This window comes from Glycine max, chromosome 18, assembly GCF_000004515.6.
Source record: "Glycine max cultivar Williams 82 chromosome 18, Glycine_max_v4.0, whole genome shotgun sequence".
In the NCBI taxonomy this organism is placed as follows: domain Eukaryota; kingdom Viridiplantae; phylum Streptophyta; class Magnoliopsida; order Fabales; family Fabaceae; genus Glycine; species Glycine max.
This window is the reverse complement of record NC_038254.2, coordinates 56,055,333-56,197,164: the sequence shown is the minus strand read 5'-3', so window position 1 is coordinate 56,197,164 and position 141,832 is coordinate 56,055,333. Positions and strand designations below refer to the sequence as shown.

The window sequence follows — 141,832 nt, the reverse complement described above, 5'->3', positions numbered from 1 at the left end:
CCACTCAACACCCGTCTTAAGAATCCTCCTTCAATAATCTAGTTAAACAAGTTTCCCCTAAACCTGAAGCATCAAAACAACAAGTTTCCTCAAATATGTGTGAAGTTGTTTGAGTATGTTGAACTTTTTTTATGTTACCTTGGATGTTTTTTAATTTATTAAATTAGAGACTAATCTTATTCGTGGTTTATAATTATTGTTAGTTTAAGAAAATTTTATATGATAAAGGAATGAAGTATAAATTCTTTTATTAAATAACTTATTATCTCTCATGTAAATGTAACCAGATCTTATGTTATGTCTCAATCCTATACACTTAATATATTAAAATTGAAGTAATGTTTAGATTTAAAATTAAGGGGATTAATGAATGTTTAAAATATAAAAAGAGGTTTATGTGTCACACACATGTTATCAAACTTAGAATACCTTTGTTGTATCTTGTAATTTACTCATTTTTCATATGATTATCAAGAGACTTACCAATAAAAACTCCCCCATAGTTATTAAGTCCATTAGGCCAAAGCCAAACTTAGTAGGTCTTCTATGTGGTCTAACTTTGCGGTTAGCACGATCACATCATACCTAAACAAAGTTTAGCCAACAACCCTTTACCAGCAACGACCTGCCATCATAATATATTAAAGTTAAACTAGGAGTTTGAAAACTAATCAATGTTGATTATTAAAAAAGACAGGCCAGCTTCTCATTCAAAGGATACCAATTTTTATACATTATAGTATAAGATATACACTAATACACACATAAATATATGTTTCAGAAAATAGATTGGCCTGTTTTCTATAGACAAGACAAAGAATTTTATGCAATGATGGATACATACAAAGTGAAAAAGGCACTTAAAGCATATTCAAGGACAAGGATTTTACATTCCCTCCAGTTGTGCACATTGTGCTATTGGGACATCTGTATTATGCAATAAAAGTCAGACTTCTTCTATTTAAGATGGCAACGGCAGAGGTTAAAAAAATATTATTTATAGATACTTCTTATGACCAAAGATGGCAGTCCCAACATTCCCTTTGTTTAATTGATGCCTTTCATATTATTCTAATTTGTATCAGGAACCTTCCTGGTTCCTCCTTGAATTTAAGCCCCTTAGTTAGCACACAGTGCATCTACCATTTTCACTTCACATTTCACAACCTTTTAGGCCCTTTACCAAAACTTTTGGCAGCTCAAACAGATAAGCAGATATATATCAAGCTATCTCTATCTATTAATGTAAGTTCAATGTAGAATTTCCTTCATCAGCTATAGTCTCTCTCATTCTTTGTTTCTTTCCTCAGAAATGGATTCTTTTAAACAAATCTGGGGTAGTGCAGAAGGATGTAGCAGTAGTGAATCTGGTTGGACTATGTATATTGCCTCTCCCATGCAGGAAGATGCTGCTGGATGCAGCAATGAAAATGATGGATATCATGACAACATCTATGCTGAGAACAGGAGAAAGAAGCAAGGGGCCAAAGTGGATGAAGAAGAAAGCGATGATTCAATGGCTTCGGACGCTTCCTCCGGTCCGATTCATTATCACCATGCCTATGCTCACAGCCAAGGTAGTCACGGCACCGCAGCCTCTAAGAAAGATAAACAAGATCATGGAAGCAAGTGTTCTTCTAAGAAGAATGCAAACAAACAGGAGAAGAAACGTGTTGACAGCAGAAGTAAAAAATGATGAAATTGTCCATTGTATATGATGCTGGGATTTTTGTAACCATGCATCTTCATAATTTGAATTTGTTGATTTGTACTCACACCTCTTCTATCCAAAGGAAATATCCATAGTCATTCTTTGAGGTAATGGAATCACAAGTTTTATGCATTTTTAAACTAAATTCTATGTTGAATGTTGTTATTCTTTTAATGAGAAAACAAAAACTTCCAAAGTGTGAGGATTAATGAATGAGCAATGAGAAACACTCCATAACTATGCTTGAATTGAATCATTATAATTGGTATTCAAGCCAAATAACACCAGCTTCCCAGAAAAAGAATTGATGGTTTTAACTTGTAAGTTCTAGGAGGGAGGAGGAATTATAGACAAGAGGGTCAAACCCTTCAACATGTAACTTCATCTTTAGAAGTATTTTTGTTTTCTTACCTCGTTTTAAAATAGAAAATCATGCCATAAGTGAAGAGAAATGTCTGGTCATCCATCAAGACATCATCATTGATACAAATACAAGTTAATCAAGAGTGAAAGGACATTCTGGTAGTTAAAAAAACATGAAATTGTGAAATTTCCAAAACTAGAGAGGATGTAGAAGTAAAACAAGAGAAGGTAAAACACTGCTGCAAGAATGTTGAGTTCGCAGTTGAAATTTCTCTTGTTGATTACGTATGCAAAAGTTGTATTGAGCTGGTTGACAGAAGAAACAAGAAAAGTGGACAAGGGGGAGTTAGAGATGTGGCCAAAAGATTGAGGATAATATTAGCACAAAGGGAGGAAGTATTTTGTATGGGAAAAACCTTCCAATAATGATTCGAGCATGCATGTGTCTATGCTGCCAAATGCTATGCAGAACGAATGGGGTATGCTGCGCTGGAAAGAGGGTAAGGCTTTCACATAGTTACATAAATGACAACTAGAAGCAATTAAAGCATTGTTGCAGTGACAGGGCATTGGCTGGTTATGTGAACCAACTTTGCAAAGATTGGACACGAATGCAACAGCAAGGCAATCGCAAGTTTTAGGCTGTATGAGGGACATAAATACATGAGGGCACACATGATTTGAAAGGAATCATAAAAGGTCACTCTCATATAAAACCAATAGAGAGAGAAAGAGAGAGAGTGAGAGACTTTTTTTTTTTTTTGGTATAGAAGATACAAAAGAGTTTTTTTTCCCTCTTTTGTTCACGTTTTAGCAAAGGAAAACCAAGGAAAGCACTTTGGTGAAAGTTGTCATTGTTCACTGGATCATGGTTATGGTGAGTCATCATCCTCAAGTACTAATAAATCTTGAAACATTTTATTTGTAAATAATTTTACATGAGATTGCCTAAGTTGTTATAAATCCTGACCTATTTTTTATTTCTATAGATAAAAAATAATTGTGCATGTCCCATTTATAACGTTATCAAATGTAGCTTTAAATCTTTAATGGCAATTTTAATGGCATCAGGATTTAGGATTGCTATAATGCTCATTGCTGTTTCCAATTTAAATCATACACTGAATTATATAGTTTCCATGAGAGATATTACAAATCAATCATCCTGAACTTTGTTGCTTTCCAGAGTCTATAAGATATTTTTAAATACTCAATTGGTTTGTCACCACTTGCAATAGTTTGTGATTTGAATAGATTCTTGTTGCATATCAATTAACAGCAAGTAACGCAGGCAGAGATAATGATGGGTAGCACGAGAGATCCAATCAAATGCACATATAATTAGCATAAGAAAATTATACACAATTCAAATTCGTAACTTCCTTTTAGAGAGGTTATAAACAAGAGTTGTGCAATACCTTTAATTCTCAATAACAAGAATTGCGACAAGAAATTCTTTAGTTAAAAAGTTGCACATGAATTGTGCCAATCCCTGATTCAGCCAAGAAACATTAAAGGCTTTTCAATCATAGAGCTCATTATTGAAAAAAAAAATCATAATAGGTTTCTCAATCATTGAGTTCATTATTGACACTGAAGACCTGAAAGAAAATGTAAGAAAAGCCAAGAAGCTCAACATCAACAGAGAAGAAACGATAATGTCAAAGAAAGAAAAAGATGGGTTCACAGAAGTTACTTCTAACCAATAGCTCAAATACAAGGAGTAATAGAGAAAAGTGGAAATGTAAAGAAAAGGCTAAATGTAAACTAATTAAAAGTAAAGCTCGCTCACTCCTAACTAGTGTTTTAAAATACTAGTCATCAATACAGGGAAGGTACTGGTTCATGATTCTTTGATTCGACCATGGTCAAGTTAGTGATAATTAAATATTTTTCAGTGTCGTATAATCATTAAGTAATTAAATAAAATAAATCAAGTTAGGAAAAATTTTAAATTAAAAGTTAAAACCAAATTATCATATTATGCAACATGTAAGTTGCAAAATCAATAATAACAATTTATCTTATATGAACCTTTGTAACTTAACAATAACATTGGGCTTTTATTTGACTAAAAGTATCTTTTGTTTGATAAAAACAAATTACAATGAAAAAAATGAAACAATCGGTTTAAACCTGTTCTTCACCACTGCCTCTGGTACCAGTTCTCCACAGATTTAGTTCATTGATTTTTTGGGTTAAACAGACAGAACACCTGACTAGTTCATTATTTTTTTGGTTGAACCAGTCAGATCGGTTTGATTTTTTGAACTATGTTCCTAAACAACACATGCCCAGATAGTTATCGGGTCTCGCATTAAAGATTTACAGGGAAACTGTAAAACCAAAGTTCAACCCCAACAAATAAGAAAACAGGAAGGAAAAGAAAAGTATTCATTTTTCAAGAAGAGATGAATTTGCATGTTATTCCTGTCTAACTAATTCAAACATTACAAGTGGACGAAATGGTAGAGAAAAAGGGTCCATCTATAAACACATCATCCACACCTGTGCAAGGGAGATTTTGATTTGTCTTTATCTGTGGGGCAAGCTACAACAAAATCGAAATTTGTCATCCTCCTCCACAGTCCACAGGTATGCAATTCCAAAAATGTGCAACTATTATTAGAGATTTAAAGTAGAAAATAAAGTAACAACAACAACCTGTAGTCCTACTAAGTGGGGGCAGTTACATTTATTAATCATTGCCATTGGCCTCTATCTGAAACCAAAATTGAATTGTTGATTCATAAATAAATAAAAAATATACACATTTTATGTTGGCTTTTAATAAAACTATCCCCATTAATATGGAGCTCGAAACAGCTATGTAAAATTGACTACAACACAGGCAGAGTAAAAATAAGGATTTAATTTAGATTCGTTGTTTATCACTATCATTCAGTCATATGTTCCCATAACATTAAAAGTGCTTGACTTCGGAGAATCTCAAAATGATTTGACAAGTGACAACATGTGATTAAATGATAATGTATGTTAAGAATTATAATTTAGGATCAAGGAAGAAAAGAAAGGCGACAAAGACCGCTCAAATTAATAAACAAAAGATATTTATGGAGATAACCTAATACTGATATTATACTGATACTTAGGTCGAGCACTAGTACTAGTAGTACAAGCCCAAGCCCACCAATAACAAGACCAAAACCTAAATAACTCAAGAAAGATATTCTACAATATCTACTGATATTCTTAATATTGTCCAACAATATCAAACTTATTCACTCTTGACAGTAGATCAACATTAAACTCAACAAGTTAAAGATAAAACTAAAAATTTCAACTCCTGCTGTAACATAACATGTATCCATGGTGCTAAAGGAAATCTTATAAAAATGTGAAAATTAAAAAGGCACCATGAACTGGGAATTTTGTATCAAGCACCAAGCATGATCAGCAAAGATACAACATAGTTGTTGGAAAACAAACTGCCAAGCAATTCAGTTGGAAATAATATAATAAAACTTCACCACATTGTGGATATGCAAACTCAACTCAGCATACAGTCTGAGCAGAAAATATTACATTTATTAGGAAAATCCTGATTGGCTCAAATACAGTAATCTAATTTCTTGACTGTTTGGCAAGCTTGAACCACTCAGTATGGTAAGACCCCTCTATGTCAACCCTTTCATATGTATGAGCACCAAAGTAGTCTCGTTGAGCTTGCACCAAATTAGCTGGCAACCTTTCCCTTCTGTAAGTGTCAAAATAAGCAAGACTAGCAGACATACCTGGAGTGCTAATACCAGAATTGATAGCAAGGCAAACAACTCTCCTCCAGGCAGATTGGTAATCAATTATTTCCTTTGCAAACTCTGGATCCACAAGAAGGTTTGCCAGATTAGGGTTTCTTTCATATGCCTGCTTGATTCTGTCTAAGAATATTGCTCTAATAATGCAACCCCCTTTCCAAATCCGGGCCAGTTCACCCAACTTCAAATCCCAACCCTTTTCAATACTCTTTGCACGGATCAAATTCATTCCCTGTGCATAACTACAGATTTTGGCTGCATAAAGAGCCTTCCTAACATCATCAATCAACTTCTGCTTGTCTACAGGTTGATCAGTCACAATATCACCAATGCCACCTGATTTAAAGACCTTTGCAGCTTCAACTCTTTCCTCCTTCAACCCACTCAGGAACCTTGCATCCAATGATGCTTCAATAGTGGGAGCAGCAATTGATAATTCAGCAGCTTGCTGAACAGTCCACTTACCAGTGCCCTTCATGCCAGTCTTGTCTAGGACCTTGTCAACAAGATATCCATCTCCCTTATCATCCTTAATTCCAAATATATCTGCAGTGATTTCAATCAGGAAACTCAGAAGTTCTCCCTTGTTCCATTCTGAGAAGACACTTTGTAGTTCCTCATTTGACAACTTTCCAACTGATTTCAGCACATCATAGGCCTCTGCAATCAGCTGCATGTCACCATACTCAATGCCATTGTGGATCATCTTCACAAAATTACCAGAACCACCTTTACCAATATAAGTCACGCAAGGACCACTGTCAGGTACTTGAGCTGCCACCTTGAGAAGAATATCTTCTATGTATTTGAAAGCCTCAAACGAACCACCAGGCATCAAAGAGGGACCATTACGAGCACCTTCCTCACCACCAGAAACTCCCATCCCAAGGTAGAGCAGACCCAATTCAGCCACCTCTTTCTCTCTTCTTTCAGTGTTCTCATACCATTCGTTACCACCATCAATTATACAGTCACCTTTTTCCATGTACGCAGATAGGGTCTTAATGGTCTGGTCAACAGGTGCCCCAGCCTTAACAAGCATTATTATCACCCTAGGCTTTTGAATGGAATGAACAAAAGCTTCAGGGTCATGGTAGCCATAAACTGGAAGATTTCCTTCTTGTTTTGCTCGTTCTACTGTCTCATCAACCTTGGAAGTGGTTCGGTTGTAAACAGAAATGGGAAAGCCTTTCTCAGCAATATTGAGTGCCAGATTTTGGCCCATAACAGCCAATCCAGCAAGGCCTATTCTTGTTGTGGGTTGAGCCATAATTAATCTCCTGTTCAATGATTGATAACAAATACAATAATAAGAATGAGGTACACAAAAGTTGGCTTGATCTTCTGATTGAAGGAAAACAAAAGGCTGTAAACTACGATAACTGAAGACAATTAGAACTTGATAGGTGACACTATGGCATCAACAAAACTTATACCGAGTACAACAAACTTGAACATATTCCAATAATAAAGAATGTAAGAAGAAAGGGTGTCTAATAAGATATTCAAAAATAAAAAGGTATTAAAAATTAAAATTACCAAACTTTGTTTTAAAAAGTGAGATTGCAAAATGACCCTATGATCATGTGATAAAAACATCAGAGTACCTTAAGGCTCTTGTGTTCTCTTCACTCATCTAAAAGATTAGTGTGAACTATTAAACCCAACTACCAAACAAAACGTATGTTTTTCTAGATTTGCGCATATAGCTACAGCGGTACAGCCTAAAAATCAAAATCTCAAAAAATGCCAAGATACAAACAATTTTACAATTGCAATCCAAAGCAATTATTTGTTCACCTAAAAATACAGAAAGGCAGCCAAGTTCTACATGATCTTACAAAATCATAGCAATTAACAATCATAACAGAGTATACACTGCAAGTAAATCAGTGTCATCAAGAATATCATGGTCCAACAAACTAATCCACAACAATTAAGGGTATCAATCAGCAAGAAACTAGGAACAAAAACACAGATCAGCAACACTCACAAGATAAAACCCAGAAAAAGAGCAATCACAGTGCCTCCTTGATTTCCCATAAACCACAACAAACAGAATAATAAATCCAGCATAATAATGATAATAATTGCAATAGACTTTCACGGTAAGCATCTTAAGTTCATGTAAACCACCAACAACACTAACTCAAAGTGAATCCCAAAAATTAAAAGTTAGAAAGAAAAAAAAAGGAACTTGAAGGGCAAACCTGAAATTTGAAGCAAATGACAGAAAAAATAAGGTCTGGGAATCACAGAGCACGGATCAAAAGATGCGGGGGAATAAGTTATATATATATGTATGTATATTATATAAGAATCATGAGAATAATAATAAAAGGTGTGAAAGATTAGCAATAAAGAATTTATTATTATTATTATTGTTGGCAGTTGAAACTTGGAAAGTCGACGATGGCTAAAGAGACCAACCAGCTAATTTTTTTGACCAATGAAAAATTATTCATTTATTTTATCTTAGTATTTTGTGAAAGTTCATGAAAGGGCGCGGGTCAAAGTTGTCCAACTACCAATGTAATTGGAAGGGGGTTGGTGGGAGGAAACGACACCATTCACACTTGGGTTTGTGTCAGACTCAGGCCCAATACCAAAATCTCATGTTTGGTTTGGTGCTGTCTCCTTTTCACACTTGCCTTCAATGAAATCAGCATGATGGATTCATTATCAGAGCCTAATTGAAAACCGATTGAAATGAATGAATAGTCCATGAGTGGTCCATGAGTGAGCTTGTTTTGGCCAAAAATAAGTATTTTTAAAATAAGTGATTTTTATAAAAACAGAAACTGTTTTGTGTTTGATTACATTTATTAAAAGTGTTTTTTTAATTAAAAGTTATTATTAACTTGTTTGGATATTTTTATTTCAAAATTACATACAAAAAAAACTTTGTAATAAGTCAAAACAAAACAAAACACATAATATTAAAGGAGTACCCAACTCATTAACACCTAAAAAAATTAAACAAGTTACTAAAAGAGAAAAAGACACAAAACAGACATATTTTCTAGCATAACTCAATTTCCTATGTTTATGTGTGAATTTCCACAAAGTTTCTACTTAAGCTAAAATAGCTTAAGCCCAACAAAACTATACAATAAAATCCCACTCATCTACTGCAGAACAAATGAACATTTCCACGCTTGAAACTCTCGACCCTCAATTCCCATAGCATTTCCAATTTTGATATACTTGCTTGCACCTTCCATCCAAGAATTCACGTGTCTCACCCTAACATTCCAGTATACCTCGGCCAACAGCATAGTACTCACAGTTTAACAAAAGCTGTGAATCATACATCTGCAAATTACAGAAAATAACTTCCCCCAATTGAATGTTCCTGTGCAGACAATAGAAAATAATCCAAACAACACCCATATTAGTTGAGCTATTCGAATACAATGTATAGAACAAACCTATGGCAGATGAAAAATTAAATGTTAAAAGAAGAGAGTCATTGGTTATGATCAATAATCCTAATATTATTTTCATTTCATAAAGTGCCAAATGAAAAATGATGTAGTCTCAAGGCAGGTGGTTGGATGGTGGGTGTTGTGCAATTCATATCTGTCACTCATCTCTTTTGTTTTCCATTTCATCCATGAGCCAATTCAATTTAATTTAAGGTTCGCAAAGACACAAAGCAAATGCCACATAAACTGACTACAATCTATGAAAATTGTAACACACATTCCACCATACACTTGGTAAGCAAAAAATTTAAGAACTAGTAGCAGAGAGTGACACCAATATAATATGTGCATAATTATTTGCATTCCTATGACAGATAGCCACATAAATCTTGACAAAACATAGTAAACATGTGACATAAACTCCCACAGCAACCAATTCACATACATATCTATTAATTTCTGCTAATTTGGTTATCTCAATGTTTCATAAATTACACACTTTTGTTAAAGTATTTGAAAGAGAACTATATGCACCTAAAACATTGATGTAATGGAACTTAAAAAAATTGCTAGGAATTGGTTCACGTTGATTAAAAAAATCAGAACAATAATGTAATGTTTCCATTCAAGGTGTTAGGTGAAAATTTGAGAGTCATGACGATGGGGAGAACAGAGAGTGTACAGTGTAGTGTGTTTACGATTAAAAGAAAGGGTAGTGCTTGTCATTTTCAAATTTTACCAGGGACAATTTCGTCCAAATATTTCATTAAAACGAGTCTCAGTGCTTCTTGAAATCTGCTTCCGCAGCTGATTATTTTGAGAAGCAGCTCCAATTTGCTTCCGATCTGCTTATTTTAAAAAGTTTATCAAACATCTAAAAAATTATAATGAGGACTTTTTTAATTAAAAAAAAAAGTGTTTTTTAAGAAAAAAAATTAAACAAACTTACTCAAAATAAGCACCAATATTAAAGGGATTAATATTGAAAAAACACAAATTTATAAGAACTTAAAAATGAATAAAAAATTTATTGGAATCAAAATTGAAAAAGTATCCACCAGACTAAAATTAAAAAAATAAACTTACAAAAAGACAAAGACAAAAAATATAAATAAAAACATTAACTTACATGATAAAAGCATATTTAATCCTAAAAAAATAAGTGTGATGTAAAAAAAGAAAAAACTAACTTGGAAAGTAAATTAGCAAAACTCTAGTAATTTGCAGTAACATTTTAGTCAAGCTCTAGATAGAATGGAAAAACCCATTATCCATATTGTACAGAAGATTCTAGTGGGTACCCTGTCCATATGTTTTCCTTTTTTTTGGCAACAACCTTTCCATCGTCAGCCAATAACCACTACAAACACCTTTTTTCTATGCACCATGTCCAATTCCCCACACTCACTTCACTTCCACCTGACATAATTACTTCCACAACACTAACAATACATTTTAACTAGTGACACCACATCAAATTCATTTAATATTACACATGTATTTGAAAAAATATATATATATTAAAGAAAGATGTCATTAACATTTTTCTTCTTACCTTATTATATGTTGGCTTAACCTTTTTCTTTTGGCTTCATATTTTGTTTATTATTATATCATTGTTCTTATTATTAAATCTGTTCAGCTTTCTTTGGTGATTGTTGGAACTGGATGATGAGATCATATACGAAAGCTTTCTAAATTGTTTTCTGGGCAAGTATTAATATTATGATGGTGTTTTTGATTATGTTGAGTGCCCCACTAGTTGGTTCTAACAATTAACCCAGCAGGCTTGTTTATAGTTCTGTAGCCACTTTAAATAATGCTTATTGCTTGGAACATATCATTAGAACTTAGAAGACAGTGACAAAATTGATGAGCAGACACTAAAATTAGAAACTCAAAAACATGTCATTGCCGTTTATGTTAAGGTTTCACCTCATACATCTCAAAAGGGTGGCAAAGACTACTACTATTTTGTACTTCACAACAATTCACACACACAGAGAAGGACTTAAAAAGAGGAAAAATTGAAGAGATATAATAAAAACTTTGGCCTTGTTTTCAAATTCAACCAAGCAGGTCCAAAGAGTCTGTGATTGAGGAATCAGATTTGACATAGGGAGAAACATCATCATCAATGGGACTCAAGGGAGGAGGGTGGTATGGACTGTGTAGCTGCATGTCACATATCATTTGGCGAAGTTCTGAGGCTTCTTCTCTCAGCTGAACATTCTCTTGAACAACTTTATCTTGTGACGCAGACACATGGTTCAGCTTGTCCATTAGCTGGTGGTTTTCATTCCTGAGCCAAACCACCTGTGACCACAGTTCATCAAGGTGTTTCTGCTTCCTCATGCGTGACCGGCGCGCCGACTCGCGGTTCGATATCATCCTCCTGTGCTTCCTCTCATTGATGAGGCTTTGCTGCTGCTCATCTGCTTCATCAGAGGTTGAGTTGCTGCTGATGCATGAGGACTGAGGGGGGCTGAAGTCTGCAAGCACTTTAGGAGGATTCTGCAAACCATAGAATTGGTTTGAGAGTTTGTGGAGTTGAAATGTGGGGATGGTGTTCTGAACCATGCTGTAGTGACCAGGGTAAGGACAAGGGTCTGAAGGGAGTAAATAATTGAGTCCTGTGATCTCCCTGGCCTGCATGGTTTATGTAGCAATGTATATATGAGCAAAAGATTGCAGGGCCTTGGAGAAAAAACTCTGATGGAGAATAAATAGAACTAACTCAGTTGCTATTGGAGATGAAGGAAAGAAGAATGAGCCGAGTATATATAGGGGGAGAAATTTGTGAAATGGTCCCACTGAATGTGGCCACACACTTGGTATTTTTATATAATAAATTATTGTTGAATGAGTGTTTAATTAAGTTCTTTATTCAAATGAGTTTTAATATTTATTTTGTATAAAAGGCATTTAAGCTTAAAAAGTAAAAAGAACTCTCTTTTGAGCAATTTGCAAAATGTTTTCTAAAATTAAAAAAAAAAAAAGTTAATCCAAACATGCGTGTGGTGTGATGTTTATTTATGTGAATATGTGACATGCATGCTCTGTTCATGTGCTATGTGGGGCATTAGGTTCATTGAACACGCTATGTGAGAAACACATGCGGCACATAGACATGGATGATGCAACGTGGGGGAGGCAACTTGTGTTAATGGATAATCATTTTGGACAAAATATGCTTACATCAGATGGACACAGGCAGTTCATATCATGGGGAGTATAATAATTCAATTGGCAGACTGTTTAGGCAAAAGCAGGCATAGGAGAAAAATGCAACTTCGAGAAGTCAATTTATTATATTAACTATTAAGTGTGCATTGTGTTATTTCTAAGCTGGTCTATGTTGGATAATGTTCACTTAAATGACATAAGAAATTTGGAGGAAAAAGGAGATTTGGAAAGGCAGTTTCATCTCAAAGAGCAAGAAGAAAGAAGGGTTGATGAATTTGATGACTCAAGAGCCACTCGTTCTGGGACCTCCAAATACAATAATATATTTAACTAGAAGCCAAATATTTGATCATCAACCACTTCTGTTATTTTAGTATGGTTAGGTACTAGTTGTTTATTTCGTCTAGGTAATGACAGCTTCAATAGTAATCTCAAGCAAAAAGGAAGATCAGCTATTACCTTCTCACACCAATTATGTGACAGAAATGGTTGAGGTACCAGATTGTGGTATTCATTGTATAGAGCTGTTAAAATTATATAAAAGTTGTGTGTTTAAAAAAGATACTTGCACATACTAGGTAAGATATGTGTGCATTCTTAACCATGTAAAAAAAGTTATAGTAGGGACCAAGATATTATCCAATAACTTGCATTTAAGGAGTGAGTGATGGTATGCTTATGCAACTAGCACGTGTTCTGGCATATTATCATGGTTGTTCCATACAAGCTGCCTCTACTGAAACAAAATAGTGTTATGACTGTGAATGGTTGTTAAAGATTTCAAAGTAACTGTTAAAAAAGTGTTAATTACCACCAAGGATTACCATACTTGATCAAAATCTCATAATTGTTTCTCTTTCACATCCTAAATTATAATTCCTTCACTAATTTATATCATAAACCTTTGGGATATACATGATTCCAGCGTGAAAAGACTTTATAGCCCTAAGTGAGACGGAAAAGGGTAGCAATCTGTTTTTTTTTCTTATTGGTGTGTTGATAAGTTGTTAAATATCCAATCAAAAAGAGGCAATAGTTCCACACTGCCACTTCTTTACAATAGGCTAATGTTTGTTTAATAAGAAAATGATAAATGACACCTCAAAGTTTTCCCATTGCTTTTAATAGATTCATTTTGTTATTAACATTAATGAAATAAAAAAAGATTATACAGTCATTGCATCTGCTTCTTTATCTTCCAAGCTGTTGCTATCCATGGCATGAAATTCATTTCATGGTACGTGACATAGTAAAATAATGTTACCCTATGTTGTTCCTTGAGTTTGGGTACATCATTTTCCATAAAATGAAAACATATTTACTCATTCAGGGAAAAAGAGAGATGAGTTTGGACTAAACCACCCAACTAAGTGGAAAAATTAATAATGCATGTGTATGGTGGGAATTAATAAGAATGGTTTTCCTATTGCATCTTCCACTAAATCAAAATCTTAAATCAATTCAGAACAGGAACCAAAAATCTAGTTTAGAAAAGAAAACTGTTTTCTCCCTGCACTTCCCGTGTGAATCTGATTTAAGTGGACTGATTGGTCAACAATATCATTAGACAGATTTAGACTCTTCTTTCTTTTCTTGTCTTTTGATTGTTCCTTACTCTCTCTCTCTCTCTCTCTCTCTCTCTTTCTCCCTCCTTCTCTCTTTCTCCATTGAAGTGTCTCTATTTGATTTTCTAACCTGTGGGAATGAGCATAAAGTATGTTTGTATATATACCAGGAGACTTATCAGTATGTCTTTCATTGACCTGTTTCACTGTTTGTACTTGTACACTACTTTATGATTGTACTAAATATTGGCTTGGTAACTTTGGTCAAAATGCTAAACCACTTGGAGACTACAAAATTCCCAACTCTCCATTCGAATTAGATTATATGCCAAACTTTCTCCCCTGATTGTTGTTTGTGTTTTTTTTAGGTGAAGTTGTTGATGGCTAAGTGCAACTGGCAACTATTTTGTAAGTATTGTTCATATATATGTCAACTGCGTTTACATTACATTTCCTATCTTAATCCACAATTGGGAGTGTTAGTCCTTGTCTTGTAATAATCACTGCTATTTTATATTATTATTTGTATGCATGCTTGAACTTGCTAATGCTTTTTTCACCCTTTTCCTTGTTTAGTTTCAGCCACAATTCATTTTTTTATTTTCTAATAAGTTTGTGGTTAACTAAAGTTGGACTTTATGAAATGTTCAACTCCACTTGGCCGCAAGAAATGAGTAAGAATCATCCCTTATTTTTCAGATTATCAGATATGGTAACCAAAGCCTAAGCCTATTTGTATACGAAATTCAAACTGGTTATAAGAAACCAGAAAAGGATAAAGGCTAATTCAACTTATCTATTAGTGCTAAGCCATAAAAGTTGCAACGTAATCTTGATTTCAAAGTGGGTTAGTTATTATAGCACACCTATGTTTCATAAGAGAAGGATTCCTCTATACTTTCTTTTTTTATTTGTATTATATTGAAACAATGGTTTGGTTTATATAATATGTCATAGAGATTATGCTATAAATAAAATAAACGAGATCAAACCGAAATTTATGAAAATGACTCGCCGCATGCATTCTATTTGGAATTTGATTCTTAATTAATCTATATTTGATCATACTCTAACTTGGCCAATAAAAACATATCTACCTTTAGAAAAGCAAAACGCAGTATAATTCTGTTAATGCTGCATATTGATTATTAACCGACGAATTTCTTAAAGAGGATTCGTATCTATAGTAAGGGTTTTGGTTTCCCTAGTGATGTAACAAAGCATGATTGTAAGTTCGTGTACAAGAATGGTTAATTGCAAAGTTGTTTATAAGTGGCTAAATAACTTAGGGTAATGGTTAATGAATTATTATTGGCTACTAATATATAACTTGTTTTGAGCCATTATCTACAATAGTCGAGATTTACAGAAGTCACTAAAATAATAATTTCTTCGTTTAAAACAGAATCTACAATTATCTTAGATCAAATAATTTCTTCCTTAACTTATTAGAGGCAACACTTCTTAAATAAGTAGACTACCTTCTGTGTGTTTTTTTTTTTTTAAATATGAGTTTAATAATTATTATACATTATCAGTAAAGTTTTTACCAATTACAATTCATAATATGTGTAACTATTATGGTAATTAGGATAAAATTTAAACTTTTTTTTTTAAATATAATATTTTGTGATTGATTGAAACACCGGGTGCATACCAGTTAAATCCATAAATCTATAATCACTACATAAAGAAAATAAAATCCCTCATGCAATTCACTGTATAAAAGTGAAAACATGAGAGATCATTTACTCACTTAAACCTTAGCTTGGATGCAATATGCGAAATCCAGCATGACAGAATTCAAGTGAGAACACAAACAATTAATTGATTCAACTTGATAATTAATTAGTAGTAAGTATGTGGTCCACTCATTAATACTGTTTGTTTAAGAAGATAATAAAGTAAAAAGAAAATGGGCAGGATAAAAAGTAAGAAAGAAGTTTACATTTTCTCGCTGAAGAGAGTAAAAGAAAAGGGGGGAAATCAACTCATGTAGACTCAAGAAAAAAAAATTTCCTTAAGAAAATAGAAAACAAAAAAATGTTAAAATAATAAAGTTTCCTACCTATTTACTTACTATTTTATTATATCATATAAAAAATCATTTAATTTCATTACATTTTTATTTCTTTCATTTTCTCCCTGATTAGATAAAAAAATTCTTCTCTTCATTGAATTAGAGAAAATTAACTTTCATTATTATTATTTTCTCTACGTCCAAACAAAAAAAAAGAAGAGATGGCATTTGACTTAAAACCATTTTAGGAATAAAATATTATCTCACTCTTGCTTATATGGGTGGGCATAGGACAAATTGAGAGAGGTTTATTTTTGTTCCTATCCAACTCAAAATTCTAATAAGATTATTTATTTGAATTCAAATTCAATTCAATCAAGTCTTGATAATATATGAGATAAAACTCGGCCAATCCAATTTATTAATATAATATATTAATCTTAATTATGTTTAGTTAAATCATAAAAAAATATAACTTAAATTAAGTTATATTTATAATATATATTTAAAAATAAATAACATTAAAATAAATATAATGCAATGATATGCAAAATATTATTTATTAAATAAAAAGTGTTATCTTTAATATATTGTTGAAAAAAACTTATATAAAAAATATTGGATATTAACTCAAGTTAAGTCAACCTAAAATATAACAAAACCCATTCCCTCTATGTATTAAATCTAATATCTAAAATCTAAATCCATCAAAATTGACTTAAAACCAAAATGAATTAATGAAACAAGTCATACACACTCTATCACTTATCAGGTAACTAGAACTCTTGGCAATATATATTATAGTTAGTTACTTTCCACAAATCTTATACTGAAAATGAAATTAATGACATATATCTGAGATGCGTGGCTGCTCTGAATCATTTCCCGTATCTTGATAACAATATTGGTGTTTGTCCACATGCACGTTCACTGAGGAAATACGCATCTTGTAAAGGAGAAATTGACCTAAACAATAAAATTGTGTCCTGGATCTGGATCGGGAGGGTACTTGATTTAACCACTGTCCATTTCGTACCCAACACAAACCCAAAATTCACTCACCATAGATTTCATGTCCCTTCATCTAATATTGCCTTAATTATAGATATATTTGTTATTAAATATCTTTAGTTGAAATATTTTTTCATCAAATTTTATTTATCTTTTAGTCAAATTCCATATTTATTAGGATCCCTTACTTTTGATGAATAGAAGATTAAGAATTAAAACAAAAAAACATTATATTCTTTTGTGAATCTATAATATTTTCAACCAGAAACTAAAAACTAATTTCATGAGATATTTACATTCACTCAAGATAAGATTATTTGTCTATTATAGTATTATACTTGGGGTTCTTTTTTTATACACCCATGTTAGTTTATTTCAAATTATATGAATATTTCATGAAACATAATTTTATTCAAGCTAATAACATTAAATTATGATTAGAGTGAATTCATTTAGAAATTTTTTTCAATAAATAAGATTCAAACCTAAATTTGTGTTAAAAAATAAACAAACATTCTTAATATTTTTAAAAAATATACTTATTAGAGTATTTAATTTTTATGAAAACTTTCTGAAATTTAAACTGGTATTTTAAGCTTAAAAAGTCATTCATTTTATATTATAGTGTATTAAATTGTTTCCGGTGGGTGTGCAGAACTTATTCGACTTACTTTTTGTGACTCTTTCAAAAAATTGTTATTTCGAAAGCTAAATGAAAACACTAATGCGTTTGGACTTTAGATTTTGGATTAAATTATTCTTAAATCGATATATTACTAAGAATAAGCTTTTTTGTGCTGAATTATAGAGATCGTTACTAATGAACAAAAAGATTTAATTTGTAGAAAATAAATGACAAAGGAAAGCAGATCATTTGCAATTATGTTATAGATATTAATTTTGGGTCGACAATTTCAATGGGGAAAAAAAATTGAGACTTTAGAAACGAGAAAAACGCGGGCGCACGAGAGATGTCATGTAGGGTCAAATTGCTAACAAGCACGCATGGGCTGTCTATTGCTATTGCTCAACATGTCAAATCAATACCACCCCACAAAAATTTAACTTCTTTTATTGTTCATTTATTTAATTTGCACAAATATTTTCAGTACCTGAATCATATCAATTAATATTGAGTCATTACATCCGGATGCTTTAACATTATAAATATAATATTAATCTTAGTGAAATACTAATAAATATCTCGAGTACATCGACTAACCAATTTTAGATAAAAATATTTTTATCAAAAGATAAACAATTATGTTATTCATGATTTATATAAGAAGTATTTTTTTAAAAAATTCTTAACTAATGTCTTAAAGACATTAATTAATAAAACTCTTAATATTATGGAATAGAATCAATTGATAGACAGATGTGAAATTAAACTTTGATGCCAAATCTCATCCACCTATTTTAATTTAATATAATGGATTTAATTAACTCATAAAAAACCTCACATATCCCTCCTTCTTTGAATCCTCACGTGACCCTTTCCTTCACAATTTTCGTATTCTTTTGTCCTTTCTCATCTACCACAAGTAATTTTCCTTCTTCTTTCCCCGCAAGGTCTTCAATGTATCTCTGCGTCATTGACTAATTTGTTCCTTCACTAATTTAATCTATTTGAATTTGGGTGTGAATATTTATCGTGATCACCATTATATGCTTTGAATCAGAATGGAGCCACTAATTTTATGTAGATAAGAAGCACAGAAATTGGATAAAAAACAGTATGTGATCGGCATTGAAATTTAGAAAATTCAGCTCCATGTGAGATATATATATGCACTACGGGTAAACCTCCCATATGGCTATGAATATATTCAAAACCACTTATACATATATATATATATATATATACACACACACACCAGCACGACATTGATTTTGGATAGGGCAGCCCTTGGTTGACTGTGCGGAGCCTAGATAATTCTGGAGAGAATGAAGAGACTAAATGAATTGTAATCTGTGAGAGGAGTCACGTGAGAGAATTTGACATGGGAGCACGTGAGTTTTCTTAATGAGTTATTAAAGTTATTAGATTAAATTAAAAGGGATGGATGAAATTTGGTATCAAAGTTTAATTTCACACCTTTGTGTCAATTGATCCTATCTCTATTAATATTTTTATATTTTCTTCTTTTCATTACATCATATAATTAATTATATTTATATTTTCCTCCCTAATTTTTAGGTATATATATTAGCATCATAGTCTCTATACATATTTTTTTATAAATATTTAAGTTGGATTAATAACTTGATTTGTCTTAATTATACTAAAATAGTGAATAGGTGTGCCTGATTAATACTATAGTCATATATATATCTCTATATATATAAAAGCGCATAACTAATTCATTAAGACAAATTAGTAAATTATAATTAACAATATCATAAATTGAAAATTTATTTTAAAAATACTTATAAAGTAAAATGATTTAAGTGATAATTACATTTAATAATAATACTTTTCATTTGAGGGATAGATTTTTCTAACAAGGAGTGTAAGTTAAATTGTAAATAGGTCAATGAAAAAATTCAGTTTCATGGAAAATGAGTTAGTATTTTATCAATAGATTTCACAATAAATATATCAAATATTATTTATTGCCCATATTGTGTCGGACTGTTAAACATCACATCAACTTCAACTTGAAGGTCAATATTTGATGAAATACTCTTCATTACACACACACATATATATATATATATATATATATATATATATATATATATATATATATATGTGTGTAAAAGCTTTCTATAAAGATTAAGATTATTTCAATCACATTTCTAGAATTGTGACCTAAATGAGGATCGGAAAAGTCAAAGTTCAAGTCTAAAATTTGAAGTTTCCCATCTCTATTCATTTTCCCTATACCAAAAATTCAAGAAAATTTAGTCTCTCAATATTTCATTAAGTTAGTCCATTAAATCAAGTATAATGGCTCCCTAAACTACATATGATTGCTCAAACTACTTGAATTATATATATAGAGAGATGATAGCAAAAAAGAGAGAGAGAGAGAGAAGAATCCACATATTCTAAAAAATTTGTTTGACTTATTCTCTTTTGATAACTTTTTATGAGCATCAAGTTTAATAACTTCAACTGTTTTCTTGAAAATCAGTATATAAAAATATATAATTTAAAATTATTCAATATTTCATTAACCAACTTTATTTTAACATATACATTTCAAAATATAAATAAATGTTAACTATAAGCTTACAGCACACTTATGATTGTTCAATTTATCTAAAATTTGACATGTTTGATATATATGATTCAATGATTGAATTTACAAATTTTATAAAAAGTTATTAAGTGAACTAAATATAAAAGAAAAATACATAACAAATATGGGATGAGATATATTCAGTGAGAACTATTCTCACTTTAAGAATGTGAAAATGATAAATATGGATCATACAACCATATATAAATTACTAAAACTTCAAATTAGCTAGTGGTTATGATCATTTAAAAAATTCATGCACATTTATCTTTGAATTTTAACTATTTAAATTGATCTAATAATTGATATTCCTGTTCTTATTTCTCACAATGTCTAAGAGTGTGTTACTAATAGGCTTTGTGTGTGCATGTGTGTACTGTGTAATAGAAGAGAACATGTACCATGAAAATCAATACTTTCTTGAAAGCAAATTTCAGAGAACTTCCAATACAACTTGATACTTGACTCGGCCTCTAAGGTTAACCAAATGACCAAATAGTAAATACATACAAGGCCAGCTGAACACTTAATTTGCAGACTCAATTGATTTCCTAGGAAGAATATAATGAAAGAAAGAACCAAGTAAGGATAAATAAAGGAAGAAAATAGAATCAATATCTTTGTATGTCCAAATACTCATGTTGTCATTCCTTTATATATATAGGAATCGAGGAAATCAATTTGCTGCTAAAATCATTAAGAATACAAACGCAACAAATAAAATAATTAAACTAATTAATGAAGCATTAGTCATTAATGCAAAGCATAATTAAATTGACAAATCAATGGGTTTAAGGCAATGAAAATAAGATTTTGAATAACAATAAAGTTTTATCTTAAATGAGAAAAGAAAATGAATGACACTTGAATGTGACTATGTTAGGATGGGTCAAAGAGGTCCAAAAGAAAAATTCAGTGGTTTAAGAATTTTATAGGGTGGTCTTAGAATATTAAAATATTATTGTATTGAATCAACTCACACTGAGGAGCTGTGCCTGTGAGGAGGATTGATATTATATTTAGTAGAGTTAAAGTTTAATGTTATATTAAATTGTTATAGAGGAAAATCATGAATTTTGAACGATAGATAAGTTGATTGTGTGTAATTTGTACAGTTATGAATTGCTGCTTAAGGATTGACAGTGAGTAGGGACAAATTGTTCCAGCATGGACTGGTTCATAAGAAACCACATAGCATCCGCCATTCTATTAATAGTCATCAATAACAAGGGGATATTTGACTTAATATTTGATTATTTCTCTATTTAAAATGATGTTTCTCGGTAAAAAAAAAAAAAAAAACAATAATAATTGTCTCTTCAAATTAAATATTGCTCCTTGATGGAAATGCGATCCTTCAATCAATCTTTATTGAAAATCGCCTTTCAAAAAAAATCTTTATTAGAAATCGTACACGAAAAAAGTTTTATTAGAAATTGTCGCGTTCAAATCACTTAATTATTCTTTTCGTACACATATATTTAATGGAAAAAGTATAATTTGTCCCTCCGGCCTCCATAGTAGAATCACGTGTACTTTAATCTTAAATTTTCAAGGTAAAAAATTTGCTTCATATGATAATATCTGTTTGAGCTTCTTGAAAAATTAAACAAAATGACAAAAATGTGTACATTAGAAAATTTATAATTAATATATAATACGTTAAATGTTCGTAAAATAAGTTTTATCTTCCATAGTAATATCATAGTTTGTTAAAAAAAAAAAAGTTTAGAACTAGTATTACATGAGTTTGAGTTTTACGATGGAATAACATGACTCATATTGCAAGAAAATTGCACCTTCCCCAAAATTTAAGTAAATGCATTTATTATTTTATATTTTTTTATTAGGACATTTATTATTTTATATTAAAACAACCTACGTAAATTGACAAAATTCAAAATACATAGTGGGGGTCATCGATATGTATAATTTATATTAAAAAAATTGTCATTTATAATTTAATTTAGTTATTTTTACTATATTATTTTGGGTTTAGTGGGGTCTTTGTTTGTTGTTGTTTTTCCCTCCTTTTGGTTTAGGGGTAGATTACTAGGGAAGGGGCAAGCATGGCCTGCGGGTGGTGTCACATGAAATCATGCGTGTGCACCCCACTATGACAACCCACATTTTCTTTTCTTTTCTCATTGTGCATGACAAGAAGGGTAAGATTTGAGCAAATATATAGCTAGGATTTAGCTTTTCAATTATCAAATCAATCCATCTCTTTTGTTTCCATCAACCAAAAATACCCCAAAGCATCACAATATAATCGGCTACAAAGCAAACGTACAACACCATTTTACACGTTCAAAGGGAAGAAGATCAAGACATTAGACATAGAATCATTGAAATTGGATATTTATACAATAATAGTACTTGAAAGTTTCCCTTGCTCTCGACACGTATCATGACATTTTTTAGCAAGAATCTCATTAACATCCTCCATTGCGGATATTATGTACCTGGTTTTGATCGAGTCTTTATCTCCTTTCACTAGCAAAAAAGCATTCAATTAAGATATTTGCTTGGTGCAGCAATTTACTTGCACGTACAATAATATATTGGATTACGTACTTCTTTTATTTATTTTTTGGCCACTCACAAAAATATACAGTGATAAGAAAGTTAGTGGTTCATTTCATTTTATCGCAATTGGCTATAGTATCCCCAAATTTTCTATTGGAGATAACATAAAATGTACGTTATTATGTTATTGCTGTTGTTGCTGCTACTGTGTGGTCGTGTCAGCTGTCGTAGATTATCCAACCACAATTTTCACATACTCTTGACACGTGTTATTAATTAAGCAGATATTTTAGACTTTTGTACACAAAACTTAATTTGATATAATTAATACATGGCTAAGTGCAATTTAACGTCTGCCACTTAATTAGTTTGGTTCCTAACACAATCATATGGTGGTGCATTCCGCTCAAATCAATTCGGCTTCAAAGTAATCAAATTTAATAATTTAATCAGCCAGTAGAAAACAGAAGGCATGGAGGATATTTTTGAGTCTTGTAGAATTAAAAAAAAAAAAAACAATCGAAAACCTTAAGCCTCCATAGTGACATTAATTAAAAGGACTCAGAAACTGCCTCACACGAAACCGGCTATGTTATTTAATTAATTGATGTTAATACCAAACTTGTAAAGAAACCAATTAGAAAGTACTAGTACACTATTGAAGTGGAAACAGTGCTGCAAAGAATGGGAAAACCAGCTTTTAAATATGGATAAAGAAGAGGTTAAAGCTGAATTTCTTAACACAGAATTTAATAATAATGATAATAATAATAGCAACAACAACTTTAGCCATTACATAGAAGCAAAAACCTGATTCTTAAGAAAACTAAAGCAAACTACATTCACATAATGTGTATGTATTATAAAATAATATTTATTGAGAGAAATGAATTCTTTAAATGGATATCAAAATTTCAAATAATGAGAAGGAGATATATGCCATCTTGCATAATCCTTCCTTCTTTTCTCTCCAAACATGAGATGACACACCTTACTTAATGCTATCGTAGCACAGAATTATTAGTATGTGATATGCTGCGATATGCACCCTCTTGAGGCTGGCCCTTTTTTCCACTCCATTTGTACGTTGTCTGTTTTAGGCTAGCTCTCTTTTGTGCTTCTGGTTTTGTTTTTATATGTCCTCCCTTCAACATTATATCTTTGATGTTTCTGCAATCAGCTAGCCATATTGTTCAGAATCCAGTGCCTCCTTGACCAGAATTTCTTGTCCAGACATCACTCATCACACTAAAATACAAAGGTGTCCCCATAATATTGGCTGAGAGGCTAAAGCCTTTTGCCGAATGTCTAAATAATGGATAAACTTACATAATCAATAGTATTTTTTTATTAATATTAATTTACAACCAAAATTGATTATTGGTGGAGTCAATTATTATTATGCAAATTGGTTATTGGTGGGCTATACACAATTCCTGTTTTTCTTATATACAATAAAGATTCCTCTCCAATAGGTTGGACATTTTATATTGATGCTACTAGATTGTGTTGACTAAGCCTGCTTTGTGGAGTTTCACACAATGAGACTGACCTATGTAGAGACCAGAGTTAACAGGTGTTGTCAATGTTATGTTGGGTGTGCTATGAAATGGTGAAGTGGTAGTGGGGGCTAATGTGCCTGTAAGGTAAGACAAAAGGGTTAATCATAAACAACAAGCGAAGAGTAAGCCAAAGCAACCAAGAAAGCTAAACAAAAGGGGCACTATCTTGAGAGACCCTCCTTGCCTATCATTTTCAAACCTAGAATGATTGAAGTAATAATGATTCTTAGTCCCCACTTACCCTTTAAAAAAAATCATTTGGAAGGAAAGGGGCGTAGTACTTGGTAGAAATGTTGAACCAAAGCCACTCTCAAGGGCCACACAAAGCAAGGTTTTTCTCTAGAGGGAATGAGTGCTCTCTTTGATTGTTATTAACTGTGGACACTGTGGAATCAGAGAATTAATGAAATTATGAAAATGACAACCTTGTTTTGTTTTCCTTTCCTCCCTAGTGTGCTCCAATTTTCATAGTTTAAAAATAAATATCTGAAAAGTGGATGTATAGGTGAAGTAAATCCACCAGAAGATCTCACAACTCTCTTGCTTTTGCTGCATGCATTGGATATATATTATAGAACGGTATACACAAGAACTATGGTTCTAGCTAGGATTCTCTGCTGTAAAAAGTGACAGCCTTTTTAATTAATCTTAACGTCACAGAGATTTTTTGAGTTCATGCAACAAGTCAAGACCTTAACATTGTGTACCACCAACCACTGAAACCACAGAAAATTAACTTTGAGGTAAAAATACAGAAATATTCTTAGATACACCGGTAATAGTAGATAATATATTATATTCTTAGATACACCGGTAATAGCAGATAATATACTATTGTTGCATCATACCACTTGTTTAAGTCTTTGGACATATATATATAATAATGATAAAATTGGTGAATATTTTATACTATTATGATGATTAAAAAAATTATAAGAAATTAAATTAAGTTAAAATTTAAATTAATATGTGGCATATTAAGATATAAAATTAATAATAAGAGACTAAATAATAACAATCCATGCTAAAGAAAAAGAAAAAGAAAACATACAAGTTACACATAAAAAGAAAATTGTTGAACTAAAATATTATAATTTAATAGAATTCAATTCAAAATAATCTTCTACCACCATCTTTTGTTAGTTTTAGAATAATTTGACTAATTCTTTAATCATCCAAACTTTTAAATTGAATGGATAAAACACTGATCTATAGATTATTTTTTTTCAAATGATTGACCAATTCATGGATTTTATTGGCACTTTAGCTGGTTAGTTCTTTTTTTAAGACAATTGTTGTTGATTTAGAGTAATAAAAAAATACTAACTTCATTTGCATACTTTTGAGGCTTAACTTTATGAGAGAAAACAATTTTTTTCAACTAAATAGAATAGCGATTTTTATTTTATGGACATCGATCGAAATCAGAATAAGGCTTTAAAAAACAATTGAAGCAATGCAACTGAGTACCTTTATTAATGTCATATTGTAATAACTTATTTTTGTGGTAATGCACAATCATTACCCTTTGTTTGATAGAGAGAAAGGAAGGAAGAGGAGGGGAAATAAATAGGTAAGAAAAGAAAGGAAGAGAAATAATAAAGAAATAAAGTAAAATTGTTGGGTAATGAAAGAAGATTGTATGTCTAGCACATATGTAATAAAGTACTCCATCATGAATTGGTTTGTGCTAAACTTTTAACTGTTCTGTGAAAGAAACATTGGATAAGTGGACAGATCAAGAAGCTTTGGTCCAAAATTTGTGGATTGACAACTTAATATTGGAAAGGAAATGCCCTGTTCTTCTTTACCATGACAACCTTTCCTTATGTCTATATTAGGCTAGGCACTAGCACTCAGATACAAAAGATTCTCATTGCAGAAAAGCATAAGGGTGGGCTTTATTGTGATTTTAGCCGTAGATGTTTTAAAAATGGAATATTATTGGATTGTATGGCAAATATAATGTGGCAAAATTCACGCAATAAACTCAGCATAAAATATTACATGACGCATGGAAATTAATATGATTCTATATTTATAAAATGATGTTACTTTTGTAATTTTATTTTTCATTTGGGTAGACCGTACGTCTTCCCAAACTATTATCATCATTTTTTATTAATGAAGTTCAATTTTTTTTTTACAATGATTGCACCAAGATTAAAATTTATTATTTCATGCATATTATTCAAATCATCCATTGTTAAATCAATTCTAGTGGGTTATTTATAAGGCTTAGTTGATTTTGTTTTTTTTTATTTCTAGAAAATTCTCAATTTTCTTATTTATTTCATTTTAATGTTTTAAAATAAATTTTCATTTTTTTATTATCAAATAGTAGCTTCTCTTTGTCTTTTTTCCCCTCATTCAGAAATTAAATAAAACAAAGTCATGATATTTAAAAAGATGAAATAAACTTACAATATTTGGAGAGAACAAATAGAAAAAAAAATACTACGGAAAATCATTTGATAAAGAAAAAAATTATGAAAAACTTGTATAAAAAGAATGGAAAATAAAGGAGTAAAGTATCAATCCAAAAAGTTGTGAAATTTGAAGGGACTGAATGCATAATAACCACTTGACCAACTTTCAAAATCAAGTGTTCACATCCATACCGTACTACACGTTAAAATATAAAAATTAAAATTAATTTATATACCCATTTTAATTATTTAAAATTCATTTTATCAGAATCAAACTTATCTAGCTTTAAAACAATCTATTGCAAGCTAGTATAGCTGCTTATATTCTTCCAAGGGTAGCTATTGACAAGGTTACTCCATCATTTTATCACTTTTTTTTCTTCTCATGATATATAATATGAAGTATTCCCCTCAGAAGTCATAATTAATTTTTGTCAGATATCATAAAGACATGAAAAGTAAATATTATTTTTTAATATGATCTATTGTTATTTTTTTTGTCAACATTTGAATTGCTCTTACCATCAATACCAAAATGTTATGCTGCTGTCAAAAAATAAAAAATAAAAATCAACCAACCCTTAATTAAGATGTGATATCTTTTAATATTATTTCAATTAGCACGCATATTTTACCTTGACATAAACTTCCAGTTGAAAACAAAATTCTTTACAAATGATACCATTGATATTCCACATGTCTATCAATACATTGAAAACTTTAAAGGTGAATACAAATTTTTTGAAACTTCATTTTTGTATTTAATAAAATGTACGCTTCGAATTCAAGTATTGCAATAATTAAATGTACGCTTAATTTTTGTGCAAGAAATCTCGGACTGGGTTGCTTAAGCCATCAACTTTTACATTTGAATGTTTATTTTATTTTTCACGTTTGGATATTGACGTCCAAATACCAAACATCAAAGAGCCTATTTTGCACCCTATAAAGCAAGTGCATGTAAACCTTAATCCACGTTCTTGTAAAAATAAAACTTCAATCCGCGTTCAAGCTTAACTTTGAAAGAAAATAATTTGTAAGATAGTATTTTTTTGTTTCGATTTTAGCCCTCTTGATTCATCCTAACTAATTGATAAGAAAAGAAAATGAACTTTAGAGAAAATATTGCAACTAGGCAGCTTTTGGTCTATTTTTTTTTTCTTTTTAAAGAGAAGTTTTTTTTTTTTTTTTGGTGAAAAAAGGGGAGACCCCTAAGAAGTATCCATTAAAAACCATGAGAAAACGTGATAGAAGATAAATCTAAGGACAAACCAAACTTAACTAAACAATCTGTAACTTGATTTCCTTCTCTTAAGGCATGATGCCACGAAATGCTACCTCCAAGTTCTAGGAACTTGAGTATCTCTTGACTTAAACTAAAGCATGGATGGTAAGTAGAAAATCCATTAGTGAGCAGGTGTAATGGCTACTTTCGAGTTTGATTCTACTTGAAACTGTTGGAAACCATGACTTCAAGCAATCTGCACACTGATTTTAATGGTCCACAATTCAGCCATGACAACAGAACAAAATCCAATTTTAAGGAGAAGTTAGATCAAATGTTTTTTCACAAAAACTCTTAAAAGTAAAAGGACTTTGTTTATAATATTAAAAAAAACAAATAAAAAAGAGATTAAAAAAAGTTAAGTTCTCTAACTTATTTGTGACTTTTCAATGAGTTTATTTATTAGTTATTAATAAGGACAGCCTTTGAATCCAGCTATGTTGGTTTTACCTTCTTAGGAACTATTTTTTTTTTCTTTTAACTTTTTTTAACAACCAGTGCTCCCTTATATTTTCAATGGCTTTATAATTACAAATTCACTTAGTGACATGAAAAAAGAAACAATCTCCTAGAAGAAGTGTTTACGTTTAATAACTTTGAAACTTTAATGTCATTAACAAAGTGATTTTTACAAAGTTTATTGTTTGCAAATTATTATTAAAACAATTTTTTTAATCAAGGAAATTTCATGTAAGTTAAATTAATTTATACTATGTTTATTTTATAAATATACTTTTTTCCTTAAAACTTTTTATTTTTAATTTTAATTTTGAAAAATAACTTTTAAGTAGGAAAGAAACAAAACCTAACAAGAAATCACTTACATCTCTTCAATTTTTGTGTTCATTTCCTATGATTACAAATGTGTTTGTTTTTTTATTTCCAGACCTCAAATAAACATTCAACATGAATTTATCACTCACATTCAACAATCAATAAAACACAGATTCACTACAGTCACATGTAATTAATTTCTCAAAACTGTAAGAAACTCACTTGGGCTAATCGAGTAATTTTCCTTTCTCTGCTGGTCTTATTTTTGGCATGTTTGGCCTCAAATTAAACTGATGATCAGACAACTCTTGTCTTCTCAGCTTTGAAATTGTGTACGTTCTCTATTAAGACCTTTTTTTTTTCTTGAAAACATTACCCTTTACCTCTCATCTACATGTCATGGTACATATGTGCTTGACAATCTTCTTTCATAGTAATACTCATAAGCAATTTTTATATTAATTACTAAATGAAAAAAAATAGAATGAAAATAAAATTGTAAAGTTATTTAATTTGAAATAAAGAAAAGGAAGAAACATACATTTTTAAGAAAGTAACCGTTTGCCCTTACATTACAACAGTTTTTTTTTTCTTACCATGGGTTGTTTATTCAAAAATCTTACACGTAAAACAAGTCATATAATCCATTATGGATAGGTTATAATTAATTTTATAGTCCTTCAAAAAAGTTTCTAACTTTTTTCGTAATCATATAATCGTTTATGTTTATGGCATAACCAATTAAATGACATTAACACATGCACCACTGATTGCAGAGGGGGTAAAATAGGAAAAGCCACGTTACAATAATTATTACTTCTCATTTTCTGGCACTTTAGAGGAAGTTAATTCCTTTGAGCCACGTTATAATTTTAAATTTCTTCATGCTATTTCTCGGAAATCAAACGAATGAAATCCATACTCTTCCACGCTAATCCCTTACTTTTCCCTTTGTTCGGTACAGTCGAAATAGCAACGAAAGAAAGAAAAGATGGGGAAATTATGATGAAATTACTGTGTATCCACAGTTTGGTACGGGAAATTCTTAATACGGCCGATGCATCCACACAAAATCATTTTTTCTCTCAAGAATGTTTTCTATAATGCAAAATACATAAGCCATACCAATAATATATATATATACCTATCAAATCATTCTTAGTTAAATATTTCTCTTTTATTATATTTGATTTCTTTTCAATTAAAAAACTTCAATTTTTACTTTACTTTTCACGTATCTCTTCTCACATACTAAAATAGTGTTAATTTATTGATTAAAAATTTTTAGTTTATTTTTTTTTACCTCCTTTTTCGAAAGAGCACAACTGCACAAGATGCTTTAGTCTTGTTAGCTTTGAAAAAGTATTTCCTATTTTATTTTTTAAATAATTACAAAATATACTATTTATTTACTGTTTTATGTTTTTTTTATATTTTGTTGGATAAATTTTTCAAACGAAAACAATGTGATAAATTTTATAATTATTATAAAAATAAAAAAAATAGAAAATGCTTTCTAAATGAAAAAAAAGACGTTAATTTTCCCCATTTTCCCTGCACTTTGTATTTCTATATTCAAAGAAAAAATAATAAGTATGATTAAATCGCATTATTTTGTTAAAGGAATCTAGTTTGGTTGAACATTATTTTCGATAACTCTTGCAGATTAAAAAAATTGCATTATTTTTCTTGAGCTTGTTTATTTTGTTATTTTTTACTTTATTTGTTTATTTGGAAATTGGAATTATCTTCTCTTAGAACACTGGGAAAGGGAAAGAGAATCAAAACTGTTGTTTTGAAGTATGAAAATCCCGCCAATTCATGCACAGTACTACAATAGTGAGTAGATGTTACAGCGTACTGTGTCTTGCAAGGCTCAACACTTCTCCACCAAACTCACTCATCAAAACCCTGTCACTGCCTGCATTTTGTACTCTTTAATCAACCCAAATGAACCCCACCAAGAAATTAACATTTTCCCACATTCTCCAAAAATGTTCCAACCTTAAAGCTCTGAATCCTGGCAAACAAGTCCATACCCAGATGATTGTGACTGGTTTTGTGCCCACCATCTATGTTGCCAACTGCTTACTTCAATTTTATTGCAAAAGTTCCAAAATGAACTATGCATTCAAGGTGTTTGACAGAATGCCACAAAGGGATGTAATCTCATGGAATACTTTGATATTTGGGTATGCTGGGATTGGGAACATGGGGTTTGCACAGTCTTTGTTTGACTCAATGCCTGAGAGAGACGTTGTTTCCTGGAATTCTTTGCTCTCTTGTTACTTACATAACGGTGTCAATCGAAAGTCAATTGAAATTTTTGTCAGGATGAGATCACTGAAAATCCCACATGACTATGCTACATTTGCCGTTATTCTGAAAGCTTGTTCGGGTATTGAAGACTATGGTTTAGGGCTTCAGGTGCACTGCCTTGCAATTCAGATGGGTTTTGAGAATGATGTGGTGACAGGCAGTGCTCTAGTAGATATGTACTCAAAATGTAAGAAACTAGATGATGCCTTTAGGGTTTTCCGGGAAATGCCTGAGAGAAATTTGGTATGCTGGAGTGCTGTAATTGCAGGCTATGTTCAGAATGACCGGTTTATTGAGGGATTAAAATTGTTTAAGGATATGCTGAAAGTGGGTATGGGGGTGAGTCAATCTACCTATGCTAGTGTATTCAGGTCTTGTGCTGGATTATCTGCATTTAAATTGGGCACACAGTTGCATGGTCACGCTCTAAAGTCTGATTTTGCATATGACAGTATAATTGGAACTGCCACATTGGACATGTATGCAAAATGTGAGAGAATGTTTGATGCCTGGAAGGTATTTAACACATTGCCTAATCCCCCTCGGCAATCTTATAATGCCATTATTGTTGGATATGCTCGCCAAGATCAAGGTCTTAAAGCTTTAGATATTTTTCAGTCTTTACAGAGGAATAATCTTGGCTTTGACGAAATTAGTTTGTCTGGTGCTTTGACTGCTTGTTCAGTGATCAAACGCCATTTGGAGGGGATCCAGCTACATGGACTAGCTGTCAAATGCGGTTTAGGGTTTAATATTTGTGTTGCAAATACAATTTTAGACATGTATGGAAAATGTGGAGCTCTGATGGAAGCTTGTTTAATATTTGAGGAGATGGAAAGAAGGGATGCTGTGTCTTGGAATGCGATCATAGCAGCTCATGAGCAAAATGAAGAAATAGTGAAAACACTTTCACTCTTTGTTTCAATGTTGCGATCAACAATGGAACCTGATGATTTTACTTATGGCAGTGTTGTAAAGGCATGTGCTGGTCAACAAGCCTTAAACTATGGTACGGAGATCCACGGAAGAATTATTAAGTCTGGGATGGGGCTAGACTGGTTTGTTGGCAGTGCCCTTGTAGATATGTATGGCAAGTGTGGGATGCTAATGGAGGCAGAAAAGATCCATGCCAGACTGGAAGAGAAAACAACTGTTTCCTGGAATTCAATCATTTCGGGATTCTCATCACAAAAGCAAAGTGAAAATGCTCAGAGGTATTTTTCGCAGATGCTGGAAATGGGCATAATACCTGACAACTACACATATGCTACAGTTCTTGATGTTTGTGCAAATATGGCTACCATAGAACTTGGAAAGCAGATTCATGCTCAAATTTTAAAGCTACAGCTGCATTCAGATGTGTATATTGCCAGCACACTTGTAGATATGTATTCAAAGTGTGGAAATATGCAGGATTCCAGGCTAATGTTTGAGAAGGCACCAAAGCGGGATTATGTGACTTGGAGTGCCATGATTTGTGCATATGCATACCATGGTCTTGGAGAAAAAGCCATTAATTTATTTGAGGAGATGCAGCTTTTAAATGTGAAACCAAATCATACAATTTTTATTTCAGTCCTCAGAGCTTGTGCACATATGGGTTATGTGGACAAAGGGCTCCATTACTTCCAGAAAATGCTAAGTCACTATGGTTTAGATCCCCAAATGGAGCATTATTCGTGTATGGTAGATCTATTAGGGAGGTCAGGCCAAGTAAATGAAGCTTTGAAGCTTATTGAAAGCATGCCTTTTGAAGCTGATGATGTAATATGGAGAACTTTGCTCAGTAATTGCAAGATGCAAGGGAATGTAGAAGTTGCAGAAAAGGCATTCAATTCTTTATTGCAGTTGGACCCTCAAGATTCTTCTGCTTACGTTCTTTTAGCAAACGTATATGCTATCGTAGGGATGTGGGGTGAGGTCGCAAAAATGAGAAGTATAATGAAGAACTGTAAGTTAAAGAAGGAGCCAGGTTGTAGCTGGATTGAGGTCAGAGATGAGGTACACACATTTCTTGTTGGAGACAAGGCACATCCAAGATCTGAAGAGATATATGAGCAAACTCATTTGCTTGTGGATGAGATGAAGTGGGCTGGATATGTTCCAGATATTGATTTCATGCTTGATGAGGAGATGGAAGAACAAGATCCATATGAGGGGCTCAAAACTACCGTTTGTAGTGAGAGGTAATAATGTAGTGAAGATTTCAAACACTGCTTACAATGGCTTAATGGAGATTCCCCTACACTCAATGGTGCTTGAATTGTGCTGTTTCACATGCTGAGATTGATCCATATTTCCCTGCATTGAATAGTGGCTTGGGCTAATTAGACCCTCAACATGGCTCTGGCTGGCAATAGTGGACCTCACCGAGAGTTTTGGGGGAGGTTATCGAGCAATCTGATTACCTCCAATACATACATGCAATAAGATTCATCATCCATGCAGATTTGTTGCGAGATAAATACACACTTGAATGTGATTTGGAGGAGAGCATCCAAGCATGTGATAATCTATATCTAAGGAGAAAACATGTAATTAGATTCTCCAGATGTTCTTCACTCTATTCATAAACCAGATACAAATTTTCATTCTGTGGGATCGTTATGAACTGATTCATGCAAACCATCAAATGAGACTGGTGGGTAGATCTAACTCATACTCATTTTAAGTGGCGAGAACTTTTTACACTGATACTCTAGCTTTACTTGTAGCTTGACAGACCATACAGTATGTTCTCTAGCACAAAAGTTTAACGAGTTTCAAATGAAATAAAATCACAATTTTGTTGTCAGTGTTTTTTTTTTTTCTATATATATATAAAAAAATTGTTATCAAGACTTGAACATGGGACATGCATATACTCAAATCTCCATCCTTCAACCAGAACGTTATCAGTGCTTATATTAGAAATTGGCAAAGAATAACATTTATTTCGATTTTGTTCTTAATATCATTCTAAGCTGAGCAACCCTATTCCGTTGTATTAATCATAAATTTAATATGATTAGACTCTTTATTTTAAGCAGCTCAAACACTTCAGCCGTTATTCTTCTGCATTTGCATCTGCATATCATCCAAAGCAACAAAGATTGAACAATTTCACTCTTTGGAAGTTACTGTCAAGTGTTGTTAACCTGCTCCAGGTATTGATTTCCGGTTCTGAAATTTTATATCATCTTTCGTAGCCTGGTGGAAAATTGATAATTCCACTGGTCAAGACCCTCAGTCAAAATTCAAAATTGGTTATCATTATAATACCATCATTTCTTGAGCATTATTTGTTCTGCTTCTGTTTCTCTTGACATGTTAAAATTTGCTTTCGTTATGAAAGTGAAACTTCGCTTTGGCTAGGATTGAAGGTTGGAATTTGGCTCCATCAAAGTGAAACTTATGCCGATTAATCCACTGAACAATGGCATAGTGGGTCAGATTATGTCAGAACTTAGAAGTGAAAAAGCTTAAAAAAATATTTTTTATTTCTCTCCTAAATGCAGCCTTAACTCCCTTAAAAAAAGTAATTTATTTGCTAAATACTATATTTTAAAAAAAAAAAACATTTCCATAGTTTGTAATTTTATGGGAAAAAAAAATCTGACAGAATCGTCCGCATCATTTTTAAAAATGCATACTGGGAATTGGCATCCAGCAAGTCCACACGACAGCGTGGATCATAAGTCCATAACCAATAACAAATTAGGTGCACCTTTACATATGAGGAGGCACCAATGCTATTCATGTGGCATTAAAAATTTCTCTTCACCAGACCTTAAATTAGGAGTGACTTCTTATCTTGTTTTCTAATAATACAATTCACAAAGTTTGGCATATCCCTCTAGCCATAAACAAAAAGATCGCACCAAAAAAGATTTTTAAAAAATAAATCCATCCTATGGCAATAAAAGTATAGACTCAAAACTTGTTAGAAGAGATAAGGATCATATCTACCACAATCATATACTCCATTAGAACAAAATTTGATTGATATGGCTACACAATGACTAGCATTGAAACCTACAATGTCAATGGCCTTGTAACCTATACTAACCTGGCATTGTGGTATTTGAGGTTGGGGGATTCCATCCATCCACACCTCATTCCCCAATTCCCCACCTAGATCTCAAAAAACAAGGGAAAAAACTCTGACTATTCATTCAAAGATTGGCATCGACATTCAGATAAGTCACGGCTGAAAACAGTAAGACAAGCACTGATAACATGAATAAATGCTTAAAATTAAGAACTCCTGCATCTATTCTCCTCACAGTACCAGCATCTGGCATAGTATCTGTAAACTTTACTTCATTATCATTTGTAGATGAATTTTTCCAAGTTCTGTCCACCTGGGAAAGGAAAATAGGAGCAATGATTAGCACATTGATCTGTTGACATTTTTCTTCTATGTGTTTTACTTTGTTTTAAGCATTTAGACCCTCTTTGATTTAAATCCGTGAACTTGTTATAAACTTCAGAAAGTGGGTTGACAGAAATGATAAAATGTTACATTTAATCTTCTAGTGTATATAATAATACTTCCCCTAAAGTAAATACAGTATAGGGAAAAATGGAAACACTAGAAGGGAACTAATCAGCAGATCTAATAACATTTCAGTGTCTTCTTTCTCTTTGGATCAGAATTCTACTAAGAATCAGGTGCTAACATAAGATAATGTCATAATGTGTACTCAAGTTTATTTTCTATCCGCATTTATTGTAGAGGAAGAAAAGGTCTATTCAGCCAAAAATTAGAGTCAACACTCAACAGTTAAATTTATGACAGAAAACATTGCATGCAGCACAGCTTGTTATCCATGAAACTGCATTTTATGCCAACACAAGTGGTGTTGGGAAAAAGTCCCATATCGGCCACCCACCATTGTTGTTCACGCACCAAGCCCAAAAAGGGCTGGGCGTGAGGGGGTGTGTTGGGAAAAAGTCTTATATCAGCTAAAAATAAAGCCAAATTAGAATATATAAATGAGGGGCAACCCTTACCCCTTGAGCTAGCTTTTGGGGTTGGGTTAGGCCTATACTCACATTCTTAACATCCTAAGAAGTGGTGTTTCACATTTCATAAAACTTTTAGCTACATCTATGTATCTAACTGATAGCAATAAGTGACACTTTTCCATCTTATTAAAAAGTAGATTCCCTACAAAAAGCACTAGTAATGATTAAAAAAAATCAACTTTACATATCCTGCCATGGATGTTAGTACTTTCAAATAACATATACTTCCACCAGCAGAAATGCTCCCATAATCCTCCCAACCCCACCCACAAATAACGAAGCAAGTGCACACACAACTTTTAGTGTATATTTTCTTTAAAAATGAAAAATAAAGAGAAGCCATTATGACAAGTTTTAAATATTGTTGAATAAGAAAATTTTGCCACTTAGCTGTAGTTTCAACAACCATAAGTCTAACACATGCGAGATCCATAAGTATAATATTGCTAAGACCTTGCGGCAGTAATAGTAAGACACAAAAGGCCAAAAGCCAGCAAATCCACCACTGATCCCCAAAACTAATTTCTTGTTAAGTCACAAGTTTTTTTCTAAAACAATTATGCTTTTGAAGAAAGTTATATTTGAAATTTGTTGCCCTGAGAAAGAGAAGCTGACCTTTTGTATATTTTATAAGTACCCAAGTAGCCAACTATAATCAAGATAATCCTTTTAGAACATGTAAAAAAAAGTTTTAAAAGAATTAGGTAAAAGAACATGTATATTTAAGCTGACTAAACTTTTAAGTTAACTTAATCAGGAGATTCTTGCACATCAGCCACATGTAACAATAAAAATCAAAGATAATAAAGTCTGAAGTACCAACCTCATGGTCAGTAGCAAAAGTCACAGTAACTTCTTGAGAAGGATGCTTATTTGTCTGCTTTAGCTTCACTACCAATATTTTGTTCTCACTTGCTAAGGAGGACAGCTGCAGACAAAGTACAACAGTTTCAACTATTTAGCGGAGCATACATATTTTTACTACTTTTTTCTAGCTTCTAGTGAGGTGAACACTTTTTGGTGAAAGGATATCTTTTTGGTTGGGGCCTGGGTTTTAGTGGGCTCTTATTCCGTTCTTATTGTTCTCTGTGTACATCTTGTACAGGAGGTTTTGTAATTCTTCTTAAACCTCATTAATATATATACTTTTGCTTTCCAAAAAAAAAAACAATTTCAACTAACCATGAACTGGTATAAAATAAAGCCCATAAGAAATCCAGTTAACCTTTTGCTAAGATTGAGTTCTTAATAGTAATACCAAAAGATTTTCCCTTTTGAATATCTCACATTTCATCACATGATTCAAAATTTTCAATCATATTTGTTATAAAGTCTTTCAGTTTTGTATTTGTTTTTCTACCTCTTCAATCAAGATGGCTTAAATGTTTTTGAAAAATAAATGCATCCCAATAGTCAAGTAAACCACTGCCAAATTTCCATCCTCTGAATTCTCCATTAAGTTGAGATGTTTAAATTAAAAATAAATTGGAACAACTCTATACATGAAAAATATATTAGTCAAAATCTAAGGTGTAAAGTGGAAAACTCAAGGAAGGGGGAAAAAAGGCTATGCTTGTTTAGTTGTTATTGTTATTCACAAACTGACCCAACAAACAAAGCATCATGTAGTTCCGTACATAGTTATATTCATACAACATTCAGACTCAGTCATTATACTATGCAAAATAATCGATTCCATTTGAAGTCCTAGCTGTTTCTGTTGATTAATGAGCAAGAAACACTTAAACTTAACATCATGCAGACCAGAGACCTAGCAGCCTATAAACAATCCCCATCACAGATCCATATGGTTTTATTACTTTATGGCCTGAAATAATATTTCAAAAGCCTGATCTTTACCTGCTTATTAAGACGCTCTCTCTCAACAGCCAGCTGCATCACCAAATTTTTGAATACTTTGGTCTGCTTTCCGATATCTTTTGCAGATGCCACTTTGGCTTCCTCCACTTGGTGTAGTGATCCCTCCAAGCATTCCAATCTACTCCTCGAGAAGTTTAATTCCTCGTTTAAATCACTATTAGATTCAGATAATATGATGCATTTCTCCTCTGCACTGTCAGCCCGACTCTCAGCTTTAGAAACCTTTGACTTAAGATCCTTTATCACATGCTCCATATCTTTAATTGTGGAATACAACATACTTTGCTTCTCTTGACTAGCTTCAGCAGATGCTACTGCTTGCTGCAGCTGTAAATCGGATTCCCTTAGCTGCCTCTCAAGTGACTCTACCCTCTCAGATTTGCCACCACCATCTTTCAAAAGAGCCAACTGCTTGTTGAGTTCATCGTTAGTCTCTGTCAATAACTTACACAGAGATTCTGCAGTATTAGCCCGACTTTCCGCATTAGATACATTTTCTTTCAATTCAACAATAACTTCTTCCATGTCTCTCACTTCAGAACACAGAATATTATACTGTTTCTGATATTCATCAGCAGAAGCCTTCACATTCAGTACCTGGCATTCAGATTCTTTTAGCTGCTTCTCAAGTGAACACACCTCGACGCTTAAAGCAACAACCTGAGAATTGGCAAGAATTAGTTTATCATTCAATTGTTCAATCTTGTCCGAAACAACATCCTTCTCTTTCAATTGTTCTATACAAGTTTCAAGCTTAGTTCTGAGTTCAGATTCACGCTGACTTAAACCATTCAAATTGAACTGGGAAATCTGAAGTCTACCCAACAGTTGTTTTGAAATTCCCGTCAGTATCTCACTTGCATTATCTGCCTCAAGCCATCTCTCACAAGCATCAGTTGCTTCTTCCTCCATGAGAATTAGCTCTTGTTCTAAAGAAACCATCTTTTGTTTTAGCTTTTCTTCAATTTGCCTTGAGTCGATGAAATTCTTCTCAAGATCTATTTCATTTGCTAAAGATTTCTCTAGCATCCTCAGAACATGTCTTTGTTGCTCAGGTGTTTGCATGTTTATCACTGTGCTTACATTTAAAGATTCATCATCCTCTAAGATGATCTCACCCTCTTCAACATTATCTGTTGTCATTAAAAAAGGGTGATAAATATTTATCAGAAACAGATAATTATTTAGACAAAGATATTCTTATTGCTCACACATTCATCGAGAATCAACCATATTGAGCAAATCGGCCCAATTTTCTTCACAATTTTTTTTCTTCTAAGAAAAGAAGAAATTCATTAATGCAAGAGAGGAGTTCCCCCTTTATTCCACAAACAACTTCACGTGGAAATTGAAGTGGACCCCCCAGAATATGATGGGACAGACATAAAAGATTTCTTAGAAATAACCTTTTTTCTAACAAAACTTAATGAAAACGACAAAATCATGAAATAAATAACACCAAGCAATCAATGTGCCACCAAAAAATAAAACCTACATAAATGAATCAATCAATGAGATCTTCCACATACCATTTCCTCCCCTCTTATAAGAAGACAGAGTCCTCTCAAAACTAGCAGACTGTTTCTTAATCTCTGAAAACTGCATCTCAGACTGCCTCAAACATTGCTCAGAATCAACCAACTTGTCTTGCCAAGTCTTGCAAGAGGCCACCCTCTCCCCAGAATCAGCAATTTCAGCATGAAGGGTGTCCAGGAACCTATCCAATTCCACAATCTCAGAACCCAACACCCCACACAACAGATCAAACTCCAGAAACTTCCCAACACAATCCATGTTGTCCACATCATTGTCTTCTTTCTCCAGATCCAAGCCCTCCAATTCAAACCCAAGAGTTTCCAAGTGCATCACAAAATTGCTAAAGTTTGCAACTTTCTCAGAGAAACATGCAACATTCAATTCCAGCCCAGTGAGCACTGTGACAATGTCATCACCCAGATCCCCAATCGCTTCTCCACTGGATGAAACACCTCCAAGATCAATATCAACAGTGTCTTCACCACTTTGGGTGTCCATTGTTCGAATCCAACACGTCAAAACCTGTTGTTTTCTGGAACCTGGGAGGAAACCCAAGTATTAAAATTCAAAAAGATTATATATTTAAGCCACAAAGTGAATATAATTTATTGTAACCACCAGGGGGGAGATCAAATTTGCAAATTTAAAAGGGAAAAGAGAAATGAATGGAGAACGTTAAGTTGAATGAACGATTAGAATTTTTCCCATAATTGAAGAAGGAAATGGAACCATACCAATTGAAAAGTGGGGAATTTGAAGAAGAGGAAGAAAAACGGGTCGGTTTGGAACACTGAATTGCTGATATCCGATGACAGAGACGGTTGCGCCCTAACCAGAAACGATACACTTGCCCCTCAGTGTTAAACGAAACGTTTCGTCTCCTTTTTCTTAACACACTAAATGGGCACACAAAAAAAGTGCATGTCACCTTTTTTTTTCATTGACAAAAAAAACAAAGCCTAATGGGCAAGGTGTTGTCTTGTTTGGGGCCAATTTGGGTGTGTTTTTTTAAGGGGTATCTGATTTGTGAGATTATTTCATAAACTTTCTTCAAGTTTAAGATGAATTATACATATAAAAAAAGATGAAAAAAAAAAAGATGAATCGTAAAATAGTATTTATTACAACTACTTGTTGATTACTATAATTATAAATGATAATTGATGGACTATTAAATATTTAACATAAAATAAATTTTTTATAACTCATTCTATAAGTTTTTTTTGTAAGTACGAAAGAAACTCCAACATATTGATAGAAGTTACCACTTTTTTTATGTGAGGATTGGTAGTAGTTACTTGAAGTGAGCATAATTACTTACTCCCCTCCATCCTAAAATAATTATTGTGAAAGAAAAAATTTGTCTCAAAATAATTGTTATTTTAATTTTTTTATGTAATATTAATTATTTTTTTCACTTATATTTTTTATAACATTAATGATGAGACAGAAAAACAAAAAAAAAGTGAATTAATGATCATAAAGGTTAGTTTGTTAAGATTATTATTCTTTTTATTTCTTTATTTGTTTTTATATAAAATAACGTAAGACGACCATTATAATAACACGAAAGGAGTAAATTAATTTTTATGTTAGACAATGCTTTGAAATACACTAATACAGAGTGATATTGTTTAGTTTTAATTATCTTCAAATGCTTGTATTTGGATCTGCGGTGAGGATCTACAATTCCTTGAAAATTTTACGTCAAATGTGCCAAATAACGCAAAAACAAATATGAATTGTTTTACAGTTAATGCATGTTTACAGCTCTATCACGTCTAGATGGATTATTTGTAGACATTCCATCATAGTTCATTAGCGTTTGTCTTATGTCAACAAAAGATGATAATTCGCCAAACAATATCTCCAATTTCGAGTTACCAACAATGACCAATTCTTTTAAAAGAAACACAGACCAATTCCAATTAGACATTTGTTAATCAAGTAACTGTTATGATTAAGTAAAATATAGTAAAAATATACTATGAGTGTCATATTTTCAATGCTCGATCTAATGGGTGCAAGTGCAACGTGCCAACGTGCCACCATCAAATTATAGATCTCCTTAATTAAATAATTAATAATAAAATTATTAAAAATCACGTTATAAATATAGTAAAAATATCAAAGTATATTAATGATTTTTAATAATTTTTATCTTTAATTAATATTCTAAATACACTGGTTATTGTCTTATATTGTATATTCCATATAATAATAACTCATCGTGATTCGCGAGCGAGAAAAGTTGCTTCGGGGTGTAAAGAATGCATGAACACATGAGGTTGATTATGAAACGCGCGTGGAATGTTCTTATCCATTACTTTTTTAAATCAATTTTTTCGTTGATGTTTACCAAATAATTTTTTTTATATATATTCAGCTTAGATTTTTTTTTATTGAGATTTACCAAATAAACTGTATATTAAATAATGTTTTAACTATTACTATTGTTGACAAAGATTATAAAAGGAATGAATACTATTAAACGAACCTACAAAATTGACTTGTATCAAATATGTACCAATTATGATAAGTAGGAAGAGTCGTGACACCTTTGTATATCATTTCCTCCGATATTTAATTAGAAAATTTGCATCTGTATTAAAAAAAATAAAAACAAATGTATTAATATTTCATTAACATGGATCTAACTTTTTTTCCCACTATATTCTAAGACATTCTTACAAATAGTGTTTGTCTCTGAATGCCTATAGTACCATGTCAACACAGAAGACAATAATTCTTCCAACAGTTACAAACGTTCCAATCTCTAGCGTGACCGAAGCACTAATTTGAATTAAGTAGACATTTACGAGTAATCGAGCAAAATCAAAGTAAATATATACTACCATGTTAATTAAATTAGGAACTTTAAAATATGTCTATGTTAACTTCATGTCGCAATGAGTACATTTATGGCGTACGTCACAAATTATATTGATTGATGTGGTGATAATCAAATACTTAGGAGAAATAAATGGATTCAAAAGGTGCCGTTTCATAAATTCAAAAATAATACTGTATATAAAAGTGAGTGTTCTTTTAAGATAAATTAATATGAAGGCACATTAACTTGAATTTGATAAATATGGATAATGATTAGTCGAAAGTTAAAAAATTAGTAAAAACTTGAAAATTATTAACTTAATTTATTGATTTTTTTGGTACAAAAACTTTAGACTAGGGGAAGACACACCCCCTTGCAAGTAAGGACTATCAACCTCAACGAAAATTTCTAGTGTGGTTTATATATTGCTTATTAAGTATAAAAAAAAACTTATAATCAAACTCAAGTCGCAGTTGCTGTGAGCAGATTTGACTAGATATGTTATCATCCATTGGTAACTCATCAACTAATTAGATTAGAAGTATTTAATAAAAATATTTATTTAAATAATTGATAATGATAAAATGATATAAAAATATTATTATATAATTTATACAATTTAATTTTTATAAAATATATATATTTTTACAAATATATAGTTTTTTATGATTTTTGTTAATTCAAAATTCTATTAATTTTTTATATGAATATAATATTTTACTGGAAATTAAAGTAAATAGTGTAAATACAATGATAATTCAAGTAAATAGCGATATATAAAAAAGAGATTACATCAATAAGTAAAAATGAAAAGGTTATAATAAGTTATAAACTTAAGTATTACTTTAACTAGCATGTAAAAAAAAAGACTTAATTTTAGTTTTTAAAAATAGGATTATTTTGATTTTATTCAATAAAAAAATGACTTTAGTTCCTGTCAACTTTAATACTGTGTGTTCTAGTCTTTGTTATTAAGTAATTATATTAACTAATAATATAACAACCATATTAACAGTCCAATGACTCAATAATAAATCTAAAAGAGTAATTATGTATAAATCTTTTTAGTAAATTGTGCTTTAAAACTTTTATATGTTGAAAATAGTTGATAACATTACACTAATTAATGAAATATTTTAAAACAATTTTTGCTAAAAAAAATACACATGAGCACTTTGTTAAACTTTTAAATAAAGTCACAAGTCATTAGTTCCAAATATTAGTATTATTTCATTAATTAGTGTTACTACTTAAATTTGTTAGATAAACTAATTTAACTTTATCAAATACTTTAAACATAAGAATTTAAAAATACATATTATTAAAAAATTATGCATGATTGTCTTGTTAGCATCTTAAATGATATAATAAGTCATTGAATGCTAAAGAGTTGTTATATGAGTTCACTTGACATGATAGACTAAAACCAAAAATACAAACTAAAACGAAAATAAATTAAAAAATTGATGTATTCAATTGAAGTCAATTTAACCTAATTAAATTTTACAAACTCAAGACTTTATTTGTGGTTCTGCTAGATCGGACGTGCATGTGAAAGATATTTTATAACCTAAATTTATCTAAGACGTCAAAGTTCAAAATGATTTTCTAGTAAGAATATCTTGAATGTAAAATTATTGAATTCTTACTCAGCACGCAGACATGTCTAACCTTATAGCGCCCTCCAATAACATTCATTGTTTTGGTTAATTGCTATAACCCTTAATTAGCTTTAACTAAATTATTTGCTAAAACAGTGATTCCAAATTATTTTATCATAAACTTGTGGTTGCAACTGCAAGGACTTAAAATACTCACTGATTAATCATTTTAAAGTATAAAGAACTTCCGTATCAAGTTTGTTTGTTTCCATTAAATAACGAAGGATTCCATTTCTTTTAAAAAAAAACATACAAGTATATTTTAGAGTATATAATAATAATAATAATAATTAATTAGAAAAACAATATTTTTTTAGGGTAAGAAAAATAATAATTAAAGACTGTAACAAAATACATAATATAAATGAACCACTAATTTCATAATGATTCAATTTTATTCCTATTATTATTATAATTTATTTTAGAAAATATACTCTAAAACTTTAGAAGAGTTCAGTTCAATAATGAGATACTTGCAAATAAGAATAATAAGATGAACTATTATTCCATCAATATTGGTAAACATAAACAAAATAAAAGTATCAAAGGCGAATTTTGGATGTGAACAAAGGGAAGAATTAGCACTTATATTAACTAATAATCCAGGGAAAAACATTATTTTCATTTTTTTTGGCTGAATGAAAACATTATTTTCATCAATGCAACCATTTAACTAAATCTGAGAGTAATTTAAGAAATAAAATAGTGTCCTTAAGGAAGAAAAGAAAAAATGGCTAGAATACAAATGTGATGATGGCTTGTGTTGAAGTGTTGAAGTGTTGAAGTGTTGAAGAGTATTATTATATTTATGTGGGGAGTGGTGAGGTTAGATAGATCGAAACGTTCACTGCATTGGTCGGTCATGTGGACCCATTTTTGTTGATGGTGACAGGTGTGGGCCATTAGCTTAGCCCATTGCGTTACCAAAAGTCATTTAAAAAGGGTCACTTCACGATAGCTATACTCCAAGTTCACTATCACATGTCACTGTTAATTATAGTAACTATTTTCTTTATAATTAAACTATTTGCCGCGACTCACACACACTTTCTCAATTTCTTAAAATGTTTTCGAAACCTATAAGAACATGTTCACATAAATAAATGATAACGAGTTATATCTTTTAATTATATAATTTCAAATTTAAATCTTAATTAATTTTTTTTATATGAAGTAAAGGTTTTCAATAAAAATTAATCATTATTTTTATTAAATACTATTTCGTACTAATAGTATTTAAAAATATATATTTTGGAAGCATTCAGAATAATTTCAGATACTTCCAAGTTCAAGTGGCCACAATACTTATTATATTTTGGAAAGGAACAACAAATGGGGTGTTATGCTGTCTATGGGTAAGTTTTAAATAATAAAAATAAAAAGTTAATGTGAAATTTGAATTTTTATCTTTTAAAATAAATTTATTTAACGATAAAAAATGATTATTTATTTTAATAAAAAATGGATTCAAATCACTTGTGTCTTTATTGTGTCCCAAATTCATGTTCCACCAATCATATATTGACATATCATTAAAATAATTATCCAACTTTTTATTTTAATCTTTTCTACATTACTCCTAATGCCCTTATGCTTGTTACTCCATTAATCCATTCTTAGCATGACGGCAAACCATATCAACTCACAGAAAAAACACTCTAACAACAAAACCTTCCCCGATCCACACACCTCTCCATTCTTAGCATTTGATGTAATTTTAATTGCATATTTTGAATTGAATTTAAGTTCATATGCTAAACTGACATGATTTTCAATTAGTTAATGCCCGTGTTTAGTGTTTCATTCAATAACTTATACGATAATAGCCGAGAAAATATATGAAAATAAATATGCATAATTAAATACTATTTATAATTTAAATCACTTTTTATTAAGAAATAAAGCCCCTTATCATCTGAAATTTAACAGAAATTTATATTATTTTTCGCGTGTATTTAATTGTAACAACTCTTTTCTTTTTGTAAGATTGTTATTGGTACATAATATATACATCTAAAAAAATATTTGGGATTGTCATATGATACTCTTGCTATAAGTGGTAATGATTGATTTGCTTTAAAGATACCAGCACCTTTGGTCTTGAGAAAAAAACTTCACGAGTGGTACCCTCCACCTCCTTGATGATGTTTTAGAAGAATTAAATATATATATATTTAAGAAACGTAACTAGTTTCAGTTATCATTTTATACAAGTTATTTTATTTTTGTCAATATTTTAGTAAATTATTTTTCCTTCATTTAGACTATTGATTTGCGTCTTAGACTGAGGACCAGAAAGTATCTGTACTAATTTGTTCTCTTTTTTATAAACACGTTTGGCAACTTGTTGCCTTTATTTTATTGCGCACAAGCTGGAAAATCGAATCATCTTCTATTATGAAACGCTATAATTTGTTTTTTATTTGTGATTTTCATTGACAACTCAACCTAGTAAGCTGAACCTCAAATCTCACGTGGTGTCTTCCTTTTTCTGTGTTGGAAACAAATCTGAAAATATCAATAAGACAATCCAGCTTGCATAAATATGTAAACACCTAAAATCCAAACTTTCACGATCTTTCTCGAGGTGTGTCCAAACAGATAACTTTGGGGAAACAAAAAGTGAAACTAAAGTTTTTAACTAAAAAAAAATTATGTGTTATTTTAAAATTAAATAAATACAGTTTATTTTTTTGAGAGATATACAAAATGAGTTTGATAATTAATAGCTAGAGTGAAACTAAAGAAAAATCATGAGTTCAATCTGCCTGTTAAAAAAAATTAACAATTAATATTTGGGATAAAAAATATAATATTTGATCTAAATATCTTATAATTTTATTTTAAAGTTCAAACCAAGCTTAAATGAACCTTTTTGTTTATACCAAGGATGATAATGGGAGATTAATTCATTTTGAGACATACAAATTAAGGTTTTTTTTCCAATAAAAGTTCTTCATATAAATGATTGAACACTTAATTATATGCTTAAATAATCAAACTATTTATGAATTATGTTAAATTTGGTTGGTATCTTAAATCAATTATGTTGAACTTTATTGGTATCTTAAATGAAACATATATTCCATAAAGTCACCTCTATTCTCCTTCTTTTGATATACCATGTAGTTATTCAAGCAAGGTAAGTGGTGCATATTCAATCCTATCATATAAGTATTTGATCAAGGAAAACAACACCCATCAAGTCCTCCTATAGACAAAAGTGTTTCATAAGGTATTCAATCAACGGTAGTTGGTTAAGAAAAATGCTAGTTAACAGATGATTAAGGACAACCAAAGACTTAAGCTACCTAATTTCACTTAAAGAAAAATTACCTAGATGGTAATCCGATTAGACAGGCTCATGCTCCAAGGTACAAAAATGTTGGTATTTGTTTACTATATATATTCAATACTTATTTTATTACTCAAATTCAAGATTTAATTTGAGTGTTGAAGTATTTTTTACAAATATTTTTCTCAATGTAAAAGAATAAGTAAAAATACATTCTTTTGACAAAAGGAAGAGTCTGACTACTAGGGACATTTAACATAACAAAAATATTTCTTTTAGGATGTGATTGTTAGAAAAGAAGAAAATATGAGTGAAAATAGATAGATAAAAAAAAAGAGAGATGAGAGATAGATAAAAAAAAGTGATACTATTAGTTATTTAGTTTTAGAGAAATTAAAAAAAAAGTAAAAATACTATATATATATATATATATATATATACATATAAACAAATAACACTCTCACCTATTTCTTTATATAAGACCCACACAAATATTAAAGTTTTCTTAATACTTTTTCACTACTAAACCGATGAAATTTGTACACTTCACCATTCTTCTCTCCTCTTCAACTCACTTTCACAATGTTGGTCATTTTATTGTTATTTGTTTTATATTTTGAAGAATTCTTCGAGAATAATATGTATATATAAATCAATAAAAATTTAATTATAAAATATAGATAATATAATATTATTTTATATTATTATTTAATTGTAAAAAAATAATTAATATATAATGATTATATTTAAAAAATAATAATATTTAATGTATGAAAATTAAACTCTAATATTAATATAATACCAATAATTTTATATTGAAATGTGGCAACTTTCATAGTCCCTAAAAAAAATAATTAATATATAATTATTATATTTAAAAAATAATAATATTTAATGTATGAAAATTAAACTCTAATATTAATTTAATACCAATAATTTTATATTGAAATGTGGAAACTTTCATAGTCCCTACCGTTAAAGTTGTCTGCATCAAACGTGTCAGCAGATTTCCCCACACCATTTCAATTTGCATGCATAATTCAGTCAATTGGCATGCTTTGTCTAATTAATATTAATATTGATTGATGGGTACGTTGGATAAAATTAGCAAAAATTAAAAAATTATTTAATAACTTAAAATTAAAAATTAATTTATTAAATTATATGTATTTGATAAAATTAATTATTGAAATAGTTAATAAATAAAAAATTATAAAATTATGATTTTTTAAAAAATAATAAAAATTGGATAAATATATTAAAACAAATAAAATAAGCTTTTCTACGGATAAAAAAATAGAATCCGGCTGAAATATCTCGTCAAACGTAATCTTGATAGTTAATATTCATATTTTTATTTTGTGAATATTAATATTCATATAATTTAATCATAATATGGTTGCGTGTTTATTTCTCTTTTTGATTCGTCTATAAAATGAAGCCCATTGGCCACCAACTTCAAATAGGTTTTCCATTTGGTTTGTTTGAGGTCTTGTATGTGGCTGCAGATATCCAAACCTTAAATTCGGTCCTCGAATCTTTCTGATCATTGGTTGTTTTTTATTCTTTCAAATACATTCCAAAATCTCTTGGAAATTGCGAGATTCACTGCTTATCCTAGCAGCAGATTTTGGGTTCTGACCCAATTATTCATTTTCCCCAACTGGGTCTTGTGGATTTTTTGTTGGGGTTTTAAATTTCGTGTTGCTGGGTTTGAAAGTTATTTCCTTTCTTCCCCGTCTGGATTCAACTCCCAAGTATTTGCTTTAATTGGGGTATTTTTTTATTTATCAGGTATTTAATTGTTGAACTTACCTGAACTAATGATTGCTAAAAAAAGTTTGCATCTTTGCTTCAATTTTATAACTGGGTATGTTTTTGTTTTTTTGTTGTTGTTGATGTTGTGTTTTTGTTTTCAGAATTGTTAGGTTGCTTTGAGGTTTTCCAAGGCTTGAAAGCTGAAAATGACGATTAGTAGTCTTGCACCTAAGGCAGAGAGGAAGAAATCAAGGAAGAGCAAGGCAGTTGTTAATGAGAATGCACCCTTGTTGCCAAAAAGTCATGTTCAGGAGAGTGATGCTGGGTTTGATGATTTCAATGGAGCTTCATTTTCTGGGGCTGTTTTTAACTTGTCCACCACAATTATTGGTGCTGGCATCATGGCCTTGCCTGCAACCTTGAAACAGTTGGGGATGATACCTGGTCTTCTTGCCATCATCATCATGGCTTTGTTGACAGAGAAGTCAATTGAGCTTTTGATTCGGTTTACCCGGGCAGGGAAGTCTGTTTCTTATGCTGGTCTCATGGGGGATTCCTTTGGGAATTATGGAAAAGCTCTGGTGCAGATATGTGTTATAATCAATAACATCGGTGTGCTGATTGTTTACATGATTATAATTGGTATGACCTTTATTGAGTTTAGTACTTCATTTAATTTGGGTGGATCTTTATTGTTATCATACGTTTAGGTTTTAACCATAAACCCCTTGAAGCAAGATCTGTATGGTTGTCTGATTTAGTTATGTATTGTTCATCGTGCAGGTGATGTGCTCTCTGGAACATCTTCAAGTGGAGATCATCACTATGGTATCCTTGAAGGATGGTTTGGTGTGCACTGGTGGACGGGGCGAACATTTGTTGTCCTTTTTACAACACTTGCCATATTTGCACCCCTTGCAAGCTTTAAGCGAATTGGTGAGTGGTATTCATTTAATTTAAATAACAAAAAAATGGTTAGTTGTGTCATTTAGTGTAGCGAAGATGATTGAGATCACTCGGATACATGCTTAGACCATGGTGCATAAGTTCTTGTTTTGACTACCTTTGGTTGCATAATTGATGAAAAGGGATTGCTACAATGATTGTTGTCACACAACTACTCATCAGAGTATTTGTAGGAACTGTTACAACTAATTTAAAATACCATTAAAGCTTAAGATGGTACAGGGTAGAGTTTTCCCAATAATTGCTTGTTGATAGCTTTAGTTTTCTGTTACTCAGTTTGGTCATGTTTTCAAATTAAAAAAAAGAAGAGAATTTTGGAAACATTTATGTTGTTTGCTGCCTTATATTCTATATTATCAGTTTAAACCCTGACGACTTGACTTGGTGGACATATATGGTTATTTTGTTTTGACCCTGATAGATCTCTAATTTTGGTTGCAACATATTAAATTCCTTAAGCAGTAAATTGAATGTTCAATTCATGTGATGGGTGAAGTCTTATGTTGATCTATTTAGCTTCGTCTTTTACAATGAATGCATGAAGGATTTATATGCCTGCTCTGTGGTTGCAGATTCATTGAGATTCACATCAGCCCTTTCAGTCGCACTTGCAGTTGTTTTTCTAGTCATTGCCGTGGGAATTGCAGTTGTCAAGATATTCAGTGGAGGCATTGCGATGCCCAGACTCTTCCCTGTCACTACTGATGTGGCATCATTCTTTAGACTATTCACTGTAGTTCCTGTGTTTGTGACTGCATATATCTGCCACTACAATGGTATGCAAGTTATTCAACCTTTGTGCCAAGCTTACTTTTCTCTTGCTATACTTGTTTTGATGTTTTTGTATGCTAGTTTTTATTTCTTGGAAAGTCAGATGGTTGCATTATGTGAGTTTAATAGTACTGATAATTGTGCGCTTTTTCTTCTGCAGTTCACAGCATAGACAATGAACTTGAGGACTCCTCACAGATGCGAGGGGTAGTACAAACCGCCCTTGTTCTATGCTCTTCAGTGTACGTAATGATAAGCTTCTTTGGGTTCCTCCTATTTGGCGAAGGAACTCTTGATGATGTGCTGGCCAATTTCGATACCAATCTTGGAATTCCTTTCGGTTCTGTGCTCAATGATGCTGTTCGTATAAGCTACGCCGCACACCTGATGCTTGTATTTCCAGTTGTCTTCTTTCCATTGCGTCTCAACATAGATGGCCTCCTCTTCTCTAAATCAAGGCCTCTGGTTCTGGATAACTTCAGATTTGCATCACTCACTATTGCCCTTATTGGTGTTATCTTCCTGGGAGCAAATTTCATACCTAGCATTTGGGATGCTTTCCAGTTTACTGGAGCAACTGCCGCAGTCTGTATAGGATTCATTTTTCCAGCTGCCATCACTCTTAGGTGAGTTTAATCACTGTTTTTTATTCTTCCAGGATTCTGATTATTGTTGGATCTTGACATAGCAAACTGAAAATGCTATTATGCCCTGTTTGGATAAACTTTTCTATAAACACTTATAGGAGAAGAAATTAAGAAGGTAAAATGAATTGCACTTCCCCCGTTAGTTAAAATTAACTTATGTACTTCAGCTTTTAGAGAATTTAGATGAGGAGACTCCTATAAAAGTTAAATGTAGAAGTTGATTTTAACTCATGAAAGAAACTCAACTCGTTTTACTTTCTTCTCTTTTTATTTTTTTGTAATTTTTTATAGAGAAATTTATCCAAACAATGCCTTACTACTGGAATCTATAGTACCATGTAAAGAAATTATGTGGACTTGTTAAAGCATAACAAAAGCATGGGGAAAATGATCTTTGAAATTTGAGATGTTTATTTTCCACTTAAGCAGTTGTGCTGTATACTTCAATTTTTGTGTTTATGCTTTTGCTGATACCTAATTGATGTGTTTTCAACCATCATTTTAACCATGCAGGGACCGCTACAACATTGCAACTAAATCAGACAAGATTTTGTGTGTCATTATGATAGTCCTCGCAGTCTTCTCAAACGTTGTGGCTATATACAGTGATGCATATGCCTTGATCAAGCAGAACAAAACTTCACGAGAATGATGGTCATGATTTTAGATGAGAGGAATTGAATTGACAGGGTTATTTGGTCAATTAGAAAATCGGGGTTTTCTGAGAGGATCTGACGGATTTGAATAAACAGAGAAGCTACCTTGTGTACAAATGTGCTTCAGAAGTGTTGAGGCCAGCAACATGCATTCAGCCTCCTTTGTAATTTTTTGCCATTCTGCTGTTATAGTTGAAGTTTTTGTTAAATAGTACTCTCTTTCCCTGATTTTTTCTTCCTCAAATGTAATAATAGAAACCTTTGTTGGCATTTGTATGTATTTATTGTATTGAGTGAAAAGAATGAATTATTTAAAGAATGGTATATAGTACAAGAATTGGACGATAGAAAATTGTAGCTTTCATTTATTCTCCCACCCCTTCTCTTTTTTCTTGTTCTATTTGTTAAAGAAATTGAATTGTAGATTTGAAAATTACTTAATATTCCCATTTTCCCTGAAAGCAGTATTTTTTCAAATTAACATGATTTTGACTATCTCTTGCAAATCTTGTTAGTAACTCATTTTGCACAATATATTTTGTTAATGAGGTTATGAATATGCTTATGAAAAATTCTATTTATATCTGCGAAAAGTCAGAACATCAAATGATAAAAAGGGGAATGAAAATTATACCATCTCAATTCCAGTAATTGACGTTGTAAAGTTTTATACGAAATTGACAAGACTAAGGGGCATTCACACATCGAAGGGTCTATATCTGTGTGAACTTCAATATAAAAAAAGGATTGCAGCAAGGAATATACACTGTCCCGTGGAACATAGTCTGTTATCTAAATGCATCTTTCATTGAAATATAAACTCCTGATTTTTCAAACAATGACTGAATTTGTCAGAGCTAAAAATTTTCCTGTTATTATTTCTCTTAAAACATAGAACATTAAAATATTGAGCAAGGCAAAAATAAATAATTCCTCAAGTGATTCATTTAGTCACACTGACTTGACTTCTGCGATTGCATTTATAGAAAGAGCAGAACACTTGCAAGGACATCAAGAACAAGAGGAAGATGGCAGCAAAGAATGTCAGAAATTTCCATGAAGCAAATACATAAAGCTTTATGAATTTCCACACTTTGATATTCATCCTGCCATTGTAATGCTGGTTAACATCTTCAATGACTTTATCCAAGAATGGCACCCTTGTCAATTTAATGGACTTGCTCATCCCATTCCACAAGTTAGCCACCTCTTCATCACTCTTCAACCGGTTCAAAATAACCCCTTTTTCTCTAAGAATCTTTGCATCCTCCTCAGAGTCTATAATCCCATTCATCAGTTCAGTGTAACGGGTGAAAACCAATGACCCTGATGCAGTTGACGCTTCATAAGCAACTAAGTTTCTCAACAACACTTCACTGTTTAAGTCTAAACCAATTGTTGGAAGGTACAGTGTTACTGTTTTTACGTCAAATCCAATAGTTGATATGTCTCCATTGGTGGCCATGAAACAAACCCCGGACTTTGAGAGTTCTGTGACTGAAGGAATGGCAATTTCCTCCATTAAGGGTGGTTTGTTCATGACATTCTCTGAGCTCAAATTCCCATTTTCTTCTTCGGTTGCTTCTTTATCCTGAGAGAAAAATAAGTATTCAACAGGTTGTTTTATAAGTCCTACTCCAGGAAGGTTAGAAATGACTGTCCAAGGCAACAGAGTGATAATTTTCATGGCTCTACATTGTAGGACTTTGTTAATTAAGCTTATTAATGCTGTAGCCAATTTTGAAAGTACCCTCCAAACCTCACCGAGAAATTGCTTGACATGGTTCACAATTGATTTTTCACTGTCCTCCTTATCTCTGTGTTGATCCTCCAATTGTACTAGATCTGTTTGTTCTTCCAATTTAGGCACAATCATGGCATACAAAAAATCTAGCAAATGTGCACACTCTGAGACAATGACCTCTGGACAGTCCTTCTCTATCACCTTGAAAGGAGAAAATTCTTTAAGCAATCCTAGTAACATTGAAAGTAGCATGTCATCTGCTAATTCTAGTGATGAGAATTTGAACTCTAACATCTTTCTCAACACAAATAGTGGAAGTTGGTTTTCAAGCATTACTATGTCCTTCAAGATTTCATTGTGAGCAATTCTTCTCCCTGCATAATCCATCAAGTGAGACATTCTTGATGAAACTCCTGGTATCATTGCTCCATCATGAATGGTATAAACTTGAAGGAATTCAAGCAAAAATGAGGCATCAATTGCCATCATCCACATCAATGTTTCGCCATTAAAATTTAAGTACCTGTGGTAGCATGCTCTTATCCTATGTTCTAACCTTATCAATTGGTCAACCATGTGTTCTAACTTGAGGCTTTGTAGTTGTTCTTGGAATCTTTTTGCTGATGCAATTTTATATCTCTCCATCTCATAGAGTTCTTGACTCCAATAATGATAAGGACCTATAGCAACTTGTTGAGGGATATAAGAATCTGGATCAGTAGCCATAAGGGGCTTAGGCACATTGAAGATGGACACTGGGAATTGATCATCATCTTCATGCCCTTCATTAAGAGTTTCACGTATTTGAATCACCCACCGAAACTCATCAAAGTTGGTTTTGGAGGCATTTGGCGTGGTGGGTCTAAAATAAGACATGTTTTGTAAAAATTAGTCTCAGTAGGAATGAGTTGTTTTGGTTCTATGTTTGGTGAAAAAGTGAAGGGAGTTTAAACTATAAATTATGCTTTGAATATCATTAATTAATGGCCATTATGTGACAACTTTCTGTTCAATAGTAAGATATGCGTTCCTTTTGCTTAAATGTAAATGAATTACAGTAAGTTATTGCTTGCCAGCAAGATTATGAGTTCCTTTTGTTTCAACCTTTTTTACATGAAAAATCACTTTTATTTCAAAACAACAGTTTTAATTTTTTTAGTATATTTATATATGCTTTTGAACAAACTTTTATAATTAATTTTCAAAATTAAAAGTATATTGAATAATTGTAATAAAAAATAACTTTTACCTGCTTTCATAAATTCTATAAAAAAAATTATTGTTTTATATATCTTTAAAATTACTTATTTTTTAAGTTTGAATAAATTGAGTCTAAATTTCTAATTAACCTTTAATGTTATGACTGTTATGAGAGTTTGAAAGTTAAATCTTTTTTCATATAATAATTGGGATGTTTATGCATGATTTTCATATAAATATTATGTAACAAATTTAAAGGAAAAAAGAAAAGGAAAACTCAAATAAATTTAACATTGGAGCAACGTTCACATGTAAAATTTATTTTCTTGCTACCTATCATAAATGGCAGAAATGAAAGGTAGAAAATTGAGGAGAATTCATAAACATTTTTTGCATATAAACCTTGCGACCAGATTCAATCCTCACCGTTCACCTAACCTGGCACACATCCAACGGCTCACATAAAAGGTGTTCATCTTAAACCTCTCGCCTCTATCCAAATCTTCTTCTCAGCTCTGCCAGAGACACACACAGCTTCTGCCTTCTGGTGCTTTCTTCTTTCTCCATTTCTCAAAGTTTTTATTTTTTGTGTAATTCTTAACGTTTCATATATTGGGTCATGCTTTGTTGTTTCATCCTTGGAGGTTCCTTCGTAGTAGTATATTGATATGCCCCTTTTGTTGAGTTTCCCGTTTCAGTTCCACACTTGTCTTCACAAGCTTTGTTATTGTCCCTTTCTTAGTGCCCCTACTCGTGCCAATGCTTATGTGTGCACACGTGATAACTACCTTGGCATTGTTTTCTTGTCACAATCGAAATACTCAATTGGGTCAACAGGGTTTCATGAGTCCACTCCACTGTCCAAGGACACGGTTCCTACTGTTGTTGACTTTGATCTGTGTGAAGAAGAAGAAGAAGAATGTAATGATGATGTTGTGTTTGAAGGAAGTGAAACGGTTGATACCACCCCTTTTGTGTCCAAGAAGGAAATGCCTCCTTGGGGAGAAGTAGAAGTGGAAGATGATGATGATGATGATGATATTGATGTAAGAGAAGAATTTGGTACATCTTTAGTTTCCAAGGAGAAATTTCCTCTTTGGGGAGAAGTAGAACTGGAAGATGATGATGATGATATTGAAGGAACAGAAGAATTTCGTACATCTTTAGTGTCCAAGGAGGAATTGCATTCTTGGGGAGAAGTAGAACTGGAAGATGATGACGATGATAGAAGAGTAGAAGGTGTCAAAGCATGCTTTGTGTCCAAGAAGGAATTTCCTCCTTCGGGAGGAGCAGAAGAAATTATTGATGGTGTTGATGACGATGGTGAGGACAATATTGAAAGAAGAGCAAACGGGGATTCATATTTTGTGACCAAGAAGGAATTGCCTGCATTGGGAGAAGTGGAAGATGATGATGATCATGACGATTTTGACAACAGTGTTGAAAGAAGAGCAAATGGGGATGTATATTTTGGGGCCAAGAAGGAATTGCCTCCCTGGGGAGGAGTGGAAGATGATGGACACCATGATTCTAGACCTGTTGAAACTACTTCATCAGCTCCACAGGGGATAGGACTACTGAATGAGCATGGGGTGCTTTTTCTTGAGGAGTTGGATGAGAATGTGCTGTCTAATAGGATTTTGGTGCTTAGCAGAACTAACAAGATTAGAAGTGCAATGGAGTATTTTAGGTCTATGGAATTATCGGGTCTTTCTCCAAATATCCATGCTTGTAATTCTCTTATTTCTAGCCTTTTGAGAAATGGGTGGTTTGATAATTGCATCAAAGTGTTCAATTTTACAAGAGCAAAAGGGATAACTACAGGGCATACATATAGCTTGATTCTTATGGCACATGCAAAGGCACATGGTTGTGATTCTGCCCTTGGATTATTCAGAGAACTAGAGAGTGAATGTGATGTGGAGAAGGATTTTGATGCAATTGTTTACAACACCATGATATCTATCTGCAGAGATGTTGACAATTGGAGTGAAATAGAGAGGTTGTGGAGGAGTATGAAAGCAAATGGATGTGCTGGAACTCATGTCACGTATCACCTATTAATCAATAGTTTTGTACGATTTGACCAAAGTGATCTTGCTCTTTATGCTTACCGTGAAATGGTTCAAAATGGATATGAACCAGACAACAATACATTGAATGTTATCATTAGTGTATGTGCTAAGGAGGGAAAATGGGATGCTGCATTAAGTGTCTTTAACAAAATGTTGAAGGTTGAGCTTAAGCCAAACTTAGTTGCATGCAATGCATTAATTAACTCACTTGGAAGAGCAGGGGAACTCAAGCAAGTATTTCAGGTCTACAACACAATGAAATCTTTAGACCTTAAACCAGATGCATATACATTCAATGCTCTATTAAGTTCTCTTAACAAGGCTGATAGGCATCACAAAGCTCTTGAGCTTTTTGAGATGATTGAAAGAGATCAAACATCTCAATTCAATGTACATTTATACAATACTGTTTTAATGTCTTGCTCAAAGCTTAGGTTGTGGGATAGGGCTATAGAAATTCTGTGGCAGATGGAGGCTTCTGGACTGTCTGATTTGACAATGTCATATAATCTTGTCATCAGGACCTGTGAGCTTGCAAGGAAGCCAACAATTGCACTGCAGGTGTACAAGCACATGGTTCACCAGAAGTGCAGTCCAGACATATTTACTTATCTATCCGTGATTAGATGCTGTGTTCGTGGAGATCTCTGGGAAGAGTTAGAAGAAATCTTAAATGTGAGTAAAAAGCATTTTCAAATGTCTAAGCAATATTTTCAAATTTCAGTTGAAAACGTTTTTAAAAGAGATTGTACTTAAACCTCTGTCAATTTAGAGATTTATTTATGCTAGCACTACTTTCACACAAGACACAACTGTTTCATCAAAATCATTTATGAATCTTTTGCCTTTAATTTATGAACTGTAAATGATATCAATTATGAAAAGGATTATCATTTAGTACTAAGTGCTATTGTAAACATTCTAAAAAATCCCCATGAGATGATTGTAATTCTTTAAAAAAAAACTTGCCTTCAGAAAGTTGCCAGACAGTTAAATTTAGTACTTGTTGGTCTTGATATGATAAATAGAAGCCACTCACAGCAACATTTGCTAACCATGCTGAGTATTATGTATGTATACATGGATAATATGGATCCAATTTGTCTTTTTTGAGGCAAATAATTATAAATTTTATTTAGAGTAATAATTAATTTACCTTATTTTCTGGTCTGACATATATATTTGACCTCCCTGTTATCCGTTCTTCATGCAGCAGACCATGCCAAATGCCACTCTTTATAACGCAGCTGTTCAAGGGCTGTGCTTACGTAAAAATGGTGACATGGCAAATAAGATCTACACAAAAATGCTAGAAAGTGGTTTTCAACCTGATGTCAAAACGCAAGTACTTATGCTTCGTATGATAAGGAAAAGGAGGTAGCTAGTAGTCTATTAATTGCTATAACTAACAACAGTTTAGAAACGATGACCAAGAGAAGGAGAATATCATAGTCAACTGAATCAGGGAACAAATCCAATAGTAAATATTTTTTTGGGTCTTTGGAGAGAAAATAGCAGACAAAAATGTTACTGTAAGTCTGTAAAGCTGTATAGTTATCATCCACACTCTTTTCTTTCTTTCTTTCTTTGGTGCTGAGGGTTGTAAAGAAGCTTCTTGTTTGATATGTATTTAAATGATGTAAGTGCTCAAGTCTTGTACTATTTTTTCCTGTTATATTCAAGAGTTCTTGTAAAGTGTTGGACTTAGCAGTTGTCTCTCTTGCTACTAGTTTGCGAGTATTGTTCCTCAGTGTTGATTCTGTATAACTTCTGGTGCTCTTAAACACAAGTTCTGATATTATACTGAAAGTATTTCATGATTATGCACTCTTCCTGTTGATTTTTCTTATGATACGTGAAGAATCATACTTTTTCTTTTCTCTGCCAAGAAATAACGAATATCAAGTATCAATACTTTAGTCTTCCAGAAAAAGTAGCATAATAATAACAGAAATTATCATTTTCATCCATTTCCGAGCTTCATATTAATCTTATTCTGAGTCTAGGTACAGCTTTTCTGAGGCTGAAATATGAAATTGTGATAGCCTCGTTTCATGGCGAAGACAATAATAATAAATAAAAAAAACCTAATTGTTGTGTTGGTTTACACAATTTCTGTGGCATGCGAACTGGTTGAAAGCACTGTTGAGTTGTAAGATGATGACAAGTATTCAATCATCTGTAACTGATTCAATTTCCCCCGTTACACTGATTTTCAAGATCAATCCCAGCTGTAAAGTACGCTATTGAAAACAGGAACTTTTCACTAAGTAACTTGATACTTGTCAGTTGTCTCTACCGGTTATTAGAATCTTATGGTTCACAATTTGATATAATTCAACTAACTATTAACTTCTTTCATAAAGATGAACATCGGATGACTTTAAATCTTATAATACATGAATTAATCGATGTAATTTGCTATCATTAATACAATTCAACCATATTAGTTTTTCCTTTACTTTTCTTTCACCGATTCACATGAAAGAAATTAAAAGTCACGTTTAAATTGTTAGATGAAAAAGAATGAATGAGCATTTCCAAATTTATCATATTTGATTTTTCCACTAGCTTATTTGTTTCATTCGTTGCATGCACTCGATTAGATTATCTCATTATCTTGTTTCCATTCTTCGAAGATAGAAGTTTTACTAACTCAGATATAACTAATAGTTTTGTTTTATGAGACTTCTTTGTTACTGGTTTAAAATTATTACATTGAACACAATATATTATCTATATGATATATGTGAAGTTATTTTTCATTATCTCAACTCAACCTCACAATATAATACAAATTATGTCACCATTCAAAAATTGGCTTTCCAAACTCAATTTCTCTACTGTGCTCCAAGAGATGGTATATTAAATGTTTGGTTTCTCTCAACTGGTTGAGAATAAACAATGCAATCATGGAGAAGCAGCACATTCAATGTGCTAGGTTGTCTCAACCAAGCAGTCACTTCAGGTCCTTCTGATTTAAACCTCCCCAAATTACACTCAGAAATCTGAAAGGGTGCACCAATGCCATTTAGGAGTGCCTCTACTGCCTTTCTTAAAGTGCCATTGCCAACTACTTTGCTATGCTTGCCCCATCCAGTTAATATACTGCAAAAAGGTTATGATCAAAACTTTAATCCTCATTAATCCAATTAAGGATAACAATAATCTGAAGAGAGGGAAAGATGCAAACCTCAATATTGGAGGTGGCTTCTGGCCTCCAAAAACAGTGGTACGCAATTCGAGCAACCATGTATGCACCATTGCACAGGCTGCTCCACAGGACGTTAGATGTAGATCCAAGCATTCAGTAGACCAGCCCCCTTTCCACACATTTCGGTTTCTCCCTTCAATCACAACCGTTTGAGCCCCTAGTTTCTGATGTCAAAATCAATTTATTACAAAAACAGAAAGAAATGGAAAAGTTAGATCAATGTAAAGAAAGGGTGCATCTCCTATAAACTCTCAATGCTAATCATTTCACTAATGAGATATCAATACAACACATAGTAGTAGCAAATTACAAAATTAACAGATGCAAAGGTAGCAAATATCTAATTACTCAATTTTACCTGACCAAAATGCCACAACATATCAGTCAGAGCATTATAAAATGCAGATGCTGTTGAAGAATCCAAGTGCTCGAGTTCATCAAATAGTGTCTGAGCCTGATTCCATAAGCCTTGCCCGTGACCCATAAGTAGCCCATGAGCTACACCATAGACATGACTATCAAACATGCAGAGTGCGTCTAACAGCTTTGAAGCATCTTGAAATGTCTCACAACAACTGCATACAACACATTGAATTATACACTTAGTAACTGGTTGTATCTTTATTTGAGAATATCAAAGTACATCCTACAAAAAATAAAGGAAAACAAAAACAGTAATAGGTGGTAAGAAAAAGTAAAAGAACATTGAATACGTGACCCATGACTAGGTATTGAAATGAAAGGATAGGAAGTAATTGCAACTTAGGATGAAAACCCTAGGATGCACTCAACATAATTAGGGGATAAATAGGGATAGACAAAGTGAAATAAATCACAGCCAAATATGGCTGGTTTTTTAATTAATAATTAGAGAATTGAGAAAATTGCACCTATTCCTTGAATAATAATTAAGAAAAAGGACATATTACAGCAATAAAACCCTTGCTTAAAAGAAATACCAAGCCTTAGAGTAGATATAATCAAAGACATCTTAAGTAACTTTAACTGGAATAAAAAGAAACTAAAAGAAAGATGTAAAATATAAAATAACACTACCAAAGAACCTACAAGTGTGAACGATATTGAACTATGCATGTTACATTCCTTAGGGGAATAAATAATGGCTTATGGCTTTCCATTTCAAGCTGATGGAAATTCATTTTCATTTACCTCTTTTATACTGGGGTAACATGTAAGTGACTATATAAAATAGAATGGTGCAAGACAAACACAAATATTGGATAGTTAATTGCTACCTGCAAGCATTCAAGATGGCTGAAAATGTGACAACATTTGGTTTGATTTCCATTTCTTGCATTTTTTGAAAGATCTGCACTAAGTAGAAACTGTCTTGCCTGCTCCTCTTATCCTTCTTCATAAGACCTGCTTTTTCAGCAGCAAGTTGCTCCAACATCTTCATGATTTCATCATTGTTCCCAGTCTTCTGATCTTGAAAGTTACCAGCACTAAGCCTAGAAGATGAAGGTTTAATTTGATGTTCATTGGCTTGAAAAGAAGTATCAACAGCACATTCCAGAGCTGGCAGCTGCTGTCCTATTCTGAATGCATCAATAATGGAGTTGTAAGTCACAACATTTGGCCTACTTCCTTTCTCCGTCATCACATCCAGCAGCCTCAGAGAAGATTCAATCAAACCATTTTTGCATAAAGCATCAATTAGAGCACTGTAAAATACAACGTCTGTCTTCATGCCTTCCTGCTTGAGCTCTCTATAAACATCCATCGCCTCAGCATACATTCTACCTTTAGTGTATATTTTAATCAATGTTGAGTAAGTTAGATCATTAGGATAAATGCGTCTTGCTTTCATCTCATCAAATAATTTTCGGACCTCAACATACTTGTTATGTCTTCCATATCCCTCGATCAGTGCATTATAAGTTACTACGTCATTTTTTATCCCACAACACTCCATCTCTTTGAATTTACCAACTGCCTCCTCAAACCAACCAAGATTTGCATATAGTCCAACCAGTGTATTGTAAGACACCCTGTCCAGCCTAATCAGCAGGTGCTTCATTTCATCATATATATTTAGGGCATCTTCAAAGCGCTCAGCCTTAGAATATCCAGCCATCAAAGTACTATAAGTCACCACATTGGGCAAAATGTTCTTAGCAGGCATCTCCACATCAATAGCATGCCTGGCAAGATCCATCCGTCCACCTTTACACAACGCATCCACATATGTATTATAAGTATACACATCACGACCAATCCCCTTCCATTCCATTTCAGCTAACAAATCCCTACACAGTTGCCACCTACCCTTCGCGACACAAGTTTTGAGAAGTGAATTGTAAGTAAGCCGATCTGGCAAACAGCCAGCAGCTATCATCTCCTCCAAAAACTTAACAACTATTTCAAAGGGAAGTTCCCCTTTAGCCCCTGCATCAATAATGGCATTGTAGGTAACCAAATTGGGTTCCAAGCCAAAATTTCCCATGCTCCTCAACAAACTCACTGCCTCCGAAAAGCAATCGTTCCTACCAAGTGCACTAATCATAGCAGAAAAGGAATAAACAGTGTTTCCATACCCTCTATTCCTAGACTCTTCAAACAAATTCAAGGCAAGCTCAATCTTCTTTAGCCTGCCAAGGGTCCTAATCATGTTGCTGGTCAACTTCCCCATGAAAGTATTATCGGTTGCCCTACTCATGGCAAAATTATAGGTCCTAGTAGCTAGCAATAGGTCACCAGTATTGGCAAACTCCTTAAGCAAATAAACATAATCCTCAGCAACATAAAGCCTATAATTAAGCAACACATTATCTATGGCAGCAACATCATTACCAGCATTGGTGAGGCTATGCAAAACCTCCTCGGCCGCCTTCGAGTGCTGCTGATTGTTGGGGACAGCCCTCGGGCCGCCGGAGTTCATCTTCCCCGGGTTCCGGTTGGACGGCCGGCCGGAAAACTCGGGAGCGAGCCTGGTTTTCTGGGCACCAAGCCACGGACTCAGGGAAGATAAAAATGCAGCTGAGGCAGTGGCAGCTGCAGAGGGAATACCTGCACCTGCACTTGATGCAGGTGAGGAATAGTACCTGGTGGAAGAAGAAGACCACCGATTCTGGTTGTTGTTGCGGCGGTGATGGCTCCTGTTTTGGCTATGGTAGCGGCGCTGGTTGTTGTTGGAGGAGGGTCTAGGGGGGACGGAGGAAAAGTGGGGTCGGGGAGTTGGGGTTGACGCCATTGCACTGTTGAGGCAAAAGGGTATCTGAAATGAGGAAAAAAATTAGAGCTTTGGAGGTTTTAATGAGTGATAGCTGCTGAAGCTTAATGGAGTGAGAGAACAGAGTGTATGGATTCAGTCCACGGCTTTCAATTCAATCTCTTTTTTCTTTCTTTTCTTTTCCAGACCTCATATAGGTATATTACTTGCTCCACCCCCACATATATCATATTTATATATATTAATATACCAAATAATCACATATAAATCTCTCCATATTACAATTATCAATATGAAAAGTTGAATCCATAACATTTAGCATTGCCTCAACCACTTTTTTTAAAACTCCATTGTTCACTACTTTGTTATGCTTGCCCCATCTAAAGAATATGCTACAAAAAGATTATGAGTAGAACTTCATTCCTCACTAATTTTTAAGGATAGCAATAATAACATTAAGGGGAAAAGATGCCAACCTTAGTATTTGAGACAACTTTTGACCTAGAAAAAATTAGTATTATGCAATTTTTACAACCAGTGCTAGTCCAACATATATTCAATCCTAAGGTAATCTTTAAGGGAATTTTTTATTTTAAATGAGAAAGTTATATATTAAACATTTCTTCAATATATGTTATACTTTCGTTAACATATGTAACATTTTTTGCTTATAAAAATTAATAGAAAATAAATGTTGTTGGTGTGACTTAAAACTTAAGTTTTAGTTGTTTATTCTTAGGTTAATCCTGTCAACAACCACAAATGCACCATTACCTAAGTTGCTCCTTACATTTCAAATTTCTAACCACTCAATTTACCTAACTAAAATACCACAACATATGTTATGGTATGATCTATTTAGATTATGCATAACAATGTTGGGTTGTAAGGTGTTCCTATTAATTCAATTGTACATTATACTTGATAAATATTCAATCAAGAAAATAAAGGTTAAATTTGGTGCTTGTTGGCTTGAAAAGACCTCATATTCTAAAATTGATGTGTGTCCTGCTACGAGCATCAATGATAAAAAAAATTTGTTACAAAACTTGATCCAATTCCTTTCTCTACCATTATATCAATAAGATTTAATTGAACCATTTTTGCATGAAGCATCAACGGTAGCACAATGCATTCTTACACTCTCCATAAACAAACTTCATGCATAACTTTCTCATGAATTAAAACATCATATACATTCTATCATTTGTGTATCTGTTAATAAATGTTGATCATTACATGGGAAGCTTGCTTACTGAGTTCAAACAAGATTTTTGCTCTCATTGTTGCTTCATGCAACAAATTATTTGATCAAACTTTCTTAGTTTAGCCGCAAAATCCACAACTTACATAATCCGTCATACTTTATGATCTCACGATTACATTGCTTAGCCCATGGCTAAACATGTTCGCCGCTTGCGTCCACAAGAAATTATTGTTTTTTTAAATCTTAAATTTAACTCATTTTTTAAACCCTTTTGAAAATAATTGTATAAAAAATCAAATTAAAAAAGTGACTGAAAATCAAATTAAAAAAACCTTTTAAAAATTATTTTGTTATTTTATAGTCCAATTAATCATTGGATGTTTGAGAATTATTCTTTATGGGTTTTGATTGGTATCGACTATTTTGAAATGTATCTAATTTCAAGTAGAATGAGCATGGTTTTTTTATATTATTAGTCTAATTTTTATTTTTATTTTACTTTTAATAAACCACAAAAAATACATTTTTTTTTTAAATTAAGACATAAAAAGTTCACGTACTATCCACGAAGCCCATCATCAAACCCATTTAATTTGCTGTTAAATGACCAAGGCTAAAAAAAATCACAATTTAAATGACTCCAAATATTGAAATTTATATACCATATGGGTTGTGGGTTATGTGGGCGCCTGCAGCCACATGCCCAAACGGCCACATTAAATGTGAGCTACATTCATTAGTATAAATTGTAATTTTGACTTAATTTTAAAATGTTTTACAAACAGAAATGGTAGTGGTAAAAAAAACGATTGTATTATATATAATTATTAATATATCTATATAAACAATATATTAATTGGATTAAATACTTAGTTAATTTATATTTTAAAGTCAAATTTCCTTATTTAAATATATCATATATATATATATAGGCATTTGCTTATTTACTTATTAATTTATATCTATCATATTTACTTATTAATTTATATCTATCATATTTACTTATGTTTGAATTATTATAAGAAAAATAATAATTCATTTTTATATCTTCTGACAAAAGGACACAATTTTGTTATTTAATCAATTGTCAAGAAAATTAGTTTGAAAAACATCTTTAAAATATTACTTAAAATGTGTTTTCAAACTGATTTTGTCAAATTTTAATTAAATTAACAAAATTGTGTCTTTCAACATATTATAAAAAAAATTATTTGCATATATACACATTTGTTCATTTACTTATTATTTTCTATATATCATATTTATATATGTTTGAATTAGCCTAAGAAGAAATCATTTATTATATCTTACACCAAAATTTGGTTAATTAATTAATATTTAAGAAAAATAATTTAAAAAACGTATTTATTTATTAAAATATGTTTTCAGACTAATTTTCTTAAATTTTAACTAATTAAAAAAATTGCAACCTTCTACATAAGGAAAAATAATTATATATATATAATTATAATAATAGCATTAAATGCTACACGTTTTTTTTTCTAAAGTTAATTTGACTGATATATATATATATAATAATTGTATTTTGATAATAGAAAATAAGGTAAAATTATCTTTAAAAATAATTATTTAGCAGTTATTTGCGCTTAAATATTAAAGAATTGATGTTTTGTTGAATTTTGGCTGTAAATATAAAAACTGGAGGTGTAACAAGTAAAAAAGTCAAAAAAATTGAAGAAAAAAAGAAAATTTGAAGTAAGCCCAGCCCAGTACGTGTGCTTCACGCGCGTCACGCGCTAAGCCCGCGATCCAACAGAAGCACACACCACGACATACCCCTCTCCTAGGAGTTTCATTTACTCCCTTTCTTTCACCCCTTCTCCTTCTCATTGTAAAGCCCTCAATTGCCATGAATGACTAAACTCTTAGTTAGGGCCAATGCGATGTATAATCTCTTCACTATTTATCAATGCAATACCAGTTTATCTTGTATACTCATCCTTATATTCTGTTAGGGGTCAGATGCTCGGGAGAGGGTAACTTCTAAGTAAGATTTAGAGAAGATATGCATGCATTAGTTTTAGGGGTTAGACGCTCGGGGGAGAGGATAACTTCTAATAGAACAAAAAGAAAAGATCCATAATAAAATCGTTGCTAGGCATAGAGCTATTATATTATGCCCATGCGTCAAAGCAAACATCTAGAATTAGAACGACATGTATTTACATCGTTTGTTCTGTTCCACTAGAACTTATTGTTTTGGGGACGAGAAAGCAGTTGATGATGTAAGTTGATGATGTAAATAGTACATGATGGAGCTCGAGTTTATTCATTTATCAGGGGCAAGTATCTAAGGTTAGTAAAAATTAATAAGTTAGAAAAACTTAGTAAGTTTATTTTTGATAGAAAAATAGTAAGGATCTATTGAGTCTTTGCAAAGACATTTGGGGATAGATAGGTAAAATAGGCTTGTCATCATAAAGCATCAAACGCAAGTAAATGAATAGATGTGGGTAGGATAGGATCATGGTAAAGAAAAATCATAAATTCATCCTAGGCAAGCTAAACAAATCAGTTCCCACCATTATCTTATCTTTTTTTATCTAAATCTTTTATCTTTTTCTTTATCTTCTAATTTTTATCTTTAATCCTTTTATCCTTTTCTTTATCTTTTAATTTTATCTTTAAATCTTTTATTTTTTTTCTTTATCTTATCTATTATATTTCTTTATCTTTTATTTTAAATTTCTTATCTCTTGCCTGAAAAATTAGATTTACATTGATTTAAGTACAAAGTTGCACGTGAATTCGACATTTGGGAACCAGTCAACAATATATATAATCATAATAATAATAATAGATCTGTATCTATCTTATCTATATCTATATTTAAATGTATATCTCTCTTTCTCTCTCTCTCTCTCTATATATATATATATGCTGTATGCAAATGCAAAGCACCAAAGCTAATAGCAAAAAAACTTATACCATATGACAATGATGAACACGTATATTCCAAGAGAGTTAACCGAAAAAATTCTAATTAAGTTGCCTGTGAAGTCTCTTGTAAGCTTCAAGTGTGTGAGAAAAGAGTGGAATAATCTGATTTCTGACCCTGAATTCGCAGAGAGACATTTCAAGTATGGGCAACGGGCAGAGACATTGATGATCACAACACCTGATGTTAACCACTTCAAAAGCATTAACCCCATCAAATCCTTACATGATGAATCTTCCTACCAATCATTGTCCCTTAGTTTTTTGGGCCATCGTCATCCTAAACCTTGTGTTCAAATCAAAGGTTCCTGCAGAGGTTTTCTTCTTCTGGAATCCTGTCGTACTCTTTATCTGTGGAATCCATCCACAGGTCAAAACAAAATGATACAATGGTCTTCCAATGTCTCCTTCATTACCCGTGGCGATTCCTTATTGTTCTGTCATGGTCTTGGATATGATCCAAGAACAAAAGATTACGTGGTGGTTGTAATCTCCTTTGCCGAATATGACTCTCCAAGCCACATGGAGTGTTTCTCAGTTAAAGAGAATGCATGGATACATATTCAACTTGCTGCAGATTTGCATTACAAATCATGCAAGTTTTGGACTGGCCGCAACAACTTAACTGGGACATTTTTTAACAATGCCCTCCACTGGTTTGTTTATAATTATGAGGCATACATGCATGTTGTTCTTGCCTTTGATTTGGTAGGAAGAACTTTTTCAGAGATACATGTGCCGAACGAGTTTGAATATAAAATGTATTGCCAACCTCATGCTTTGAATGTAGTTGGAGAATCACTGTGTCTATGTGTTACGAGGGAGATGGGGCAGGTTGAAGCTTCAATTCAAATATGGGAATTGAAACAATACACAGACCACACATCTTGGACAAAGACGAATACTTTGATTATCAATGACATTTGGTTTGGTTTATTCTTACCAATATGCAATGCTGAAAATGGTTGTATTGTTGGAAGTGATCATGCTGGCGTATTGGTCAAATGGAATCAAGATGGAGAGGTGGAAGAACAAAGATCATTTGATTATATTCGTGATGGATACCAAGTGACTGCGTATAGAGAGACTCTTTTTACAATTTAGGAATATGTAATCTTGTTCCAATCTTTACTTTTTTGTCGTATTTGCATTGAAATAATTGTCAATCTATTGTACTAATTTGTCGTGCATGCATTGAAAATGGTCAATCTAGTGTTTAGTTGGTGCATTATTGAATGAAAATTGTTTATAGGAAAACTTTGAATTAAGAGAAAGAAAGAGAAGAGACATAAGCTTCATTTGATTGATAATGTAATCTGATAGAAAGAAAAAAATAGAAAAAAAATTGTTAACGGGGTGTTAAAAAAATTTAATTGTCAAGATGTAATCACTTTTAAATAATAAGTATACTAATATGAACTTTATTTTATCCTCAATTGTATACTTAATTCTATTGACGGTTTACTCTCATATTGAGTATATAATAGACTACCTTGTTATTTTATTGGATAAAAAAGTTATAAGTATTGGAATTAGTATTTATGATGATTAACAAGAGAAGCCCTACCACAACTTATTTTGCGGGCTTTGGTAGTTTGGCAATGGGTGTAAACAAAGAGCACAGACTATTGGTGTGGGATCGAGCTCGTTTGCAAAACAGGATTGGTTCCAAAGTTATTATTTTTTCAATTATTTATGTTGATGTCCCAAGGGAGGAGAAGTGTCATAGTGATGCTTTGCTTTATTATTAAAACCTGGATTAATGTCTTTTGGTAAAAGACAAATTATTCACAAAAATAACACTTTATCAGAATTTGGAACCCAAACAAAATGTACTCTGATCATTTTGAAAAAAATTAAGAAACTACTATAGATTATGATTATTTTTTTTTGCTTAAATATGTTTTGTTGATGTTGTTGGACTTGTTAGTTTTAATATGGATGATATACCTATGCAACTTAACTTCTACTTACTTTCTTGCTGTCATATGTGAAAGAGTTGTCTGAATCATTTCTGGGCGTTTCTATATCATAGTAAGGCTTGAATCTAGGATTCAACATAACTTTCTTTATTTGCTTTCAACTTCCTGAATTCCTATGTGTTGCTTCTATCATTTATATAGATTATGGTTCACTAGCACTAGGGCAACTTTTCTTCTTCAATGTGGTTTTGATACGAAAAGGAGTTTTCTTTTCAGCTTTTGAAATAATCAACAATCATATACTACTAAGCTTAAAGACAAGTACATGGTTTAATAATTAGTTTGCCAAAGTGTTTAGAAAAAAGTTATTGCTTTAATTATTAGCCTGAAAAAATGCTTCACCTTCAATTTCTAACTATATCATTTTACTGGAATGTTTGTCGTTATTTAATGTTTTTACTCAAGTTGCTTGTAAAAAGCCAAACTCAAGGTAATAGAAAATTAGAGTAGATTGAAGTAAGTCTTGCAAAAGCAAAAGCCTTCATAAAAGAAGCCTTAATGAAAACCAATGCCCACCATGCCTTCAAAATATATTGATTATATTCTACAAGGACACATAGATAGATACCATTGTTTTCCATGTGTATTAACTATATCAATAATTTCACATTTCCTAATTTTACATTGCTCGTCTACCTTCCATTTATAACAATAATAATAAATGTAAAAAAATATAAATTAATTTTTCTCCTTTTTTATCATAAAAGAAATATGACGGTAATGTGGCTAGGATAATCATTTGTTGATGAAGATAGTTCGGTTTAATTTATGTCTTGTAGTGAAATGTGAGCATACGAAGCTATGTAGTGATAGATATCTCATTCAATTTTTGTTTTTAAACAAATTAATATTAGTTATATTCTGACTTAGTTTAGGCGTTAATGCACAAACAAGATTTGAGCGAGAACATACAGCAACAACCATCTCATATGGGAAAAGTCATATTTTTCTCAACAATGTCTTTGTATTGATATGTTAAATTCTCTTCAAGTTTTTGTCCTTTTTATGTTTGGGTGGGTAAATTTATTGAATTCTATCATGAATTTTTGGAGATCAATTGATCTTTTTTCGCTGGTGTTTCTAAACGTATATATAGTAAATCGTAAGCATAGATCTTTTTGTGATGCGTTTTACGGTTCAATTGTGTGCTTGATAGACATGCTTGTGTGGCTCTAGATTTTTTTATTTTATTTTTTAATTTTGGGTGACTTGATGCTAGATTGAAAATTGATATCCATGTTAAAAACCTTTTTTATTTATTTATTGAAACGGTGTAGTGTGACTTTTTACCATTATTTTTCCTTCTTAAGACATTAAACAATTTTTAAAATTCTAAACATGTCACGATTTCAAGTGTTCAAGCTCAACACACAAGGTTTATATAGAATGGTTTATGATTCACCAGGAGTAACGAGTATAGATTGATCGAAGTTAAGGTTTTATTGTTTGCGATTGATAATTTTTGCTTTTGAAATTACAAAAAGAAATCGATCTACAAATTTATTGTGATTATGTGCTTGTTAGTTTTGGATTTAATCTAACTATAAAGAGGGTTTGATTGGTTTTCTTTAACTAAGTTTTTATTTCTTAAATTTAAATTTTTAAATAAAAGTTTAACCAATTAAGATTCTTAAACTTTTAAATTTAATTTTTAATCACTAAACAAATTGGCTCATGCTGTCAATGTTTAATTATCTGTAATATAGACTAGGATTTTATTAGTTTGTTTATTAATAAATATTTTTTTACATGATTAAAATTTATAATAAAAAAGTTTGAATCCTATTTTTTATTTACTTAATGAGTTTCAATAACCAAAAGTTGAATTTTTAAAATGTTTAACGACAATTTTTTGTTTAAAAACCAAATAAAAAAGTTTTAAATTTTTGAACATTCAAACTTTTGTTGAAGAATTATAAATTGAATTTTAAAAAAGTTGTTAAACAATATTTAGTTTTTCATATAATATGATAGAAAATATTATGAAATTAATTTTATTATCTGAATTTATTTATTATTAAATTAATATTATTTATTATTCGTAGAAATAAAAACAAATATTAAAAGAGTTTATAATAATTTATCCCTTTTGTTTAACCAATTAAGTTAGATGAATGATACTCTTATTCAATATTTTAAAAAATTTATTCAAGTGATCATTGAATTGTGAGCGTACAAACTTTTATATCGTGAATTAATAAAATCGTTTAATATTAAAAACATGAAAGGCTAAATATACAATAAAATTGTTCAAAAGTGAATTTAAAATTTTAAACCTAAGTATTTAATAAAAAAAATTCCTTTCTTTTATATTTTTAAGAGGAGAAACCCCTGCTTGGCTCCTTCTTTTCCTCTGTTCTCACACTGCATTCCCTTTACTCTCTCTGTCTTTTCTTCAACCTCTCTCGGTTTCGAAGAATCGCAATGACGAACTCCATGGGTCCCCCACCCCCCAAAAACCCTAATCCACCTGACACCGCGCCACCGTCAATGCCTCCTCCTCCTCCTCGTGACTCAGCGGAACCGTCACCGCCGCCGCCACCGCCACCAGCTCGCGATTCGAGCAATGCTCCCTCTCAGGGTGTGGCAGTTCCGTATAAGATTCCTCCGTGGGGCGCCGCTCCTTGCCATCAATTCTACCTTGAAGTTCTGAAGGACGGTTCCATCATCGACAAATTCGACGTGTTCGAGAAAGGAGCTTACATGTTCGGCCGATTGGATCTCTGCGACTTCGTGCTCGAGCACCCCACTATTTCTAGGTTTCATGCTGGTACGTTCTGCAAGCTCAGTTTAGTATCTTCATTATCTCTTCTGAATTGCATGGCACTAACAATATAATTGGTGTAGAGTGAAGTTGCATACTACAATATTGCTTTGCTTATGGTCAATTATGTTGTAGGCAATCTCTGCCTTCGTGATTCTACGTATATGAACTGCTGAGTGTTGTGGTAAAGAAGATTAGAGTTGATTATTTTTTACCATACATTAGATGATATAAACCTATCTTTTAGCATGCACTATCGTAATAGCCAATTTGACTGGACTTCCGGCATCCACTTTGAAAACATCTAGAAGTCATATTGAAGTTGTGCATGACTTTGTGAATTTATTAAATCAAATTTTACCCTTATTGGTTAGACTGTGGCATTCTTGTTCAAATTATAGGTTTTTAGGTATTGAAGGAGGTAACTGAAAGAATAGAGACTGAATAATATTCTCTTGAGTACTGTAATGTGTTACAGTTTTTATACAAAGCATAAAGTACTAACACTTGTTTATACCAGTACAATATCATAATCCTAAGTAAATAGGTAGGCAAATCATGTAATGAAAATCTGGAAACAAAAGAAATAGGGAAACTGTTCCTAAGAGATATAATGTCTAAATTATTTTATGATATAATGAAGTTTTCATTGTATAGTTTCACATATTTAACAATTCATAAAGCTCGCCCATGATTCTTACCAAGGTTTTCATTTGTCTTTTGCTAGTTGTACAGTTTAAGAGAAGTGGAGATGCATATCTCTATGATCTTGGGAGTACTCATGGAACCTTTTTGAACAAAAATCAGGTATTACATAGCATTTCCTCTCCCTTCTAAATTTTGCTGATATTTTCTATAAGATCTTTGACACATCAAATATTTTTTGTGATTCCCGTTCCTTAATTTTTCATGTTTGGAATAATTTACTGTGGCAGAGATGCTGGAATTGCCACTTTTTTGTATTTAAGCTCTTATTCTTAAATTATTTTTTTATTTGAATTCCCCTTTTTACGTGAGGCATAATATCTGTCGCTAACATGTAGCTATGCTGTCACTAATTGAACTGAAGAAGAGTCAGCTAAGCTTATTTGCTGATATGGTTCAGTTAGAGATGCTTTTTGCCAATGCCTTATCCAAAAGTGATTAACTAAACCCCATGTTTTTAACAAATAAAAAACCTTTAACTACCTCATTTGCTACTTGGGCTGCATCTAAAATATTCCCCTCTGCACTTAGTGAACCAAGTTTATCAATTAAAGACCTCATTTAGCTAAAGCAGAGATAATCTTGGCAAGAGTCTTGTGTTGTACTTACTGGTGAGGTTATTGAGTCTGTAATCCTTCATGATGCAAAAAACAATCTATTTTTGATAAAAGAGATATGTGAGTATAATTCAAGTGAATAACAATGCTACATTGTGGTGGCGCTCATTAGCACTTTCAAAAGGTTATCTTTGATATTATCCCGATTCAAGTAATGTATATGCAAAAAATCTTGTGTATGCCCAGCATTATATTAGCAACTCTAAAGTTGATGAAAGTCACAAGAATCAATTGCATATTCACCGTAATTGTAATTTAATTTAACATTTTTCACCTTTAGTTCATGCCTAGTTCTAATGTATTTTATTGAAATATTTGAGCTCAGCTGTGAGGAAAAATCTCTGCAAATTTATAACTTTATAGTGTCAATGACAATTCCTTTTCCTTTTCCTGTTTGCTTAGGTGGAGAAAAACACATATGTTGACTTGCATGTTGGTGATGTCATTCGATTTGGCCGGTAGGTATTTGTGTGGTTATTTTTCTATCATGCTAAAATATATTTTTCTCTCTTTCTTTCACCTCTTCATTTATCTGTATATTTTTACTGCTTTACAATAAACAAGTCTTTCTCTCTTGCCTGTTCTGGTTCTCACTTAAGCCATTGTTACTTTTTTTTATTATTATTATTTCAGATGGTGTAATTGGTTTATTTGTTTAGTCTATTTATGAATCATGTGCTACATATCTGTTAGAATCTATGCGGTAGTTATTAAGCCATTAAAAGTTTGTTAGTTGCAGCTTTCTTGAGGAACTATTGCTTCTTATAGGGGCATGCAATGAGTCCAGTTGAATTGTGACGTGCAATCAGATTGAAGATAGCTCAATAATTTGAGATTGAATAAGACCAAGGATAACTTTGAATCATTACAAAACATCTTGCCCCAAATAATAGTCTTATTGAAATTTTGGTTTTTGACTAAACACTTTTTTATCTGTGTAGTTAGTTGATCCCACATGGTTGGGAAAAAAAAAGGCTTGTGATTGTTTTTCATGTTCATATTTTTAATTATTGATTATGTTTGTTAAATGTTGTGAGTGTAGATATGAAGATGATAGGATTTTCATCTACAAGGAATTTCATTTTCCTAATTTATGTTTGTATATATTCATCTTGTCTTGTATTACATTTGCAGGTCATCTCGCTTGTTCATTTTTCAAGGACCGTCTGACTTGATGCCTCCTGTAAGATCTGGGCTTCTTTTTTTTATGTTCTTTTTCATTATGTTTATGACCATTTATCGTTTTGTGTTGGCAAATGTGTCTCATTATCTCTCTTGGAAAGGAAAAAAAGGAAGGGTCCCAGCTCACTATTTCATGTGCTTGGGGTTAATTGATTTTGCACGCATTTCCTTTTTTGTGTTTTCTTTTTGCAAGTTATTGTCATATTTCTATCTGGGTTTTGATGGACAAATTTTTAATTAGTGAAAACACCATAGTCAATTTTTATTTATTTATTCATAATCATTAAGCATTCTTATTTACCATTCTAGGACCATGGATTAACTATTATTCTCAACTGTGTTTAATCATTTCTGAATTAAAAGTATGCTTGTCAATATTTCCTAAATTATTCCTCTCCCTTTCATTTTCCCCCTTATGTAATTATCAATTATGCAATATAAGATATTTCTTGTGCACCAAGGGTTGTTGGGCATTTATAGGAAGCAAAATTCAGTGACAGACAAACAATATTTCTAATGATCTGAGAAAGAAAACCAAGAGCAACAAACTCAGCAGCAAGGCTGTCCATCATGTAAATATGCTGTGCTAGAAACTCCTAACATAATGTAGGATAATGCTGTATTTTTAAATGTGTACTTAAAGAAAAAGATATTCCCTGGGTTTGGGTAGTTTGCATGAGGTCTTTGGTTCAAACCTCATTGCCAATTATATAAATATAAAGAAGACAATATTCCTTCTTTATTGGCTTATCTAAATTTAACCAACGTGATAATGAGCTTTAAGGGTGAGCATTAGTGCAATGGTTGTTTGGTTGCTGCCTTGTGACTCCATGGCTATGTTTATGTCTAACTTTCTTTTCTTCACATTTTTTTTAAAGCAAATTGTAATTTTTTTCATCTGGTTATTACTATTATCCACTCTCTTTTTTTTTCCCATTTCATGTTGGCTTTATTTTGTAGGAAACTAATGCAAAACTTATGAGAGAAGTGAAGATGCGTGAAGCAATGCTAGATAAGGAAGCTTCAGTCCGAAGAGCAAGGCAGGAAGCATCTCTTGCTGAGGGTATTTCTTGGGGCATGGGTGAGGATGCTATTGAAGAAGATGAGGTTTGTAATTATGACATACAGAATATATGATAATATATGATTTTTCCTTTGAACTATCTAATTAATTATTAACATTTTATATGTTCAGACTTCATAATCTACTTTTTGTTTGAAAACTCAAGTTGACTATTTATGTCTTCTGATTCATTAATTGATGGATTCAAATTTCAGGATGATGTTGAAGAAGTGACATGGCAGTCATACAAAGGACAACTTACAGAAAAACAGGAAAAAACCCGTGAGAAAATAATAAAAAGAATGGAAAAGGTGTGTCGTGATTGTTAATTTGGTGACCCATCATCATATCTAATCCTCAAATTGAATGCTAAGTTGCTAACCATATCATTTAAAAGATATAAAAGCCTTGTTAAGATCCCTGTGATGAGAGAGCTAGCTAGGACTTTGATTTGCATGAGAAATTCACCAACCAGTTGATCTACTTTTTTGGTGTTGCATAATATGTGCACAGCAAACCTATTAACCATGATAATACTCATAAGGACTTATCCTATATTTGTGTTGTTTTCTTTGTACAGATTGCTAACATGAAGAAAGAAATAAATTCTATACGAGTTAAAGACATTTCTCAGGGTGGATTAACTCAAGGTCAACAGACTCAGATTGCTAGGAATGAGCAAAGAATAATGCAGGTAATATTGGAGAAAATAAATTTGACAAAAACCTTATATATTGCTCTCCATATTCTGTGATTGTCTCATTGTAAGAGGTTTTTTAATTAGAATTTTTTTCTCATCAAGCCATCTTGTTAATTGGGTAAATATTGATCATGCAAGCTGCTAAGCTGGCTTTTTTTTAATGGGATAGATATTGGAAGAACTTGAAAACCTGGAAGAGACACTGAATGATAGTATTCGAGAGAGTATGGGTGCACGTACAGGAAAGCTGTCCCATGGGAAGAAAAAAGGTGCAGTGGAAGACGAAGAAGAATATTTGAGGTATAATATCACTGATGGAAGAAAATTTTTGTGAAAGGTGAAACTTATTGAGATGAATTTCATGTTTGAATATTAAATGATGGGAACTAGATTTTTAACTGCTAAAGCTATTTTACTTTTCTTGGAATGTTGTAGTTTTGTTGGAGTGAAACAAGTGCAATGTTTAATGTGCTTGCTTGGCTCTTTCATGCTGCAATATTTATAGTGATGTGCCAAAACAAAAGCGCATGTTGGTAATTACTTGTGTTGTGTAGTGATGATGATGATGATGAATTTTATGACCGGACAAATAAAAAGCCTTTACATCAGAAACCTGGTGACAATCAAGTTGAGACTGCAGATACTCTTCTTGACAAGAGAGAGGTCATCACCAAGGAAATGGATGAGAAGAAAGAGTTGCTTATGATGGAAAAGAACAAAATATTGTCGAAGTCAGAGAGTACCACACAAGATGAAGTTGATGACTCACTTGATGCATACATGTCAGGGCTTTCATCTCAACTAGGTGAGAGTTCCTTTAACTAAATATATTAAGCTTTCAGTATTTTAGTTTATTTCAAAGTATAATGTCTTTGGTAGACAGTTTCTTTTTTTCACATTTTGTATATCATGTCTTATGCTGCAGATAGAGATTAGTCTTGTGCTTATCTATTATGATTTCTTCTTTTCTGTCAGTGCATGATAAAAGTGAGCAACTTGAAAAGGAATTGTCAACGCTTCAGTCCGAGCTGGATAGGATATGCTACCTGTTGAAGATTGCTGACCCAACAGGAGAAGCTGCCAAGAAAAGGGAGTTGAAAGTACACGAACCCAAACCAAAAAAATCTGAAGAAGTAATTATTACCATCAAGAAGAAACCACCTGCAGAAGCACAGAAAAGCAGTGAGCCTTGTGTGAAAGCAGATAACAAGAATCCACCTGTGGAAACCCAGAAAATCAGTGAGACCCCTGTCAAGGAAGATGGCTCTATAGAAGGGGAAAAGGCTGGAGCTTCAACTTTGGGTTTAGACAAGTCGGAACCTGACTCTGACAGGTTGAAGGCTGAAAATGTTGTATTTGCTGTACCAAAGCCCCAATGGCTTGGAGCTGTAGAGGATAGGGTTATAGATGATACCCAACAGTTGCTGCCCTCTCTGCATCTGCATGAGATAGACGAGTCCAATCAGTTTGTGGACTATAAGGACAGGAGCAAAATTTTGGGCAGTGGAGACAATGCAAATACTTCAGTGGAATCTAAAATTGAGTCTGCTGCTGGTTTAATAATAAGGAAACGGAAGCAAGTTGAGACAACTGCAACAAATAGTAATGATGCCTCTCAACAATTGACATCTTCCACTTCAGGTGAAAAAATGGCTGAGGATGCTGTGGCACTATTATTAAAGCATAATAAGGGACTGTATACTAATGATGATGAGGAAAGATATGAAGGCCAAGAGAGGAGGGGGCCTAAAAGAGTGCTTGGGCCCGAGAAACCATCCTTCTTGAATAATGAGATGGATTATGACTCATGGGTTCCTCCTGAAGGTAAGCACATTTTGGTTCAATAGTCTGACTTAACTAGTGCTTGAATTGTCATTTTGTCGGATGATCATACATTCCTTTGCTTTGTGCAGGACAATCAGGTGATGGACGCACTTCCTTGAATGATAGATATGGCTACTAAGGTCGGGTGAAGTGCATCATTGTTCATTGCAAGAAGGGGGGTTTAGGCTGTACATTCACCTTAATATATCGGTGAGGGACCAGGTATACCATACTCATCATCGATGCACTTAAATGTAGAATTGGTTATCTATGACTTTCAGTGACTTCCATCCTCTGTTAAATAGAAGTGAAAGAACTAATGCAGCAGAGACATGGCGGGGTGAAAGCACTATAGTAAAATGTAGTGACAGACAGATGCACTTGACTGGTCTGGTACCCTTGTCCAAAGGTTGCTGCGTGTACAGCCACATGGTCTGAGTAGCGAGTGACTTCTGTTTGTGAGAAGTTTGGAATAAGGCAGGCTACGCCATTATGATTATTAGCAAAGCAGTTTAGACCCAAAACTTAGACCAATGTACACTCTGCATGCTACTGTCCTTTGGAAAGCTAGGACTGCCTTGATGCTATTATAGATGTATTATTTAAAATGTTGGTGCTTTCGAGCTTTGTTATCACTTTTCAGTTGTGACAAGTGTCTGTCGTTGAAGAAATGACTCTAATTAAAGGCTGTCTGCACCCTTATATTTCAACAAAATTGTTAGCTTTCTTTTTCTCGTTCTCTTTAAACATGGTAAATACAAGAATATTGTAATGGTAACAGACTTTACAAATAGTATTTTCTTAAAGTTTATTTTGTTGAGAAAAACGATGGCCACCAAAAGCAAATACAAAAGGAATCAGGGGTTTGTGTTCAACCATATGAAGCATTTACTGTTGCATCATTAGCTGCCTGGCTTGTGCTGTCTCTGAGTTCTACTGCTTACATGTTTTATAGGGTGTATTGGCAATAACGAACTATTTATGGAGATAGGAGTTACAAAAGTTTTTAATGTCTATGTAAAGACAATGAAGTTGCCACATTTAAGAATAAAACACTAATTGTGGAGATGTGAGTTACAAAAGCTTTAATACCAAATGAGAGTTATTGAGTGAGTTGGGAATTGAAGGAGACATGGTAAACGCCGTATGTGAGAGGTAGCGGATATACATCATTAAAACATGTGATATGGTGAAATTGACATGTAAGCATATTGTTTCGCGATTCATAATGTATATATATTATAAATAAATATATAAACTTAAAACACATTCCTTAGCCATTTCGTCGTTACAGTTAGCAATGCCTCTACACTCAAAAAGCTTTAAACTATCAATTTCATCAAGTATTACCTTCTCTCCCAAATGATTCCTAAAAAAATTATATAAATAATCCCTTGATTATTAGAAATCATGATAAACAGTACCCTCATTATGTAATCTTTTTATATTAGTCCCTGAATTCAGTAAAATACATAAACTTAAATACTAAGTCGATAGATATTTCATACTTTAGAAATTACATATAATATAAATTTTATTATTTTATAACTTAGAAAACTAAATTGGTAGTTTCCATCTCGATGTAGGAGGATTATTACATCACGAGAGTAATCAATGGACAGGCGCAACACAAAAAATTCTAAAGGAAATGAATGACCTTTGGGAAATTGAAATGTCTCGTTTATCAACTTTGTCAGCATTAAACCATCTTGAACTGATGACCAATATGGCATTGATTGCAGTCACTAAAATTTTATAAGTTAATAGTACACGTATACTATAATCATGTAGGTACACTAATTCAAACAAAAAATGCCTCTTCATACTTACAAGAAAGGGAAAAAAAAAACCTTGTACAAATGTAAATGAACAGTGTAGAATTCTCTGTTGATTTCAAGATGGTTTTGCAACTATCCATACCATAATTTCCATGGTGACTTGGGAGCAGAACTATCAGATTTGCTACTCATTGTTAATGATGCTCCAAATCCTTGAAATCAATAAATAAAATTCATTGTGCAAACTTCAGTGTCCATAAATGCAAATTTTAACCCTTTGGCTTTCCTTGGAAGCCTCCTGAATGCCGCACGGCACCACTTCATAAGCTATCTCGTATAATAGGTGTACACCCTCAGAATCTTTTCCATCCATACATCACCAGCCAAGTTGGCAATGGGTGAATTTCCTATCATACCACAAAGGTCCTGCTCAAGGCTCTGGATGTCTTTGAAGATATATACAGCAATTGAAATAGCCTTTACAATGAATACTTTCAGAAGAAATCTTGTTGCCATGCTCACAGACATAACATGAAATGTTATCAGTAAGCCCTAGAAGACAGTCCAAGCATTCGAGAAGGCAGAAGATGGTGATCAGTTGAAGAAATATGGTGACTCTAAAACTTCCTTCAAGTCAAAGTCTCCCCGTTCAGGCAAGGATGGAAAAGATAATGATGGGAAAGAGCTCTGAAAGCTCTCCAGTAACTGTTCACGAAATAAATAGATGAGAAATCTAGCAATAATGTATAGATATCAAAACAAAGTAAAAAAAATTATGATAAAAAATTAAATAACAAATCAAGATGCCACTCTGATTCCTTTCTTCTGCAAGCATAACAAAAATTAAGATTCCACGTCTTGTCAAATAACAGTGGCTTAGTTTTCCGATTTTTATAAGCAATGAAGGAAGTACTATCCAAATCCCAGAAAACAATGCACACTCCCCAAAGAAACATCTGTAATTCATTTGCAGACAAATCTAAAATCATTCAGGCTGGGGCCATTTACACTAATGAAATCAGTTTCATCACAAATATAATTATAATACCTAGGAATAGCATTGGATGCAAACAACTATTTAAACCATACATTTTCCAGCACTGGGGTCTCGTAGAGTTCTACAAACTTCTCTCTCAGTATTCTGTTCATTTTATCCACATCGCATGCATGCGTCCAATATGAATCATGAACCCCTACAAGCATGCAGCAGAAATTATTCATCATCAGTATCATAATTCTTTAACAACTAAATATAAGTGGAACCACAAGCTTGGTTCACTTGTTTGGGACATTTGCATGGTATAGGAGTTTGACCCTCTGATGGAATGTCCCTTCTCCTTTTACCTTCACCCTAGGCACCACTTTAGTGGTGGGGCTGGCCCTAGTCCCTAGCAGGGTCCTGTACTGAAAAAGGGGGAACAACAGAGATGGCCTATCAAGGAAATACCTGCAAAACTCAAACCTTCCTTTTTGCAGGCAACAGCAGTCATCATCATATGAGAACCATCAAGTGAATGAACAAAATTTGGCGGAAATGCTGTCCTCTGCCTTGTGACCATGACCTAGAACATTTGAATTAAAAATACACAATTTAATTCTGGAAAATATAAATTAAAATACCAAAATTTTCTCCCCGCCCCCCCCCCCCCCCCCCCCCCAAAAAACATGATAGAAATGTCTGTTAACTTGTTTATACAAAAAGATACAATTACTCAAGGAAGATTCCCAAGCATGTTCTGAAGTCTTCCAACTCACTGGAATCACAAATTCCCAAGCATGAAACTTTAACCTTTTTATTACAAGTGATTTTACCCTGCAATTACTTACAAAAATATCCTTTTGTCTTCCTTTTCTTGCTCAGTTTATAAAAAGTTGTTAATGCTTTTATATAGAATTTTCATATACACAAATTGATGAACTAATTTTCAATGTGCAATAGTAAGAAAATTTGATAAAAAAAAATTTATTATCAAATAAATAATCTTACAATGTTCATGGTTATTATTTGAAATTCTTAAAATTGAAAAGGGGCATTTTTAATGCATATTCGGTTCAGTTTATTTTTGAGAAATAATTTCTATTTTACCAGCTCCTTGAGAGATCTATTTTAAAAAACAAAAAAAATCCTGAACATTGGCTAAGAATCTTGAAGTAGGAAATCCAAGATTGATCACAGCAACCACTCAAAGGGCATCATCAGACATACTCACGCATCTTGCATATAAAACCACACCAGCCTGCAAGACAAAATTGCTGTGCAGGCAATATACTGGCAGGTGCTGATGAGTAAAAGATACATGAATAAATTTTTTGCATGCAATGCCATACGTTTAGATATATAGATATAGATACAGAGAATAGCATGAAATTTTGCAGCATTCTTAAAAAAAACCTCAGTCCAAAAATTTATCTTTAAGGTTAAGATGGAAATTATTTTGTGGCAGGGAGGGGGGATCCTAATTTTATTCAAAATACTTCCCATTCCCATATCTATAAAATGATGTGAAGTTTACTTGCCTTATCTGTTTCTCGCTGCAATGTCAAAATTTGAAGTGAAGTTTTGATCTGCAACCATATAACAATAATAATAATAGACTATTAACCTAAAGAATGCCTTGAAATCCTAGGAACTTGAAAGAAGAGATGTAATTAAAAAAAAATCCCATTGCACTCACAATATGCTTTCCTAGTTTACGGTAAGGTTGCACCACAGGAAGTCCAAGAGGAGTGGTCCAGCGCACTGGTTGATTTTCAGAAGCAATTACCTGTTCAAATTGTCTTAGTCATAATCATATAAGTGACACCTTATACTGATGTCATCACTGTCGGCTTAACCAATTTTCTATCCAAACACACACGCATGTCAGTACAATGAGTAATGCAACATACTTTTGCACAGTCACCAAGCCAGCTCATGATACCTCGTGCACCTTGAAACATCTCCTCTAAGGCAGTTAAGGTGACCTGAGAAGTGAGAACGGAATAAAGATTAAACAAACACCACATACATACCTATCCAACAGCTACTAGGCATTTAAAACAATCATCTTAACTCAAACCTTTGCAGCATAACAAGAAGCACCAAAGAGCTCTTTATCATCTGAAATGGCATTCCTTTCTTTCAATCTCCTTTTTATCTGCTCCCGTGCACCAATATAAGTGACACCATACACTGATGTCATCACTGTCTGCTTAACCAATTTTCTATCCACCTAAAAAAAGTTCAAGATCAGCTCAAAATCAGTTGAGAAGGAGTGAAAAGAGAAAAGTACAGCATTAACTAGAACCGGTTACGCAATAAATTATTTTCATTTTCCATTCATGTTTATGATTCCAAACAAACTATAATTTACACTTTCTAACAACTGTAAGTAACCTATATCCTTGCATAAATATGAACCTCATCAGATTAAAAGAACAGAAAAGAACCTGATTAACTAAAGTCCTTGCATGAAGAGCATCACGAAAAACTGCAGGATCTTTCTGAGCATCCCTTTGCATGATGTTTGATACTCTACATAGAAATGATTTCTTTTATAATTGAGCTGTTTAGTTTGAGATCATCCCTCTCACAAGGGAAAATTCACATCTTAAAAAAAGGGCTGCAAAACTAAAAAGAAAAGAAAAGCTTTCCACATATCATAATAACATGAATGGAAACTGGAAAGACTATAGTTCCATAAACATAATCTTTTATAAAAGAAATTTTATTAGAATGAAAAACACAAAACATAAGAGCACAATAAACATCCTCCATAGCAAAGACATAAACAAAGTGGTCAAACACTGCTTCCTTTTATCTTCCAACAATTCTAACACCCCCAACAGTAATGCAAGAAAGTTGGCATGCTGTTTGTAACTGCTTAAATCAACCATTAGTTTAATTAAACTTTGTAAAAATATAAAGAGATAGTTTGAATACTTCCATGCCTACCAATAAGTTTTCTAAGATAATAAAAAAGGCCCAATGTCATCATCAAACTTAACCCTTATGCTCCCAACCAAATGCATCCACCTGAATCATAGAAAAATCCTTGGAGAAATATTTAGCAGGTTAATGCTCATTGAGGCCTCTCCCCTCTCTTCCTCCAGTTAAGATTTCATATTATTCTGTTATTTAGATAGTAATTAGTGATTTAGTACTTATTACTCATTATTAGATTGATCCTATGTAATCAATACTAATCCTATTTGCTCATTATAAATAAAGGCTTAGTGTGGTCATCCTTGACACACATCACTACAGTAAAACATTGTTATACCTCCTAAATTTCTAATTGAGAGGAAAACATAAGAACTTCGAGAGAAAAATATATATATTAAGCTATATGCAACAATTGGTAGCAATCCAATCTATATTAGCAAAATATAACAGTATTTGAGTTCTATATTAGCAGAAAAAATATATATAGCAGGTCCAATCTTGTTGAAAATAACAGTATTTGAGTTCAACTTATATTTGCATTCTAGGCATTATATATTGTCCTGATATGTATAAACAATTCTTTGTTTATCCTCCCCCAAAAAAAGGAAACCTAAATGCTAATTGGTAGCAGTTCAAATTTTAAGCTATATGCAACAATACACTAACTCACCTAGCTGCTATTCCTGAGTAAACATCTGCTGGCTTCTCTCCTGTAACTAGATTGACAGCAGCAGCCCCTAACTGAATAAAAAAGTTAAATTATAAATTACTCGACAGCATTTCTGATTGGCAATAATGTTATGTTCTGAAGTGGAAAATATAATAGAAGGCATGCAAATTTGCCAAGTGATAGGGACAAGAAACACATTAGGAGATGAATATATTAAGGGAACATCAGTTAAGAGTTCTCACTGAACACATGATAATCACATATTTCTGCTCATAAATAAGTACAGGACAACATGAGCATAGGTTTCACCCAGTGCCACTTATGACAAGACTAGTTTGGACAAAGCCCAAAGAGACAACAAACTTGACAGTAAAAATCAACCAAATATTACGAATGTACATAGGTGTGATGTTAATCTATTCAAGCCAAAATCATTTTCAACAATTATCAAAATCTTATGAGCTACATTCAAAACTGATATTCATTCTCTAACTTGAATTCTAATATATAGGACCAAAGAATTGGGGGAAAAAAGAAAAGTGACCAAGGCCTTTACCTTGTCTCTCCCCAAGGCAGCATAATGTTGTAAGCCATTACAGGAGCCATCCTAGGAGAGAAAATTATGGTAGTACAGATTCAGTGATTAGTTAATAAACATGGATTCATTCCATACACAGATGGAAAATGATAAAATTGACAATGACAATTATGAGCATTACATGGTTAATTGGTGATTGATTTTAGACATGAAAAACTAGCAAGAATAGATTAAGCTGATGATTTTACACAATAGTGAAGAGCACAACCCAAATGATGAAAAATGTTAAAGGAATACCAAAAATTATTTCTTAAAATTCTTATATCCATATGAGAAAGACAAGGATAGCCTAGTGCACAAGGCTCCCAACAATGTTGGTATGGGGAGGGACAGATACACAGATACATGCAGTATTACCCATGAACAAAGAGGTTATTTCAGTGACTAGAACCTGTGACCACCATGTCAGAAGGCATCAACCTTACCATTGATCCTAGGCTCATCCTCATCAACAGGAGAAAGATAAAATCAAAATTTAATACTAAAAGAAAAATAATTCACTTGTAAGGAGGGAACATTAGAATCACATAAGGTTTACTATGAGGTTTGTCAAGTTTCTCTCATTATATTCTAGCTGCCAAAGGAATTCAAATCTAGGGACTTTTAAGATGAGCGGTGTATATCAATTTTTCAGTAATGATAACCAAAATTACTACCCTCTTCTTACCAAAATCATTCATGCACTCCAAGTTCTAGTCCCCTATATCATCCATATATTTTTTTACTGTTATCCAGAGGTAGGTAAACAAAAGCAAAGTATATTCAATGAAATTATATGCACATATACTAGGCGATTTAAAAGCCAAAGTAGCCTGATTAACCTGAAAAATGGAACATCTTCAAAATTGAGAGGTTTGGCTTTTGTGTACAGAAAGGGTTAATGTGGCATCACTTTTCCAAAGAAAAATTTGCCCTTAGTTTTTGCTTAAATTAGGTTTTTATCACTATTAGCTCAAATGGTGACTAACAAGCAATGAACCCTAATATATCAATGTTCTTCTATAGAAATTGACAAGAAATATGATGTTCATTACACATAAAAGGAGATAATTAGTTGCTAATCTATTTTTATAAATTTAGAATTGGATATCTTCCACTACACCTTTGTAAGATAAAAATTCTAACTCAACATCCCAACCCAACCCATGATTAATTATAAAGAATTGGTTCAGATTGGTATAATGTAATGCAGTCTGTTTTAGTAGAAGTACTTGCCACTCCTAGTGTCCACCTGATTTATTAGGTGTGGCAGTTTCATACCCTCTAAACCAGGCAAATACCTGATGTACTGGAATATGTGAGATGAATGTTTCTGGTGAAGAACTTCTTAAAGCTTCAGTTAGAGTTATGCACACAGCTAAGCACTGCAATGGATCTTCTGCTTTCAACCACCACCGCCTCCCTTCAAGAGGTTTGTCTGCAGAATCAAATATGTCTTCAAAATGATTTTCAGTGAACGCTAAGCGACCTTCATATGATAGTTTATCAACACCACCAGCATATAGATTTGCCAAGTGTATCTTCAGCCAACGTAGGCCCGACTTTCCAAGAGAGCGTCCCTCTGCAAATTCCAATATACCCCGGCATAAATCTGAACCAAGGTGATTTAAGTGTGGGTGCATGGGATATGCACGCCCTCGGAAATCAAGGTTGTGTGGGTAGTAAAAACCCTCTTCATCCTTCATTTTTCGCGCTACCTGTACCCCACATCGGGCGTGTCACCAGACATAGAATATGGATTACAAACTAATGTACATAATGTTCAAGGAAGCTTACAGCAAGTTTAAGTTCTATGTCACAACGTTGTGAATATCTCTCTCTGTTCTCTTTCTGCAGAGATTTGTATTTCCACTTCCATTTCTTTATCTTCGCTTCATCATCAGTATCTGGCTCGTCAGGTAAAGGAACCTAGCAATAGAAAGTTAAACACCATTTCAAACTATAGTCAACATAAGTCTCTTAAAGCATATAATTCAAAATATAAAATTAATAATCCATAGTCCTTGTAAGATTTATGCATAGTAATAATGAAACAAGTTAACAAGCAATATAATTAGTTGAAAACAGAAAGATATTAACAAACAAACAAACAAGCAGCAGCCATTTAATTGAACTTACATCATCGCGGTCCACCAAATCAGCAATACGGCCTCCACTAGCCCATATCCTGTCTACAACACTCAGTACCTTCTTATTTACCCTCCATTTCGTATGCCCGAGAGTATCCAGAGCCTGATCATATGAGTATTATATGTGTTTATGAAAAAAATCATCCCATAATTCCTATTTAAACAAAAGCATAGTCAAAAGAATGCACACATACACACACATTCAGTTCAAACACTACTCTTCATTGAGTAACACTAATATTTGCACTGTAGTGTACCCAACATGCATGACATTGACATCTATAACAAACTCAGACCTCAAATACAGGCTCTAGTTGCTTCCTAGGGGCCCTCTTAACAGCTTCACGCTGTTGCCTGACTCCATGAGTACGCATGACATAAGAGGGTAAGAACAAGTGTCCACCTTTGTCATAACTGTGAAAGTACAGCAAAGGGAAAATGGAGAAGTCAGCACTTAAGTCAGAAATTCAGCTAAAAGAAGAAAAACAGTAATTGTAAACATTGATTCATGTGCTTGACGGTGTACAAGGAAAATCCTGATTCAAATTTTGAAGCTAATTGTAAATGGAAGTTTTTACAGGGTCAATAGTATAATTGAGTAGAAGAAAAGTACATTGCGGCAAGCATGAAGTATCCTCGACAGCAGGAAAAACAAAAACAAAAACAAAAATCATAACCAAAAAAATGACACCAGGAATTAAACAGGGTAGCCTAATCCCAATGCCAATCAGAAATAGCAAAACCCTTTAACAAAAAACAACCACAGCCCAAGCATTACCACAGAGAAGCTAAGAGATCATTCCTCCAACACCAATTCCACCAAAGAATACTATATTAAGGGGTATAATATACTGATTATCTTCAGATTTTTTTTTTACCTTGGTTGGAGTTTGGACCACCTTCTAGCCCCAATTTATAGCATTAGCTTAAAGAAAAGCTTTAAAATCATACCCAACCATAAAATTGAAATACAGAATGGAAACAAGACAGCAAATTATCATACCCTGTCCAGTTGACCGGTGGAACCAACATAGGCATATAAGGAATGACCATATTTTTGGCCTGTAGAAAAACAAAAATTTTAAAAAGAAATAAATGAGTTGTAGAATCCATGGACAGGAGCAAAGATGGCTATAAATCTAAAAATATACAAACAATATAGGATATTAAGATGCAATCATCTATTGAGAACTGATTGAAATAAACTGTCCATATGCTTTAGCTTTGATTCCCAATTAGATAAACTAATAAACCTCTGAAAATTCACGCCATTCAATCAGAGATATGGAGAGAGACAGGTGAGAGAACAAGAGCCATTTGTTCATTGACAACCAACTCCAATATAGTATGTGATTTTTCCATGGAAGAAACTCTATTAATCTACTCCCAGACACTGAATAATAAAATACGGATCCTAGGACATAACCAATAGCCAAGCTATGAGCTATGGCTGGAAGAGAAGTATATTTAAAAAGAAGAAACAAGCTTTGATGTGCCAAGAGCATGACTACAATGCCAATTAACTACAGGGTTAGCAAGTAAGTTTACCCCCACCCTCCATTGGACACCAAAGTCCATTTAGCAAAATACCGAAGACAATGAAATGACCAACAGATCATAATACTGGAGCGATATCCTTTAATGGGCTAAGCAAAAGGAACTACATTTTGAAGTTAAAGATCTACCTTAGAATTCTCGAGCATTATGTTACAACCTAATAAACCGCATTGACAGCAAAATCTCATTTCCACAACAGTTTTATAGTTCTAGGATCATGGGTTTAGGTTTTTCTATGAATAGGTTAGGACTATATTGAAGGTAGTATCCTGGTAAAATCACTATACAAAGTCTTACTTACAAGTAGGAATATACATGCTTTAAGTTCCCTAATATATAAACTTATTGTGAATTCAAAGTATAGGAAAAAGATTAAATTGGCAAGATTCAGTTCTAGCTATATTCTCACATATCTCCTTAATTCTCTCTTCTCCTAACATATCATCTGCATCCTTTGATTGTCAAGATTCAGCAAAGGCATTGTTACAAGTGAAAGTTTTCCTAGCCCTGATTCAATTAGGGATCTAACTTATCAGTAAAGAAGTCCATAACATAAATCTCTTTTCCAAACTGAAGGCTCAAAAACCTTGGCAAATAGTAATACAATACCAAAAATGTTACTCGGAGATATCTCAAATGATGAACAATTCAATTTAAACTTCAACTGAAGAACAGAAGGTGACGGAATATACTTACGGTTCTTTCAAGTCCTTTAAGAATTAGAGGGTCACATTGAATAATACCATATCTTCTGCTTGCTTTACTGTTTAAATAAATAAAAAAATCCAGAGCAACAATTTAAAACACTGCTGGAAAATTTAAAGGTGACTATGAGAGTCAGAGAATAAAGCTCACATTGACTCTTTTGTCACTGTTTTAAATGAATGAACAAATGCAGGTCGGATATCAGGTGCAGCATCCGGTAATTGATCTGATGGTGGTTGTATATATGCTGTTTGCAACAAGAGCTCAATTAAACGGCTTCCTACCTGTGAAGTGGATAGGATACTATCTCATTAAGAAGCAAACAAATAGCAAAGGAGAAATTTAGAGTGTAGGGGAGGCTACACAAACCTTTGTCTTTATGACTGCTCCCCACGGTTTTGTATCATCCTTGCCCTTCACTAGCCCCCTCACTGCAACTAGCTTTTGCTTTTTCATCAAATCAATGACTTTTTTCCGTAGCTTTTGTTCCTCTTTGATGTCAGCAACAGACTCACCTGCTTTATTTTTGTTGCTTCTATCACCCTTTTTCTTCTTAGTTTTCTCCAAGAACTTGTGTATTCTAACCTGAGCCATCAAATAATAAACAATACATAAGGTTGCACCCATAACAAGATATTCAATTAATATACCTATAGATATAAAATGTCATTCCCAAGGAAGTTTATTACTCCCTCCTCCCTAATTATAAGACCCTTTTAACTAATTCACACTCCTTAAGAAAAATAGTTAATTTAGTTAATCGTATTAAATCCGTCAATTATTTGTACTAACACTCCAAAATTATCCTTTTTATCTCTCTATCTACTTAATTGTTTCTCATTAATGTTTGGAGAGAGAATAATTAAGTAAGGGTATCTAGAGGAAAAAATAATTAATGCATCTAGAAATTAGAAAAGAGTCTTATAAAAAGGAACAAACAAATATTTGAAAAAGGTCTTATAATTAGGGATGGCGGGAGTATTCAGAATAAATGGTAGAACATATATAGGATAATAGGACAAAAAGAAGGAGCATTTTGCCATTAGAAAGGCACAATTTTAAAGTCTTTTATCAAGCCTTATACTTTAATTGTATACATATCAATATGCGTATGTGACTTGAGGAGATACGAATCAGTTTGAGTAGCTAGTAGTGTACTCCCCATCTTCGATTTCATACCTGTAGAGATACCCAAAAAACCCTTACATCACACATATTCATCCCCATCTTATGATTGACACACCTGGCTACCATACCTGCCTCCAAAAAACATTCGAACATAATTATATTTTTTTTCTATTAAAAACCATAAGATGAAAGCCATTACTTTATTACAACATTAGAGGTAACTAAGTAGGTCTTCACCTCAAGATACTCCCCTTCCCCCTCTCCAACCTTTTGAACTTCCTCCACATTCCCATGGGTTTTCTAAGGTTGTTCCTAGGTTAGTCTCCAGTTCTTTTGAACTAACACGAAAGGAATGCCATTAAACTTGCAGAACATAATTCAAAACAGTATGAAGTGAACAATTTAAACTATTTGTGCACATAAGACAGGTCCAAACAAAACGAACACAAACAACACGATGAATGCAACATCCAACCTCATTTTCAATGGCATCGCCTATGCCGCACGCAGCCTGCACAACCCTGGCAGTGCCAATGGTGACACGTTCGTTTCCTGTCATCAACAGCCCCATCAACTTATGCATTGCGATAACAGCCATCTTGTCAGCCGGCAACTGAACAAAGTATGGCGCATAGGCCATCCTATTCTTCCCTTCACTATACATCTCCTGTTCCTTGACAATGGCATCCCTCAGAGGCTCAAACCAGCCGAGAAAGAGCGACTTCATGTATGGCAAATTGGGTGCCAGCTTATGCTCACACATGTCCATCAAAAGCTCCCTATACTCCTTCGCCGCCTCTTCCCACATCTCAGTCTCAATCTTAACCTGCCTCCTTCTCAGCTCCTGGTACCTAGACTGCCCCACACCCTTCCCCTGATTCTTCCACCTATACCCAACCACCTTCTTCTGCTTCTCTTTCTTCATCCCCTGCAATAGCTCTTGAATTCCATCAACTGGGGCAGCCTCTTCCTCCACCAATTCATTCTTCTCTTCTTCATTCATCTCCTGCAATAACAGTTGCTGAATTTCATCAATTGGGGCACCCTCTTCCTCCCCCAGTTGACTCTCCACTTCGTCATTCATCTCCTGCCATAAAAGTTGCTGAATTTCATCAACAGCAGTACCACCATCTTCCTCCACATCAGTGGAAGAAACCGCCTCGGCAACACCGGAATACCCTTTGGCGCCAAACTGAAACTGGAAATCGCCACGGGCAATACAGTTTAGTTTTGCCACGCTGGACAGCAAAACCTCCCTTTTGGGGGAGAAAACGGAGCCGTGGGAGAGAGCGAGAAGCCTTGGAGGGTGGAAGTTTTGGCGAATAATACCGCGGCAGACGTGTTTGGCGGCGTGCCGCCACATGTTCGACGAAATGGCGGAGTGAGAGGATTGGGAAATGAGAGGGTTGGGAAGAGAATTGAGTCCCTTGGCGAGGGAATTGGGGGAAGGGAACATCAAACTGAATGGAATAGGAAAGAGAAGAAGAAGAATGAAAAAAAGGGTTCCAAATTCATAGATGAAGAGAGTGGAGACATGGAATGAAAGCGTCGCCGCCTTTAAGAGAGAAAATGGTGTTCTGGGAATGAAGGATGCAGTAGTGCCCACGACGGCTCAAAAACCCTCGTCAGTGACTGGGGTTTTGCATTTACTAATGTTTTCAAAAATAAATAATAAAGTATTTGTTGAATGATAAACTCATAAAAAAAGTATACCTATGGTCTTTAAATATGTAAATTCATTTATTAGCTTAGTTTTTTTTTCAGAATTCATGCTACAGAGACTGATTTAATATTTGTAATAAAAAAGAGAGACTAATTTAATAAATAAAAAATACATAGTTTTAAGTTTTAAGTAACATTTTGTTTTATTTGTTCATGAAATAATATCAACGAAGTTACTATTTGTGTGCAAATTGCTTTAGAATTGATTTTTTTTAATTATAATCTTTTCATATATTTAAGATTTTCGAGTCACTTATTTGGCATGATGCAATTGGATATATCTCTTCTGACTCTTAATTTAAAATTTTTGACTTCTTAATTTATTTAGCAAGTCTCTCGTACAAGAATATATCAAAATGATGATCTATTTATTTCATTATTACAACATAGTTTAATTCCATTTAAAAATAATGTCATAAAAAAGTTCTGAATGCTCTATCTATTATATCCCACTATATTTTATCATATTAAGTACATTGATAAAATTATAAGTAGATCAACCCTAATAATTGAAACTTCAACTAAAATAATTTCTACAATTTTGTGTCTTTCGCATTGAAATGTGACTATTCATTAATATCCATATGTTAGATCTAATATGTGATATCACTCTAATATTACAAACATTTTTCTCCTAATATATTATTATTACTCTATCAAAATCTCTATTATTAATTAATTTTCTTTTCATAGTTTCATTTTTGAACTTTTGTTAATATGTGCAGGAAATATAAAAGAAAATATAATCTAAAATTTGTTATCTAAATATCTCTACCTTTAGAGTATCTACAATGTCAAGTCACTTAAATAATTTGACTATCTTAATTTCGTGAGTCTTGTAATTCTATATTTAAGCACTCAACACAAATTTTTACTCCAATGTAATGTTATAAAAATAAACCAATTATTAACCAAATGATACTACTAGGTTAATTAATCAATGATCAAACCAATGAATTACTAGTTAAATTACATAAAAGGGTGCAAACTATATTACACCACCACTAGTCCTACCATAGGGACAAATTTAAGGGAGGGGCTAAAGCTTTTATTATATAGGTATACACAATGATGATTAACGTGATTGCTTAATTGTTTAATTATAGGAATTTTTGTTTGTGATAAAGTAATAACAAGGTTACTTAATTATAGGAAATTTTGTTTCTGTTATATTTTCCTTAATTAACTAGTGTTTTGCTTTTTATAAAATCATATTGTATCCTTGTACAGAAAAAACAATACACCTTTTTTTTTTGGGAAAAAATGTAAATTAAATTAAACCCAAAATGATACAATAATAAATGGGGCATACCCCGCAGTTAAAGAAAATCAAAAGTCTCCCTAATACAATAAGACATATATCAAGATGCTAAAACAAATGCAACAGGTGCGCTTGCCTATACATAAGAAACTTAATCTTGCTAATAACCTTTATGACAGAAAATTGATAATCTTCAAAAATCAGCTTGTTCCTAGACAGCCAAATACAGTAGATTGTAATTGCTATAGCCAGACAACGTAATTAAAACAATACACCTTTTATATGCATACTTTATAGCCTTTTACTAATATGGTATCTAAAGTTATCATTTGTTCAAAACTTCAAATATTGATTACAAGGCAGTTTGAGATTTGATATGTGAACATGAGTGGTTCTTAAATATCAAATCCATTGCAATAACATTATTTATATTTTATTTCCCTACAATTGCATCTCAATTCTCACTAAGCAATGAAAGAAATCAGTCAGATATCATTCATAACGAAAATATTATAACAACTTTTGATTATGCAAATTTTCCATATTAAGATCATTTCCCTCATGAGTATTCTCACCTACTCCACCAAATATAGTACACACTAAGTTAGACCTTCCAACAAATTCAAGAATTAAAGTTGAAAAAATACAAGTTTACAATGACTAAAAATGAAAAAAAAAACTAATAGAAAAAAAAAATACAAACTTAAGTGAACTAAAAATGAACAATTTTTTCAAAAATCAAAATTAAAAAATACAAACTTACATACAGAAAAAATAATTAAGTCATTTTTTAATATGCTTTTTCATATGCTTTTTTATATTTTTTTAATAAAAAATTTAGGCCAATGACTTATAAGACTAAAAATAAATAAAAAAATCATACAGGAATAAAAATTAAAAAATAATTAAATAAGCTAAAAATGAATAAAAACTTACAAAGATCAAAATTAAAAAAAAAACACAAAATTATAGTAAAAAAACATAATGAAAATTTTAAAAATTGTGTATTAAAAATTACAAGTACATGAGCAAAATGTCAAGGGTTCAAGCCCTCTCAAATGTCTGTCTATGTACATTGGTTCCTTGAGTAGGCATTGATTTAATTCATCAAATTATCTTTAGAGGGACAATTAATCCATTATTAATTAATTTCTCTTTTCATAGCTTCATCTTTCAGATTTCTTAGGTAGTAGTTAAGAGATAACAAAAATATACAATCTGAAATGTATTATATAAATATGGAAATCAAATCTTCAAAATATTTGTAATATTAATTTGGTCAACTTTTAAAACAAATATTCATTTAATTAAGTTAAATTTTAAAAAAAAAATTCATATTAACTTAGCCAACTTTTAAAACAGATATTCATTTAATTAAGTCAAAATTTCAAAATATTTTTAATATTAACTTGGTCAACTTTTAAAACAGATATTCATTTAATTAAGTCAAATCTTCAAAATATTTTTAATATTAACTTGGTCAACTTTTAAAACATATATTCATTTAATTATTTCTTCAATTTACATTTAGAGGAATAACTTTTAATGTATCTAATAATTATGTTGTCTTTAACACTTGTGATTCTGTTAAAAAGTGTATAATCCCATACTCAAAAACTAAATGCAAGCAAATCACTCAAACAATGGGTAACGACTTCACGTTGTCCTATATATATTGAGTAACAATGAACATTTTCCTCAACTAAAAAAAAAGATTTGAGCACTAGAAGTTTAGCACATCTCAAATGGCCTCAATTTTCAAGCTTCTCTCCCTGATTCTTTTTCTTGGTTTAGTTTTTCAAGGTAATATAACCCATTTTTATATCTTCTTTCAGAAATAATCTTATTCAAATAAATAATTGATCATTAAACATGAACACCTTTTATTACAAGATTTTGATCTTTAGCCTATCATGTTATGAGGAGCTAATATGCTTTGTTAGACCCATCCTCCACACCCCCACCCACACCCACATCTGCACACTCGCACACACACACATGTCACGTAACACTTTGTGCAAAGAATCAATTTTGTTTATTTATTAATGTTTAATTCATTGGTCATATTGTAAGTGTTGCAGCACACACACATATATATTCACCTAACACTTTGTGCAAGGAATCAATTTTGTTTATTTATTAATGTTTAATTCATTGGTCATATTGCAGGTGTTGCAGCAAATTGTCCCATTGAGGGGAGATTTAGCATTAGCCAATCACAAACACCAGACTGGGCACATGGCATGCCACAATGGAAAGTGAAAGTCACTAACAAATGTGCGTGTGCTCAATCACAAGTGAAGTTGAACTGCAGTGAATTTCAAACAAATTTTGTTGAGAACCCATCAATTTTGAACATTTCTGGCAATGTGTGTCTTCTAAAAAACGGTCTTCCCATTGGTATAGGTGAAACTGTAGAGTTTTTGTATGCATGGCTTCCTAAGTTTCCATTTCAACCCATTTCTTCTATAGGAGATTGCAACTAATTGATCTTAAGTAGGAGGATTGCAGATATTATTTATTTGGTCATGTAAAAGTTTAATTAATGAAAGCTACAAATGAAATAATTTGTTATTATTTCCGCTTCTTTAATTTATTTCATTCTTTCATACTTCACTCGTCCTAGCTTGTGCTTGTTGATTATTTTTTAAAGTGAATCGTGATTCGATCTTATGTGAATATTGGGTAAGAAATATTTCTAATGCAATTTTTAAAAGTATTTTAAATATTTAAAATTAAAATTCATTTATGCAACTATAATAGGAAGACCAATCATGACATTTGATTGCAATTATACAATCATTTATAAACTACTAATAAAAAAAGTATAAAAGAAAAATAATTTATACTCAAGTATTTTTCCTAAAAATAAAAATATAATTATTTCAAAAAAAATGTTTTAATCAAGTAAAGATCTTTCTTATTTAAAATATTACCAACTAAAACAAGAATTTTTTTTCCTCAAAAGAGAAAAAGAAAAAACCGGAGATAGAAGATATGAACCAAATCTCCTAAACTTTTTCATTAAAAAATGTAAAAAGAATATGAAAAAGCATATTAAAAATGGCTTAATTATTTTTTCCGGATGTAAGTCTGCATTTTTTTAATTTTGATTTTTTAAAAAATTATTCATTTTTAATTCACTTAAGTTTGTGTTTTTTTTGTTCTACAAGTTTTTTTTTTTCAATTTTTAGTCATTGTAAACTTGCATTTTTTCAATTTTTGTTCATTTAATATTTTTATTTATTTTTCTTTTAGTCCTTTTAACTTTAAATTTATAGAAACCATAATTGAAAAAACACAAACTCAGAAGAAGAATTAAAATTAAAAAAACATAAACTTATAAGACTAAAAATAAATAAAAAATCTTACAAGAATAAAAATTAAAAAAGAAAAAAATGAATAAAAGCTTACAAAGATCAAAATTAAAAAAACAAAAATTTGTAATAAAAAAAACATATTGAAAATTTTAAGAATTATTCATTAAAAATTACGAGTGCATGAGCAAAATGTCAGGGGATCAAGCCCTCTCAAATGTCTATGTACTTCCTTGAGTAGGCATTCATTTAATTCATCAAATTATTTTTGGAAGGACCATTAATCTATTATTAATTAATTTCTCTTTTCATAACTTATCTTTCAAATTTGTTTGGGAAACTAGAAGAATAGATATTTAAAATAAAGATCAATTAATTATTTAAAATAAAGAAACTATAAAAGAATCGATATTTAAATGTTGCGAAACTGTATAGATATTATTTGGAAACACATTATGAAAACGTACGCCCGGCAATAGGCATGTCAAAATAACGTAAAACATAATTAAGGGGAGGTTAAGTAACGAGTTCAGAGATCAGTTATTTATTAATTATGAATCTTTATTACCATGTTTGTATAGACTAGATAGATGAAATTAAAAATGTTTTTGATTAATTAGAAGTTCTCTGAATATTTCCTGTAAAAAAAAAAAAAGCAGTTCTCTGAATGTAAAATAAACTATTTAAACATGATTTCGTAGAGCTTGTCTCAAACCAAAATTCATAGAACAATGCATATGAATTATAAATCATCAATTTATATATATAAAATAAGTTTCGTTACATTTATTTTTTAATTCATAATAATACATAATTACGACAACTAAGGTAATAACAATGAGTATTTATTTATTAACGACTAAAAACTATATATAGTAAAAGAGGATTTTGTCAAGTTGGTAGATGTCAAGTGAGAATATCACATCGACTCTTTTCTTGCAAAAGTACCACTAAAATATGTTAATTTATTTTTTAATTCATAAAAATACATAATTATAGTAAAGATAATTACAATAGTATATATTTAAATAAAGACAATTATGACCGATATATATTAATTAAGGTAATTAAGATTATTTTAAGTAACCTCTAAAACATATTTTTTAAAATTATGATAATTGGATTAGTTTTAATGAATTAGGCTAATTACATCCAATATTATATCTTGCTTCTTCTGTGTTTTGCTTTGACTCCCCTTGCACGTCTTATTCATATGTGTTTTCTATCTTTATTTATAAATTATCAATTATTTTATATCAACATTAAGTATTCTTGTTGTTGTAAAGAAAGATTTTGTCACGTGACATTTTCCTGATAAAATATTCTCTTCTTCATTATTTTTCTTGATCTGGTATTTAAGGTAATAACTCATTTTTTAAGACACAATCTTATTTTAAATATAATTGATTGCTAAGTAGATACTACTTCAATAAAAACTCTAACTTTGATTTATCATGTTAAAAGAGACTAACTTGTTTGATAAATTTAATCTTGATGACACTTAGCATATCACACATAATTATATGTCACATAACACCTTTTACGAGCAATTAGCTTCTTTTTTTACTTAATCACTATTTTCCTCTTCTATTTTTTTTTTGAATTTTAGTTTAATCATCTTATTATTAAAAAAAATTAATTAGGTCCTTTAATTTTTAATTCTTTTATTTTTAAAAGTTTCAATTAGATATCTTATTTTTTAAATAAATTTAATTTGGTCCTATTTAAAACCAAATCTGATCTTATTTTTTTAATTTTTTAAAGCATATTATTTCTGATTCTTTATTTCATTTTTTCATACTGAACCAAATATATGCATTCAAATCTGAACCAAATAATGAAAACTGCAATTTAAATATATAGTTTTATATTATTTCTGATTCTTTATTTCATTTTTTCATACTTCAGTCGTCCTCGTACCTGTTTGTTTCTTATTTGAAAGTAAATAAATTGTGCTAGCAATTTGTTATTACTGTTGTTAGAGTCAGCCAAGCTGACTCTAATTTATTTATTAGTATTTTTCCGAAAAACATCATATAAATTTGTAAGAATAAAAAAGAATGTTTCAATCCATAATTTTTACAACTAGAAATTATATGACTACTGCAACAACAAAAAAATTAGAGTTAGCTTACCGAAAACTGCAATTACTTCTGTTAGAGTCGGCTTAATAAAAACTGCAATTAGAGTGAGGCTAACATAAATAATAATAAAAAATAGACAATTTGTTAGAGTCGAGTTTAGTGGGTGTTTTTTTTTTTTTTTTAATTAATGATATAAAAAAAATTTAAATATAACATCATAGTGATATAATGATGATATCACATTATATTTATCATATATTACTTAATAAAATGAAACTAATAGTAATATGAAAACCAAACAAAAACAATATATAAGGTACTAAAACAAAAACAAAAATTAAATAGTAATATGATAAAAAAGCTATTTTATAGATATCAAAAACACATTTAAATCTAAATAAATTATTGCTTATTTCTTACAGAAAAAAGCTGATCAACGCAGGATTTCGTAAAGCTTGTTTCAAATTAAGATCAGTATAAAAAAGATATCACTTGGGTCATGTCCATATATTTTACAAACTTAAAGTCATGAATCATATTTTGAAATGTGTTTTTATATATATTGAAGTATTAAGTGCCATTGACAAACTTTTTAGGAAACTCTAAATTGAAGGTCTAAATTAACCCATCAATATAATCTAATACAAAGAAATGAAAAATATTATAGGCATATTTTTTCATTTAAAGTATAAATCATTTATATTTTGAAATTAGAAAAAAATGACACTCATCAATTAAAATATATGGATAGATAGATCGATAAAAATATTTAATTATAATTATTAGATTAAAATTAACTATTTAGATTGTGGATTTAATTATAACTAATCTCAGCTGATTTTTTCAATTAAATATCCACGATAATATAATTAAAGATCCTAATATATACCAATATGTGATGAAATATTTTAACGATTTTACTGTCTCCAATAATTCTGCAATTTCTAACTATTACGAGATTTTGTTTGGAAGGAGTATAGCTTAATTACACAGAAATTAAATCCAAATAAATCACTCCATCAATGGGTTGCTTGCTGTCCTATGTATGTTAAGTGACAATGAACACATTTCTCTGCAGAAAAAAAATGAATAAAGTTGGAGCATTAGAACATTTGAAATGGCTTCTTTCACTCGGTCTAGTTTTCCAAGGTAAAAACTCATCCTAATTAACATCCATTAGTATGTCAAAAAGTATCAATTTTTATAACCAACATTATTAATTTGAGTGAAATTAAACAAATATTTTTTTAAGTAAAATCTCAAGTTCAAATTTTATCCAAAAAAGAAAAAAGTGGTTGGAATATAATATATTTTACACTAATAACATGATGATTAAAAATAACATTTTTTTTACAAATATTTAGTTTTTTATTTGATGTTTAATTTATTGCTCATATTGTAGTTGATGCGGATTGCTCTCCCTTTAATTCTCAAGGCCTTAGCATTGTCCAATAAAAAAAATGGAAAACTCGGTATAAATCATGCCATAGTGGAAAGTTACCATCACTAACAAATGTATGTGTTATCAGTCTCAATAGAAGCTCAAACGCAATGAATTTGGGACAAATGAAACTGTGGATTCATCAATATCTTGAGCATTTCTGGTGTTGTATGCCTTCTAAAAAATGACAAAACCATTTCTCCCTCTGAAACTATCGAGTTTCTGTATGAAATGGGATTCTCAGTTCTTCCCAAGTAGAATGCAAGTCTTAATTATATATGTACGAGGGTTGATTAGCATTTTCTTTCATTTATTAGCTCACTAATAAGAGTTTAATGAAAGCCACTGCAAATTAAATAATGTTCTTATTTGTGTTTTTTTACTTCTTTTTTCATGCTTCACTAGCCCTCGTGTTTATTATTGCAAAATATATTCTTTTTTTAAACATATTTTAATTATTTTAAAAGTAAGTATTAAATGCTTTTTTTTTGTGTTTTTTATATAACGAATGCATCATTATCTTTTTAGTTGTTTGAACTTTGATCCTCATCTTTATTATATTAATCTTTATATTCTTTACCTATTGAAATTTTAATTTTAATTTATTGACGAAAAAATAATTCTTATGATTTCCAACTGTTAGTATATACGTCCGAAGGGAATTAAAACTTAAATAATGATGAATATAATTTTGTCATATAGTTTAAATGTTGAGTATAAGAAAATTTTAAATTTAAATATGGTAAATTATATAGAATTTGAAATTACTTTTATAAATGTCAAAACGATTCAATATATTATATTATTATATTCAATTTAATATTATACTTAAATTTAAATGATATTGTAATTTTGTAATATGAATTGATAAAATAATTCAATTATTTTACAATCATATTCCAAAAAAAAGATTATCATTTTCCATGGACATTTATTTGTATAAGGAGAGTGATATAGAAGAAAATTGTTTATATAAGAAAGTAGTAAAAGAGAAAATGTATTATAGGTTGAATAGTCGAAATCTTATCAAATTTGAATATTGAGGATAAAATACTGTAAATTTAAATAACATAAATTTTATAGAAGTTTAAATAACTTTCCTAATTTTCAAAAATAAGATTATTATTTTCCTTGGAAATTTATTTGTATAAGAAAAGTGATAAAAAAAATGTTTGTATAAAATGTATTAATGTCAAAAACTTTGGAAATTGAACTCACTATCTCGGTTAATGCTAGCATGTTAAAAGCAGGTTATAGATTATCAACCAAAAGAAGATTTAGTGGCACATAATTTACCTTGTTAAATTACTTTTTCATCAACTAAGTTAGGAAAAAAACCGTACAGCACACAACTGAACATTTTCCTATCACCCATACGACCAATCAAATAATCAATAAGAATAAAACCTCAACATGTAAGCTTTTGTGACAGTGTCATCATCTTTATGCATGAGTTGCCCTGGGCCTGAAACAATCAATATTGCACAATCCAACTGATCTCACCATGTCCCCAAAACTGCAGCCACATTATAGAAAAATTGTCAGAAACAACGTTAGCACAGCACAACTGACATGAGCACATTGGACATGGACCTGGCTTCTTTGCTGTCCTTTTTCGTGCTGGCCCCGTGTTGTTCCTCTAAAACGACGTCGTTTTGAAAACAAAAACTTTCAAAATGACGTCGTTTTGGAGGGATAACACGAAAAATGACAATGGAGAAGTCAATTTCATTGGACAGACGGACATGGTTTGTAACTGACCGGTCAATGCTATTTCTAGCTTTCTCAGGGATTTCTGCTCCAATGTATGCTTTCTCAGAGCGATCTACACTCTTTCTTGATTTATCTTTCTTATCTGGGCCAGCTCTTGACGTTTCTTTATGGTTTGTGCTTGTTCTAGGCTTTTCTTTGAAGTCGATACTTCGTCTCAAATTCTCCCTTAGATCCATGCTGAGTCTAGGTTTCTCTCTAAAATCTGTGCTACTCCTTGGCCTGTCCAGTTGATCAGGAACAGGTCCAGATCCAGTTTTTTGAAGCGATGACGTCTCAATAGCCGTGATAAATTTCTTGAGGTGCTTTATGTATTGAGGGTAAAGCTCCAGGTTACAATGGTTTCCTCCTTTAATCCATAGGGGTTCATACTTTTGTTTGCAATGTTCCCAAAGTTGCTTCCCGTGGGAGTAATCTACTACATCATCATCTGTTCCCTAAAAGATACATAAGCCAAAACATATATAAACAGGCTTGAAAGATGAAACTTGTACGCTGATTGCATTAGGCTACTAGCATAGGCCTTTAACAAAACAGTTGACCAATTAGAAAATTCTAACCCACCACCATGTTCCCTGACATCAAATTTAACTGTCAGCTAAATGTTCATTTAAATAAGGTGCATCTCCGTTTGATAGCCTAATCGAACATTAAGTATGCATATAAACCATGTTATCCACTTTCCCTCTTATTTTAGTGCACACAACACAGAAAAAAATGGGCTTACATAATTTGGTTATAATGTTTCACAATTGACGAAAAAATTGAATTGGATGTGAAAACTTGAATAGATGAAAAGGCTGTGTAAGAATGATACCACTAATGTAGCATGGCAATCCCTATAGATAGTTTATCAGCTTACAAAACAAAGGCCATGGATACTTTCAGAATAATAGTTCCCACAAGAATTATTCAAAATGTTGACAGGCCAATCCAGAATACCCATAAAAAGAGAGAGCTAGAAAGCCTTACAATCCCTCAATGCATGAGGCAATTGGGAAGTTTAAGTTAATCTGTAAATGGCTGTAGTTCAATGCTATATTAAAGAATTACAGAAACATATTATCGCAAGCATGAGAAATATCATAGTCAGTAGTCATCCTTCTATCACTAACGTGAATTTTAATAAGACAAGGGAAACAGATAATCAGAGCCATGTATGTGCAGTTAATTAGGCGTGGAGTAATCTGACTCTGCTAGTGAAATGTATTAAGCATGGAGTAGAGGAAGAAGGTAAGAAAGGTGAGTGTGCATAATCCTTATCTGATTCTGATAATATTGCAATGGCATCAGCAGCAGCAGCAGCAGAAGGAACTAAGTCACATTTCATCAATAAAGATAGTGTTATTACAGACTACTAGTTCCAGTGTCCTATCTAACTACGTTGGCATACTTGACAACCACATAAATACTGTTTGAAAATTACAGATAGAAAGCTCATATGGACATCCACAATGACAATGGCCAAGAATTTCTCAACAACTGAGAGTGAAATTTGTAATCAGAATGGCTCCGAATAATATTAATAGATCAATAAATAAGTTTCAGTTAATTTATTATTGATAATATGAGGCCCTGAGAAAGCAAAAGCAGTATAGACTAGTGTAAATGGGAGAAGGCCTTCAACTCGGGTTACAAATGAAAATATTCCCGTTCTGTAGAATGACACATTTAATATAATAATCTAATATACTATTATATACTTGATGGAAATAAGTATACTCACATGAATTACCAGAACTGGACAATTGACCAAGGGAATTTTATCAATGTTCTGCACAAAAGGCAGAAAGACATCATTAAATTGCAGCAATGGAAATATATATGTGAGACTCAAATTGAAGAATCTGATTGACCAATTTATTTAGCATTGATAGATAGAGATCAAACCTTATAAATGTCAAACCAGTATGTCCTCTTGACAGGATACATGACTCGAAGACCAGATAAGATGGGACTGTGGAGAATGACAGCCCTAAGGTTTGGTAAACGAGTAGCCAAATCTGTAGTTGGTCCACTGCCGACAGATTGGCCATACAGAATAATATCTTCCTCTTTCGCCCCATACATTTCTACCAGGCATTTATAAGCAGCTTCTATATCTGCATACGTGTTATGCTCACTAGGCTGTCCAAAAGAAAACAAGTCCTTCAACTCAATACCATTCCAACAAATATTAAGTAATCTCATAATTAACATTAAAGAATCACAGAATAATATAAAAAAGAAATAGGTAACAATAGCACCCTTTGTTCAAAACGAATGACTTTGTTTGTATAGGTTTGTTCAAACTCGTATACATTGAAAACTTAAAAGAGTTCAACTTCTATGCATAGTGTAGAAAATTTTACTAAGTTAATCAATCATATATTATTAATTGTTGGTATAATTTTTAAGGTGATTGTTGTAAAAGTTAATAAACTTAGATGACAGTATAAAAACTCTTTATACGGTCCATCGGTCATAACACTCTATTTGTTCATAGTGTAGAAATCATGTACTTCCATTTCGACTTTCCTTAAAGGAATCTGTTTTTCTTTCCCTGCTAGTCAACGGCTCCTTCACCAGAACAACAAAGTTTCTTTTTCTTCAAATTAAAATTTTCAACATAAAGAGGATTCAAGCAATTTTATCGATATGACTATTTTATAATGAAAAAAACTCAAAAAATTGAAACCATTTTTGTAGCAAGAGTGATAGAAAGAAAGGTAAAATATGCTTTTAATTCATGTAATTTCAATCAAAATTAACATTGGTCCTCGTATTTTAATTTTAATGAATTTAATTTGGTCCCTGAAATTTTTGAAAAATAGCTATTTTCATCCCTTCTCACATACAATCTCCATCATGAAGAGGAATGAAATCACTTCTCTTGTAAAAGTCAAGAAACCAAATTGATCAAAGTTAAAATTGGAAACTAAAACCAAGTTTAAGTGAAAATACATGCACTGAAAACATATTTTTATATTTTATCCGTAGAAAGAATATTTCACTATGTCTAGACTAGACTTCAAACATCTTACTAGTTTACATAATAATATTTCATTTTTTCCCAAAAATAATAGTATTTCTCCATTTTTTGGAGAAAAAAAGGAAACATTATAATTTAAAATTCTACTTTTTTTTTTTGGAAAAAAGGAAACAATTTAAAATTTATTCGCCCCCGGTTTAATTTCCTAGTATCCTGTGATTATATCTTTCTTATTTAATAATATCCCAATTTTCCTCTGATTAAAAACAAAAAACATATACAAGATACATCCCTCCAGAGCCCGAACATCAATCTCTAATGGAGTAAAACGAAAACATAAAACGCAGAAACCCGTATGATTAAGGGTTATGTTCATTCAAAACCATGTAAATCCAAAAGCAGAGAAAAATTGCTTACCTTCCCAGAAGACTGGCCATACCCAGAATAGTCATAACTACAAAAAAAAAAAAAAATTAAAAAAAACAAATTGAGAAATTGGAAGGATTAATAAACAACAATGTGATATGACATTAAAAGTAACAGTAGTTAAGAAAGAATACAGAAAAGAAAAAGTCACGAGTTTGATGTTTCCTTCTAACAAAAATGATTAAATTAACGATTAACATTTGTGTGAAGGAAAAAAAAAGTAATAATAGTGTGAAAACGAGAACGTAGTGAGAGTGAGTAGTGAGTAGTGACCATAGGAGGTTGACTCGGAGGTGGAGACTGAGTTCGGAGAACAACTCGTACATCTGACCCAGATCGGCGGCGTTGCCGTGCGAATAGAGCATGGTCAACGATGCCGAAGGGTTTCTAATGTACATGGCCACGACGCTGTTTCCTCGCCTCGTGCAAAGCTTCAATACGTCGACGTTTTCCCTGGTGGCCACCCCCGTCATCTTCAGCTTCCCCGTGACGTCATCCAAGCCGACACCGTACGACGGCGGATTGGGGGGGAAGAAGGCGAACTTGGCCGCCATCGACGACGTCATCGCCCCCATTATTTATTAATTAAATAATTAAAAATTGTGTTGCCAAGTTTGGAAAAAGAAAAAAAGAGAAAGATGAGAGGCACGTGAAGGGGCTGAATTAGGTGATTGTGATGTTTAAGAAAAGTGAATGGTGACCGTGACACTGACGCTTTGTTAATGCTCGACACGTGTCAGTTTAGGGGGAGTCTTCGGTGGCCACAGTCTTCTCTCGTCTCTATCTGCCATGCCTAATTGCCTGGAATGGATGGAGTTAGTGGGTTATTCAATTGCTCAAGTCATTGATTCTGTTATTTATTGGTGGAATCACTCATATTTCATCCAATCTCTAGTCATAATTATGTTTTTTTCTTCATCAGTTACAAATCCATACAATGGAAGGATGTTAGTAATGTTTTTTTTTTAATAAAAATTAACTAACAGGTAGATAAAATTATTTCTTCCAATAATAATTTTTTAATCAATAAATATTAGTTTTATTACTAAAGTAGATCAAACTTATTATCTTTTTCATTTTTTCCTTCTCCCTTCTATTCACCTTATGTATCTTCTCAATAAATATTAATTTTATTATTAGAGTATATCAAACTTATTATCTCAAGATTTGAAAGATTATAATATCTGATCATATGCTTAAAGACTCTAAATCTCTAACTATTTTAACTAATCATTATGGATAAAAATGCTAGTGCTAGTTAACTGATTGATAATCTAATTTTTTTTTAAAATTAAGTTTAAATGTTTTTTATTTGCATTAAGATATATCTAAAAAAATCATTTTTAAATTCAACAAATCAAATAATTATTCAAATTATTAATTTTTTATCAAACAAGTCCGTTCAATCAATTTCTTCACATAATTTCGGACACTCACCTACACACCTTTAAAATTTTCTACTTCAGTTTTAATTCGTCGTTAAGGCCTATGTAGTAGATGATCAGATAGGAGACATCTTGCTTGATATAGATATCATGTGTCTAATGGTTTGAGGGGTAACTTAAAAGCTATCCTCCTTATACACAAAATTAAATGGATTTCAAAATACACGCAACCAATATTAAAAGAATTTCAAATCAAAGTTTTGGATTGTTTCTCAATAAATGCCTTAAAATTTTCTTGGGAGGGAAATGGATTTCTAGAGGTTTAAGCTTTATTTTAAATAGATGAGATAAGTTTTAAATATATTATTTATTTAATATACTCCCTTCGTTTTAGAATACGACTTTTTAGATAAAAAAAATGTTCCAAAATATATAGCATTTTAGAAAACCAATACTACATCAAATGTTTTTTCTAAGACTACCCTTAATAAATTTTTAGTGAGAGTAATGTATAGGAAAAGTAAATAAGTCATTAATTAGAGAAATAAGTGGTATATTAGAAAGTTTTTCAATGTTTTTTTTGAAATTCAACAAATTAATTATATTTTTTAATATTTATGTGAAAATCTTAATGTCGTATATTCTGAAATGGAGGGAGGAAGTAATTTACAATTTTTTTCCTAATGATGTAAGGAATAATGCTTGAATAAATAATAAAAATAAGTTTATTTTCTATTTGCATCATGTGGTTAAATGGTTGTATTACCTTATGAGTTGTGATGGAACTTTGTGGAAGAATCACTACAACTCTTTATAAAGAGATGTCTTGAATGATTATGACTTTTTACAAAAGGGTGTAGTCTAAAAGAGCACAACTCTTAATGAAGAAATGACTCTTAATTTTAAAAGATTATGACTCTTTTACAAAAGGGTGTAGTTTGAAAGAACATGATGATTGATTACGAGATATGAACAAATCATTATGTCCTTTTATGGAAGAGTAAGTTTTCTTCTTTACTTTCTCTATGAATATATTTGAAATAAGATATTCTCATAGTCCTAAGTCATGGAATTAAACTTCAACATAGAGATCATAAAAATAAATCTTGTCTCTTTCAACAAAGTCTTCTCCATACGCATGATCAGAGAATCAAACTTCTGTCAACATGTTCAAGGAAACCCATCATCTACCAATTGTGTTAGACTTTGTTGGTATCTGAAACATATATGAATGACAATAAAATTACTATTACCATTTATATATGTTTCATATACTAGCAAAGTCTAGCATAATTGGTAGATAACTGAATTTCTTAAAAATGTTGACTAAGGTTTGATTTTCTGATGGTACGTATGGAGAAGACTTTGTTGAAAGAGATAAAATTCACTTTCATATATGAATGATAATAAACTTATAATATTCACATTTAACCATCAAAATTAAGACAAAAGAGAAGCTCAATCCTATCCTAAATTTAAAGTCAATTCAAGTGCATTCAAAGATATTCAAGTGGATTGCAATAACTTAAAAATATTCAAGCAACAGTAACTTCAAAAAAATAAGTACTATTAACCTTGTCTCATTAATTTGGTGTCCTAATTCACACAACTATAATCCTATTTGGTAATTTATTATTAAAGAACTTTTTTTAGAAGATTAAATAACTAATTAATAATAATATAAGGTAAAATTAATATTTTAGCCTAAAGTAATTTGATTTATGTGAGAAAAAAATAATATTTTAATTTAAAGATTTTGTCCCCACAGTTCAATTATACGCTCCTATGAAGTCATAAAAAAAAAGTGTATTTGTTCCTATCATATATAAATATTATGATGCCACCTACTTGCCAAAATTGGTTAAGGCATGGCCCATTCGGCAAGGTTAGCAACACTTTTTCTTTGTCGTGTGTGGTTGCAAGTGGCACATAATCAAACAAAAGATTCTTACATGATTGAGAATTCCAACAATTTTTTTACGAATTGTACCGATAATTTTAAAAAACACAAGACATTTTTTTTAAAAAAATACTAGTAAAATAATAATTAAATATAAACTTTAAATATTTAAAATTTCCAATATTACAAATTTTAAAAAATGAGAAGAAACAAATATTATTCCACTAGTGTGTTACAAATATCTTATTGCGTTTAAGATTGATTAAAAACTGAACATAAATTAAACAATCAAGGCAATTATTTAAATAAACAAAAAAGTTAAAGGAAATTCACTATATATTAAACTTCAATAATTATGTATTACAGTATATAAAATAAAAATATATATTTATATAAAAAAGAAAAATTCTAGGAAATATATATTAACTGCAAACCAAAATTAAATTGGCTAAAGGATTGCGGTGAAAGCTAAATCAAGAGCATCAAAGACAGATCTGTGTTTTCAAGAGTCATCATGATTTTCAGGAATCTGGTTGGGATTCAACTGTAAGAGTACAGAGAGCCTTCATTAAAAATTTCCACGTAAAACAAATTAAATTAATTAGATACACCCAACCTATATATATTTTATACATAATTTATTTCTTCTCGTAACGGAAAACTTATTCAAATTGATTGATTTCAGGGAACTTGTTTAAATAAAGGAGAATTCGTGTAAAAAAAAGGATAATTTTAATAAATATCTTTAGATCATTGCTTAAAAAATTACAACTAATTTTATTAATAAGAGAAAAAAAAAGAGAAACAGAATTTTCAAATTTGAAAATTAAAAAATATTTTTAAAAAAATAATGCCATTTTTATATGTATTAACTTAATATAGTTTACTGAAATTAAATTTATAATATAATTACTCTATGAGGACTAGGCCAACTGTTACACCCTTATCCGTACTTACTAGTAATTTTTTTTAACGGTTTGATTGATCAACTTTACATAAATAAATCTATACATAGTTAATACATCTGAAAAAACAAGCTTTAAACCACAACTACAAATATCCTAACATAATAAAACTAGTTAGACATCTCAAAAGCTAACTTTCTCCTAAGGATTGAAATAAACTGCACAATAAGAGATGTAACAAGCAAGGGATATGAGAATGTAACAAAAAGAAGTTGAGGAGGAATAATCTGGTTGCATTACTGCTATTGAATGAGAAACTGATATATAATAATATACACATCAATTGATAAGGTTGTGAAACTAACCTCCTAGGTCTAATTCAAATATACAAATCAGGATATAAGAATTTGGTTTCACTCTATATGACAAAATAACAAAATTGTCTAATACAAACTGGACTTTCTGTTTTGATAATATGGACTTGTAGATCAGAACTCTTATCAGAGACACACCCTTAGTCCCTTACCCCTTAACCGTGGCAAGTCCCAATACAATATTTATCACATAGGTGTAGAGCATACCATGATATAATTAAGAAAAAAAAAAAAGAAGAGGGACATGCATGATGTGCTCAATTATATTATTTGAGGCCTTAGCTGCATCCAACTTTGTTTTCTAGGTTGACAAATTAGAATGGCACATTATATTTATTTAGATAAATTTTAAGAGAGACGGGGAGAGAGAATTTAGTTTATTTTAATTCCTTGATGTTCTATTCAATTTATTGTTGAATGCAACTTCTTAGAGTGTCTTGCCTTTTATGACTGGGAAGCTGGAACTTCACACAAAGGACAAAGCAAAGTAAATTTTGAAACAACTCATATGGCTTCAATCAATTACAGAAAAGGAGTTTAATTTCTTATATATAATTTCCTTTTTTAGAAGAATTTATAATTTCTCACACCTAACATCTAATTAACGTATTTTGTGCATTAATGAATGACAGTTTTTTAGTCTCTAAAGTTAGAAACATTAAATTTAAATTCAATCACTCTAATGACTGGAAATTTCGTCAAACTTAAGAAATCAAAAGACAATATTATACATTAAGCCATTAACGGACCTATATATAATTCAAGGTGTGCAAAATGTATCTCCTGAATTTGATAAGTTATATATAAATGTCTTCTACCTGATCGAGCAAATGAACAACTTTGTGACCAAGGCCAAGAGATGGTTGTGCAGAATGAACAAGTTGTGTTTTTAGATTCATTCTAGTGTGAATTTGTTTTAATTTTTTTAAAAATAACTTTAAAATAAATATTTCTTAAGTAGCAAATAGGATTTATTTACTAAAATAAACATAAAATTATTTTTTTAAGTAAACACTAAAAAAATTAAAGAAATATATACTTATTTTTATTAAAATAAACACTTGTTTTAAAAAATAAATTAGTCCAGGTGGAGGGGGGACACAATCCCTCCATAACATCATCTTAAGTTTTCAGCCTTATTCTTGTAAAAAAAAAGTAAAGTTTCCAGTCTTATTATTTCTTGATTTATGTTGTCTTCTAGTCTTTTTAAGCCCAACTCTTTGATTTCTTCTTGATCATTTCTATAAATTTTGATATTCACATAAAACTTATGCGTAAAATCCCTTTAAATTTCCACAAGTTGTCTTTAACTTTAATCTAAATTTTCCTTAAAGATTCTTAAAAACTCAAATTAAACATAAAAATATAAGAAAGTCTTATTTATGCACATTTAAATAAAGTTAATTAAAATAAAATGTAAAATAACTGAAGTTAATTAACAAAAAAATGTATAATTTATTGCACTTCAAAATCCTTAGTTACTTCCGTCACCCTCACAAGCAATGGAAAATATTTTATTTTTCTGGCATCCATACAAGCCGAACCTTTCTTCCTCTTTGGGCCCATAAAATTTCTCCAGTCTTGACGTTCCAACAATGTTCCATTTCCTTAATTTCCATTTGGTATTTTGAATTTTCGTTCATAATGTATTAGTAACAACAAACATATAACTAAAAGGTCTAGGTTTGAAAAAGGTTTCAATTTTAGTTGATAAAACACGAAGGGGTCATGGTCTCAACTCACAACAAAGAATAGGCAAAGCCGATATTTGAATTTTTCACCCCAAAAGATGTTATCATAAATTATTTCCATTACTTTAATGTACTTATGTACTCGTCTTGTTATATTTTTATCTATCAGAATCACCACCAACCAACAGTGGACCCCAACAACACCACCAAAACTATGTATATTTTTTATAGTGATGTTTTTACGAAAGACCACAACTGTGCATCATTATCAGAACCAACCAGCTAAGCCTCGACCCATTTATGAGTGGATTTCATAAAATATTTTAGTTAATTTATAATTTTTTTCTAGTTGAAATTTGTTTGATTTTATCATAAATAAGTTTTTTTTAAAATAATTTCTATCATTTTAATATTTAATAAAATATTACTTGAAATAACATTTTTTAATACATTAACTTTTATCTTATAGTTTCTAAATCTTTTTATATTTATCTTTTGTCCGTCCTTCAATTTTTATTAGATTTTTAAAAAAAATTATTATTTTAATCATTTATATAATTTTATATTTTTCAACTACTTTAATATATAATTGAATAAGATAATTTTTAACATTAATTCAATAAAATAATTTTTTAACGTTAAGTTAATTTACCAACTAAGCTTTTCAACTTTCACTAACTTTATAACTTTTAGCTAATTTTCTCAAATATAATCTATAAATAAATTAAATGATAATCATAAACTCATCCTACATAGATTGATGATTACTTGATTGTCGTATTATGATTATGCCTACATATTTTCTTCTTCATATCAACATAAATTAAACTAAGAATAATTGCACAAACCATTGAAAAAAAAATCAATAACATAAACTAAAGGTAAAAATTCCAAATTCATGTGCAAAATACCTATTTTGTCTTTTAGAAACAACATTAATTTTTATACATCGTTAGTTAGTGTAAAAAAAATTACATTATCAAACAATTAAAAATCATAATAAATAATTTTTTAAAGGCATGACAAATATAAGTTTTAACATAATTATTCTAAAAATCAATAAATTTACTATATATATTAATTTTTATTGAACGATAATATAAAAAAATTAAACTATCAATGCATAAATTATTATTTTTAAATGATATTAGCGATATAAATAAATTCATATATTTATCTTAATTTTATGTTTTAATTCATATAAAAATCCTATAAATTTTAGTTTCTAGGCAATTTTTTGCGAAGATTTATTACTATTAAAAAAATTATATACGTTTTCCAACATAAAAATTGTTCTTTAAATATTAAGCATAGAATCAAAATCAAATTTTTATGCACATAATAAATTTTATTACTAAAAGTTTAAGTGAATTAAGTATGTGTTATTTCTTATTAACTATGATAGTTTAAAGTAAACCTCAAGAAACATTTATAAAAAAATCGAATTCACTTCTAAGATGTGTTATTTCTTATTAGCTATGGTAGTTTAACTCCAAATCATTGACATAGAGCTGCTGACGTGGCGACAACTTAGGGGTTAAGTACCACATAGTAAGTAATCTTGAATTTTGTTGTTCCCTTTGTCGAATAGCGACAAAGTAAATCAAATCCAACCAAAGAGAGCGAGAGACTCTATTTCTACCCGAACCTATTCAGGTTGTTCCTTCTTCCAATCTTAATATCAGAATCTCTCTATTCTTCTAGCTCTATCAATGGGAACCGAATGGTTCCAAAATCCGAGGTAATTATCTGTCTTCAACCCCACCTTAGCTACACTCTGCCTTTCTATGCTCTCTGCTTAAAAAATTAATCTTTTTTCATTGGGTGATTTATATGTTCATCTGGGGTTTTGAAATTATTATCATTTTGGATCTTGATCTAGGGTATCAGAATTTTTAGCTCTGGGGTATCGGTGATTGAGACAATTATGTGTCTATGTTATGTGGTTGGTGTGAAGGGTGGAGTAGATGTCTGAATCTGAAATTTTGCTTGATTTGGGAGTTTTATGGAATTAGAGGACATGGATTGTTTAGGGCATTCTTCTAAATCAGGGCCTGGAGTTTGTGTTGCTCAATCAGTAGAAAATGGAGGTTTTGGTGGAGATGGGAGGTGCTGCAAGCAAGCTTCCCCTCCAAGGAGTGGTGGGTCTAGGAATACTAGTCCAATGAGCCGGGCCGGATCCAGGAACACGAGCCCTTTGCGGCAGAAGGTTGTTAAGACCAAGCCTAGGGGTTTGGATGAGGAAACACTTGCCACGTTTGGTAAGGTAGTGCATGCTGATGTTCAAATGGAGGATAATATATGGGCAATGTTGCCAGAGGACCTGTTGCATGAGATCCTAGCTAGGGTACCCCCTTTTCTGATTTTCCGGCTTCGTTTGGTTTGTAAACGGTGGAATTCGCTGCTTCAAGACAGTAGTTTTCTCAAATTCCATTCCAGTGTGCCATCACATGGGCCATGCCTCTTTACGTTTTGGAAGAACACGCAGACCCCACAGTGTTCAGTCTTCAGCTTGCCGCTGAAAACTTGGAATAGAATACCTTTCACTTTTTTGCCACCGTGGGCATTCTGGTTGGTTGGCTCTTCTGGTGGTCTTGTTTGCTTTTCTGGGCATGATGGGCTAACGTTTAAGACCCTGGTGTGTAATCCCCTAACTCAAACTTGGAGGGCATTGCCTAGTATGCATTACAATCAACAAAGGCAACTAGTATTGGTTGTTGATCGGGTGGATCAGTCGTTTAAAGTGATAGCCACTAGTGATATTTATGGTGACAAGTCATTGCCAACTGAAGTTTATGACTCAAATACAGACAGCTGGACAGTTCATCAGATTATGCCGGCAGTTAATCTCTGCTCTTCAAAAATGGCATATTGTGACTCTAGATTGTACTTGGAAACCCTTTCACCCCTTGGTCTGATGATGTACAGACTAGACACAGGTCATTGGGAACATATTCCGGCTAAGTTCCCTCGATCTTTGTTGGATGGTTATTTGGTTGCTGGTACCCAGAAGCGTCTTTTTCTTGTTGGAAGGATTGGCCTTTATAGTACTCTACAGAGTATGAGAATTTGGGAATTGGATCATACCAAAATTACATGGGTGGAGATCAGTAGGATGCCCCCAAAGTATTTCCGTGCTTTATTGAGATTATCAGCGGAGAGATTTGAATGCTTCGGGCAGGATAATTTAATCTGCTTCACCTCTTGGAACCAAGGGAAGGGCCTTCTATATGATGTGGATAAAAAGATCTGGTCATGGATTGGTGGGTGTGCTCTGCAGTCATACAACAATCAAGTTTGTTTCTATGAGCCAAGGTTTGATGCTTCTATCTACTAAGCTAGAGTATTATGACATGATGTCTGTTGTACATCAACATTTACAAAACCGAGGATTACCAGTTATTTTCTTCTCGTGTTTTCTTCGCAATGACATTCTCTCTGACCATTCATAATGTTATTTCCTCACAATGGGCTGATTGTGTTTATCAGTAAAATATCTTACTCACAATCTGTAATAAACAGCATGCCTGACTGTGAATGCTGGTTCAGCTCCATAGACAGATTTTTGTGAATGAAATTCAAGGTGAAACATAATGCAAGAGCTAGTGTGACAGTGTGGCTGGGATATGAAGCTGATGTACGCTGCTGAAGGAAAGGTTATAAACTTATACATAAGGGTTTGAATGCTTAAAAGGGGATATGCAGCTGATGATGTTTGGGGAACATTTTTTGGGGACATTATCATTTGGAAATGCTTAGGGCATTGAAATTGTGCATCAACTTTCACTGCTTTTCTGATCAATGGCTTACCAGTGTAATGTAACTGTTTTAAATCTTGTCTTGAAACATTGACCATATGTAACTTTCTCATGCAAATGGATTCTCCCAACCTTTTTTTATTTTTGAAAAAGAGAACTCATGAAGAAAATGGTTAACTTTATAATTTTGTAATCTTGATCTTGATCATATTATAGAAATTGATCTTGTTAAGTATCTATACTATTTTTCTAGTTTTGATGCCAATACATTTTTAAAGTTGCGATGCAATATTCAAATGAATGCTAGAGCTACTATTTCTTTCTGCCAACCCTGTCTTCTGTTATGTTTTCATATTATGGCCTCTCTCTCGCTCTCACCTATGTGCAGGCATCTAGCATTCTATGTCAATTTAGTGGAGAACAAAGTTTTGGAATTATTCACTCCACTGTTGCCAATATTGTAGATTGATAGGAAAAGGTTAATGTGATCTAATATCAAATAAAGATTATCTACCTATATATGGCTTATCTGAAGCTTTGTTCAGTTGATTTTCTTAATTATATTTTATAGATTCTACCAATAGTAACTTTGTGCAAACAGATCTATGTATACCATTTTGATTCTTTTATATATTTATGCTAGTAGCCAGTGTTTGTGGTTGTTTTCCCAGATTTTGATGTATGCCTTGCAATCATTAATTGGAAGGAATTAGATCTCAGTGATTTCTGTATTTAAGATAAATTGTTGACAGTTTCTTTTAAATATTTTTTTGGCCTATGGCTAGGGCTAAGTTCTCCTAGCAGTAATATAATACATCCCGTATTTTCAGGAAGCTGAGGTTTCAATAACTCAGCAATGTGGACTTTAATTGTAAATAGTTTTACTTAGAGCTGAGTGCATCACGTTGAATGACAATTTTTTGCACAAATGGATAAATGGATAAAGTAGCTATTTTCCTCTAAGAATACAATCCAGTTACCTGATAGATGCTTGCTAATCTGTGCCTGCTGCCAGGAACTGCATGTGAACTCCACTCCCAACTGTTTTTGGCTTCCTACCATAGACAGAGTTTATGTGGCTAGAAAAGTTGGTTCATGTCAATGTATAGCAGTTTGATTGATACCTTGAATGACTAGGTGATTGCAAGTCTGATATTTGTTTCTTCCATTTGTAGTTATTAATATCAACATGAGGTTACTTCAGGGTATAAAATTTGTATCATAATTTGATTGATAACTTGATGACTTAGTGATTCTGAGTTTGATCTTTGTTTCTTTCATGTACAGTTATAAAATTGGTCACCTGTATATATTGATAATACTTTATTTTCTGTACTATTTTTTTTAATGGTGCAGTTTATACGCGTATGTATCAAGGATGTAAAATTATTATTTTCCTTTCCTTATACTTCATCCAATAGATATGGCTGAAAGTTGTTTTATTTTTCCTTTTCTTTTGGATAGTGTACAATATTGCGTCAAGAGCATGTGATCAATTTCAGTGACAATTTTTTCATTTACACTGAGCACTGTATAACCTAAGAACTGACATATTTTGTTGAAATACCGCAGGTTTCACCAACAAAATTGGTTCCCTGAGGGGGTGTTTGATTTAAGGGGGTGAATGTTGAGTGCAATTGATTCAGACTATTTTGGGATGCAAGTTGTGAGAATGAGTGTTTGGTGGGGTCAATTGTAGCTACATTTTTTAAAGGAGAGTGACACGAGAGAGGAGAGAGAGAAATGAATCTCTTATACAGTTTCAAAACTAGCATAACTAATTATGCATTTTGTGTAATCAATTATCTCTCGTTGTTCAATTTTTTTTTACCAAACAAATTACTTTAATTTAAATCTTTTATTTCTTTTACATTTTCTTTCATCTCTACCTAATCACTTTACTTTACACTCTCTTTTATCTCTACCAAATCATTTTACTTTACACTCTTTTTCATTTCTTTTCATTCTTTATTTATACTTTTATTCTTTTTCATTCCTCTTTACCAAATGCATCCTAAATCCACGATATAGAACAAGAACTTGCCCCTTCTGAAAATAACAAGAACTTTTGATCTTATAACAAATGCTTCCAGAGCTGGCTAGGATATTAGAAGTCTTATACAACACAAATAAAATATGTATTGTACAATGCAAAAGTACTCGTTTGCGGGTAGACAGACACCATCTTGAGCCATAAGTTATAACAATAACCAGCACGTCCTTTATAATAATTTCGGCTTTTTATAAATGAATGAGTGATGAAGAAATTCAAAAGGGCAAAGTATAGAAAGCACTTCTGCATGTAAAATTTTTATACAATATCATTTAATTACAAACAATCTAATATATGATAAATTTATTTGTTTTTTATTATAATGCATTTTTCCTCGTTGCATTCTCTTATACCATCTCCAAATCGAAAGTGTCGGTGATATTGCAGCTGAAAACAAAAGGGGGAGGGACATGGGTCCACTATAGAATGCCCTGGAAGGATCAGAAAACAGAGTTTTTTTATTCTTTCTGTTTTCAATTATATGCTGGAGCATACTTGCCATTAACATGAAGTAATTATTTTTTAAATTCAATTTTAATAGTGTAAATATTTCTTATAATGTTATCTATTCACAAATTATAATGTATGAGAATGTTGATTGTTTTATGTTTTTTTTAAAGAGTGAATTTTTTACGATAATTATTTAAAAGTTATATTTAAAAATTATTTTATAATGCAATTTTTTTATTCCAACAACACGTGAAAATTAATTTCTTCTTATTTTTCAATTAACCCTTCAGTTTTACTAGTATTACTAATTAAAAATGTTAGGAGTAATTTATGATTGGATGGTTACATATACATGTGATCAGGTGATAATATAAATGGATATATTGGTATTAAATTAATAAAGTTAGATCATCTTCACCTTTTAAGCTTGATGTTTCGGGTTTGTGAATCACACTGATTGAGCTGATTTATTGAGCTGATTTACATATTAACCTAAGAAGATGCTAGGAATTCTGTCAAGGACATTTTGTGAATTGAACAAAAAATACACATGACATCAACTACCCCTACACATTTTGTGGAACATGAATTGGGGCTAAAAAATGAGACTGATGATTTAAATCCAAAGTTTCCAGCATGTTTATAGAGAGGATAATAAATGCGCAGATTGAGTGGTGAGACTAGGCCCTTCATCAACTACTCCTTTATATACTTGCACATTTTGTCGACCATTTTCTTAGGATTTCTACGTTGGGATTGTAATTTTTGTTTGTTTTTTATATTCTACCGTTAAAAAAGTCTAAGTTTCAACATTATACATTATTAATTATTAATAATAGAAACTTTACATTTAAGATAAAAAATCAAAATCATAAATAATTTTTTAAGTTGATTTTTCATATTTCAAAGAAAATAAAGTAAAATATTGTATTAAACATTTTTCATTGACCTCCTTTAATTTTCTCTCTCTAGTTTTTACATTGATTTTTCAATGAACTAATTATTCTATAGTTTATCTGAACCAAAAACTTAATCAATTTACCGTTTTTCCGACCAATTTAGTTATCATATCCAATTAATAACTAGCATTAGGAGCAGGAAGTGCCTTTTAAGGAAGCTTTTCTGAAGGAATGCTTGATGAACTTCCAATATCCATTGCAGTAGAGTGAAGCAAGTGTTGACAAAGATGACTACTAGTACTGTGTCAGAGTTTGAATCAACAAGAAGATATTGTCATTCGAGCAGGCCCTTTGATACTTTCTAAGAGTTATATATGTACCGTGCAATTAGCGATCAATGAGAAATAAGGTACTGTATAGTCTTAGACTCTTAGGGGAATCTTTTCATGGGTTGTTAAATAATCCTCTTGTAGTGCTTCTAAATGCGATTTTGGTGGCATTGCATGTGCCTATGTTCTTTAAAGGTAAACAATTTTTCTTTTCTTTGAAAATTGAACTAATTTTAAAGCCCCAGAAACAACAACCTAACTGGTTCACTCTTAAATTACAAGTCCCCAAACCTCAAAAGCTCCCCAAACATACGTAGCTTACAATGACCATGGTTATTCATATATAACAAATTAAAACTTGATTTTTTTGGTACATATGGTTTGGTACATAAGCTTAATTTGAACATAAGTTTTGGTTATTTTCTTTAATTGTCATCATAATTATAGGCAAATAAGGGCTTTAGTTCAATTTATTGAGTATGAAGCATAAGTTATTGTTATAGATTCTCTAATATCTCTATATTCAATTTATACGAATAAAAAATCATACTCATAAGCAAAATTTTGCAAGATGTTACTTCTCTCTACACTCTTGGAGAATTTTAAAGTGACCACGTGTATTAATTTCCTTAATCTTAAGTCTCAATAAAAACAAATGAAAAATAAAGAGATTAATATGCCTTATTTTAGTGAGAAAATAGCAAGCTTCTAAGTCGATCATAATGTTTCAAATAAATTCCAAACATGTTTTTAAATGTTTCAACCGGTAAACGGAAGAAAATCACACACTATGCATTTCTTTTAAAATCGCTTACGATTAATTTTTCCAATTCTCTCTCCTCTCATCTCTTACCATTAATTAATTAAACACTATTATGACCAAGATTTTTTTTTTGTTTTGGACCAAGATTTTCACAAACATTACTATGCGTTTAATTTTTTAAATGTTGTTTCAACTAAGAGACTCCACATTTGCCATGTCATAACCAACCTATGCGTAATGCGTGTGTGTGTGTTTTGAGAAAACTTATATTTGTTCAAAGCTATAGTATGCATATACCACTTTTACATGCACATAATATATGTACACGTACGCGTTGTATATATGATATATCATCAAGTATCATTACATTGTAATATAGGAGTATGTAGACAAGTACAATATTATGATTTTGAAAACCTAAAATTTTATAGAAATGTCATATAAATATATTTTCAAATGTTTAAAAATGGATTGTCCCCAAATACCAATCGAATAGGACAATGGACCTCAATGTGATCGATTTCCTCTCGAAATAAGGCTTCGAACGGAAAATATATAAATTATAATATGAAACGTGCTTGGTGTCGGTGAATCTATTTTATATATAAACAGTTATTTATTTATACTTGGAGAGATTCACACTTCACAGTTCACTACTACTGGATTAGTAAAGAAGCTCACGAGAGTTCTCATAAGAGGGAAAAAAATTATGATAAAGACTAATTTCAACTAGATCCGTTTATTCTAGTTTTAAAAGAGTAACGTTATATTTTTGTCTATAAATTAATCTTTCTACAATTTTTTTAATATTTTATCAAAAAATAAATATATGTAACATCTTAAAAACTTAAAAAACATTTATAATATTTTCTTTGCAATAAGTAGCAGAATTAGTAACAAGACACCACTAGCTAGCTTATCATCAACTTAAAAAACATTCAAAACAAACCGACTTTGGTCGTGATTGGTACGCTGTTCTCAAAAAGAGACCACTAGCTTGAAGTTGGAGGTCACGCCCTCGTGTTCTTAAACTTTACTGTACAACACAAGCTTGCTGTTTAATTAATTATTAATGTATTCATTGGTTGTTAAAAATGTTTTGTACATATCATATGACTTCGCAATTCCATGCACATGCAAAATCATAGCCCATGTTTCATAGGCTCTTAATTTGATGCTATGTATATCAAGCCTTTTGGGGAGTTATGTCCTTGCAATTCAACACTTTTGGGTGAGTATTTGTTTCGTGACAATCCTTTTATTTCTTTTACCTCTTTGCTTGGATTGTCACATGAATATTGACATTAATTTAATTAGATGACAGTAGTGTTACATTCGATCTTTGGCCTTCATATAATCAATCTTATTATAAAAGAGTAAAACTTTATTATTGTTACTAGATCATTCTTATTGATCAATGGATTTGAAGCACTACAATCAAGTATTTTTTTTTTTTAACATTGTCAAAACATAAGTTAGTAATATATTTTTATGACATTTTATGGAATGTTGTATATTGTTAAAGATTTTTAGCAACACTTTTTCATACTAATAATAATATTTATAAAAATATTTCTAAAGACTTAATTTTAGTAATATTTTTTCATACTAATAACAACATTTATAAAACATGTTGCTAAAAACTTTTAGTAATATTTTTTCAATACATAAGCAACACTCTAAAAATGTTGCAAACATATATCTTTTATAACATTCAAGAAATATTACTAATTTGTTTCTTTTAAAATACAATAAAATTTAATTTTTTGTAATATTTTAAATATATAATTTATACTTTTTTTAATGGATTGTTACATATATCTCGTCATCTCGAATATGTAGTTCAATGAACATGTTAATAATATATAAAGAATAATAATACAATGTTAATGATACAAAATGTCTAAATCTAATAGCATTGAAGGGACCGCCATTTGTAGCACATGCACCTCTACTTCCTTGGAGCTCTTAACAATATTGAAATTGTGTATACCTTGGAGAGAAAGGCAACTAGAACTAGATTAAAATATACTTACAACAAACTTTTCTATACACAAGGCTGAAAATCCTGAAAAGCAATCTAACTATTTAGTTCTCTCTCTCACTCCCCAAGTCGTCCTTTCTTAGTCTTCATAGTGATTCTTTTCTTTCTTTGTTGCTACAATAGTTGGGGAATCTATGGCCTTAGTTGTTCAACTCTTTGGAGCCGCAAGTGCAAGTGTAAAGCTCCAATCAACAAACATATTATTCTATAGAATTACTAGGCAGTAATTAATTTAGCTTTTAAAAAATAAGAAATATTATCTTAATATTTAAAATTATTTGGGATTTCAACAAAACCTAACATACAATTAATAGGATGATTTAGTGATCATATAAACGGACCTTAAAATTCCTTTTGGCTCAAAAGGAGCATAATACCATAAGGAACACTTATAAAAGGATTATTTTAGTAAATGTTACAAAATATACCATTCAAAAGTCTCACCGATAGCATTTGTTTTAATAAATGTTGCAAAAAAAAATAAAATTTAACAAGCAATCGCAACATTCGGTTCAATAAATGTTAGGAAAACTGTTTTAAATTTTAACAAAGCAATAGCAACATTTTTACAAACGTTATCTCTTAAATGTTGCAAAATGTCTTAGATGTAGTAGTGGTTGTGGTCCTATATATATTGAGTGGCAATTGAATACTTTCCTCTAAAGAAAAAAATGGTTCAAATATATTATTACATCTCAAATGACATCCATTTTCAACGTTATCTCCCTCATTCTCATGGTTTGCTTTTCCAAGGTAATAACATATATATGCATTTATATGTTGCAAATGAGTTATTCCCTTAGAAAAACAGATCAATCAAGAAAAAAAATAAGGGAGAAAACCTTAAAAATAAAAGTCATTTTTTTAAAAAAAAAATTCTATAGAGGAAAGTGTTCATTGCCGCTCAATATATATATATATATATATATATATATATATATATATATATATATTGGACCACAACCACTACTACTTCAATTCTAAGACATTTTGCAACATTTAAGAGTTCACGTTTGTAAAAATGTTGCTATTGCTTTGTTAAAAATAGTTTTTCCTAACATTTATTGAACCGAATGTTGCAATAGCCTATTGATTTTTTTCCATAGCATTTATATATTAAAACAAATGTTACCGGTGAGGCTTTTGAATAGTGTATTTTGTAACATTTACTAAAATAAGCAATATTTTATCCGTTACTTTAATTAATTATCATATTAAATAATTTAATAAAAATATTATGCTATTTTTACTTGTAGTTAGAGAAAATTTAAATAATAATAATATAATATATGTTGCTTAGAAAGTATGAGGATTAGGCAATACAGTATGTAAAATGAGAAATGTTGTTTACATAATAATTTTTTAACAATTTTTACCCACTTATTTTTAATCACATATCTATTTTATTTCACAATTCTTCACTTTATATTTTTATATAAAAAAACATTACTAAATTTGAATATAAAGACCAAATTATGACTTTTTATGACTGCTTGCTCAGTTTCAATTCGAACCATACAATCACATTCAAACTTGAGATTGAGTAACACCCTTATTTTAATAATCATTTATTCTTAAGTTAAAAAAAACAAACTTAATTTCTTTTCTATTAATTTATTAATTAATCTGATATATTGAGATTTCCTAAGTTTTTGACATATCGAGGAATAATATAACGATTAAAAGAACAGGAGTCGGAACCCTAGCTTTGACTTGGTCGAACTTTGAACACTGTATAAAACCATGTTGTACTAGCTAAGTTTTCTCTCTTTCAGTTAAAGAAAAACACAAACTCATGAAAAGAAGAAACATGGATCAGATGAAGATCACGGCGCTCTCGATCTTTTTACTAGGATGTCTCTTGGTCATGGCTGTCCAAGGAGATTCATCAGCAAGAGTTCTTCCAGGTAAATTTATATTCTCATTTATTAATTAGTTCCCAAAAACTAAAGATCAAGCTAATTAAAGATTGCACGATCTGATTACCATAGCTGTAACTGCAGTTGAGGTAGGGAATATAAACAAGCTTGGAGTGTCATCTCAAAAGGTATATATATGTCACTTTCTAACTGTATTCCTATGTTGTTTCATCTTATTAATTGATTTTTTCAGCATATTTAATGATCATTAATTATTATGGGGATGATATAGGAACCATTTATGAGAACTGGAGCTGGTCATCACATGAGGAAGCAAGGGCTTGGGGGAAAGAAATTTAGCACAAATGAGGTGACAAGTGTGGACTCTAAGAATGGAAAAGGAGCAGATGGAGGAGAGACTTCAAAGACTTCAGGTGCAACCTATTCCGATGGAATATGTGACTTTGATGAAAAGGGAGATCATAAAATAGTAAAATGTAAAGGGAAGAAAAGTATTAAACCAAGAAAGCTCAAAATGGATGGTTTTGTTGCTTTAACTGATGATTATCATGGACCCAGGCACCACCTTCCGAAACATAATTAATTGAAAAAGCATTGAAATCCCTTGTGAGTCTGCTAGTTAGCATTCATGCATCACTAGTCTTGTTGGAGTGGAAACTTGTTTGTTGATTTCATGTACATATATTTTAATTAATTCATGTGTGAATTAATGTGCAGCAATAATTCCTAAACTTTGAAACCCAATATCCTTGTCTTTTTTGTTAAGGAAAATTATAAATATTTATGCAATATATAGAACATCTTACCAAACGAATTAAACACATCTTATTCTTCTGTTCAGTCATTATAGTAGTGGGTTATCTAATTTATATCAAAGAAATTGTACTGATGGCTCCTCGCTCGTATTGTTTGCTTCTATGGCAGGTAAGGATAATGATGGTTTGAAGAAGTCTTCTGGATCACGAGACCAAAAGAATGATGATCAGGTTCTATTCGATGATACCTATATACATTGCATAAAATTTCTATGTCTGTTTTAATTTCTTTTCAAGAAAGCTTATATATGTGTGTAGCAAATTAACTTTAGAGTCATCATCATATATGCATATGGTTCATATATATAACTGTGTAGAGTTTCACAAAATTAGTTCATAAATAATTCTTTCTTTAAAATAAGTTGAACCTCAGTCCTTACAAAACCATATATTGGAAATAATTAAAGAGAGCATATGATAATGGAACCAAAGCCAATATTCATGCAAAACTTATAGCCTAGCTAGCTTCCATATAATGGATCGTTAGATACACATTTTGTACAGATCCAATGTTGACATATAGCTAGTTTTTATATTCATGCAGAAGCTTGTGATAATGGGACCAAAGGAATATTTGAAATCCACCAAGTTTGTAGTTCCAAGAAGAATTCCCACCAGCACGTACCCGAAGTCAAGTTCACAATATTGCAATATTGCTGCGCCAGTAGTTAAATCCAGCTTAGGGAGTTCCTCAAGTCATGAACAGAAAATTTCTGAAGAAACACCTCAAAATAGTACTCAGAAAGATGAGACACAAAGATTTGCTGACGCTGCAAAAGAGATTGCATACATGATGAATAAGGATTATCATGGAAGACCGAGTCACAGGCCACCCATAAATAACAATGAGCCTAGAAATTAAGTGAGATTATCATGAGTAATTAATAGCATGGATATATATATATATATCTATAGGCTCACAGTTTTGCACCAAGTTGTTGCGTTAGCAACTACTTCTTGGTAATGGCCTAGATATATATATGATATAGTTTGCTTTATATTATAGTTTAATATGTGGCACAAAGGCAAGCAAAACCATAGGACTTAAGTAACAAATAGTTGTTCGGTCGTTTCTTTTTCATACTAAAAAATAGATATATGTAGAACGCATGCAGTTTTGAGTGTTGTAATTATTAAGTGTATCATCGTTACATCTTTAATTATGCGAGTTAATTTTTTTTTCAATGATAATTATGTGAATTAATTATGCCTTTGAAATAAGAAATTAGATCGCAATGCTAGTTACCTAGAGCCTAGAGATTTCAAGTATATCGATCTATATATTATGGTCTGGTTATTTAACCCAACTAATTCAGTATTGCCCCATGCATGAGACACGTATTCTCTTTAGTGAAAAATTAATATAGCTGTATGAGGACAGATCATAGATACTCATATGAGTATCTACATGGTTCTTATCCTCTTAATTAATTATTAGAATATTGAAGCGATGCCTAGCTTGTGAGAATAGAAAAAGACGGCACACAAAGAGACAAATATTGTAGTGCTGATCGGGATGATCATGGCTCATTCAGTACATGTTAATTGGGATTATACTTATATCTGAGACGCCAAATTAAGTACCAATATTAATATATAATTTTGTCTAAAGTGAATTATATATACGAGAGGATGAAATTAAAGTAATTCACAGAAAAAAATAATAATAATAAAGAGTTCCTTTAATAAATGGAATCATTATTAATTGGTTCGTAAACAGGAGAAAACACTTTAATTTGAAAGTCAAAATCAATATTGTTAGTTGGTTAACTTCCAATAAAAAAATCTTTTCGTAAAAATATTTTTATTGAATACTCACATCAGATAAAAATTAAAAAATTAAACATCATGAAGATAAAATTCATAAATAATGTTGAATGTGATGTTAAGATTATAGTTACTTAATAAACATTTTCACATCAATACCATCTTTCTTTTCTCTCGTTTTGGGCTTTTCCCCTCACGCCCAAAGTGGAGGAGAATATGGTATCTTTCATTTTATTTCTTTCTTGAATTTTCATCTCAACCGAACAATTCATTTTATCACATCTTTGATCTATATTCTTTAAACTCTTAAGTCTCGCAATATTATATATCGAAATTGTAGGCAAAGCTATAACCAACATCTTCCACCGTAAAAGCCTTAATTTCTTCACCAATCACCAGCTTTGGCGTCCAAGTTTGCTCCTTTGACAAAGTTCCCATTTTACTGTTGCTATCAAATGCAAAGTAAGCAGTTTTAAAGAAGATTAATTGTAACTTTCTTAATTTTTCTTCCTTTAATGTTTAAACAGAAATGCTACCAAGAAACCCTTTATCAAACTCCATTTAATATATTAGAGTGTTCAATTGATTCTTAATGATAAACAACTTAAGAGAGTACCATTTGAGTAAATGAGTTTTTATAGAATTGATTTTTATATGGAAGTTGCTTATATATAAGTAACTATATCAAAATTGCTTTAAAAACTTAAAAAAATTAAGTTAAAATGAGAGTTATTGTAAGATTTAGATAGAGAAATATTTAAAATGAGATGTGGTAAAAAAAAAGAAAGAATTTTTTTGTTATCGATTATAGTACAAAATAGATGTCGCTGAAAGTCATGATTAATCTTTGTTGAAATCGTGAATAAATAAAAAAACTTTAGTTATATTTTGCAATTAGAATAAAAATTAATTAGTATTAAGATTTAAAAACTCAACCTGAGCTCTTGCATCGCAAAAACTTTTATTTACTAAATTTTACTAGCTATATTTTTTATTTGATGTGGATCTTATTTATTGTTTTGTAGTTTTTAATAAATTTTAATTAATAATTCAAAATGTATTAAAAAATGTTTTGCTAATATGCACCTCATATTTAAAATTAAATGAACTTTTATTAATGGAAATGCTTTTAAAACAAATAAATTAAAATTTTCAAGTACATGTAATTTTAATTTAACCTTTACTACCAGAAAAGTAATATTTTATTCATAAAAATTTTCAATTTCTATTAAATTTAATTGTTCTTATTATACTTATATTTAAAAATATACATCTAATACACATAATACTTATTGTATATGTTTCTATTTATTTATTTATTATAAAAATAGTTACACTTTAATAGAAAAAAATTAATCGCCACGTTTACACTTGTTAAAATAATTATTTTAATTTAATTAAAAATAGCAATTAAATAATTTTTTTTATGAATTTACGTTTATTATATAATTATATATTATAATATACATAAAATTTATAAATGATTTTAATAAAATATATCTTTCCTATCATTTTTTTAATCTTAAACACAAATATAAACTTTTTTTTACTATTAATATAAAAGTTTAATGATCATATATTAATAATGTAAAACACTTATACACTATCTTATAATTATAAATTACTATTAATATAATTTTTAAAATAATTATCATAAGTCAATAATCTTATCATATACGATAAATTGAAATTAAATGATGATATAAAAATATATTACACTATTAGTATATATATATATATTTTTAATGAGTTTAATGATAGATTTGATAATATAAAATATTTTTACACCATTAACAAATTTTTTAAAGTAATTATCATAAAAAATTAATAAATCTATCATATGATAAATTATGATTGGATGATGATGGTATATAAGTAAAATTGCTTTATATTATCAAAAATAAAATTTAGAAATATTTAAGTTTTTTATGTAAGGAAAATTTTAATTTGTATAATTAACTATGAAGAGAATCGATGGCAAAATTACGAAATTGATCATCCGTCACCAAATCACTCCTCAACAAAACAGAAAAGTTACAGCAGAGGATTAAGAGAAACTGTGTATGGTTAGCGACCTAAAAACTTGTTTTGTAGAAATCTCACAAACTTATTTATTTAAAGAATAATTCTAACTTCTCTTGCAATAATTATTCTTATATATTAATTATCCTACTTCTTTTATATAGTTTGTATTAAATACATTTTATATTTTTAACATATTAAAATATTTATTTTTATTTAATAAATTCTTTTTAGAAAAATAGACAAATTTATAGGAAGATGTAGCATCTCCTTACTTAAATCACTGTTCGTTTCATATCAAAGTACGTTGAAATGGAAGAAATAAACATTTATTAAAATACTAAACAAAAAGTAGTTGCTAATTGCAATGCATGCATAAATTAGCACAAAGAATAAATGCACACGATATTTCGTTTACATGAAACGGGTCCCACAGCAAATAAATAAATAAAAGAGGCACGTAATATTACGGGCTTCATGAATGAATTATATAACCTCGTGCTTGTTTGAATGGGGAGGATGGAAATGAAATAAGGGTCTTTTTAATTAATGTTATTGACCAAGAAAAAAAATATTTATTATATAAATTATATAAAAACGTAAAAAAGATGATGAATAATATAATTATCTTATTATTTTTATTTTAAATTAGTATTTATATTTGTTATGAATTAAATAAGCATGATATTATAAATAAAAACAGAAAATTATAATAGATTGAATTTTAGTTTTCTTAGTCTTGTCAAATTATTGAAAACTTAGTCTTTAAAATATACCGACGTGTATATGGTGAGGATTTTGTTTCTCAAATTAATGTATATATAAAATATTTGTTGAAATTCTTTAAATAAATCTTCATATTTTAAAAATTAATCTTTTAATTCTCGACTGAATATATTTTAAGCACCCAAAAACATATGCTATTAACAAGATTAAAAAATTAGTCAATTTGATCTTTTAACAAAAATTATACTCTATGACTTTGTCGCTTTTGATAATCTTTTAATATTTACGTGTTGACTTGACCAAGTTATTGGAATGCTTTTTTAAAAAAAAATCATTTTTAATAGTGTGAGATGCTAGTAAATTAATTTCCAAAGAATGAAAAAATAAAATTTAATTTTAGAATGTTAAAAAAATGTGACATTTTTTAAAAATAAAAATGAATATTTAACATATTAAGAAGAAAATAAAACATAAAAATAAAAATATAATAACCATGAATCTTTGTGACAAATAATAAGTATGAATGATGATAGATCATTAACCATTTTATTACGGTTTACGCTGAGATATTTTCTAGTAAACTGTTAAAATTAATCTGATTCAAAACGAAGAAATTACGAAAATGGATGCACAATTAGGATTAAAACTATTGAAGAGATGTAATAATTTATGAACAGAAATTGGGCAATTATTGGATTGACATGCCTTTCTTTTTCTTTAATTGAAAAATGAAGGCGCAGTCGCTGTGTTTGGGGAAAGACCCATCAAATTAATCCGCGTTTTCCTTTTTCTTTCGTTTCCGCTTCAAAGCATGAAGAAGCCTCCAACTCAGACCTCTTCCATTTTTTTCAGTATTCATTTCCATTTACACTTTCTTTTTCTCTTCTTCTTCTTCTTCTGGCTACCTCATTCTTAATAAGCACAACTACCAAAAGTGGGGGCAGTTTTCTGAATCACAAGGTTCTTAATTTCTTTCCTGATTTTGCTGTCCGAGTTGAAAAAGTTTTTTATTGTTGTTTTTGAATTTTGGTTCGTGGGTTTTTGAGTTTTATGGGTGATGGGGGTTTATTTGGTGGACAATTTTATTTCCGTTGTTTATAAGAGTAAAATGACTTATTATTGGTATGCTAATGATTGTTGAATAATTTGATGTTTCAATATTGTATATTGATTTGTAATTTTGTAATTTTGTTTAGATTCATCTTTCAAGTTGGTTGTGGATAAAGTGTTGAATTGGTGTCAGTTCTAGCTGGATAGAGTGTTGAATTAGCTTTAAAAGTTTAAATTGTGTTAATTTTTTGGCAGTGAACCTCTCTAGAGAGAGTCTTGTGCAAGATGATTGAGTTGTTTGAGTATCAAGAGAGGTCAAGTGATGGTTGATCAAGCTGATTTAGTTATCATTTGTGTCTCTGTTGGGGTGGCCCTTGGAGTTTTGATAGCTTATCTCATATATGTTGGCATAAGGTGCTACAAAAAGCGAGCTCATCTTAGCCGATCTGCGAACGAGCCTAGTTTAACAACTATCCCTATACGAACAAATGGATTAGAAACTAGCATTGACTTTAGTGCTTCTCTCACCAGTTCCATAGCCACTTCAAGGTCACCAAATCCTCACAAAAGCTCGCATTCAACTTGGTGGAGTCATCAGAATAAAGATGGTTTTGCTTCAGTATCAGGCATTCTGAAGTACTCATATAAGTACATTTCTCTCTTGAGCATGAACCCTGCTCTTTCTTTCTTTCTTCTAAAATGTTTTGTTTTTGGATAGCTACTATTAGGATTTAAACCTTATACTTGCTGCATTAAGAAAGTGTTGATTACTTGATTTGTGGAAATGGGATGTTTCTGATGTCCTTTTATGATGAAATTCCATTGTATGTAAGAGCAACCACCTTGCAAAACTTTATTTACATTGCATGTTAGTTTGGAAGAAAAAAGAGAAAATAGGATTTGGGATTTCTTAGATAAAAAAAAAGAAGCATCCAAGGACATCAATATTTGCAATGGGCTATCTGACATTTTACATGTTATAGAGAAATTCAAAAGGCTACACAAAACTTCACAAATACATTGGGAGAAGGATCCTTTGGCACAGTTTATAAAGCCATGATGCCTACAGGAGAGGTGGTAGCTGTGAAGATGCTTGGACCCAATTCCAAACAAGGGGAGAAAGAATTTCAAACAGAGGTATATGCTAAGAACTTTTTACTTTGTTTTTTGGGTTACAGAAAAGATCTTCACAAAGGATTACTTTAATACAAGGTTTGTGGGATGCGGAACTTTTCTTTTCTTTTGGAACTTCACTTGTGATTTATATACCATATACATTAAATAGTCTGATGTTCATAGTTTAACCCAACTTTAGTCATTTCCCGGAAGGTATGGTATGGTGTGCTGGTTGATTTGAAGTTTTGAACTCTGTTTTGAAACATACATTCCTAAAAATGGCCTGAAAATTTATTTGAGTTTATATTTGCATTGGGCATATGGTCATCATCATTGGCACATAAAATCTTACTGAGGCAATAAGTTCCTTTATTTGCCAGATGATATAATTAATTAAAATGATGGGGATACCACTTATTTCTACTGGGTTTCACTTAACGTAATGATATTGGTTCTTATTGGAGCCACTCCAAGTATTACTCCATGAATTTAACATTAATCACCACTTATTTCCACTGTTTTTAATGAGATGTTGATCCAGGTGCTTCTGCTTGGAAGACTGCATCATCGGAATCTTGTAAATTTGTTAGGATACTGCATAGATAAAGGACAGTTTATGCTGGTTTACGAGTTCATGAGTAATGGAAGTTTAGAAAACCTTTTATATGGTAAGCAGAAGATCTTTCACGTTCCTCTTAGGATTTTTTTTATGTGATAGTTATATATCAAGACTTGCATGATAATCTCACCAAAGAGACTGGAAGATCTTGCTTTCTTTTACTTGTTTTTAGTAGTCCACAATTATTAGTATATGTAATGTATTTTTCACCTTTTCCCTGTATGAGACACGGCAAAGGAATTTTTCTTTATATTTGAAGTTTTAACCCTTTAATCTTATACATAAAGCTGTCTTTAATATCTATTGAGAATAGTTGGTGTTGTGCATGCATGTAGGTGAAGAAAAGGAACTGAGTTGGGATGAAAGGCTGCAAATTGCTGTTGATATTTCACACGGAATAGAATACCTTCATGAAGGGGTATATTTAATCTTATATTTTCTCTTATTCTATATGAAAGTGTCCTTGGTTAACATGAATATGCATGGAACAGGCAGTCCCACCCGTTGTTCATCGTGATTTGAAATCTGCTAATATATTGCTTGATCACTCAATGAGAGCTAAGGTAAGCCTTTTCCTACTATCGCTTTTTGATAGACAGTTTCTTTTATTCATTTTCTAAGGTTTTGATATGGTATCAACTCAAACACTATAATCATTTCCGGAATTTCCTTAATTACATGAATGGACAGTATTCCCTAATTATACCAAATATCTCAATGATATTTCCTTCACTATCTCAACACTCATTCAAAATGAAGGCTGAAGCTTATTAAGCTTTAAGCGTGTTATAATTAAATCCTTTTTTTTATGAAAACAAACAAATCCTAAACTAGGTTGGGGTAAAATCAGTCTAGATTCTAAGCACAACCACAAAACAACTAGAGTTGGCCCAAGAAACCAAGCATAGCCACCAAACAAGAAGATGAGTACAACAAACCCCAAACAAGAAGATGGTTGCAACAAACCAAACATAGAGTAGTCAAACAAGAAGAGAGGTGTAACAAACCAATAGCAACTTTCAAGTAAGAAGAGAGGGGCGCAACAAACTAATCACAGCTACTGAACTAGAAGAGGGGAAAAGCAAACCAACTGCAGCCGCCAAACAAGAAGAGGGGTGCGGCAAACTAAGCACAGTCATCCAACAAGAGGGCCCTAACAAATCAAGGGAAGCTGCCAAACAAGAAAAGGGACACAACAAAACATGCGCAGCCGCCAAACAAGAGGGATGCAAGCTCGGTCGCTAAACTAGAAGAGGAGCGCAGTTAACCAAATGCAGTTGACAAATAAGAAGGGAAATGCAACATTCCAAGTGCAGCATCCAAACTAGAAGAGGGTCACAGCAAACTGAGCACAACCGCAGTCACGAAACACAACAAAGAGGGGCACAACAAACCAAACACAATCGTCTAAGAGAAAGAAGGGTGAAGCTGCCAATTAGAAACAAAGCAAAACTAAGGATGCAACTAAAAATCCAAACAGGGAAAACATGTTGGAGGAGACACACCAAACAAATAAAACCATTATCTTTAGGAACGTAACAGGGAAATAATAACCAACAAATCTTTGGGGATGGTACTGCTCTAATACCATGTTGAGACTAAAGAATGATTTATTTATTTCATAATAATAACATTGTATTTGTACACTAGATTGAGAGAATCAATTCCATAAATTTAGGAATTAGAATCAAGGACTAAAATCAATCTACATATAGAAATAATGGAAAGAGATTAGAATTTCCTTAATTACATTTGGACAACATATCCCTAATTATGCTACATATCTCAACAACATGGAAATGGAATTGAATTGAACAATTTCAATGTTGGAATTTGCCCAACAGCGACTGAATTCTAAAGCAAATTTTTCCTTCTATCCTGGAGTATTAACATAATGACAAGTGTAAATTATCTTCCTTTTCTTGTTTGGTATTGATTATCTCCTGAATTACTGATTTTGTAGGTTTCTGATTTTGGGCTCTCAAAGGAAGAGGTCTTTGATGGCCGTAATTCTGGCCTTAAAGGTACATATGGGTACATGGACCCTGCATACATTTCCTCAAGCAAGTTCACAGTGAAGAGTGACATTTACAGTTTTGGTATAATAATTTTTGAGCTGATCACTGCCATCCACCCACATCAAAATTTGATGGAATATATCCATCTTGTAAGTTATTTTTGCTTTGGAAAGGAACTACTTCGTCTTGAGTTCTCAGTTCTAGTGTAGTAAATCTTTAGACTGATGATTTCTTCTTCACATCTTTATTTTTCATTTACTGCAAGGCTGCAATGGATTATGATGGTGTAGATGGAATTCTTGACAAGCAACTTGTGGGAAAATGCAATCTTGAAGAAGTGAGACAGCTTGCTAAAATTGCACACAAATGTTTGCACAAATCACCTAGGAAACGCCCCTCCATTGGTGAGGTTTCGCAGGGTATATTGAGGATTAAGCAAAGACGCCTCATGAAAGAAGACACCATGTCATTTGCAAGCAGCAACTTCTCCCGAAGTGTGAGTCAAATAGAGGAGCAACAGGTTGAATTAAGTAAAATAACCACCATGAACCACAGGGAAATGGGGTGAACTCATTCACATGTTTTGGGGCGATTTTTTTTTTCGGTAGTCCTTTGGTAACCAAGGAAGTTTGTAGAAAAAACCATCGATGTCACTAGCTGTAAAATGTGAGTCAAGATGTACAGATAAGGGCAGATCCCATGCTACTCTGAAACATGAATGATCAATTCTGTCTTGTGAGTTTTTGTAGCTAAACAACACAAATAAATTCTATGCATGACCACCAACCATTTATACCAATAAATGTACACTTTATGTGGAACAAATGAAGATAATATGGATGATTGAAGGAAAAGGTTTCCTTTTTACTTGTGTAAAGAGGTGAAGATAAAGAAGAAGAAAAATGTAACTTTCACATAAAAATAACTCTTCGATTTAAAAATAAAATAATCGAGACGAAAGCTTTAAAGAAAATGATTAAAATGTCCTTACTTTTATTTTATTATATTATGTAAATTTCAAATGCCTTTTAATATGATTATATTTTCTCTATCAAGTAAAAGGAAAAGTCAATTTTTCTTTCTCTTAATTTTTATTTCTAATTTCTTTTAATCTAAAGAACCCAAAAACTTCCTTTTCTACTCATTTTCTCTTCTATCCTACTTTTTTCCAAACAAGGGAATGATTTGGACAACAAATAGATTGCCGGTATATACAAGGATTGAATGGAAATTCACCAAAAGATAAAAACAGAAGAATTTAAAGGCGACAAACAAACCACACTACAAGTATTATTTATATCTTCAGGAAAACATAGGTATATACAAATTTATTTTGGCATCTACTCTGAATTATTCAACATACTAACCAGTGAACATAAAGCGAGTAAAATTAAAAGGAGTAAATCAGGACATAGTCTTCACTTCTACTGGTGAATAAGCTCTCCCTCTATTTGCTGATGCAAGACCTTACTACCTGATAATCTTCATTTACTATTTACTCCTGAATACTCCCTCCTCCTCAGTGTTGCGAATATAAAGCCTCTGTATTTATTTATTTATATATAGTTCCATGTGTGCCGTATGACACATTGTACAAGCCTCTAATATTTATTGGTTCACTTCACATTTCATTTATGGTCCCCCTAAAACTGGCATGAAGTTCCAAGCCTCTGCCTCTGCTTCTTGCTCACATTTCCTCGTTTGTAATTAACAAAATCTGGGATCAACAACCTTTGGAAATTCTCAAGAAACTGATTCCACCTCTCTTCATCCATATCTGTTAGCTTCACGAAACTTGAGCTTGCAGGTAACTCATTCACAGTTGTGTTTCCAGATGATGTCCCAGCCAAAAAGTCACTCTTTTGCTTTACACCCATCTGCTGCCAACTTTTTTCACTAGTTCTCGTGTTTTGCAGAGACACAGAAAGCTTTGAAACATTAGGCACCCCATTTAACACAGGACCATTGTATTCACCACCACCTACGGGTAACTCCCCTTCACTCTCAGCCTCGTCCTCCATCATGCTTTCCTCTAGTCTAGAAAGTGTGTTTCTAATGTTTCCATTTCTTGCTCCAACTTGAAATGGTGGCATTACAGTCAGTTTCTCTTCTATGTTTGTAGTGAAATCCAAATCCTGATCCTCACAATCTAACTGAAACTGAGTCACATCTTTGTCTCCTACCTCAGCTTCAAAGGAAAATAATTCTTCCTGATCTAACAGTTTCTTTGCTTCAATACAGATAAGCTCAAGCTCACTTGGCTCTTCATCGAGACCCTGAAATTCCCTACTCATCATGTCACCAATCTCTGCTAGGCAAAGACCAAAAGCTGCGGATTCCTTGAGGAAGATAGTGCAGAGAACCAAAACCCGCAAGCATGCTTCTCGAATCATGGGAAGCTCCATTCTAAGCATTTCTGAATCACGAAATGGGTCTAGACGATATATATAGTCGAGCTCATCATCTGAGAAAGGAATTGATGCTTGAGGCCAATGGATCCATTCAAAATAAGGATCTTCCAAAGTTTCAGGGAGACAAAGACCATGATCAATGGGAAAAAGCTCCACTTGGTCAAACTTTCCAAACTCTTCAAGCTTCCTGACCAGAAGATTTCCTGCATGTCTGTCTGTGTTTAAAATTCGTACATCCAAAATCCCAATCCTATGAACAGCAGCAACAGAGAAACTAGAAGTTCCATGATCACTTGCATCAAAATCATGAGGAATGAACTGCTGCAGTGATGCAATCTTGCTTATTTGCTTTTTGTTATGATGCATACTACCATTGACCCTGTCATTAATATTAAAAATAGAATGTGTGACCTTTACAAGGGCAGTAGAGGGCACATTGGCAAAATGATCATGGTCAAGAAGGTAAGCTGCAACTTCTCTGAAACCTGTCTCCCCAACCCTCACTGAACGTTTCAGTCCTGGTTGTCCAAGGGCTTTGCCAACAAAACCTTTAGGATTGTTTGGTGCATAAGGCTCCTCATCAGTTGGTTTCACAATAGCAGCATTTTCACCATTGCTGTTCCTAAAATAATATGCACCTCCTAATCCACTTTGAATGGGGATTGGTTCAATGCCAACTTTTATTGCCTTCATAATATCCTCAACCAGCTGTTTGGTTCCTGAAAACATATCTGAGCAACCTATAACCTCAATTGGTCCACTCTGATCCCTCTGCTGAAGATCCCTGCCAGTAGGTGAAAGGCATGGGGTAGATGAACTCCTATGTAAAAAGGTCCTAGTGAGTAGAAGTGGAGAATCATTTCTAACCACACTTAGGTCATTCTTCAAGACCATGTCCCCACATATAAGCGAGCTTGCCTCAGTTGGGACATTGAAGGCAACCTGCAATTTCCTTTTCACGGTATGGGCATTGTCACTTCTATCTAATTCCATTCCCAAAACGCACCCAGTTTCAGTCTGAACAAATACACGTCTCCTCCCAGAAGGCTTTCTTTCCATTTTCTTATTCCCACAACACTCACTAGGAGGTACTTTAAAGGTTGTAACCGCCATCTCATCATGTAAACAGGTGTCCAAATCAGGATACATGTAAGGAAAAACAGAAGAGGCAAACTTGAATGCCAGCAGCGAAGGTGGCAGTGGCAGAGAGTTTCTCTGTCAAGCAAACACCAATGTCGAATGCCAGCACTTGATGTTGCAGAGAAGAGTTTTTTCCATAAACAATCATAGTAAATTCTGTAAAATCAAAAAAACTCTTACAAAGTTCTCACATGACAACAGCTTACTCTTCAACACAGATTTCACTCAACGAAACCGCTACATTGGAGATGTCACCTGATAATACAAGATGATAGAAAATGAAAAATAAAATCACCATACGGATATATTACCAAAGATGATAACAAATGAAGTCAAATTCATTTTCCAAATATTAATTTTCAGTCAAGCACAAGAAAGGATGTTAAACTTTATCCTTAATGAACAATCTGATGAATTTAACAATGGATTTTTTATTAGTTATTGAAGGATCAGAGGTATCAAATCAATCATAGTAATCCAAAGAAAAAGATTAAAAGAAGCTGACGTATTTCACCTCCATCAGTGAAATATAATGACATCTAAATTTGGCAGATGTAGATCACCTCCATCAGTGCAATATAATGACATCTAAATTTGGCTACTCCCAACCAAAGAATTCAGTGTCCAACAGTGACAGTAAGCACCAGGGTAGTTGGTGCTTGATGAAAAGAAAGAGGCAATTGATCTTTATATGAGTAATCACAAGTGGATAATCAAATTAGGACCATTCACTGGAAAGAGGAAAGTACGATCTTTCAAAGGAGTTTATTTTTCTTTCATTTCCCTTGCTCAACCTAATCTCAACAGAATCAAAAAAAATATAACTTATTCTGGCTTGCATTTCCTCATATGAAGTGGCCCCCACAAGAAAGGACTATTTGAAACATCTTTGAAAAGCTTAATTAATTAAGAAGTTCTAAGCTCTAACTTCCCTAACCACTCACTCAACTAAAGACAAACCGTCCACCACTATATTATATTTAAAACAAACCGACCATAAACCTGGCACTAAAGTCACTCCATGCATATTCTATCTCATGACTGAAGTCCACAACCTAAATTGATGTGTAAAATCTGACTGTATCATGAGAATTGGCATGGCCATGTGTGAACGAAACTATGAGAACAATGGATATGGATCCTCCTTCTGTTTAGAAACATGACAGTCTCATATTCTAAGAGAAAACACATTTTTTTCTTGCCACTGCACAAATTAGAGGACACAAAAAGTAAGAATTCACATATCTTATTATGAATTTAACTAGAAAGTGACAACAAAGTTTTCATATTATCATCCAATCACATATTTTTACATAACAATAAATTTGTTGGCTTTTATGATGATTGATTTTAAAATCATTAGTAGGATAGTTGACAACGTACAGATCTTTTCAATAATCAATAGTAAAGTATTAGAATTAAATTATCGTTATTATTATTAATTTGTAATTTATTACACGATAAATTGTGATTAAAGAAGCATATGGTAAAAATACTATAAAATGATTAAAATGCTTAAAGATCCACATGCGTAATAGATTTTAGACATTTTTTTAAAAAAAATCTATTCGTTACACAGATTTTAAAATTAACGAACAAACAAATAAAATCGGATAAGATTCTCGCCTTCATCAACCTCCAGAAAGAGCCAAAGTGCCACAAGTCTTACTACCAGAGACTTCGACCATCGTTAAGGACTTTACCTTCTCAGTATCTACATCAACAACAGCAACGACGAAAATTATAAACCAATCTTTAATTTTAATTTCGAAGAAAAAGAAAACGAGAATGAAAGAAAAAATTCAAACCATTCGATTCCTAAAAAAACAGAAAACGATACGGTTCAGAAACTTGATTAGACGTATAATCTAAAAACCACAAGGAAAAGAATTTAAAAGGAAGAAATAGTCACCGGCGAGGGGGAGATCGAAGAGAGAGCAGCGGCGAGTGCAACGGCGGCACCGCCGTGAGCGGCGGCTGTGAGATCCGAAGAGAGAGGGAATGATGTGCGTCAGTTGGTACTGTCCCGCCGCAGGATTTATCGTTTTCTTGATAACGAGATAGTACGGTCTATGCTTTAACTGATTTTCATTAAATAAAAAAACTAATAACTCCTTTTTCTTATTACTATTTTTTTGTAACAGTTTAATATTTTTTATTTAATGAAACAGCACACTGCATGCACAAAGTTTAGACACGTGGGGTCAAGTGGGCCCACCATGAGGCACGTGGCAGTACTTCAAATGGATATGTGATCTCATCTTTAAGATAGTTTAGCATGATAATTGATCATAATAACCTTATTCTTTTTGTTGTGGTCGTTGAAAATCCAATGTAGATTGCAGTTTGTACTTTGTATCTACCATCAGCTTAATCTTTATTATTAGAAAAATAGAATAATGTTTATTGTTTGATGGACAATCATGCACCTAAATATAATGTGGTAAAATAGCGTGTTAACTAGCCTGTTTGATGTTCACACATCATTATTTTTAATTTTAATATTTATAGCAATATATTATTATCATTATTATTATTGCCTATACTGATTATAAAAGAAATATCCATATTTTCTATACATGTTTTTTTGAAAATATTTTGCCATTTAACTATTCTAAAATTACCTCTAAATCAGCTAGTATAAAAGATAACTCACATGACACTTATTTATATCTATCGGCCATCTTTTTTTAAAAATTAAAACAAAATAAAATAAAAGAAATGGATAGTTGAGGGAATAGTAACTTTTTAGTGTACACTTTTCTTTAGGACATTTTTTCCTTCATTTATCTTTATAGTTGCAAAAACAGTAATGATATACAGTACGGAATGCATAATATTCTATGAATTTGATTGGTTAATGATTGATTAGAAGAAAAAAAGATAAAAGATAGATTTGAGAAAAATAAGGAAAAGCCGTTGATTTAAGTTTTTATATTTTCGTGCATGGCATCTTTCGTACCATTAAGCAATTTCCTTGCTAAAATTATATTCAAAGCCCCTCAAAATCATAGCCAATCGCAATTAATACCCTTCATTTTCTTATTCTTTGGAGTCATTTAACACTTCAAAAGTAATTGCACACTCTGTTACATGGGGTTCCAAGTTTTTATGATGTATGTAAGTGAGGATACCAATTTTTTATTTTTAATCGGTGTAACACTCAACTTATTTTTTCGATAACTTATTACGCTCAGCTTTAGATTATATATACAAAATTTAGATTAATATAAAATTATTTGATATTCTATTACATCAAAGAAGCAACGCCAATTTAATTTGGAGATAAATGATGTGGAGATTTTTTAACCTTTAGACTTCTAAGTCAGAATTGCTTCTGCTAAAGGAATGCCGACTTGGGATTAACTATTCTGTATATCAGTTTTTAAGTTTTAGACATCTAAGCTGCCATTACTTTGTTAAACCAATCTCAACTTGAAGGCAATTATTTTGTAGGTCATTTTGACCTATAGACTTATAATCTGGTGCCTTGGTAATACAAACTTACAAACAATCATAGGATAAATCCCAATCTTTACTCAATCCAACAATAGTTAATCCTACTGTGGAACCAAATAACCTGACAC

The 141,832-nt window shown here is 31.7% G+C and overlaps 18 protein-coding genes and 2 long non-coding RNA genes across 30 annotated transcripts; 10 read left to right on the top strand and 10 right to left on the bottom strand.

Moving 5' to 3' along the window:
* Positions 1–788: 788 nt before the first annotated feature.
* On the top strand, positions 789–1,856 carry LOC100781125 (protein SOB FIVE-LIKE 4). 2 transcript variants are annotated; one of them, XM_014770383.2, is made up of 2 exons: positions 789–1,245; positions 1,403–1,856. In XM_014770383.2, exons 1-2 carry the CDS (start codon positions 967–969, stop codon positions 1,694–1,696), a joined length of 573 nt encoding a protein of 190 aa, XP_014625869.1. In that variant the 5' UTR covers positions 789–966; the 3' UTR covers positions 1,697–1,856. The 2 variants fall into 2 exon arrangements, with proteins under 2 accessions (XP_014625869.1, XP_040868139.1); XM_041012205.1 differs by having other exon boundaries at positions 795–1,245; positions 1,311–1,856.
* Positions 1,857–5,353: 3,497 nt separating this feature from the next.
* Positions 5,354–8,239, bottom strand: GND (6-phosphogluconate dehydrogenase). The gene is made up of 2 exons (NM_001249797.2): positions 8,061–8,239; positions 5,354–7,130 (listed from the first exon to the last, which is right to left on the bottom strand). Exon 2 carries the CDS (start codon positions 7,118–7,120, stop codon positions 5,660–5,662), a length of 1,461 nt encoding a protein of 486 aa, NP_001236726.2. The 5' UTR covers positions 7,121–7,130; positions 8,061–8,239; the 3' UTR covers positions 5,354–5,659.
* Positions 8,240–8,866: 627 nt separating this feature from the next.
* Positions 8,867–10,284, bottom strand: LOC106797067 (uncharacterized). The gene is made up of 2 exons (XR_001386099.3): positions 9,813–10,284; positions 8,867–9,205 (listed from the first exon to the last, which is right to left on the bottom strand). It is a non-coding gene; the product is annotated as an uncharacterized lncRNA (long non-coding RNA).
* An 811-nt stretch (positions 10,285–11,095) lies between these two features.
* Positions 11,096–12,033, bottom strand: BZIP73A (bZIP transcription factor bZIP73A). Its single transcript, NM_001248087.2, is given in 1 exon segment — positions 11,096–12,033. A coding segment is annotated over 1 exon segment (588 nt). The 5' UTR covers positions 11,934–12,033; the 3' UTR covers positions 11,096–11,345.
* Positions 12,034–30,571: 18,538 nt separating this feature from the next.
* Positions 30,572–33,957, top strand: LOC100780582 (pentatricopeptide repeat-containing protein At3g02330, mitochondrial). Its single transcript, XM_003551739.5, has one exon. The coding sequence runs from the start codon at positions 30,838–30,840 to the stop codon at positions 33,394–33,396; it is 2,559 nt and encodes an 852-aa protein (XP_003551787.1). The 5' UTR covers positions 30,572–30,837; the 3' UTR covers positions 33,397–33,957.
* Positions 33,958–35,151: 1,194 nt separating this feature from the next.
* LOC100780055 (WPP domain-interacting tail-anchored protein 1) lies at positions 35,152–40,540 on the bottom strand. Of its 2 annotated transcripts, none has more exons than XM_006602917.4 (5): positions 40,368–40,539; positions 39,627–40,172; positions 38,077–39,230; positions 37,040–37,144; positions 35,152–35,549 (listed from the first exon to the last, which is right to left on the bottom strand). In XM_006602917.4, the coding sequence occupies exons 2-5, from the start codon at positions 40,129–40,131 to the stop codon at positions 35,361–35,363; spliced, it is 1,953 nt and encodes a 650-aa protein (XP_006602980.1). In that variant the 5' UTR covers positions 40,132–40,172; positions 40,368–40,539; the 3' UTR covers positions 35,152–35,360. The 2 variants fall into 2 exon arrangements, with proteins under 2 accessions (XP_006602980.1, XP_040868138.1); XM_041012204.1 differs by lacking the exon at positions 35,152–35,549 and adding an exon at positions 35,564–36,882 and having other exon boundaries at positions 40,368–40,540.
* Positions 40,541–48,886: 8,346 nt separating this feature from the next.
* LOC100796345 (amino acid transporter family protein) lies at positions 48,887–52,579 on the top strand. The gene is made up of 6 exons (NM_001354839.1): positions 48,887–49,216; positions 49,342–49,822; positions 49,964–50,116; positions 50,719–50,922; positions 51,078–51,543; positions 52,078–52,579. The coding sequence occupies exons 2-6, from the start codon at positions 49,387–49,389 to the stop codon at positions 52,214–52,216; spliced, it is 1,398 nt and encodes a 465-aa protein (NP_001341768.1). The 5' UTR covers positions 48,887–49,216; positions 49,342–49,386; the 3' UTR covers positions 52,217–52,579.
* Positions 52,580–53,163: 584 nt separating this feature from the next.
* On the bottom strand, positions 53,164–54,840 carry LOC102664013 (putative UPF0481 protein At3g02645). The gene has a single exon (XM_006603537.4). The coding sequence runs from the start codon at positions 54,838–54,840 to the stop codon at positions 53,164–53,166; it is 1,677 nt and encodes a 558-aa protein (XP_006603600.1).
* Positions 54,841–55,626: 786 nt separating this feature from the next.
* LOC100779515 (pentatricopeptide repeat-containing protein At3g29290) lies at positions 55,627–58,934 on the top strand. Of its 2 annotated transcripts, none has more exons than XM_006602915.4 (2): positions 55,627–57,914; positions 58,456–58,934. In XM_006602915.4, exons 1-2 carry the CDS (start codon positions 55,833–55,835, stop codon positions 58,618–58,620), a joined length of 2,247 nt encoding a protein of 748 aa, XP_006602978.1. In that variant the 5' UTR covers positions 55,627–55,832; the 3' UTR covers positions 58,621–58,934. The 2 variants fall into 2 exon arrangements, with proteins under 2 accessions (XP_006602978.1, XP_003551785.1); XM_003551737.5 differs by having other exon boundaries at positions 55,634–57,914; positions 58,453–58,934.
* A 1,023-nt stretch (positions 58,935–59,957) lies between these two features.
* On the bottom strand, positions 59,958–63,900 carry LOC100778991 (pentatricopeptide repeat-containing protein At2g31400, chloroplastic). Its single transcript, XM_003551736.5, has 4 exons — positions 61,710–63,900; positions 60,812–61,028; positions 60,433–60,617; positions 59,958–60,347 (listed from the first exon to the last, which is right to left on the bottom strand). Exons 1-4 carry the CDS (start codon positions 63,665–63,667, stop codon positions 60,080–60,082), a joined length of 2,628 nt encoding a protein of 875 aa, XP_003551784.1. The 5' UTR covers positions 63,668–63,900; the 3' UTR covers positions 59,958–60,079.
* A 3,911-nt stretch (positions 63,901–67,811) lies between these two features.
* LOC106797043 (F-box/kelch-repeat protein At3g06240) lies at positions 67,812–68,915 on the top strand. The gene has a single exon (XM_014770728.2). It carries the CDS (start codon positions 67,812–67,814, stop codon positions 68,913–68,915), a length of 1,104 nt encoding a protein of 367 aa, XP_014626214.2.
* A 3,197-nt stretch (positions 68,916–72,112) lies between these two features.
* Positions 72,113–79,358, top strand: LOC100778453 (kanadaptin). Of its 2 annotated transcripts, XR_419685.4 has the most exons (12): positions 72,124–72,563; positions 73,285–73,364; positions 74,282–74,337; positions 75,014–75,062; positions 76,022–76,168; positions 76,340–76,435; positions 76,705–76,818; positions 76,994–77,124; positions 77,379–77,629; positions 77,800–78,648; positions 78,738–78,870; positions 78,954–79,358. XR_419685.4 is itself a non-coding variant. In XM_006602914.4 (11 exons), exons 1-11 carry the CDS (start codon positions 72,218–72,220, stop codon positions 78,785–78,787), a joined length of 2,169 nt encoding a protein of 722 aa, XP_006602977.1. In that variant the 5' UTR covers positions 72,113–72,217; the 3' UTR covers positions 78,788–79,358. The 2 variants fall into 2 exon arrangements, 1 of the variants encoding a protein (XP_006602977.1); XM_006602914.4 differs by having other exon boundaries at positions 72,113–72,563; positions 78,738–79,358.
* A 1,090-nt stretch (positions 79,359–80,448) lies between these two features.
* Positions 80,449–92,785, bottom strand: LOC100777921 (DNA-directed RNA polymerase 2B, chloroplastic/mitochondrial). Its single transcript, XM_006602913.3, has 19 exons — positions 91,614–92,785; positions 90,380–90,595; positions 90,161–90,294; positions 90,002–90,068; positions 88,752–88,810; positions 88,045–88,162; positions 87,738–87,851; positions 87,396–87,527; positions 86,900–87,316; positions 85,578–85,628; positions 85,022–85,092; positions 83,856–83,940; positions 83,486–83,638; positions 83,316–83,390; positions 83,102–83,191; positions 82,944–82,991; positions 81,874–81,988; positions 81,516–81,619; positions 80,449–81,131 (listed from the first exon to the last, which is right to left on the bottom strand). Exons 1-19 carry the CDS (start codon positions 92,592–92,594, stop codon positions 81,021–81,023), a joined length of 3,141 nt encoding a protein of 1,046 aa, XP_006602976.1. The 5' UTR covers positions 92,595–92,785; the 3' UTR covers positions 80,449–81,020.
* Positions 90,596–91,607, bottom strand: LOC121174046 (uncharacterized). Its single transcript, XR_005889757.1, has 2 exons — positions 91,376–91,607; positions 90,596–91,266 (listed from the first exon to the last, which is right to left on the bottom strand). It is a non-coding gene; the product is annotated as an uncharacterized lncRNA (long non-coding RNA).
* A 3,036-nt stretch (positions 92,786–95,821) lies between the features above and the next one.
* On the top strand, positions 95,822–96,644 carry LOC100777396 (TPD1 protein homolog 1A). The gene is made up of 2 exons (XM_003551733.5): positions 95,822–95,924; positions 96,291–96,644. Exons 1-2 carry the CDS (start codon positions 95,867–95,869, stop codon positions 96,605–96,607), a joined length of 375 nt encoding a protein of 124 aa, XP_003551781.1. The 5' UTR covers positions 95,822–95,866; the 3' UTR covers positions 96,608–96,644.
* A 5,610-nt stretch (positions 96,645–102,254) lies between these two features.
* Positions 102,255–106,955, bottom strand: LOC100795825 (alpha/beta hydrolase domain-containing protein 17C). 3 transcript variants are annotated; one of them, XM_003552575.5, is made up of 6 exons: positions 106,404–106,955; positions 106,122–106,158; positions 104,624–104,860; positions 104,460–104,507; positions 102,725–103,170; positions 102,255–102,479 (listed from the first exon to the last, which is right to left on the bottom strand). In XM_003552575.5, the coding sequence occupies exons 1-6, from the start codon at positions 106,703–106,705 to the stop codon at positions 102,407–102,409; spliced, it is 1,143 nt and encodes a 380-aa protein (XP_003552623.1). In that variant the 5' UTR covers positions 106,706–106,955; the 3' UTR covers positions 102,255–102,406. The 3 variants fall into 3 exon arrangements, with proteins under 3 accessions (XP_003552623.1, XP_040868136.1, XP_025982438.1); XM_041012202.1 differs by lacking the exon at positions 102,255–102,479 and having other exon boundaries at positions 102,898–103,131; positions 104,437–104,507; positions 106,404–106,905; XM_026126653.2 differs by lacking the exons at positions 102,255–102,479; positions 102,725–103,170 and adding an exon at positions 103,182–104,047 and having other exon boundaries at positions 106,404–106,912.
* Positions 106,956–113,951: 6,996 nt separating this feature from the next.
* Positions 113,952–116,380, top strand: LOC100795294 (F-box/kelch-repeat protein At5g15710). Its single transcript, XM_003552574.5, has 2 exons — positions 113,952–114,126; positions 114,268–116,380. The coding sequence occupies exon 2, from the start codon at positions 114,391–114,393 to the stop codon at positions 115,720–115,722; it is 1,332 nt and encodes a 443-aa protein (XP_003552622.1). The 5' UTR covers positions 113,952–114,126; positions 114,268–114,390; the 3' UTR covers positions 115,723–116,380.
* An 8,016-nt stretch (positions 116,381–124,396) lies between these two features.
* LOC100794762 (uncharacterized) lies at positions 124,397–126,536 on the top strand. Of its 3 annotated transcripts, none has more exons than XM_006602912.4 (5): positions 124,397–124,588; positions 124,685–124,728; positions 124,833–124,974; positions 125,486–125,547; positions 125,921–126,536. In XM_006602912.4, exons 1-5 carry the CDS (start codon positions 124,477–124,479, stop codon positions 126,236–126,238), a joined length of 678 nt encoding a protein of 225 aa, XP_006602975.1. In that variant the 5' UTR covers positions 124,397–124,476; the 3' UTR covers positions 126,239–126,536. The 3 variants fall into 3 exon arrangements, with proteins under 3 accessions (XP_006602975.1, XP_040868135.1, XP_040868134.1); XM_041012201.1 differs by having other exon boundaries at positions 124,430–124,588; positions 124,694–124,728; XM_041012200.1 differs by having other exon boundaries at positions 124,431–124,588; positions 124,673–124,728.
* A 3,992-nt stretch (positions 126,537–130,528) lies between these two features.
* LOC100794239 (calcium/calmodulin-regulated receptor-like kinase 2) lies at positions 130,529–135,428 on the top strand. 2 transcript variants are annotated; one of them, XM_003552572.5, is made up of 8 exons: positions 130,529–130,851; positions 131,197–131,589; positions 131,925–132,078; positions 132,599–132,725; positions 133,012–133,094; positions 133,168–133,239; positions 134,640–134,843; positions 134,960–135,428. In XM_003552572.5, the coding sequence occupies exons 2-8, from the start codon at positions 131,264–131,266 to the stop codon at positions 135,260–135,262; spliced, it is 1,269 nt and encodes a 422-aa protein (XP_003552620.1). In that variant the 5' UTR covers positions 130,529–130,851; positions 131,197–131,263; the 3' UTR covers positions 135,263–135,428. The 2 variants fall into 2 exon arrangements, with proteins under 2 accessions (XP_003552620.1, XP_040868133.1); XM_041012199.1 differs by having other exon boundaries at positions 130,572–130,851; positions 131,088–131,589.
* Positions 135,429–135,951: 523 nt separating this feature from the next.
* On the bottom strand, positions 135,952–140,337 carry LOC100793714 (phosphatidylinositol 4-kinase gamma 7). Of its 2 annotated transcripts, XM_041012198.1 has the most exons (3): positions 140,158–140,337; positions 139,872–139,959; positions 135,952–138,500 (listed from the first exon to the last, which is right to left on the bottom strand). In XM_041012198.1, exon 3 carries the CDS (start codon positions 138,252–138,254, stop codon positions 136,338–136,340), a length of 1,917 nt encoding a protein of 638 aa, XP_040868132.1. In that variant the 5' UTR covers positions 138,255–138,500; positions 139,872–139,959; positions 140,158–140,337; the 3' UTR covers positions 135,952–136,337. The 2 variants fall into 2 exon arrangements, with proteins under 2 accessions (XP_040868132.1, XP_014626424.1); XM_014770938.3 differs by lacking the exons at positions 139,872–139,959; positions 140,158–140,337 and adding an exon at positions 138,760–139,499.
* Positions 140,338–141,832: the final 1,495 nt, after the last annotated feature.

What these genes read in the sequence shown, in the direction of transcription:
- LOC100777396 (XM_003551733.5), top strand. Translation starts at nt 95,867, where the DNA reads ATGGCCTCAATTTTCAAGCTTCTCTCCCTGATTCTTTTTCTTGGTTTA. An exon ending in TCTTGGTTTAGTTTTTCAAG is followed by an intron (nt 95,925 to 96,290) that starts GTAATATAACCC and finishes GTCATATTGCAG; the next exon opens with GTGTTGCAGCAAATTGTCCC.
- LOC106797043 (XM_014770728.2), top strand. Translation starts at nt 67,812, where the DNA reads ATGATGAACACGTATATTCCAAGAGAGTTAACCGAAAAAATTCTAATT.
- LOC100777921 (XM_006602913.3), bottom strand. Translation starts at nt 92,594, where the DNA reads ATGTTCCCTTCCCCCAATTCCCTCGCCAAGGGACTCAATTCTCTTCCC. An exon ending in AACTAGAGCCTGTATTTGAG is followed by an intron (nt 87,852 to 88,044) that starts GTCTGAGTTTGT and finishes TCATATGATCAG; the next exon opens with GCTCTGGATACTCTCGGGCA. An exon ending in TACTCAGGAATAGCAGCTAG is followed by an intron (nt 83,941 to 85,021) that starts GTGAGTTAGTGT and finishes ATTTCTATGTAG; the next exon opens with AGTATCAAACATCATGCAAA.
- LOC100794239 (XM_003552572.5), top strand. Translation starts at nt 131,264, where the DNA reads ATGGTTGATCAAGCTGATTTAGTTATCATTTGTGTCTCTGTTGGGGTG. An exon ending in TAGAATACCTTCATGAAGGG is followed by an intron (nt 133,095 to 133,167) that starts GTATATTTAATC and finishes TGCATGGAACAG; the next exon opens with GCAGTCCCACCCGTTGTTCA. An exon ending in ATCACTCAATGAGAGCTAAG is followed by an intron (nt 133,240 to 134,639) that starts GTAAGCCTTTTC and finishes CTGATTTTGTAG; the next exon opens with GTTTCTGATTTTGGGCTCTC.
- LOC100780055 (XM_006602917.4), bottom strand. Translation starts at nt 40,131, where the DNA reads ATGGACACCCAAAGTGGTGAAGACACTGTTGATATTGATCTTGGAGGT. An exon ending in TTATAAGAGGGGAGGAAATG is followed by an intron (nt 39,231 to 39,626) that starts GTATGTGGAAGA and finishes TAATGACAACAG; the next exon opens with ATAATGTTGAAGAGGGTGAG. An exon ending in CTTTTGCTACTGACCATGAG is followed by an intron (nt 35,550 to 37,039) that starts GTTGGTACTTCA and finishes TTCCTTTCCCAG; the next exon opens with GTGGACAGAACTTGGAAAAA.
- LOC100795825 (XM_003552575.5), bottom strand. Translation starts at nt 106,705, where the DNA reads ATGGGGGCGATGACGTCGTCGATGGCGGCCAAGTTCGCCTTCTTCCCC. An exon ending in CTCCGAGTCAACCTCCTATG is followed by an intron (nt 106,159 to 106,403) that starts GTCACTACTCAC and finishes TTTTTTTTGTAG; the next exon opens with TTATGACTATTCTGGGTATG. An exon ending in GTCCAGTTCTGGTAATTCAT is followed by an intron (nt 103,171 to 104,459) that starts GTGAGTATACTT and finishes TGTATCTTTTAG; the next exon opens with GGAACAGATGATGATGTAGT.
- LOC100778991 (XM_003551736.5), bottom strand. Translation starts at nt 63,667, where the DNA reads ATGGCGTCAACCCCAACTCCCCGACCCCACTTTTCCTCCGTCCCCCCT. An exon ending in GCCATCTTGAATGCTTGCAG is followed by an intron (nt 61,029 to 61,709) that starts GTAGCAATTAAC and finishes TGTTGTATGCAG; the next exon opens with TTGTTGTGAGACATTTCAAG. An exon ending in AAGCCACCTCCAATATTGAG is followed by an intron (nt 60,348 to 60,432) that starts GTTTGCATCTTT and finishes ACCTTTTTGCAG; the next exon opens with TATATTAACTGGATGGGGCA.
- LOC100778453 (XM_006602914.4), top strand. Translation starts at nt 72,218, where the DNA reads ATGACGAACTCCATGGGTCCCCCACCCCCCAAAAACCCTAATCCACCT. An exon ending in CCTTTTTGAACAAAAATCAG is followed by an intron (nt 73,365 to 74,281) that starts GTATTACATAGC and finishes CTGTTTGCTTAG; the next exon opens with GTGGAGAAAAACACATATGT. An exon ending in TAATAAAAAGAATGGAAAAG is followed by an intron (nt 76,436 to 76,704) that starts GTGTGTCGTGAT and finishes TTCTTTGTACAG; the next exon opens with ATTGCTAACATGAAGAAAGA.
- LOC100793714 (XM_041012198.1), bottom strand. Translation starts at nt 138,254, where the DNA reads ATGTATCCTGATTTGGACACCTGTTTACATGATGAGATGGCGGTTACA.
- LOC100780582 (XM_003551739.5), top strand. Translation starts at nt 30,838, where the DNA reads ATGAACCCCACCAAGAAATTAACATTTTCCCACATTCTCCAAAAATGT.
- LOC100796345 (NM_001354839.1), top strand. Translation starts at nt 49,387, where the DNA reads ATGACGATTAGTAGTCTTGCACCTAAGGCAGAGAGGAAGAAATCAAGG. An exon ending in TGCAAGCTTTAAGCGAATTG is followed by an intron (nt 50,117 to 50,718) that starts GTGAGTGGTATT and finishes CTGTGGTTGCAG; the next exon opens with ATTCATTGAGATTCACATCA. An exon ending in CCAGCTGCCATCACTCTTAG is followed by an intron (nt 51,544 to 52,077) that starts GTGAGTTTAATC and finishes TTAACCATGCAG; the next exon opens with GGACCGCTACAACATTGCAA.
- LOC100781125 (XM_041012205.1), top strand. Translation starts at nt 967, where the DNA reads ATGGCAACGGCAGAGGTTAAAAAAATATTATTTATAGATACTTCTTAT. An exon ending in AGCTATCTCTATCTATTAAT is followed by an intron (nt 1,246 to 1,310) that starts GTAAGTTCAATG and finishes TTCTTTCCTCAG; the next exon opens with AAATGGATTCTTTTAAACAA.
- LOC102664013 (XM_006603537.4), bottom strand. Translation starts at nt 54,840, where the DNA reads ATGTCTTATTTTAGACCCACCACGCCAAATGCCTCCAAAACCAACTTT.
- GND (NM_001249797.2), bottom strand. Translation starts at nt 7,120, where the DNA reads ATGGCTCAACCCACAACAAGAATAGGCCTTGCTGGATTGGCTGTTATG.
- LOC100794762 (XM_041012200.1), top strand. Translation starts at nt 124,477, where the DNA reads ATGAAAAGAAGAAACATGGATCAGATGAAGATCACGGCGCTCTCGATC. An exon ending in ATCAGCAAGAGTTCTTCCAG is followed by an intron (nt 124,589 to 124,672) that starts GTAAATTTATAT and finishes TGATTACCATAG; the next exon opens with CTGTAACTGCAGTTGAGGTA. An exon ending in ACCAAAAGAATGATGATCAG is followed by an intron (nt 125,548 to 125,920) that starts GTTCTATTCGAT and finishes ATATTCATGCAG; the next exon opens with AAGCTTGTGATAATGGGACC.
- LOC100779515 (XM_003551737.5), top strand. Translation starts at nt 55,833, where the DNA reads ATGCCCCTTTTGTTGAGTTTCCCGTTTCAGTTCCACACTTGTCTTCAC. An exon ending in AGTTAGAAGAAATCTTAAAT is followed by an intron (nt 57,915 to 58,452) that starts GTGAGTAAAAAG and finishes TTCTTCATGCAG; the next exon opens with CAGACCATGCCAAATGCCAC.
- LOC100795294 (XM_003552574.5), top strand. Translation starts at nt 114,391, where the DNA reads ATGGAATTAGAGGACATGGATTGTTTAGGGCATTCTTCTAAATCAGGG.